This window comes from Erythrolamprus reginae, chromosome 3 (assembly GCF_031021105.1).
Source record: "Erythrolamprus reginae isolate rEryReg1 chromosome 3, rEryReg1.hap1, whole genome shotgun sequence".
In the NCBI taxonomy this organism is placed as follows: domain Eukaryota; kingdom Metazoa; phylum Chordata; class Lepidosauria; order Squamata; family Dipsadidae; genus Erythrolamprus; species Erythrolamprus reginae.
Genome location: NC_091952.1, coordinates 211,520,389 through 211,664,567, shown reverse-complemented (window position 1 = coordinate 211,664,567; position 144,179 = coordinate 211,520,389). Strand labels below are relative to the sequence as shown.

The window sequence follows — 144,179 nt, the reverse complement described above, 5'->3', positions numbered from 1 at the left end:
CCTCGCCGGTCGGAGGAGGCTGCGGGGCTTTCTAAAGGGAGGAAGAACTTGCTATCGAGCCTGCTAATGAAATCCAACCGGCGGAGGGTCTGAAATTCCACCCGAGGGGAAATGGGGGAAAAAAGCCCAGCCGGGAGCGCGGCGCCAGGCATTGTTCTCCGGACCCCTCCCGCAGCCTGGAGAGGGAAAGGGCTGCTGCGGGTTGGATTTCATTAGCAGGCTCGATAGCAAGTTCGATAGCGGCGGGCGAACGAGGCGAGTGGCGGGCGAACGAGGGGAGTGGGGGGCGAACGAGGGGAGCGGCGGGCGAACGAGGGGAGTGGGGGGCGAACGAGGGGAGCGGCGGGCGAATGAGGCGAGCGGCGGGCGAACGGGACGTGCGGCCGCCGAACGGGGCGAGCGGCAAACGGCGGGCGGGCATCAGCGAGGATCCGAGGCGGCGGGGAAGACCCAGGGAACGTTCCTTCGGCCGCCTAGCAGCTGATCTGCTCGGCAGCGCAGCACCAGCGAGGAGCCGAAGATCTTCGGCTCCTCGCTGCTGCTGCGCTGCCGAGCAGATCAGCTGCTAGGCGGCCGCTCGAGAGCAAGAGGGGGAGAGAAAGAGAGAGAAGGAAAGAAAGAGATGAGAGAGGGAGGAAGAGAGTGTGAGATAGGAAGAAGCAACATAGAGAAAGAGAAAGAAAGATGAGAAAGGAAGGAAGAGAGTGACCTGATCGGGTGGGGAAAATCGCGATATAGTGTTCGCGAAGATCGAGATGGTAACAATTGCTGAAAAATCGCGATATAGCGTTTTCGCGAAGATCGAGATCGCGAAACTCGAGGGATCACTGTACATTTATTAGTATGATTAAGACACTATGCCATAAACAAACAGCAAAGGTGACTATAAACAGTGATATGACTGGGAACTTTAATACTGTATAATGAAAGGTACAAGGCAAAGCTTTCCTTTATCCCATTGTTGTTTATATTGATTGATTGATTGATTGATTGATTGATTGATTGGTTGGTTGGTTGATTGATTGATTGATTAGATTGGTATGCCACCCCTCTCCGTAGACTTGGGGCGGCTATATTAAGGTGTTAGCTAGAAATGTTGGACAAGATAGTGAAATGAAAGGCATGAGAATAAAGAAGAGGAGTATAAACTACAGATATTTGCTGATGTCTTAGTGTTTATTCTAGAACAGTGATGGTGAACCTTTTTTAGTTATCTGAAAATACCAGTTTGGTTATATGCAATGGAAGCATTGACACACCCGAATGTCATAAATATGGAAAAAATCATAAGATACAAGGACATACTAAATAAAAGGGAAAAAAACTAAAGAACTAAACAGATTAGAGATTGACCTATCATGGTGGCCACAATTACAGATACAATCCAGATATGAAAAAGAAAGGAAAGAGTATGGGTTTTATAAAACACCAAATTAGCTAGACTGGATGCTAATGACAGCAGATGAAAAATTAATTATGAGGGTATATAATTATTTAGCAACCATTAAATAGGAGGAAAAACAGCTCAAAGAAACTATGATAATTTGGGCTAAGAATTTCTGGCTATAGAATCGAATTAGACAAATAAAGATGGCACCTGTCACCTGCAAGAATAGTGAATATGTATAAAGATAAATCTGTCAAATATTGGTAATGTAATACCAGATTCATATTATCACATATGCTGAATGTGTCTCAAAGCAAAAAAATATTGGATACTGTAGCCTAGAGGATAATTCTCTGCCTTACAAGGCAAAAGTTGCAGGTTCAAGTCCCAGTGGGTATGGCTAGCTGATGAGGCCAAAATAAGGCCGAAATAGATCTATCCTAGTCTCCCTTAATTTTCAAATTCAGCAAAAAAAACATGTGATATATATATGTGTGTGTGTGTGTGTGTGTGTGTGTGTTTCTTTGAGCTGTTCTTCCTCCTATTTATATATACAGTATATATATATATATATATATATATATATATATATATATATATATATATATATATATATGGTGGAATATGCAGAAATGGATAGGTTAACATTAAAAAATTAAAGGAAAAAAAGATTCTTAATATTTTATTTCATGAGAATTTTTTTACAAATGGTTAGTCAATTGATTGAGAGATCAGATGGATGGATTTATGTGAAAATGTGGATTATATTGGAAAGAAAAATTGATTAGCAAACATTTAGATGTTTATATGATTGATGACAATATAGAAGATAGTACATTTTATAACAATGATTGATAATATCTACTATGTTGATATGATCATAATGATTATAAGGAAGCGTAAATTACAGTATAATACTTTAGTTATCTAGAAAACACACTGTTCAATTTAGAAATGGAATTTGTCGTATGAAAGCAATAAAAATAATAATTAAAACTTTAAAAAGTCCATTACTTGATGTTAAAACTGTGGCAAAAGTCTAAATTAACCCTTAGAGACTAGAACTGCATCCTAGAATTGCAGTCATTTTAAGTCTTCAAACAATTATGTCTAACATAATGAGTAGCTGTTAGTGGATGTTTAGCCAAAGTGATTTGACCTTTCAAAGAATTGACTTTTTCAGTTTAATGACACTGGTTTAATCAATATGTTATAATAATCTCCTGTCAATGATTCCATTTCATCATTCTAAAGGGATGAACTTTGTCAGGAAAGGTCATTAAACTTGAATGTTATGTTAGTTAGAGCAATACAAATCATGTGCAAAGACAAGAGACCCTGACATTGTCTATTGTGATTAATATAAAAGCCAATGATACAACTGAGTTTTCTTCCCATTCAGGAATAATTATATAAGATTTATTCCTTTAATGATGTCTGCTATTGAGTTGTGAAGTCATGGTTCAAATTATGTGTAAAAATGGTCCAATCAAAGCATTTTTATAATTTTGTTTAAACTCAAAATGTTGTATAACTGCATGCTTTCACAAGAAAATTCAAAGAAACGAGTGGATCTTATTTCCAAATAAACATACAGAGAAATCAATTATAAAACTTTAAAAGAACATAGCATGAGAACAACTTAAGTTACTATGATTATTAAGCAATTTTTGTAGTATTGTATATTATTAAGGTTACTGAAAGTAAGATTATTTCTATTGCCGCTCGTCATGGTTAGGTTAGATGTTTTAAAAAGATTTTAACAAAGAGATCCCACTAATTAAATTGCATTTTTATCTCAACAACTAGATTTTTTTTTAATTGAAAATTATTATGTAAGATTTTTTTACTTCAACAAATATGTGCTCAGAATTAAAAATAAATTGATTGAATAGCAAGTTAAAACTAATTTCTAATAAAATATGGCAGATAATTGTAGAACAAGTTGAACTCCTATAAGTGTATGTATGTGCATGTATGTTTGTAGGAGTGTATATGTATGTGTGTGTGGAAGGGGAAGATTGTTTTAAAGGGCAGGGATTATTATAGAAAAAACATATTTCCGGGATCCTCTAAGATGACATTGTATCAAATAAGATATGGAGTGTGTAGGGAAGGCACATGTCACAAGTAGCCCGGTTGTGTGCTACATAGGACTTTATAAGTGACAACTGAGCTGAGGAGTTTAATAGGTTTCTTGCGGATAAAGTCGCTCAGATCCGGACAGACCTGGACTCTGATTGGGCAGTATCAACAAAGAAGACAGTCAGGATCATGCATTAGTCCGGTTGTATGGGATCTGGTGACACCTGATGAAGTGGACAAGACCATGGGAGTTGTGTGCTCTTCAACCTGTTTATTGGACCCGTGTTCCTCTTGGCTGTTTTCGACCAGCAATGAGGTGACATAAGGCTGGATCCAGGCAGTGGTCAATGCTTCATTGATGGAGGGGTCCTTACCACCTCTGTTAAAAGACATGATGGTGCACCCCCTCCTCAAGAAGCCTTCCCTGGATCCAGCTATTCTTAGCAACTATCGTCCTGTATCCAACCATCCTTTTTTAGGTAAAGTTGTTGAGAAGGTGCTGCTGCTGCAACTCCTACGGTCCTTGGATGAAGCTCATTATCTTGATCCTTATCAGTCCAGTTTCAGACCTGGATTCAGCACCAAAACTGTTTTGGTCGCCCTGATGGATGATCTTTCATGGGCCTGGGATAGGAGATATTACTCTATCCTGGTGCTTCTTGACTTCTCAGTGGCATTCAATACCATCAACCATAACATCCTTCTGCATCGACTGGAGGGATTGGGAGTGGGAGGCACTGTTTTAGGGTGGTTCTCCTCCTACCTCTTCAGTTGGTTGAAATCGGTGTTAATGGGGAGGGCAGAGATCGGCTCCTAGGCCCCTCCTTTGGGGGGTGCTTCAGGGGTCAGTTCTCTCCCCCCCCCCTTGCTGTTTCACGTCTACATGAAACCACCAGGTGAGATCATCCAATGACACGGGGTAAGTTTCCATCAGTAAGCTGTTGATACTCAGCTGTACATCTCCACCCCGTGTCAGTTCAGTGAAGCAATGGAGGTGATGTACCAGTTCCTGGAGGCTGTGAGAGTCTGGAAGGGTGTCAACAGACTCAGGCTCAATCCCAACAAAATGGAGTGGCTGTGGGTTTTGCCTCCAAGGACAACACTGTTATGTATGAAAGATCTGTTGTCAAGCAGATCTCATATAAGATCAGTCTTATTAAACACCATCTGTCCTTCCATCATTCTGGGGGGGGATACTTCTGACTCCCTCAGACAAGGTCCGCAACTTGGGAATCCTCCTCAATCCACAGCTGAGGATAGAAAAACATCTCTCAGCTGTAGTGAGGGAGATGTTTGCACAGGTCTGCCTGTGACCATATTTGGACAGGGAGTCTCTCCTCACATTCACTCATGCCCTCATCACCTTGAGGCTCAATTACTGCAATGTGCTCTACATGGGGCTATCTTTAAAGAACGTTTGCAGACTGCAGCTAGTCCAAAATGCAGCTGTGTGAGCTGTCATGGGTTTACCAAGGTATACCTATCTATCACCATCACTCTGCAAGCTGCATTGGCTACCAATTGGTCTCTGGACACAATTTAAAGTGTTGGTTATTACCTATACATCCCTTCATGGATTAGGACCAAAATTCTTATGGGACTATCTGCTGCTTCATATATTATATTTATATAATATATATATATATATATTATATTTTATATATTTATTAGATTTGTATGCCGCCCCCTCCGAAGACTTGGTGCGGCTCACAACATAACAGTGATACAATGTATTACAAATCCAATAGTAGAAAAATAAAATCAATTTTAAAAACATTAATAACATAGGAAAATCCCTAACTATACAATCATACATATTCAACCTAATCCGTCATATAGTAAGGCTGAAAATGTAACAAAAAAGGGGGAGAGGGTGGTAATTATCCCAACGCCTGGCGACAAAGGTGGTTCATGTATCCCAGTGGCTGGTCAGAGTATCGGCATTCCCCAGGTCCCGTCGTCCAAGCAGTATTAACTGGCAGGGCCAAGGAGAAGGGCCTTCTCTGTGGCAGCTCCAGTCCTCTGGAACCAGCTCCCCCAGCAATTTTCACTGCCCCCACCCTACTGGCCTTCTGGAAGGCTTTAAAAACACATTTTTGCCGCCAGGCCTGGATCTGTTGAGTGAGAACACTCTGTCCTTACCAATAGTATGTCTGTGGTATGATTTTTGGTTGAATAGTTTTAATGTTGGAGTTTTAAAAATGTTTGTCTTATTTTGAATGCTTTTTACACTTTGGTTTTTAAATTTGTATCATTTTTATCTTGTTCGCTGCCCTGAGTCCACTGAAGAAGGGCGGCCTATAAAAGTAAGTAAGTAAGTAAGTAAGTAAGTAAGTAAGTAAGTAAGTAAGTAAGTAAGTAAGTAAGTAAAGAAACAAACAAACAAACAAACCACACCATGGATTAGACATGGAATATTATTGAAATCCAGTGTAAGTCCATTTTCACTGTGGTGTTGTTACAGTGTTTAAATACAGTGATGAATCTGTTTAATATCTGCTGTAGATTTTTTTCCAGCTATCAATGGTTGTACCATTCAGCCCCGGTCTCTGTTCAAGAGGAGGACAAGCTATACTTTGTTCTAATCATTTGCCACTTTAACTAATTTTCTATGGTTTTTCAAAGATAATTGATTGGGTTTGCTCTTCCTTAGGATACAATTCATTTGGCCCTGAATATGTGAACTCAGAACAAATAGATATTGATTAACAAGTTATTTATCATCTTCAAACCTTTTCCAAATATGTTTGGAAAATCTAACAGAATAGTTGTCTCCTGCTGGAACAAAACAAACCCAAATGCAAGTTGAAAAGTTCTACTTTATCTTTGTTATCCATTAGCATTTTGTCATAATCAGGGGTGCTGATCCAATTCTTTTTATTTTGAACAGTAGCTTAAGCTTTGTTCCCAGAATTAAAGGAGAATTAAATCACTAAAGCAAGCCATATATTTTCTGATAATGTATATCATAATTTCCCCCCCAAAATATACTTAGACAGTTAAATGAAATACAAAGTGTTACATAGTAGGAATCTTTGGAATCCCTGCAAAAATATTTTATTAAACTGTGTTGAAAAAAGGATAAATGTACACAAAGGCTGTTCTACCTTCATAAACTTAGAATAACTTTATTGTCGCTTTGAATGTACACCAATTGGCATGCATCAAAATGAAATTTCATTGCATACAGCTCTCAAGGGGTCTCCACATCCAATATACATTATACATTACACAAACATGTTAAAATAAATAAATAAATATAAAATCATGCATATACCCACATATATTATATGACATGGAGAAACAACACAGTCCATATTAGTTATGTATGCTGCCATTTTACTATTATCAGTGACTGGACTATCCACCTCATATTTTAAATACCAGTGCCATTTGCCTTTCCCCCAAAATCTGCTATAAAATATAAGGAAAATATTTGTAGTTCAGGCTTGAAATGAGGTGTCTTCTTGGGTTATGGTTTATAATAGAAGATCTAATCTATTCCAATACTGTGAAGAGCACAAAAGTATTTAATTAAGAGTAACCTCCAATATTTGTATTCCAAGTTTGAAAAATATCAATATGAACAACCTGAAGACTACTGAAATATTCTCCTTTATTCAGACAACTTTCTCTGCAGATTTAAAACAACATGAAGTGGATCAGATCGATCCTCACTTTAAAAAAATGTCTATCATAAAGCCCAAGTCCTAAGAACCTAAAGGCTCTTGCTAGCTAACCTTAACTTTTACAAGGCCCTGTCAACCTTCTAGGATACTAACCATTACAAGGTTAGGAGAAAACAAGACAAAGAAGACAAAAAGGATATTGAGTAGCTTTATGCAAACTAGAGTTCAGATTGCATCAATAGTAATAAAACAAAGAATCAGTAGAGTTGTCCTTTTTCAAGATACAGTGGTACCTCAAGATACGAACCCCTCGTCTTACGAACAACTCGTGATACGAACCCGGGGTTCAGAAAAATTTTGCCTCTTTTTACGAACTTTTTTCGAGTTACGAACCGGCGTTCGGAGACTGCTGGGAAGCCGCGCGGCTGTTTTAAAAGGTGACAGCCGGGCGGCGGGGCTTCCCAGCAGCCTCCCGAACGCTGGTTCGTAACTCGAAAAAAGTTCATAAGAAGAAGCAAAATTTTTCTGAACCCCGGGTTCGGTTCGGGAGGTTGCTGGGAAGCCCCCCAGCCCGGCTGTCACCTTTTAAAACAGCCGCACGGCTTCCCAGCTGTCTCCGAACGCCGAACGCGGAAGTTCGGGTTTGGCGTTCGGCTTCGGGAAGCTGCTGGGAAGCCGCGCGGCTGTTTTAAAAAGTGACAGCCAGCCTGGGGGGCTTCCCAGCAACCTCCCGAACCCCAAACTTTTGCCGAACTTCTGGGTTCGGGGTTCGGGAGGTTGCTGGAAAGCCCCCCCAGGCGGCTGTCACCTTTTGAAACAGCCGCGCGGCTTCCCAGCAGTCGCCGAACGTGGAAGTTCGGGTTTGGCATTAGTTTTCGGGAAGCTGCTGGGAAGCTGCGCGGCTGTTTTAAAAGGTGACAGCCGGCCTGGGGGGCTTCCCAGCAACCTCCCAAACCCCGAACTTCCCCCCAGCCCCGCTGTCACCTTTTAAAATAGCTGCGCGGCTTCCCAGCAGTCGTCGAACGCCGTTTTTTTGCGGGGGGTTTTTTTGGTTGCACGGATTAATTGACTTTACATTGTTTCCTATGGGAAACAATGTTTCGTCTTACGAACCTTTCGTCTTACGAACCTCCCCCTGGAACCAATTAGGTTCGCAAGACGAGGTATGACTGTATTAATATCTACATTGCAAAGATGTCAAACAGACGGCCCACGGGCCCGATAGGTCATTCGCAAGCCACGCCCATCCCAGCACCGCAAAGGGGAAAAACACTGTGAAACATCAGATGACAGCATCCTGACAGCGTGAGTTTGACACCCATAATCTACAGTCATTTAGTTCTCACACTAATTGGAATAAAGAAAATTTGAATTCCTTCTGGCAGCAGCTGGAGGAGACAGGAAGTAGGATTACAGCTGCAACAAAAATTCAGTTCCACCAATCTCTTACGCATGTTAAACTCCAGCTCTGTATTATGGAACGTGGAATTTAACTTCAATTTCTGACTCTAACTTTACTTGTTTTACACCCTGCCCCAATCATGTTGTCCATTTTTCTCCTTTCCTATAATTAATTTTGAGTTTTTAAAACTGTGCAGAAAAGCTGTCTTATTTGTATTCATTGTATCCAGTTATTCTGAGAATATTTTCTTGCTGAAAAATGGAATAAAACTGTCTTAAATAATCGAATAGCAATTTGTACAATGCCGCTTGTTGAGTTCATTTTGATGTGAGATTTAAAAAAAGAATACTTCCATTACTCTTGGACATTTCACTCAATAAACTGCATAAGTGAAGACAGATGAAAGAATCTCTGGGTTTTTTTTTAAATGCAGCTGTGCAGCTCAAAGGCTGCCCATGCCTGCTGCCTGTTTCATCCAGTTTCTACTCATTGGTTCAGCTGGCATTAAATATAAATGGTGTGTACTTGTTCTTATCTTCTGGCTCAGTAAATGGAATGTTTAGGTGTCCATTACTGGTAACTAAACACTTTGCAAGCATTTCATTAAATATTACTTAATGAAAGAAAGGAAAGGTTCAGGAAACCTCTTATGTTTTGAAATATCAAAGAGCTTCATATTCTTTCCTAGGATGAAATGCTAAACAGGGACATAAGCAAGTTTAAATGGAAAGTCTTTATGATGAGATTTTATTGGATTATCTACCTTGTTTACAATATTTTATGAGGGGATTGCTTATAATATGCACCCACATGCATTTCTTTTATTTGCTTTATATTCACAAAAATCTCCGTTGGGGGGGAAAAATAGAATGCCTTAGAAACATTCCAAGGAAAGCCAACCCAAATACATAAATAGAACTATAGATATACCAGGGTGGGTTCTTCCCAGTTTGGGCCAGTTCACCAGAACTGGTAGTAACCCGCTGGTGATGTCATAATGACATCACTGACTCAGTTTGGTTGGTGCTTGTCTCTGGGTGCCGCCATTTTTAAAAATAGATTTTTATATATTTTTCTACTGAGCATGCTCTGAAGCCAAGTTTCCGCCACTGTGCATGCAGTCACAATCTTGTTTTTGGCTTTATTAAATTATTTTTTGGGGATTTTTCATCACTGCGCCATGCGGCATGGAAGGAAGCAAACCGGCAGTGAGGTAAAATAGAACCCAGTCCTGGATATACATAATTTGTGGTCAATAAAGTCAAAATACCTCCTGCTTTTTACTATGTGAACCACAAAAACAACAAAGATTTCACTGTACCTTTCTGGTCATTATCTTGACTTTTTGAGTGGATCCTGTGGATACCCTTGGACAGGACATGGCAGAAACATCCTCAGGATTAAAAATTTAATGGGAAGGGAGAAGGAAGAGCGTTGATTTGTCTTGAATATTAATGTATTAATCACTCAATTCACATCACTTGAATTTACAAATGCATTTCTGAGTGCTAACATACCTACATTTCAGATTCAAAAGTCCATACTAGTTAAAATAAATATACAACATATATGCTATAATAAATATATATAGAATGGTATACGAATGTTCATGTGTGGGTTGTTCTTTATTTTCCTTTGAATTCATAGACAAATGGAATCAGAGCAAAATGAATTTATGCCCAAGAAAAGGAGAGGGTGGTTACATCATAGATGTAAACAAATTCTTTTATTTCATAAAATAAAAGAATTTGGTTACGTCCAGAGGTGGGCTCCTGGCAGTACAGTGTAGAATGCTGTTCCATTGGTGAAAATGGAGTTGCATGTGCATCTCCATCACCACGCGCCATGCACGCACCATGTTGCAAGATTTGGCTTCTGAGAATGTGCATAAGCCGAATCTCGCCACCCCAGGCAGAGAGTGCAGCATTATTCGATGGGCATGGGGCGCCTCTGCTGCTGCTGGGGCCATTTGGAGAGGAGCCTCGAGCTGCCCAGCATATTTCCTGGCACCTACTGCCCCACCGCAGCCAGAGTGGGACCGGGGCAGCTTGAGCAGGCAGAGCACCGGGCAGCTCTCCTAACTGAGCCAGCGCAAGAAGAGGAGGCTGCCACCTGCCACACATGTCAGCCAGGCCTACCCTGGAGCATTTTTTCCTGCTGGCCTCTGCAATGGTGGTGGCTGTCAGTTCCAGCCTGGAGATGCCAGCAGGAAAAAATGCTACAGGGCGGGCCTGGCAGGTGGGCGGCAGTCACCTCTCCGAGCTGCTTCTCGAGCTGGCTCGCCAGGAGACGCATCTGCTGCCCCATTGCAGCCAGAGTGGGACCAGGGGGGCTCGATGAGGCAGAGCACCGGGCATGTCTCCTGCTGAGCCAGTGCAAGAAGCAGCTCAGAGAGGTGGCCAACAGTAGAAAAAATGTTCCAGGGTGGGTCTGGCGGGTGGGCATGGTGGCCAGCAGCCACCATTCCGAGCTGCTTCTTGAGCTGGCTCAGCTAGGAGATGTGCCCAGTGCTCTGCCTGCTCGAGCCCCATGGCTGATGGCAAAGGTGCTCCATTTAGTCCCATGGGGGAGCTGCCAGAAGGAAGAAATCCGGGACTAAATGGGGTGCCTTTGCCTTTGCTGTCAGCCACAGGGCTGGGTTCCTGTGCAGCAGCGGCCGAGATACATCCCACCCAGAAGTTGCCAGCAGGAAGAAATCGTTTCCTTCCTGCAAGATTGCTTCCCGCTGGTAGCTCCTGGGTGTGGTGGATCGCTGCCGCCACCATGCAGAAATCCAAACCCATGGTTGCCGGCAAAGGCAAAGGTGACCCGTTTAGTCCAAGATTTCTTCCTTCTAGCAGCTCTACCATGGGACTAAACAGAGCGTCTTTGCCTTTGCTGGCAGCCACGGGGCTGGGTTCCTGCACAGTGGCAGCAGCAGCGGTGGTGGTGGTCCATCCCACCCGGGAGCTGCCAGTGGGAAGAAATCCTTTACTTCCTGCAGGATTTCTTCCCGCTGGGAGCTCCTGGGCGGAACAGCTTCAGCCATGACTCTCCGCATGCACAGGAAATTGAAGGGTGTGCATGCACGAAGTTCAGAAAAGGAGTGATAATGATGAGCCTTTTAAAAGGAAACTACCAATCCCTTCAAATAACTTGAAAAAACTTAATAAGTTGATAACTTGATAAAATTCTGCTATTTAGGTGGTAAATTTCACTGAATTTCTGCGATACAGTGACAGGCTGTTGCCAGGCTCTAATGGAGACTTAGCAATAAAATAGCCCCCATTGCCCAACCCTGAGTTTTTGTGTTAGAAAAAGAGAGCATAAAAGGGATTTGAGAAAAAACAATAGAAGTCTGCCAATCACTGTAATTAGGAAAGAAAATTGACAATTAAACGTTACATCTGCCAAGCTTATTTTTATTCTGCATCTAAATTCCTCCTCTTAGAAGTCTTAAATCTTTTGACTGTAACACAATACAGTAGATCTGTATATACTGTATATGTGAAAGCTGCATTTGGTGAATTGTACTTTGATTAATTCATGCTATCGGTCTAAAACAGTGATGGTGAACCTTTTTCCTCTTGTGTGCCAAAAATGGAAGTGGGGGCCAGTGTGCGTATGTGCCAGCAAACAATCCCCCACACTGTGCATGTGTGTATCTCCCTGTTGGACCATTTTTCATCTTCAGGTTTCCCTGAACCCTCTGGAGGGCGAAAAATAGCACAATAGGGAAACTGGAAGTCCTTTTTTCCAAACTTCCATTTTGCCTGTTGGGCCATTTTTGCATTCCAAAGGCTTTAGGGAAGCCTCCTGAAGCCTCTGGAAGGTGAAAATGATCATCCCCAAGGGCAAAAATCAACTGGCCAGCGTGTGCATGCCTGCTGGAGCTGACATAGGGCAATGCCTCGCATGCCCTCAGAAATGGTTCTGCGTACCACCTATGGCACACATGCCATAGGTTTGCCAACACGAGTAAAAAGAATCCTACAGAATATTGTGTTTATGTTATATGACTAAACATAGTTTTATGTAGCAGTAAATGCTTTAGCTTCTTAATTCTGGATTGGAACAAGTTATTTTCTCCTTAAAATGTAATAGCCATAATCCAATAGGTCAGTGATGGTGAACCTTTTTTCCCTTGGGTTGCTGATCAGTTTCCGGTCACAATTCAAAGTGTTGGTTATGACCTATAAAGCCCTTCATGGCTCCGGACCAGATTATCTCAGGGACTGCCTTCTGCTGCACGAATCCCAGCGACCAGTTAGGTCCCACAGAGTGGGTCTTCTTCTGGTCCCGTCAACTAAACAATGTCGCTTGGCGGGACCCAGGGGAAGAGCCTTCTCTGTGGCGGCCCCGGCCCTCTGGAACCAACTCCCCCCAGAGATTAGAATTGCCCCCACCCTCCTTGCCTTTCGTAAGCTGCTTAAAACCCACCTCTGCTGCCAGGCATGGGGGAATTGAGATACTCTTTCCCCCTAGGCCTCTACAATCTTATGCATGGTATGTCTGTATGTATGTTTGGTTTTATAATAAGGGTTTTTAACTGTTTTAGTATTGGATTGTTATTATTATATGCTGTTTAATTGTTATTGTTAGCCACCCCGAGTCTGTGGAGAGGGGTGGCATACAAATCCAATCAATCAATCAATCAATCAATAAATAAATAAATAAATAAATAAAACATGTGTGCATGCTATCATGCATGCATGAGTGCCCACACCCATAATTCAATGCCCTAGGAGGGTGAAAACAGCTTCCCCACATCCCAGAGGCCCTCTGGAGGCCAGAAACAGCCTGTTTCCCAACTTTTGGTGGGCCTAGTAAGTTCATGTTTCACCCTCCCCCTGAGGCTCTCTGGAAGCCAAAAACACCCTCCCAGAGCCTCTGTGCAAGCCAAAAATCAGCTGGGTGACACACACACATGCATGTTGGAGCTGAGCTAGGGCAATGGCTTGCTTGCCAAATGGCACCCGTGCCTGTGGCACCTATGCCATAGGTTCGCCATCACTGCACTAGGTGGTTTGGATAGGAGTAGATAAGAAGCAAATCTAGATACAGACTATCATGTTTTATATGTGGGTCTGAATCAGGGGTGGGCTCTAATTTACCTCACTGCCGCTTCATCTCCTCCCGCACTGCATTGATGCGCCTTGTGTATGCATGCGCAATGCCAAAAGATCCAGGAAAAAAGCTGAAAACAAGATGGTGACTGCATGCACAGTGCCAGAAACTCAGCTTCTGAACACGCTAAGAAGAAGAACAATTACCAAAAACTGCAAAAAAAAATAGCGAAGAATTGGCGAGGCCAAAGGACCAGCACTGACCAAACTGATTCTGTGACATCACCAGCGAGTCACTATTGCTTTGAGTGAACCAGTCTGAACCAGGTGGAATTTACCCTTGGTCTGAATGGCTGATTAAATACAATTTGCAAAACAACCTTCCATCACCCTCCAAAAACAGACTGTGAGATCGATGTTTACTGAAAATCTTTGACATTCATTTGGCCTTTTGTTGTTGTTGTTTTAAAGGGAAAGAAAAAGATGAAATCACAGCAAGCAAAAATAATTTTAAAGAAGAAAAATAAAAAGTTCACAGGCTGTGTATCTAGGCAATCACTTCATAATTCTTGTGCAAGACACAGTAAGCCTATTTGCTCTCTGACAACACAGTGCTGGCTCATATTGCTGTTATATGTCATGAATTGTATAACCACAGCAAGCAAAATTCAATTCTCTTTCCTATTTCAAAACACAGCCTGTGGTGTCATCAAGTGCTGGATTTCTATGTTCACTATGATTTCCTAATTATATCACAAACAAAATAGACCATAGGCTAGAAATATGAAAAACATTTTCTTAGTGTGAGGCAAGGGACCTGCATCAATCAGATTAATTTCCATTTTTCAATTCCAAATTCATACCTGCAGCTATAAATACCGGTATGCATGTCTGTTTATATGCATTGACCTAATAAACATTTTAAACAAGTTTTTAAAAGTACTGAACTTTATATCATTTTAATTCTAATATAAAGATTGTTCTGTCGGGCTCTCTGGTAGACTCCTCCCAAAAATTCACAGGTACAAATTTCAGACACACACACGACTGAAAATTCAAAACAATGTTCTTTATAATGAAAATTCACTTAACCTAAGCCCTCTTTTGGTATAGCAAAGAGCACTCGTCACCAAACAAACTGGTAATTTGTACAAGTCCCTTATCAGTTCTGTGATACTTAGCTTGCAGCTGTGAGGCAATTCACAGTCCTTCTTCTTTCACAAAGTGAAACACACTTTGCTCTGGTTTAGTTTCAAAGCGGGGGAAAATCAGCACACAAAAGGTCAAAGTCAGTAAAGCAGTCACGAAACACAATGATCAGATAATCCTCCACAATGGCCAAACCCACAGGCTGCTATTTATAGCAGCCTCACTAATTACCACAGCCCCACCTGAAATGAATGAGACTCAGACAAGAAGTACTAGATGGTTCCGTTTATTCAGCTCTCTCGCAAGTGACTCCAGCAAGGAACGCATCTGAGCTGTCAGTGTCAAAACAGCCCTATTTATACTTTAAAGGCTCGCGCCTAAAAGAAACGGCCGTGCGTCTTAGCCAATCAGACGCGGCCAAGGTTTATTCATAGTTATAGACAGTATTTACAAAATCTTTCTTTTACAGAGTTTTACATTGGTTATACAGACTTAACACCCCTCCCTCATTAGTTGAATCAAACTGTCAATCAGTGAGCCAAGTGACGTAGTCCTCCAATCGATTGGGCCGGCGTGACGTGCGCTCAGACCTGCGCAGATCATTACCGGCTGGTATGTCTATGGTGGAGGTTGGCTCGCAGTTGTCTCCTGTCCGCGGCTGGGCCCAAGTTGGGGCTCTGGCCTGCGGAGATGAGTATGCTGGTGGCGCACCGTGCCCTGAAGAGGAGGAAGGCTCGGCGTCGCTGGAGGATGCATCTGGCCGTGGTAAGTCCTTTTGTAATTCCAAAAGTTCGAGTTGCGAATTAATGTCTGCTTGGGGGGAAGAATTTCCGTTAGCGGCTGGCTTTCATTTGGTGTTATGCGCCCTCTTAAATGATCGATGTGCCGCCTCCATGTGCGGCCATCTTCCAATTGTACCACATAAGATTTTGGGGCTGTTTGTTGCATTATTTTTCCTTTCAGCCAACTCAACCCCCCGTCAAAATTTCTAGCAAAAACAAGTTGCCCTAGGTACATGCTTCTTTCAGGTGCTATACATGTTTCATCATTTACATTTTGAGTACAATAACGAGGGTGCAACCTGTCCAGGGGGGACCTTATTTTTCGACCCATTAAAATCTCTGCAGGGCTTTTGTTTGTGATGGAATTTGGGGTGATATGCTGCATTAATAAAAATTGATCTAATTTGTGTTGTATTTCCCCTGGGCCTGCCCTGCGCAAGGCTTCTTTGGCCACACGTACGTAACGTTCTGCAAGGCCATTAACCCATGGTGAGTAAGGGGATGTGAGTGCGTGTCTGACCCCTAAGTTGCTTAAAAAACACTCAAATTGTCTGGCAGTCAATTGTGGCCCGTTATCTGAAACTAGGATGTCTGGGCACCCATGTGTGGCAAACAAATGATATAATGCCTTAATGGTGGCACAAGTAGTAATGTTTTGCATAGCAATGATTTCCACCCATCTGGAGAAAGCGTCTACCACAATTAAAAAGTTTTGAGTTCCAATAGGCCCTGCGAAGTCAATGTGAATGCGGGACCATGGCCCAGTGGGTCTTTCCCATTCCAGAGATGTTGTTTTCGGGGGATTGGGTCGTGACTCCTGGCAAGGGTCACAGTTTGCTACCCATTGCTCAATGTCCCTATCTAAACCTGGCCACCACAAGTAACCCCTGGCTAAACCCTTCATTCTGACAATGCCTGGGTGGCCTGCATGCAACATACTTAGTACCTTCTGTTTTAAGGTATTGGGGATGACCACCCTGTCACCCCATAACACACATCCCTTCAAGTATGATAATTCCAACCTCTTTGACTTAAAATCTGACAGTCCAGTTTCCTCAGAGTCTCCCAACCATCCTTTTTGAATACAATTGATTACTTTTAACAATAGTGAATCCTTCTTAGTGTGCTCAGCCACCTCTTTGGCAGTTGTCAGGCAGTTTTCCTCAAGGTCAATTAGTAAAACATCCTCTGTGGGGGTTGGATCTGAGACTAACTCGGGCATGGGGCATCTGCTCAGGCCGTCAGCATGGTTTATTGATTTCCCCCCCTTATGTGTTAGTTGATATTGATATCCTGACAGGAATAGAGCCCATCTTATTAATCTAGGGGACATGAAAGGAGGAGTTGGTTTGTTGGCAGCTAGAAGACCAAGCAGGGGTTTGTGATCTGTTATTAGTTCAAAACTCCTCCCACACAGATAGTAATGAAATTTCTTAACGCTAGAGACTAGGGCCAATGCCTCTTTGTCTAATTGGCTGTAATTTCTCTCGGCCATGGACAATGTTTTAGAAAAGAAGGCGATGGGGGCCTCTGTATTGTTTGGCATTATGTGAGCTAATACCCCGCCAACCCCATACGCCGAAGCATCGCACGTGAGCCTTATGGGCAAAGTTGAGCTATATTGAACCACTACGCTTTTAGAGGTCAATAACTGTTTTATTTTATGAAAAGCTTCGCGCTCCATTGTGCCCCAGGTCCAGGGAACTCCCTTCTGCAGCAGTCGGTGTAGCGGTTCTGCTGCCGTTGCCTTCTGTTTCAGAAAGACAGAATAAAAATTAAGAAGGCCCAGAAATGCTTGGAGTTCTGTCTTATTATTTGGCTCGGGTGCTTTGGTTATAGCCTCTAATTTATCTGCTGTGGGGTGTATTCCCTCACTGTCTATTCTATAGCCCAGAAATTCTATGCTATTGGCTCCCCACACACATTTGTCTGGTTTTACTTTTAACCCCTTAGCTTGAAGTCTAGCCAACACTTCTCTGATGCGCATGTTTAATTCTGCTTGGTTTTTTCCTGATATAAATATATCGTCAAAATATGGGGAGGTTCCTTTTATACCTGCTAATAATCGTTCCATGAAACTTTGGAAAATGCCTGGGGCGGTACTGACCCCAAATTGCAGGCGGGTGCACCTGAAAGCACCCCTGTGGGTCACTATGGTCTGGGCCAGGGATGTGGCCTCATCGACCAGAAGCTGTTGGTACGCTTGCGCCAGGTCGATTTTTGAAAAGACTCTCCCTTCCCCCAGGGAATGTAGCAACTGTTGGACTACTGGGATCGGGTATGGATGGTGTTGAAGGGCTTTATTGATAGTGGCTTTGTAGTCTGCACAGACCCTTAAGGAGCCATCAGGTTTAACTGGGGTGACTATGGGGGTTTCCCATGGCCCTTGTTCTACAGGGACTAAGATGCCCTGGGCAATAAGTTTGTCCAATTGGATGTCTAGTTTAGGTAATAGTGGTAGGGGTACCCTGCGAGGCTTAAGTCTGACTGGGGGTACCTTGGGATCTAAAGAGAAGGAGATAGGGGCCCCATTATAGGTGCCCAAAGTAGGGCTGAAAACCTCAGGGAATTCTTGGATAAAGTTAGGAATATTAGGTTCAGCATTTATATGACAAAGACCCAGTATTTCAATACCCAAAGGAGACATCCATGTTAGCCCCAGGAGGGAGTGTTTGGCTCCCTCAACCACGATCAGAGGAAGAAAATATTCACAATTTTTAAATTTTACAGGCACATCTACTTTCCCCAAAACAGGTATGACATTACCTTGAAAATCCCTTATTACTAAGGTTGAGTTAACAAAGTCAGTTTTAAGAAAATTTGGCATATACATTTTGAATTTGTCCCAAGGCATAATAGAATGCTTAGACCCTGTGTCTAATTCTAGGTCACAGGGTTTGTTATTTAAAAGTAGCGAGATGATAATCTTGTTCCCTCCTTTAGTAGTTGCGCAATTTACGTAAGTTTGTGCTTTACCTTGTGCGTAGTCACGGTTAGCGGTGGAGTCGTTTCTGCGATTGAAGCCTCTGGAAAATTTGTTGTCCCGCGGTTGTTGTGCCTGGTTGTTGAAACGTTGTTGGCGGGGTGTAGAGAAGGACTCCTCTGGTAGGGGCGCTCTGCAAGCCTCGGCGATGTGCCCGCGTCGATTGCAGCGGCGGCAAATGGCGTCCCTGAAGGGGCAGCGCTGTCGTGGGTGATTTCCTCGGCATCCGGGGCATGGGTTGGAGGGACGTTGGTATCTGGGTTGTCTGGGTTGCTCGGATGGCAGCAGGAGACAGGTGTCGTCGTCCGTGGCAGCTGGGCTGAGGTCATCTGTGGTCTCGGCGCGGGAAACAGCAACGGAGATTTTGGAGACGGTCTCCTTCTTTTCGTGTTCCTTTAGTTCTTTGGCGGCCGCGTCAGCTACTTCGGCTGTTTGAGCCAGCTTGATAACTGACTGAAGCGTTGGGTCGTCCTCTGTGAGGATTTTGTTTCGTACCGTCGCATTCTTCATCCCGAAGATTAGAGCGTCTGTGAGGCGAGCTTCTGGGCTGTCAAATTTGCACTTTGACAGTACCGTGCGAAGTCTCGTGGCGAATTGATTGATTGTCTCAGACTCACGCTGGGTCATTCTGGAAAATTGATGTCTGTAGACTACGGCAGGCTTCGTTGGTTTGAAGTGGTTTGCAAGTCTTGCTTGGAGGTCGTCCCACGGAACGGATTTAGCTGGAAGCGGGTCGGTGAGTGTTTGGACGAGGTCAAAAATCTCAGTCCCGCAATAGTTCAAGAAGATCGCCCGCTTCCTGTTGTCTTCGGCTTCTCCCATTCCTGCCGCTTCTAGGAAGATTTCAAATTTCGCCATGTAGGCGTCCCAGGACGACTTCTCGGGGTCGAAGTAGTCGGGAGCCCGGCCGATCTGGAGGTGATTCATGCTTGACTCGTGGATTCTTCGTTCTCTCGTCGCCAGTGAAATGAATGAGACTCAGACAAGAAGTACTAGATGGTTCCGTTTATTCAGCTCTCTCGCAAGTGACTCCAGCAAGGAACGCATCTGAGCTGTCAGTGTCAAAACAGCCCTATTTATACTTTAAAGGCTCGCGCCTAAAAGAAACGGCCGTGCGTCTTAGCCAATCAGACGCGGCCAAGGTTTATTCATAGTTATAGACAGTATTTACAAAATCTTTCTTTTACAGAGTTTTACATTGGTTATACAGACTTAACACCACCCAACCACAGGTGGCTTCATTTTCTTTGATAATAATCTCTCAGCTGTTGTTGCCTATGCATCGCTCTCCGCATGCGTGGCTGTATCATTAACTCTTGTTCTGAATCCAAGGAGGAGCTAGATAATTGGTCTCCTTCTGAGCTGTCTGCCACACTCTCCTCCTCCCTGTCACTCATGTCTTCTTGGTCAGAGGAGCCTTCATTAGCAGATTCCACCGGGGCCACATCCACAGTCCTTGGGGCAGGAGCAGGGCCAGCAGCATGTGGATGTCTCCCCCATATCCACAGTCCTTGGGGCAGGAGCTGGGCCAGAGCTAACCACAACATAGATACATTTTCAGACTTCTGTTCAGAAACGTTGGACTGTTGGACCGTTTTTCTCCAGGCTTCAGGAGCCTTTCCTGAACAGCCCATTCGGCCTACCAGAAGTTTATTTCTCAACTTCCAGTAGGCCCATTGAATCCAATTTTTTGCTGCTAACAGGCTCTGGAGACTTTCCTTAAGCCTGGGGAGGGTGAAAACTACCTCCACCATGTGCAGTGGAGTTGACAAAGAGCAACGCCCCGCATGCCCTTAGATACTGCTCCATGTGTCATCTGTGGTACATGTGCCATAGGTTTGCCATCATGGGCCTATGGTATTATCCAACACCCATCATCTAAATCTCTTGAAATGTGCAGAGGAATTGTTACCAGATTTCAACTGTAATCTGGCTCATGGGGCACAATTGGCTTCAGACATTGCAGACATACTGTATATGCCCACAATGGACATCTAAAATATTAGTCTGATCAGATTTTATTATTGGCAGCAAAAGCTATGGCAAGGTGTCAATTCACACCATTCCACTTTCTCAATTCGTGAATAATTCTTCATGAGTTTAAATTTTCTAGCTTCTAGCTTCATATACCTGGTGCTAGCAAGAAAAAGACAAAAATAGAGTAGGTTTATATTTTTCTTGAACTGTGTTCATTTCTACGTATCTGGTAACTTATGATATCTCTAATCCAGGGCTGTTAAACTTCCAACCTGTGGATCCGATGCCTCACGCACTGGCTATGCCCATGCCCAGTTTAGCGAAGGGGGGGGAGTCCCAATAGGTCATGTGACACCATCATGACAATGGAAATTTGACATCCCTTCTCTAATGAGATCTGAGTACAAATGATGAGATTGTCAGGCTGACTTGGCCTGCCACAAGTAGAATAATATTGTGGGAATTGGGGAGGGGTGGTTGCATGAGACAAAAAAATACTAGCCACAACAAATTCTTTCCAGAGATTCAAGCTCATCATATGTTCAACACCAGCAGGAAGTACATGGGAGGATTATGGACGTTGTGAGAACTGGAGTGGTCCATGTGATGAACTTGTAGGTGTGGGGACAAGGGATGAATGTTGTGGAGAACTGTGGGGAAAGTTAGTATCAGGTTGCCTACAGTTCGTAGTCAACATGACTCTGTTAATAAATTGGAACTTGGAAGAAGGCCAAGGTTTGGACTCTGATTTAATTCTCGGATGTTAATTGGAACACTGATTCTGTACCAGAGAAGTTAGAGAGCCAGTTATCTAAGATTAATCAAAATCATGGTTCTCTTTAGGGCTAAGCCTCAACCCCCAGTCTGTGGAGAGGCACTGGGCTATGGGATGCCAGAAACTGGGCCGTGTAAACAAGTGAAACCCCATCTGTGGGATGTAGACAGCATATGAAACCATTCCCTCTCTAGGCTATGGGAAAAACCTCTCTCCACAGGACCAATCCCTAGTGTCCAAAAGGTTGGAGTCGCTGCTTTAGAGTGGCCTCATTCCCTGCAACTGCCCAGCAGAAGACATTCCCCAGTGATGTTTTTCTTAGAATGTAATGGAAATCAGGAAAGCCATAGCAGCTACATTCTACTAGAAAGATGATTGAGCAATGAAAGAGAATATTCACAGGCAGCTCATGATTATTTCACAAATAAATTCAAGGATTTTACATTCTCCTCATGGGAATTTCTCTGAAATAGTTTCTTTAAATAGAATTTAAGAGAGAGTGGGAGGAGATAGAGAAAGAGAGAAGAAAGGGAGAGAACGCATAAGAGAGAGAAAAAGTTATTTATACTGGAAAACATCAATAGCTGCATATATTTTGTCCAGAGTCACAGAATCAGGAGGAGAAGGGAAAGAGCTTAGAATGGAGTGGTTGCTAGCATTCCAATTACCAACCCAACTGCTCCACCACAAAGATGCACAGGAAGAATGCTTCTAGAACTTGATCTTTTGTTCCTTTCTTTTCTCTGCCCACACCAAATATGGGTCTGTTCTGTTGATTGAGTTACCATGAGAACAGCCTGGCAAACAGTCCCAAATCCTTTCTACAAATTACTTTCCAGCATTTGGTTGAGCTGGAAAAAACCAAAATACAATATTCAGGAAAAAGACAGCTGTGTGAAGCCCTAGGCTGGATTCCATATCATCCCATGTACATCTGCCTTAGTGTGCTTCATGTAATACATAGTTTGACATTCAGCAAGTTAAAAGGGAAAAAATAAAATATGAAAGATAAGACTCCTCATCATGCCAATGTAATGAGAGTCATATAGCTCTAATTAGTATCATAAATCTTCCATTTTCAGGCATGTCATTTTAAGATAATAATTTACAGGTACAAAAATTAATTATAATCCATAGTTTTTTGGGGAATGTAATCAACAAGTTATTTGTTACTAGTCATTTAATGCTTCTCTCATTTGGTTTTGTTTTACAAATGAAAAAAAACATATGCATCTATGCACAAAAATTTAAGGATAACCTTCAATTCATATGCATATAAAACTAAAGTGATTGGGCATGCCAAATATTTCTTATCTCTGGACAGAGTTGGTATTGACTTATTTTTCCTACTGGTTCGCAAATTGCTCGCATGCACCATTTCCATGCATGCGCACAGCCTTACGGGTATGCGCTTTGCTCATGCATGCAGCTTGCAAGCATGTGCGTGGCTTCAAAATGTGCCTAAATAGGATGTCATAGAGCTGGGGTGGGTATAAAATGCACATGCGCAACAGTGCTGAACTATGGCGACGTCTCACGTGCCCACAGAGAGGATGCTGCATTCCACCTATGGCCTCCTTCTGCGGCACGAATCCCAGCGACCAGTTAGGTCCCACAGAGTGGGCCTTCTCCAGATCCCGTCAACTAAACAATGCCACTTGGCAGGACCCAGGGGAAGAGCCTTCTCTGTGGCGGCCCCAGCCCTCTGGAACCAACTCCCCCCAGAGATTAGAATTGCCCCCACCCTCCTTGTCTTTCGTAAGCTATTTAAAACCCACCTCTGCCGCCAGGCATGGGGGAATTAAGATTCCTTTTCCCCCTAGGCCTTTACAATTGTATGCATGGTATGTTTGGTTTTTTATATTAAGGGGTTTTTAATTCACTTTTAGTATTGGATTATTATTGTACACTGTTTATGATTGCTGTTAGCCGCCCCGAGTTTTCGGAGAAGGGCGGCATATAAATCCAATAAATAAATAAATAAATGGCACATGTGGCATAGGTTTGCCATTACGGTTCCAGGGTATCTTGAATGTTGATACTGCTATATAGAATTTCAGTATAGTATTCTATTTGGTTTTTTAAATCAGTTGCTATCTGATTCAAGCATGGTAAAATATTTTATTGCATACAATTTAAAGTTGGAACTTCCGTCTGAACCGAGAGACCTTTGGAAAATATTTGCTTTTCATGTCTGTTTCCATCTTTAATTTCTCTACAGTATAATATTTCCTCCTTCTTTCTCCTTAACCATTTCCTGAGGCTCTTTATTAATTCTTTTTGCCTTGAAATCTTTGGTCTTGGCTTTGGCTTTTGTTCTTTAGCAATTTCCACGGTTGTTTTGACCTCCAATTTGTTTTGTTTTGTTTTTCTTGGTTTTGGCAGTCTCTTTTTACAGTCATCCTTAACAAATTCTTTTCATTTCATAGTTACTCTGAGTACCTATCAATGGAAAGAAGAACTTTAAAGTGATACTTGATTATTTCTTTGAAAAGTGATGGAATAGGCTCAAGGTAGAAAATCGTTCATTTATTCTTCCGTTTACCTTGAACCGGAACATGCACAGGGGCAGTTTGTGATCTGTTTGCTCACATCTTTGCTGGTATACTTGAGCTTTTTCACTCAACAATATAGCCAATTGCATATCTGAAGACGTCCTCATGTAAAGGTACCACTTTAGTTGTTTGGAGACTGTGTTGATAATAAAGAAATGATTGGAAGTAGAAGCAGATCATTTCTATTTCCTAGGTCACATAGTCCAATTTTATTTTCCTCCTTACCTTTTTAAAAAAATCTTGGCATTCTGACTGCCAATCACAAGCAGCACATTTAGTTTTTATGTTTGGTTAATTTCAGGCTTAAGTTACCTATAGATACTAATTAACTTTCTCTTTTTCTACAACACAGTCTGCATTGGCTGTCGATCAATTTCCGGTCACAATTCAAAGTGTTGGTTATGACCTTTAAAGCCCTTCATGGCACTGGACCAGAATATCTCCGAGACCGCCTGCTGCCGCACGAATCCCAGCGACCGATTAGGTCCCACAGAGTGGACCTTCTCCGGGTCCCGTCAACTAAACAATGTCGGTTGGCGGACCCCAGGGGAAGAGCCTTCTCTGTGGCGGCCCCGACTCTCTGGAACCAACTCCCCCCAGAGATTAGAACTGCCCCTACTCTCCCTGCTTTTCGTAAACTCCTTAAAATCCACCTTTGTCGTCGGACATGGGGGAACTGAATCACCTCCCCCGGGCATGTACAATTTATGCATGGTATGTTTGTGTGTATGTTTGCTTAGTAAATGAGTTTTTTTAAATATTTTAAATTATATTTAGATTTGTCATGAATTGTTATATCCTGCTGTGAGCCGCACCGAGTCTGCGGAGAGGGGCAGCATACAAATCTAAATAATAAAATAAATAAATAAAATAACACTGTAATGTAAATTTGAAGAACTGACATTCAAGTGTTGTCTCAAAAATCTAATTGATATCATTTGGTCACTGGTTACAAGCACTGGTTACAAGCACTGCTTCATTATATCTTTCCTGCCTATGAAAGCAATATGATTTTTTTAAACATTTCATGTCCTTATCAGTAAATAGCTTGGTCATTGGACTGAAAGTGTCCAATTCTGGCCTTTTTCAATTTTATCCCATTCAAGTTTCATTTCCACTTTCACTTCATTGAACTTTTTCTGGATTTATTCTTCTTATGTTCCAAGTCTCACAGTAATTCTAAATTTGCAGGTCTAACTTTCTTTTACTACATTGTGGCATCAACAACAACATGTCCAGAAGGCTTTAATTTAGTCATGACATAAACAACATTAGTTCTCTGAAAGCTCATCAGTTTTTCCACAGTAACACCGATGAGTGCCATCCAACCTGAGGGGCCCATGACATGACAATCATTTTATCTTGTCTACAGATGTTTTTTCTTGGTAAAATAAACCAGCGGTTTACCACTTCCTTTTCCTGTAAATTATGAAATAAGGCCTTTGTTATTGTTATTCCCATTTCTAATAACTTCATATATTATTGCTGTCCATATATGTGCTTGTTCGTCTCCCACTATAATGAAGAGGCACACCAGGTTTGGGGCAGAAAGCTTTTAAATATGCAGTTATTAATGTTGATTTTTAAGATGTATTCACAGTCAATTTAAATGTCTTTTAATATTTCCAGTGATGTCTCCAATCAAGTCAAATATCTGCACGTCAAAATAATTATACAAAGATTACCCTTCCCCCAAAAATTGTATAAATAATTGTCTGAATGCAGTGATGTGGAATAATAATTAAATAAACTAAACATACGTCTTTTGTGCAAGATTCTTGTGTGAAGAACATTTAGCACAGTATTATATAAAATTTGACAAGCATGAAAAGTCATTCATTGCAGTTTTTCTCTTTTATTTTACAGTCTTTGGAAATTAAATTCTATACATATTTCTGATGTGCTATTATTCACAAGAATAAGCACTAAAAAGAAGAGAAAATAGGAAGAATAAATTAGGAAGGATAGAATTAAAAGTATTTAGAATTCCAGTCATAATGCAATATATTGAAAAGATGTGCAAAAAAGAGGTAGACACAGTGCAACATATTTTAATCAGTTATCTGTTGTGGTTGGGAATAGCCTAAGAATGATTCTGTGAATTCAACTGATTATAAATTGATTTATATTCACTCAATTATAATTCTCACTCAAATTGTTTAGATAAAGCTTGTTGTTCTTCCCCCTTTATCTTTACATAATATATATTAAAATTGTGCTCCAATAAGAAGTTATTTCTTCAAACTTCATAAAATATGTCATGTGTAACTTAGATTTTTTGTCAATATAGCAGAAAAAATCTTTCTATAGCACATTAACAATATGTTGTTGTGGACAATGTATATATATTTACAACCATGATTAGAAAGTTAAGAGGGAATAAATGATCAGAAAAAAATATATAAGGAGTACAAACAATGATCAACTCTCAGTAAACCATTCTTAGGTGAAAGGACCTTAAGTTCCTATGGAAATACACCTATTTGTTCTATAAAGAGTATGTCCTTTCATTTCCAAAACAACAATTAAATTAAAAATATGGAAAGACTGAATGATCTTATTGCTGTAGGCTTAGATTAAATAGAAAGAAGCTTGTTAATAAAACAGAATTATGATTATGATTAAATTATGATTAATAAACAGAAGCATATTAATAAAAACCAAAGGGGAAAAACTGAGATTATTTGAAGTGAGAAACAAGACAAAAATAAAGCTGTTTTGTATGGACATTTAAAGTAATTGCAGCAGTTTTTAAGCTTATATACCGCCTCCATAGAATACTTTTTAGGAGGTTTACAATGTAGAAGCATTATTTGCATATTGCTCTCAACATCCTAGGCCTTAATTTTACTGATCTTGGAAAATGGAATGCATCAATCTTGAACCTTGTCAACCAAAAATTCCTTTCTCCAAGCCAAGGCCACCGTTTGTTCTGCCTCAACTGAAGAGAAGAGGAAGTTAATAAGCCCCTGCACACAGACTGGCTCTCGTGATGAACTTGTGGGTGTGGGGGATGTAAGATGAACCTTAACCTAGGTGGGATTCTGGGAAGGATCAGAATCGGAATGACAATGGCGTAGCTAACATGGTTCTGTTAATAAATCAAGCTCTGATTGAGAGAATTGGACTGGGACTTGGTTTATTTCTCAGATGCTATTTAGAACGCTGACATTTAAATTCCGATTCTCATCTTCTTCAGGGGACTGAGCTCCCTTCCCTCCGCTACCAGCTACCGGAGGAGGAGTAAACTCAGGAGAAATGCAAAAGAAGGGGTTAACCGAAGTCCCTAAGGAAGGGGGGCTTGGAATTTCCAGAACCCCTCCTCCAGATGGAGCAAAAAGAGATGAAATCACGGGAAGGGCACGGCAGAAGAGAGCTGCTGATGAAACAGCCCCCCCCCTCAGGATTTGCCTCTTCTTGAAGCCGTGGGAGGCCAGGGCCCTCTGACCAAGAAAACTGAGACACAATTCAGTGCCAGCTAGTTGCCCCCCGCAGATTGGAGATCACTGAGAAGCCAAGTTGTCGACCAGCCTGAATTTGGGAGCCTGCAATCGGTGTCCAGGAGATGGTTCTTCGCAAAGGGGGGCCATCTGTCAGGCCGAAGTCTTCATGTGGAGTTAGAGAGTTCAGCCTGACACAACACAAGGGGGGATGGGAGGGGTAGTGAGTAGTCAGAGAAGAAAGTTACTAGACACAACCAAAGATTCCTTTCTCCAAGCCCAGGCCACCGTTTGTTATGCTTCAACTGAAGAGAAGAGGAAATTGATACGCCTCTGCACACAGACTGGCTCTCGTGATGAACTTGTGGGTGTGGGGGATATAAGATGAACCTTAACCTAAGTGGGATTCTGGGAAGGATCAGAATCAGAATGACAATGGCGTAGCTAACATGGTTCTGTTAATAAATCAAGCTCTAATTGAGAGAATTGGACTGGGACTTGGTTTATTTCTCAGATGCTATTTAGAACTCTGACAGCATTTTTATGTGGTTCAAAGGCCTTAGATTAGGAATTGACAATTTCTTGTGATGATGAACACCTTTAAAACTTTGACAGGTTACTGTGGCTCACAGAAGAGTTGCTATTGTTTGTTTGTTTGTCAGGAAAACAGGACATGTGGAAAAAATGGCACAAATAAATGGATATAAAGAAGAAAAACTTAGCCATAAACACATAAAATGAGTATGTACAAATGGGTACAATAGGACAGGGATGATAGGCATGGTGGTGCAGCCACGAGAGCCATCGTGGGGCTTCCAAGATTCGCCCATGCTTCTTCAACACTCCGTGGCTTGCATTGGCTGCCGATCAGTTTACGGTCACAATTCAAAGTGTTGGTTATGACCTTTAAAGCCCTACATGCAATGGACCAGATTACCAGTATAAAGTAGAGATAGAAAAGATAACTTTTCTATCTCTTCGAACTCGCTGACGGACTCGGCTCGAAAGCGCCGAGAGAGAGCGTGGACAGGCCCGTTCCTTGGCGCTGTCTCTCGCCGCCTTCGAGCCGAGTCCGGGAGCGAACTCGCTGACGGACTCGGCTCGAAAGCGCCGAGAGAGAGCGTGGACAGGCCCGTTCCTTGGCGCTGTCTCTCGCCGCCTTCGAGCCGAGTCCGGGAGCGAACTCGCTCACGGACTCGGCTCGAAAGCGCCGAGAGAGAGCGTGGACAGGCCCGTTCCTTGGCGCTGTCTCTCGCCGCCTTCGAGCCGAGTCCGGGAGCGAACTCGCTCACGGACTCGGCTCGAAAGCGCCGAGAGAGAGCGTGGACATCGCCCGTATCTAGAAGAAGTTGCCACCCGAGCGCTCTTGCCCGGCGGGAGGCGAAGCATATGGGGGGGGGGACTGTCAGGACACCCTCCCACCCCAGCACTTTGCATCCCGCCGGCAAAGAGCAATAAGGCAGCAGCTTCTGCCGGACACGGGCAATGGGCGGGACAGAGAAGCGGGAAGAATCAGGAGGTTCCTTTGGCAGCTGGAGGCTGCCTGGCACCCGCTGCAGCCAAAACAACAAAGCCAGGCAGCCCCCAGCTGCCAAAGGAGCCTCCTGATTCTCCCCGCTTCTCTGTCCCGCCCATTGCCCATGTCCGGCAGAAGCTGCCTCCCGTGCTGATGTTCCCCGCCAAGCCCAGTTCGGCTTCCCTGGCTGCTTGGCCGGAGGGGGGGGGGCTCGGCCAAAAGGGGCTGGAGACGCAGCGATTTGCCTCCCGCCCCTCGCCCCTGTGCCACCGGCACGTCATCTTCCCTCCCAGACAAAAAGGCCGGCCTTTGGGGATGAAGGGGTGTGTTCAGCTCTGCGTCTCCAGCTCCTTTCGGCCGAGCCCCCCCCCCCCCCCGGCCAAGCAGCCAGGGAATCCGAGCCAGGCTTGGCAGGGAACATCGGCACGGGAGGCAGGAGACGATCGGGCGACCGGAGCAGCAGCCAGGGAAGCCGAGCCGCGTATGGCGGTGACGGCGGCCGTCTCCTGCCTCCCGCGCCGATGTTCCCCGCCACGCCCGGCTCGGCTTTCCTGGCTGCTTGGCCGGGAGCTGGATGCTGGTGGTGGCGGAGGAAGGCGAATGCGGCTTGGAAGCTGGGAGGGGGGCAGAATATGGGAGGAGAGAGGCTTGCAATAGAGGGTGGAGGAAGCGGCCATGGGAGGGCGAGCTGCCTCAGGGAGGAGGATCGGGCGGGACCAGGTGGGGGCTGGAATTTCTCCGCCAGGGCGAAGGGCGGGCGAGCGGGTGCTGGGGAGGGCTTCTCGCCCTCCCGACAGCAAGAGGGGGGAGCGAACGGCGTGGGCAGGCGAAGGGCGGACGAGCGGCAGCGAGGCGTTTGCGTGGGCGGTGGGGAAACTCCTCGCTGAGGCCAGCAAGAGGGGGAAGACCCAGGGAAGCCGCTGCCATCTACGCATGCGTGCCCGGCACGCATGCGTAGATGGTATTTTTGACTTCCGGGTTGAAAAATAGCGAAGTACCCTGTTCGCAATGGTTGGGGACGCAATAAACGGGGGATCACTGTATATACGGTATTTTTACATGATTTTTGTCTAGATAAAATATTCCTGATATTTCAGGTAACAGTCAGTTCTCCGTGGGTGAATAATTGATGCTTGGCAGGTGGGTGAAATATGGGAATCCGCACATTTAAAAACTCAATGACATTCTTTTCTAAATAAAACTCCAACATTTGTATGTTCTGGATCAGTAGTTTGCTCTAGAAAAACAAAACTATTACAGAGAATGCCTTCCATTTTTCTTGAGAATGGACACATTCCATCTTTCTCTAGTATAAGAGTTGTGTTTCTTTGTGGGAAAATAATGCCTTGGGATTTGTATCCAACACAGAAACTCACTTTTTATGGATCTTTTTGCAGTTATGTCCAATTCTTTCATTTTGAAAGAGACACAAAAAGATTACAGTTTTACTTTAGTTATTAGCCTGTGTATGGCAAATAAATGGATTTCTGACTCCACTCCAACTTCAAAGTAAATTAGAAACATAGAAACATAGAAGATTGACGGCAGAAAAAGACCTCATAGTCCATCAAGTCTGCCCTTTTACTATTTCCTATATTTTATCTTAGGATGGATATATGTTTATCCCAGGCATGTTTAAATTCAGTTCCTGTGGATTTACCAACCACGTCTGCTGGAAGTTTGTTCCAAGCATCTACTACTCTTTCAGTAAAATAATATTTTCTCAAGTTGCTTTTGATCTTTCCCCCAACTAACCTCAGATTGTTCCCCCTTGTTCTTGTGTTTACACTTAAAAACACTTCCCTCCTGAACCTTATTTAAACCTTTAACATATTTAAATGTTTCGATCTTGTTCCCCCTTTCCCTTCTGTCCTTCTGTCCATTGGAATGTATTGTTGACAGGGAGCTGAAGAAGATTTACTATATGTGCAAAAATCCAGTTATGCTTCTCTACATGTTTTTAACAGTCATCATCGGGATAACTAACAAATCTTTCCCCTCAGATTTTCTTCTCTTGATCTAACCAACTTCTAAACCAGTTTGCACATTTCTTAGCTCATGGGTGTTCATGGTGGCTAAGAGATGCATTTTGAAAAGAATCTATCGTTATCATTACTTTTTATCATTACTTTTCTAATGTTTTATTTATACAAATTACCATCCTATTAATGATTGACAAATATATAAATAAAATAAATAAATAAATCTACGTGGCAGATTGCTTCAGTCAGGAATTTTGTTAATGTTTTCTTGAGTACAGAGAATGTTTGAATGTAATTTTAAAGCTATGTAATCCTGAGCAGTGATTCACTCAATACGTGCTTTGACGTGTAATTTGATTTTTAATTTATCAATGAAGTTTATCTTTATAAATTATTTAAAACATCAAATAAATGAAAAAAGAAAATGATAAGGCAAAGAAATCACTGCTCAAATCTCTCTTGGCTCACAGGAATAATATTAAGGTGAGAAGATTACTGTATAAAGAACTGTTCTATGAAACCCACTTCCAGTCTCTTCACTCACCCAACTTAACAACTGGTGACAAGGATGGGATGTTGAAGACGGACTGAAGCAAAAAGATAGCACCTGACTAGATCCATCCAGGCAGCATCAAGGAGCAGTGGTCATTTTGCATGACAAATTCGAATGACAGAATCTGCAGCATGTCGGCAATCCACTAGCCTATGCCCTTCAACCCAGCGAAAGAGAACATGACCCAATTAAAGTGTTTCATGGAGGCAAATGACCTCCTCGGGCTATTGGACAATCAGAAAAGGGTGCTATTTCTTAGTCACTGTGGCCACAACATGTTCGACACAGCTGAGTCCCTGTCAGAAGCAACGTCAGTGCAGAGAAGTACTGTACTGAATATGCTGAAAACTCACTACACCACAGCTCCATCTAAAGTGGTGAGGAGTCACAAATTCCACCAACGGATGAAGCGAGTCGGGCAGTCAATCAACCAATATATGGTGGCCTCAAAAAAGCCAACCCCAGGTGTCCCCATCCTGCTTATAGACTGCCTGGACCCTGGTCCGGTCACTTTGAGCAAAGTGATCAACCATTCAACAAAGAATTCTGTCTTCCAGACTCTTTTGAACTGTGTGTAAAGGCGATGGCCACAAAAGCCTGTTAGCCCAGAGTTTAACCCATTTATTTCTAAACAGCATGAAATCTCTGCCCAGTGTGGTTGCTGGTTGTGGGGAGATCGAATTATTGTCCCTCCTATGCTACCCAAATCTGTACTGAGGCACTGCATGAGGGGCATTCGGGTATGATATAAATGAAGACCCTTGCCCATAGCTACGTTTTGTGGCCAAATATGGATAGGGAGATAGAGGAGTGGGTAGCCTCTGCACACCATGCCAGGAGTCCCAACCAACTCTCCCTGAGGCCCCAGCACAGGAATGGAAGAAATCCCAGGCAACCTGTTCCAGAGTCCACATAGACTTTATGGGGCCATTCCACAGCCAGACATTCTAGTGGCCATTGATCCTGCTAGTCTAGCACATCATCCCAAGTGCAGTAACAGGAAGAAGCCCCACCAAGATGTTAATGGGCCAGCTTCCTATATAAGGGCAAACTGTCAGACAGGCTCTCTGCTGAGTCTTGTATATACAGTGATCCCTCGATTTTCGCGATCTCAATCTTCGCGAAACGCTATATCGCGATTTTTCAAAAAATAATAAATTAAAAATACTTCCGCGGTTCTCTCTCTCTCTTTCCTTCTCTCTCCCCCCGTCCACTTGCCCACGAGAAGAAAAAAAGCAACCTCTGCCGGGCAGCTCCCCTTGTGCCCTCGCTTTGTGCCTGCCTCTTGTCCCTCTCTTTTGGGGATTTTTTTTTCTTTTCTTTTTTCGCCTTTGGTCTCCCATTACTGTAAACCTGCCGCTTGGCTGCCGCCGAGGAGAAGCAGAGGGGGTGGCTGAGGCGGCAGAGGCGTAGCGGCGGCAGGCGAGCTTGGAGCCTTGCTTTAAGGGGGTCAGACGCAGCCTCGGCGAGCCGAAGGTTTCCGCGGCTCTGACCCAGAGCAGGAAGGGCTGGTGGGGGCGGCGAATCCACCTCCCCAGCCACCGGCTCTACCATCTGCGCATGCGCGGCCATGGGAAAAAAGGGCACGCATGCGCAGATGGTGTTTACACTATATCGCAAAAAATCGATTATCGCGAGAGGTCTTGGAACGTAACCCTCGCGATAATCGAGAGTAGTTGGAATAAAGAGCTGTTTTATGAAACCCTCTTCCAGTCTCTTCACTCACCCGACTTAATAGCTGCATATAGTTAACGAGTTAAATATCAGCCTACTTGAACTGTTGTATTACAGATGACCAAAAAAGTTACTTTGAAAAGGAGCTAGATATGCCCTCAGATGGTGGCAGTTGTGTAACATGATAAAGCCTTGATCCTTTAAAAGCTGGTATTGTTTGCTTTGACTACAATGGCAGAACTATTTATTTACTCTTGCTTTTTATTACTGAAGAATTTTCCTGCTCTTGTACTAGGAAAAATAATGGATGTTTTTTTAAAACTAATGTTCAGAGGGAACAGAGGGAACGTATTATTAATTTTGCAGTAGGGAATATGCTGTTATCACAAAATGAGCCCTATTATCTTTTCTTATGTGATTCTTTGTGTCTGATTCCACAGCAAACCCTCAACAGAAATTGCCAGACATGGAACTTCATACAATTGACTTGAGTTTTAGGCATGAACTCAGCTAGAGGCTGTCAGATACAACATGGAATGGCTGGGAATTAAGAATTTTTTCTAACTATCTGAATAAAGCTAGATTGACTAATTGTTTTCAGTTAATTAATCTCTACTAAAGTGAGAGTACAAATTCCTGTTTTATATAACACAGTCCACGGGTGTTGCCTTTTACTTACTCTATGGTTCAGTAGATTTTTCTGTGTAGTAGTTTATGGCTTTGAATCTGGGTGGTTATTAATTGTTTGTCTAAATAATGTCTATTTCCTGGAAATCACTGTTTTTCATCCATATGGTATGCCCATGTTTCACCAACACTCCGCAGTCTGCATTGGTCGCCGATCAGTTTCCGGTCACAATTCAAAGTGTTGGTTATGACCTATAAAGCCCCTCATGGCATCAGACCAGAATATCTCCAGGACCGCCTTCTGCCGCAAGAATCCCAGCGACCGGTTAGGTCCCACAGAGTCACGTCAACTAAACAATGTCGGCTGGCGAGACCCAGGGAAGATCCTTCTCTGTGGCAGCCCCGACCCACTGGAACCACTTCCCCCCAGAGATTAGGATTGGCCCCACCCTCCTTGCCTTTCGTAAACTTCTTAAGACCCACCTCTGCCGTCAGGCATGGGGGAATTGAGACATCTTCCCCAGGCCTATATAATTTGTGCATGGTATGTTGTGTGTATGGTTTTTAATTATGGGTTTTTTAGTTTTAAATATTAGATTTGTATTTTACATTGTGTTTACTATTGCTGAGAGCCGCCCCGAGTCTACGGAGAAGGGCGGCATACAAATTAATCAATCAATCAATCAATCAATCAATCAATCAAATAAATAAATAAGTAAGTAAGTAAGTAAGTAAGTAAGTAAGTAAGTAAGTAAATAAATAAATAAATAAATAAATAAATATGGCTCTTTTATGTACCTATTTATCTAATTTCTGTGGTATATCAGTTCTGAGAATCACTACTTGCTTTAGTAATCCAAATAAGTTAAGCCTTATTCTTACGTATCAAATAATATAAAGTGGTTGAAGAAAACAATTCAAAAATAAATCAGTAAGTGCCATTTCAGACCTCACCAACATGTGGGAACTATTCAAATGTTCCACTGACTGACCTTCAGGGAAGAAATAAACAGGCTGAAGACAGCTTCCTGAAACGCAGAATGAAAAGCCAATGAGTAGAGTAATGTTTGTGAAAAAGAAGAGGGCTTGAGATTGGCCACAAGTGTTCCAATCAGCTGCTCCTCATGAGGACACTACAAGATAGTAGCATCCACAGAGAGACTGCATTTAAAAGATGTTTTGGAAGATGTAGAGCAGGGGTGTTAAATTATCATCGTCATGGCGGTGTCATATAACATACTGTGAATTTTCCTCCCCTTCACTAAACTGTCCGTGGGCTTGGGCATGGCCAGCATATGATGCATCTGACCCGTGAACCCCTAGTTTGACACCTTTGATGTAAAGGCACTGTGGAAGACCATTGTATTTTGAGGAATTAAGTGACTTACTTTGATTTCTCCTTCATATTAAATGTCTAGAATTTTAGACTTCATTCTCAGCTGTTTTACCTGCTTGATTTTCATTTTTTCTTGAAGAACTTCACAAAACTGTAGACTGTTTAAGTTAGCACGTTGGCTTTTCAGTAAATTTAGAATAGAATAGAATTCTTTATTGGCCAAATGTGATTGGACGCACAAGGAATTTGTCTTGGTGCATATGCTCTCAGTGTACATAAAAGAAAAAGATACATTTGTCAAGAATCATGAGATACAACACTTAATGATTGTCATAGGGGTCAAATAAGCAATGAGGCAACATTCAATATTAATAAAAAGAATAGAAGCAACAAGTTACAGTCATACAATCATAAGCTAGAGGAAATGGGTGATAGAAATGATGAGGAAAAAACTACTAATAGTGCAGACTTAGTAAATAATTTGACAGTATTGAGGGAATTATTTGTTTAGCAGAGTGATGACGTTTGTAAAAAAAACTGTTCTTGTGTCTAGTTGTCTTGGTGTGCAGTGCTCTGTAGTGACATTTGGAGGGTAGGAATTAAAACAGTTTATGTGAAGGATGTGAAGGATCAGTAAATATTTTCACAACTTTCTTTTTGACTTGTGCAGTATACAGGTCCTCAATGGAAGATAGGTTGGCAGCAATTGTTTTTTCTGCAGTTCTGATTATCCTCTGAAGTCTGTTGGTCTTGCTGGGTTGCAGAACCAAACCAGACAGTTATAGAGGTGCAGATGACAGACTCAATTATTCCTCTGTAGAATTGTATAAGCAGCTCCTTGGGCAGTTTGAACTTCCTGAATTGGTGCAGAAGGAACATTCTTCATTTTCCTTTTTTGACGACGTTATTGATGTTAGGTGACAATTTTAGGTCTTGAGATATGAGAGAACCTAGAAATTTGAATGTCTCTACTGTTGATACTGTGTTGTCTAGTATTGTGAGAGGTGGTAGGATGGGAAGATTTATTCTAAGTCTACCACCATTTCTACAGTTTTGAGTGTGTTCAGTTCTAGATTGATTCGGTCACACCACAAGGTTAGTTGTTTATCTCTTGTCTGTATGCGGTTTCATCATTATCTCAAATGAGACCAATCACTGTTGTATCATCTGCAAACTCCATAGTTTAACAGATGGATTGTTTGAGATGCAGTCTTAGTATATATAGAGGAGTGGTAAGAGTACACAGCCTTGGGAGGGGGTGCTAATTGTACAGGTATCTGATGCCTAGATTCACCTGATGCTTCCTGTCTTTTAGGAAGTTTGTGATCCACTTACAAGTGTGTTCAGGTATCGCTAGTTGGTTTTGTTTAGTTAAAAGAATGTCTGGTATGATGGTGTTGAATGCTGAACTAAAGTCTACAAAGAGGATCCTTGCTTAGGTCTTTGGAAATTCAAGATGTTATAGGATGTACTGCAGTGCTATATTAATAGAACCATCTTTCGATCTATTTGGTCAGTATGTAAATTGCAGGGGGTCTAACTGTGGATTCGTGCTGGTTTTCAAGTGGGACATCACTAGCCTTTCAAAGGTTTTCAGAACTCTCATTATGATCCCAAAATTATGCATTCATGCAGTCAAGGTCAGGTTTCACAATCTCCTGACCATGGACGTGCCAGATTTTAATAAAAACTCTGAACATTGCTCTTTTTGGCTTTTTGGCTTTTTGAGTACTCAGTGTTGTGTAAAAATTGGCCTTTCGTGTCTGCCCACTATTGTTATTAGAGCTTCTAACGGCTGAAATGAGAGCATCTGCTTGGTATGTTATGCTTTTATGGTTGTTTACATCTGCCTGCTAAAATTATTAATACATTTAACATCTTCTTATCCTCTAGTGTGCTCATTATCTCTGGATCCTCAAAGAACCAATGATCTGCCACTTGGCCGCTATCTGACGTTGGCAAACCAGAGTAAGTTTATATGACAAAATCAAGACTGAGTTTAAAGTAGATTTACAAATGATAGGCTACAAGAATGACATGGAAAAAGATGCAACACTGAACGTACAAAGGAAATTGGCTATGAATCATTGAAAGGGATATACAAACAATAAATCGGTAGCTATTATGATAGCAGTTGAGACCAATCATGCTGGAGGTTGCATCAAAGTTCCCAAGTCAAACCTGATTTGCTTGTGGCATCAAGCTAACTTTCTTCTCCTTACATCATTCTACTTTCTTCCAGTAACTGTGTGGATAATCTGTTTCTTAGTAATAATGAATAGTATTATATTTTCATATATTTATATTTCGCGTACTGCTGATACAATCTTTTGCTTCAGAAATACATGTTGGTGTTGATCCAAAAGGAGCTGCAGAAATTCTGCTGTGTGCTCTTGTAAGAAAATGTTAACTTACCTGGGATGGGGTGGGGCTTGCATTACTCAAAGCAGGGTCTGGAATGACAATCTGCAGATGCAATAAGAGTGAAGTACTGATGCTTAGCTACCCTTACCACAACAAAGTTGACCTTCATTGTAGTTCTAACCCATATTTGTTCTAGCTTGACTTTTGTTGCGAGAGAGATTCTATTGACATCTCTTCCCTTGTTTCATCTCATTTAGATCAGAGAGGAGTGTTAGCATCCCAAGGAGAGAGAGATTGCATGAGCACAATCCAATCCAAGACCTTGGTTGCCTCCATTATTCAAAGTAGCAACCAAGATATTAATCAACAAACCAACAGGGATAACCCCCAATTCCCTCTGAAACTGCTCTTGGTCCATCAGGTGCCAGGGCCAGACCAATTAATAGGTCCAAGCTGCTTGCATTGGGCAGTGATACTAGAGAACCCCAAAGAAATCAAGGAGTGATTCTACAATGACAGATGGGGCCCTGAGAGCTTCTCCAATTTCAGACCACTTTGCCATTGCTCCAAATGGATTACCGAATCCAGAGTGTGACCACTATCCTGAATTGAGCTCTTGATGACTGGGTAGGCACATGGCTCTCATGGTAGCAATGAATTCACAAAACACTTCAGACCTCATTCCACAGAAGGGAGATTAAAGTCCCCCAGAACCATAAATATGTGGAACTTCACCATGAACTCAGAAATGTGATCAAGGTGCTCAGGCAAGGATGTTGCTATGCAGCAGGGAAGTTGGTGCAACAACAATCCCAGCTGATTTCTAGAGCCCATTTTAAGAAACAGAGTGTCACATGAATTGCATAAGGGTGTGAATTTTTATCCCTCATTCTTTATCCCTTATATATATCATAGCAATAAGTGAGACTTAAGTTAAATGATGGTAAATTCAATAAATGTTTTCCAAATGAAATTCACTCTACATGATGATGAGTCACCAAATGAAGACAAACTATTTTGGAAAGACATTATAGCAGCATCACACAAAGAAAGAAGTATTCATAAATATGCATTTTTCTTTATGATGGCAGAATTTTATTATAGACTCACAATGCCTTTGCCCACAAGCAAATGTTAAAGATTGAAGATTGAAATGAACTTCATTTCATTTCAGTCTGAGAAAGTAAAAAAAATACTGGTATCTATTCATACTAGCTAAAATTGTCTCATGTTAAATATTCCCAAACAGTGCAGAATGCATATCACATGTTCTTTCTATTAATGGTCTTATTAATCATGAGATTAAATAAGGATCCATTCATCTGTGTAAACTGTCGGGCATGTTTTGCCTTCATACATACCTAGCATACCATTCTGTTTTAGATTAAGCATCATGATGCAGAAGACAAAAAAGGAATAAAAAAAATAAGAATGATGAATGAAAACACAACTAAAACTAGTTCAGACAAATATCCTCCATTTTTCAAATGTATAGATCACCCATTTTATAATGACTCTGTACAGTATACAAACTAAAAACAAATAAGTGCAGTAGAAATGCAAGAAGATTAATGCTAATTTATATAACACTTCATTTTTTTCTATCCTTGCAAATAAACTTTGCTTGCACCACGTTTCCACCATACCATATGCTGCCTTTCCTCCTTTTCCAGGGGAACAAACACTTGAAATTAATGTGCAATTGTTTCCATGGCAAAATCCAGGTATACAACAAGAATATCGCCGGCCGACTCACCGGCTTCCCGGCGCTTTTGCTGGAGGGCCGGCAGACTCGGGCCCTCCCGATGGCGGCCGCCATCTTGGTTTCGGCCGAAATCTCGCGAGGCGAGATTTCGGCCGAGAATGCCCTGCCCACGTGGCTGGGCATGACGTCGGGTCCGGGCGGGGCCTGCTGGCCCTATTTAAGGGACAGCAGGCCGGGAAGAGAGCCTTTTCGCCCGGACCTGGTGCCTGAGCAGACACTTCTTGGGTGCTGCTCGGCCGCCATTTTGGGTCTCCCTCGTGTCGCGGCCGCCATTTTGTGGCCTGCCGAGGGGGCGAAAAGTGCTGTGCTCGTTGCGCAACGAGGTTATCTGGCTCTTCTCCTAGCAGGACGACGTGTGGCCTTATCCTCTCTTCGCGTGGCTGCAGTCTTCAGGATCCCCCTCGGGCCCGAGGGGGACTGGTAACCTCCTCCCGGCTGGGAGGAGGGCGTGCTGGGGGGTGTTTTGTCTGGGCCCCCGGTCTTGGGAGGTTGGATTACAGGCCTTTGAGGCCTGCCTGCGCAGGGAGGCTTGCCATTTGGGGGATATCAATCAATTAATACTGTGTCATATATCTATCATTAGCATTATTCCCAATAAAGGGGGTGAAGGGTTGCTGGGGCTTAGGCTCTAGGTTGGGCCCTGCGTTGGGGGAGTTGGGCCTGCCACCCGGGCGGTGGGTTGTGGCCTAGTTTTATTGGCTCATTGCATACAAGGAGCAGGGTGATGGCTCCTAAGAAGAGGCCTGCCTCTACTCCGATGGCTCCGCCAGCGGTGCGACCCAGAAGGGCCCTTAGGCCTTCTGCCCGGGCCCGGGCCAGCAGGGAGGGGACTGCGGGGGTGGTCCCTGACCAGGGGGGGGTGGTCTCGTTGCCTCCTGCCCCTCAAACTGATATTTCTCCTGCTTTGTCTTGGGCCAGGGTGTTGGAGAGGCTCGATGAGCTCGAGCAGTGGAGGAGCGGTGCAGTCCCCGGAGCGGCCAGCAACCAAGTGCCCGCAGCGTTGGGGAGGGAGCCGGCGGCGGCCCAGGCTGGGCAGCCGGCTCCGTTCGGACGGCAGGCCCCGGCAGGGCCGATGGCGGCTTTCCCGGGCCCCGCACCACTGGGCCCCCCGTGGATGTCTTCAACCCCGTACGGGGCAGGTGAGGCTGCACCACACAACACATCCCTGTCTTTTCTTCCTCCCCCCGCCCCGGGTTTTCCCCCGGCGGGGGTCGGGAGTGGGTCCAGCTTTTTGGGGTCCCCCGCGGGCACCTGTGGGCAGGTGTGGGCTCCGCCGGTACCTCCTCCGGGGCCGCCGCCGGCCAGCGCTGCTACGGTGTCTGGGACGGGTCCTGTGGGGACACCGGCGGTGTCCGGGGCAGGGGGGTGGGTTCCTCCGGCCCCTCCTGTCATGCCCCCGCTCCCGGTTTTCCCCTATCCCCATGGGGCGGGTGTTTTTGGTGTGGCGGCCAACTCGGTGTGGGACCCCTTCGCTTGTATTAAAGCGGGGGCCATACCGTGCGGGCTTCCATCCACCCCTCTAGGTTGCCACCTTCACCCGTCGGTCAAGGAGGCTATTTGGCGGGGCGAGTACGTGGATCTCTTTTCGCTGTTGAACCGGGAGGTTCCCAAACAGGAGAAGGAGATCGTCCCGGGGGAGAAAACGAAGAAGACCAAGGTAACGAAATGCTTCAGCTCATGGCTGTATGCCTTTCTTACCTATGGGTCGGTAGTGATCCAACGGCAGCCGGCTATGGCCTCTGCCATGTTTAAGTATATAGACTTAATCGCCAGGGCCCATTTTGAATATAAGGGCACCATCTGGCGCCATTATGATAAGGGTTTCCGCATGAGGATGTCTGTGGAGCCCAACTTGCCGTGGGATATGGTGGTCCCGGACCTGTGGTTCCGGGCCACGCATATGTCCGGGAAAGAAGGGTGTGAGCGCACGGATAGTGGGCACTTTATGGAGGAGGAGCCCGGCGCGGCTTCGCCGGCCAAGGCGACTCCTGGTGTGGCTGGCAAGGGGGCCTCGCCCGCTTGTCATGAGTTTGCTGCAAAAGGGGCGTGTTTTCGTCCCTTTTGTAAATACAAGCATGCCTGCGGGAATTGTGGGGGGTCCCATGCAGCTTCAGTCTGTCCCCGCCCCAAGAAGGGGGCGGAGAAGAAGGGCGGGGGTCCAGGAAAACCTCCCCCACCAGCTGGGGGAAAAGGGGCCCAGCCCAATTAATGTTTCTGTGCTAGAGGGTTGGTTGATCGACTACCACCCTCGCCCGAGAGCCGAGTTGCTCTTGAGGGGCTTCTCTGAGGGATTTAGGATCCCTTATGTGGGTATTAGGAGGGCCTTCATGTCCGACAACCTCAGGTCGGTTGTCGGGCATGAAGACATTGTACGGGCTAAGATTCGAAAGGAGGTGGCTGAGGGCAGGGTCCTTGGGCCCTTCCCGGAGCCGCCCTTTCCGAATCTTCGTGTGTCCCCCTTAGGTGTGGTCCCCAAAAAGGCGAGTGGTGAATTTAGGTTGATTCACCATTTGTCTTTTCCAAAAGGGGAGTCAGTGAATGACTTCATTCCTGACGAGCTTTGTTCCGTCCGGTACGCATCCTTTGATGCGGCCGTGGCTATGGTTAGGGAGTGTGGGGTGGGAGCCCTTATGGGTAAATGCGACATTAAGTCGGCATTTCGGCTCCTCCCCATTCACCCAGGCGACTTCGAGCTGCTGGGCTTCCACTTCGAAGGTGGGTTTTACGTGGATAGGGCATTGCCGATGGGCTGCTCTATTTCCTGCTCCCTCTTTGAGAGCTTTAGTACCTTCCTCGAGTGGGTGCTCAGGAGGCGGAGTGGCCTGGGGTCTGTCGTTCATTACCTTGATGATTTCTTGGTGGCCGGGCCTGCGCAATCTGAGCAATGCTTTGCTTTGATGCGGGACTTCGAAGCCCTTTGTGCTCAATTGGGGGTGCCTTTAGCCTCCGAGAAGACCGAAGGCCCTGCCACCAGGATTACCTTCCTGGGTATTGAATTGGATTCAGTGGAGCAATCTTCCAGATTGCCCCTGGATAAGTTGATTAAGATCAGGTCCAAACTTGAGGCGGTCCTGGGCTGCAGGAAGGTTACTCTTCGGCAGCTCCAGGAGTTGGCTGGGATTCTTAATTTTGCCTGTCGGGTAGTGGTGCCCGGTAGGGCTTTTTCTCGCCGGTTGTATGATGCGATGAAGGGGCTGAGTTTGCCCCACCATCGTACCCGCTTATGTGCAGGGGTCAGGGCTGACCTCTGCGTGTGGCGGGAGTTTTTGGAACGTTTTAACGGGTTGTCGTTTTGGCGGCAGGAGCTTCTTTTGGAAGCGGAGCTGCAGCTGTGTTCCGACGCCGCAGGGACTTGCGGTTTTGGGGTAGTGTTAGGTGACCAGTGGTGCTGGTCGGCATGGCCTCCGGAATGGAGTGCCTGTTCATTGGTTAAGGACTTAACCTTTTTGGAGCTTTTCCCCTTGATAGTGGCCTTAGAGCTCTGGGGGGAGCAGTTCAGGGATAAGACTGTGCATTTTTGGTGTGACAATCTAGCGGTTGTCCATGTTGTGAACGCCCTGTCCTCTAAGAGTGACAGGGTGATGCGGCTTGTCCGCCATTTCGTGCACAGGTCCTTGTCTTTGAACGCCTTGTTTTTGGCTAGGCACGTCCCTGGTTTAGATAACGGGGTGGCTGACGCCTTGTCCCGTGGTCAGTTGTCCAGGTTTCGGACCCTGGCCCCGTGGGCCCGAGAGTCGCCGGAGGTGTTTCCAGCCCACCTGTGGAGCCTGGGCGGGCTCTCGAGAGCTGGAGAGATGAGGCCTCCAGGGCGATCGCCTTATCGGTAGCTCCTAGTACCCTGCGAGCTTATCAGCGTGCAGGTAAGGAGTTTGGGGATTTCAGGCTGGGTAAGGGTTACCCCCATTGCTGGCCTGCCCCGGTTGAGCACCTAGCTGAATTCTGTGTCCTGCTGAAGGGGCGTGGCCTTTCAGTGAGGACTATCAGGGCTAGGTTAGCCGGCCTCGCCTTTCTGTCCAAGGCGGGGGGGTTTGGTGATTTTTCGGGTGATTTTCGCATCCGGAGGATGCTGGAAGGTTGGGTGAGGGAGCGACAGGGGTTTCCCGCTGACGCTCGTCGGGCCCTGACGGTTCAGCAGCTGTCTCTGATTAATCAGACGTTTGGCAGTCTGTGCGCCTCTCCTTACGAGGCTCGGCTGTTCAGGGCAGCGACTTGCGTTATGTTTTTCGGGGCCCTCAGGGTCAGCGAGGCAATGGCCTCCTCGCAGTCTGACTTGTCGCTTCGCGCCTTCCAGCTCGCTGATCTGTCCTTTAGACAGGGGGGTGTCTCCCTTTTGGTGAGACACTCCAAGACAGATCAGTTACACAGAGGGGTTAGACTTGAACTTAGTGCAGCCACCGATAAGTCTGTTTGCCCGGTGGCTGCTTTGCAGCAATTTTGTGTTTTGCGGGGGTCAGGGCATGGGTACCTTTTTATACACCAGGATGGTTCCCCCCTGACCCGGTATCAATTCTGGGCGATAGTGTCTAAGGCTATGTCTCAGGTAGGCATGGATCCCGCCGGTTATGGAACGCATTCGTTCCGTATTGGCGCCGCCACTAGCGCGGCACTTTCTGGTCTCCCGGCCCAACGGATTCAGGAGATCGGCCGCTGGCGGTCAGCGGCATATTTGGGTTATGTTAGGCCCGCTGAGGATCCGGGGCAGGGTTTAGGCTAGGTAACCTCTCTGTGTGTGTCCTCTTCCAGGTTCCCAGTCCAGGCAGAAACCGACGGCGCTGCTGTGTGGCCACAGCATGGTCTTCTGGGCCGGCCGCTCAGCTGCCAGAAGTGCCATCGGGACCCAGCTGTCGTTGGGACGGTGGGTCAATGTTGTTTGGATGGGCCGGAGGGGTATGCGGTGGGAGGGCCTCCTACCGACGCTGCTGGGTACGCAGCATCTCAGGGCGGTACCCGGCGCTGCTGGGCGGGCGGCCACCCAGGGTCGCGCCCAGATGGGACTGGGTGGTCGGCAGCCCATAGCCGCACCCAGATGGCTGGTCTTGCACCTTGGTGGCAATGACCTATGCCTGCTTGGCGGTCTACCGTTGATCGTCCAGGCGCGCGAAGACCTGCGGCGGCTTCGCACGTTGTGGCCCACCACGCAAGTGGTGTGGTCAGAGATCCTTCCAAGGATCGTTTGGAGGGACGCCATTTCCCTTAGGGCCATCCACCGGGTTAGACGTAGGGTGAATAAGGCCGTGGGAAAGACGGTCAAAGAATTAGGGGGGATTGTAGTTGCCCATCCCCTCATCACTGTAGATCGGCCGTGGCTTTACCGGGCCGATGGCGTTCACCTGTCAGAACAGGGGAACGCCATTTTCTTACAGGACCTGCAGAGGTCTCTGCGTGAGCTGGCGCAGATAGAGGGGGGAGTCGGGGGGCCAAGATAGAGATCTGACCCCCGCTCCGTGGCAGGTTAGGGGCGGAAATCTGGGTGGTTTCAGCAACTGCGCGTTCTCCCTTGGGCATCTTTGGGGATGATTGACAGGTTCTCTCCAAGACCATGGTGGGTGCTACCTGCGCACTTGGGGGGAACCTGTCTTTGGGTCCCGCTATTGAAGTCCCAGGGTAGGGGTGAGCCGGCGGGACCCCCCTCATGCGAGTGTATGGCAGGGTCTCAGGTGAGGGAGAGGTCCCTCACCTGGACCAGCATTGATTACGCCCATAGTTGCCCAGGAATGTTGACCTTTTACGTCATTTCCGCCCCGGAAGTGTTTGTTTGACCCTGCAGGTCCATTTGGTTCCGGGTCATAGTTAAGTATGTTGATTATGCAAATTATGCTAATTTATGCTAATTTAATTAATAAATTATGCAAATTTATTATAATAAAAATGACCCAAGTTTAAATCCAGCTCTGGTGTCCGAGTCGTTACTCCGTCTCTTCAGCAATATCGCCGGCCGACTCACCGGCTTCCCGGCGCTTTTGCTGGAGGGCCGGCAGACTCGGGCCCTCCCGATGGCGGCCGCCATCTTGGTTTCGGCCGAAATCTCGCGAGGCGAGATTTCGGCCGAGAATGCCCTGCCCACGTGGCTGGGCATGACGTCGGGTCCGGGCGGGGCCTGCTGGCCCTATTTAAGGGACAGCAGGCCGGGAAGAGAGCCTTTTCGCCCGGACCTGGTGCCTGAGCAGACACCCACCCGCCCTTCCCTATTTTGCAGTGTGCTTCGGGGTCGCCTGCGGGGGCCGAATGGGAATTTTTTGCAGCCTCGCCCATTAGGCCAGGCTGTTTTTTCGCCCATTCCACACTGGGGAGATGGATGGGCGGTTAGGGGGTGTAGGCATTTAATTAGGTTAATTGGCTTACCTCTGGTCATTGGGTAGGCAGGTTAGGGGCGGAAATCTGGGTGGTTTCAGCAACTGCGCGTTCTCCCTTGGGCATCTTTGGGGATGATTGACAGGTTCTCTCCAAGACCATGGTGGGTGCTACCTGCGCACTTGGGGGGAACCTGTCTTTGGGTCCCGCTATTGAAGTCCCAGGGTAGGGGTGAGCCGGCGGGACCCCCCTCATGCGAGTGTATGGCAGGGTCTCAGGTGAGGGAGAGGTCCCTCACCTGGACCAGCATCGATTACGCCCATAGTTGCCCAGGAATGTTGACCTTTTACGTCATTTCCGCCCCGGAAGTGTTTGTTTGACCCTGCAGGTCCATTTGGTTCCGGGTCATAGTTAAGTATGTTGATTATGCAAATTATGCTAATTTATGCTAATTTAATTAATAAATTATGCAAATTTATTATAATAAAAATGACCCAAGTTTAAATCCAGCTCTGGTGTCCGAGTCGTTACTCCGTCTCTTCAGCAAAAAACATCAGTCTTAAAATATGAGAAGGGAGACAATTAGTCTCTGAAACCTCAGGTCAGGTTTTTTGTAAAGAAACAGTCAGCTTCAGAAAATCCAGGAAATACGTGGGCCTTGCTACCAAATATATCCAATGAATACTACTAGAGGGGGGAAAACAGGATTAATTCTATATCATTTATATTGCATCTCAAGGTTTTTAGCTTTTAATTTTAAAACATACACAGCAGTATGTCTATTAAAGGCTGTTTCTTTTTTAAAGCTGCCTCAAAAAGTTATTGTTTTCAATATCAAATTCTACCTCCTTCATATTAACCTTCTGTCTAATGCATGCCTTTTAATAGTTTTTATTTTCTACTTCAAATATTAAAAAACCAATAAAATAGCCTCTTTAATCTATCCAGGCCTAGCAAATTGGGGGCCCGCAGGCTAGATGAATCACGCACAGACCACACCCACTCCTCCTCCACAAAGGCATAAAATGCCACGATGCGTCACAATATGTCACATGACACAATCAAGTTTGACACCCGTGATCTATACATTTTTTCTCCTTTTGTTTGCAATTCAGCTTTACTACGGTATTCAACCCCATAGGAAATACAGGAAACTGGGAACATTTTCAAAGCAGATTTATAAAAAGGATGCTGGACAACCAGGCTGATAAAACTGATACTACCTTAGTGTGCTTCCACATTTTTAAAAAACAGAATACAGTATCGTTGGAATATACTACTGTGCAATTCATAAGCCCACCTGTTGTACTACAAAATATTCAGTGTATTTTTAATATTTCTTTAGAACAATATTTTATTTTTCCTGTTGAACTTCAGTATTGTATCATTAGTCACCGCCCTGCGTAATGCTCATCAGCAAATGTTTATAGAAAAAGTGAATGTACGTTAAGGAATGCAAATACAAAGTTCTTTGCTTTTGTGAAACAGCCTACAATTTTCCTGGGCCTGATTATTTTCACCATTGGAAAATATTTCTCAGCTATGCCTTTGCATTTATTTATGGTTGCTATGTACAATTAAAGCAATATGTATGTGATAAGCATTTCCTATTGTGATCCCTTGTTATGAATCACATGGAGAATTCATTGTAGTATTACAGCTATAATCATAACAAACTTGCTTAGTATTCATGAGGCTGTGTAGCACATTTTGTTCCATTATAAGTTAGCTATACTTAATGGTTGCATTTTATTTTTTCTTTCCTTTTTTTTTTTTTTGAAGGTTCAGTTTACAGCACTTCACATCTGCTGCGGAATACATATAGAAACCACATTTTTTAATCTTGCTTTGAAATGTTATTGGGTTCAATACTCTACTCAGGAAGTTGTGGGACAACAAATGTTATTGATGATTTCTATAAATGATCAAAGCCTTTGGTATCTATGTATATGAGAAGAAAACATACATTATGTATAAAGCCCTTCATGGCACCGGACCAGAATATCTCCGGGACCGCCTTCTGCTGCAAGAATCCCAACGACCAGTTAGGTCCCACAGAGTTGGCCTTCTCCGGGTCCCGTCAACTAAACAATGTTGTTTGGCGGGACCCAGGGGAAGAGCCTTCTCTGTGGCAGCCTCGACCCTTTGGAACCAACTCGCCCCAGATATCAGAGTTGCCCGCACCCTCCTAGCCTTTCGTAAGCTCCTTAAAACCCACCTCTGTCGTCAGGCATGGGGGAATTGACATTTTCCCTCCCCCTAGGCTTATAAAATTTATGTATGGTATGCTAGTATGTATGATTGGTTTCTAAATTGGGGTTTTATAAATTAATTAAATATTAGATTTGTTACATTGTATTATTATTGCTGTGAGCCGCCCTGAGTCTGCGGAGAGGGGCGGCATACAAATCTGATTAATAAATAATAATAATAAATTAAAAAGTAGTATAATCTTATTATGCATGATAATGAAGATTAGGCAAAAGTCTGCTATTCTCCTCTTTGGAAAAGGGATACAGTGATCCCTCGATTAGCACGGTCTCGATTAGCGCGAAACGCTGCAACGCGGTTTTTCAAAAAATATTAATTAAAAAAATAAAATATTAAAATAAAATATTAAAAAATAAAAAATAAGTCCACGCTAGTTCTCTCTCTCTTTCTCTCCCTGTTGCCGGCGTGGTATATGAGAGAGAAAGAGAGAGGCAGAGGTCGGGCGCATTACCGGGAGGTGGAGGCGGCGTGGGGACGCTGGGTGCCGGTTCCCTGAATGGAGACCACCGGCCGCTCAATCGGGCCGGCAGGGAACAGAATGGAGCCTTCCGCGGCGGGGCTGGTAAGGGGGGGAGCCGAGGGGGGAGCCGAGCCCAGCCCCGTGGCATTCGCTTTCCTCCCGCCCGCAGCCGACTGATCGTGGGCTCCTTCGCAACCTCGGAGAGCTTCCTGGTTTTCGTGAGCTTTCATGCCCTGGAAGCTCTCCGAGGTTGCGAAGGAGCCCACGATCAGTCTCGGCTGCGGGTGGGAGGAAGGCGAATCCCCCGTGGGCTCCGTTACATCTTCCGCTGCCAGCCAGGCCATGCTGGCGGCAGCGGAACAATCGCCTTCCGCCCGCAGCCGACTGACCGTGGGCTCCTTCCCGAGCTCCCTTCCTGAGCCTCCCGTTTTCTCTCCCCCCCCCTCGCCCCTTCGCCTCCCTGTGTTCCTAGGAGAAGTGCTGGGGATTGAGGCAAGACAGACCTTCTGCTCCTCACCAGCACTTCTCCTAGGAACACAGGGGGGCGAAGGGGCGAGGGGGCGGAGAGAGAACGGGAAGCTCAGCATTCCGTCAGCCGCAGCGCTGGCTGTCAACTTTTCTTTTTAAAACTGGGCAGGAGCTGACTTGCCTCCCCAGTGCTAAAAAGAAAAGTTGACAGCCAGCGCTGCGACTGACGGAATGCTGAGCCTCCCGTTCTCCCCCCCCCCACCTCGCCCTTTCCGGTTTCGGCATTCGGCAACGGAGTCCGGCGCTGGGGCCATGCGGGGCCACTCATCCAGGGGGGCGTGGACTGGCAAGTCGCCCTCCTTTCTCTTTCTTTCTCTCTCTTATACCACACCGGTAACAGGGAGAGAAAGAGAGAGAGCGGAGGGCACCTTGCCGGTCCACGCCCCCCTAGATGAGCGGCTCCGCATGGCCCCAGCGCCGCCCAGGCAAAGGGGAAACCCCAAGATCTTGGGGTTTCCCCTTTGCCTTGGCGGCGGGAAGACCAAGGGAAGGTTCCTTCAGCCGCCCAACGCCTGATCCGCTCCGCAGCGCGGCAACGGGGAAACCCCATCTTCGGCTCCTCGCTGCTTCCGCGCTGCGGAGCAGATCAGCTGTTGGGCGGCTGAAGGAACCTTCCCTTGGTCTTCCCCGCCGCCCACACGCAAACTCCACCATCTGCGCATGTGCGGCCATGAAAAAAATGGCGCACATGCGCAGATGGTGGTTTTTACTTCCGCATCCAGTATAACGCGGAAATCGGTTAGCACGGGAGGTCTTGGAACGTAACCCCCGCGCTAATCGAGAGATCACTGTACATATATATTGTATATATTTTTCAAGAAGGTCTGAATTCAAGAGAAACTGAACTATTATTGTTTATGATGGGAGATGGTTGGGTCTGGTAAGGCTGAGGTAGCCATAGTTAATTTTTCAAAAACCAACATGGGCACATGTTTCTTCTTTTTTTGTCACACTTCTTTTGTCACTCTCTTTTTTCATTGTCACTCTGTGGATTGACAGCCTCCAAAGACATTCAGAAACATCCAGTAGTTAAATAGTTAACTCTTGTTTGTTAATGTAGCTCCTCCCTTTCTATGATGTAACACTGCTTTCCTCACTTCCTTTCCTATACAGGAAGAGAAGGCTAGCAGACATCTTTCTTTCCTAGCCTTTAAGATGTAAAGACATGCTTTTGCCTGCTCCAGGCATTATAATCATTTTTTACTTTTCTAATAAAGTTAACTTTGTTATGAAGGTCTCCTCGTAGCTCAGCTCCATCGACCTCCGTGGTTAGTCTCATTTCAGCTCACGCGGGCTGATTCTCTCATTGAGTCCTTTCCACGACATTCATCTCTTTCATTCATTCACAGAAACTCATTTCACACATATTTGATAGGATCTACTGAGTAATGGAAAAGAAGAAGCTGGCTTCAGAGAAAGCTACCTTCCAAAGCAATATTCTCCACTCTCTGTATAACCAACCATTTGGAAATCAATCTACCAAAGGACACTAGGAAATGCTGGATGAAGTAGAAACTCCTCAGCCGCAAAAGTCTATTTTTCCCAGTTGTTCTCCCCTGAACAGGAGAGAGCAAGCAATTGCAGACAATTTCAGGGTGATACAACAAAGTCAAATACCATAAAATCTGAGAAACTGTCAAAGATGATGGATGCAAAGGAAGATGAAGCAATTTTGGTCTTTTTTGAGGAATACAATAGTATCTTTCATTGTCTCAAAAATGCAAGGAAAATATTTGAAAAGGATAAATTGTGGATTAATGTCACTCAGAAGATACTATAATACTGTACATCCCTTTCCATGAATCTCACTCCAGTAAAACTCAATTACAGAAGCAAAGAAATATAGAAGATTGATGGCAGAAAAAGACCTCATGGTCCATTTAGTCTACCCTTATACTATTTCCTGTATTTCATCTTAGAATGGATATATATTTATTCCAGGCATGTTTAAATTCAGTTACTGTGAATTTACCAACCACGTCTGCTGGAAGTTTGTTCCAAGAAAATACAGCTTCAGCAACAAAGTTGTTAATGCCTGGAATTTACTACCTTACTCTCTGGTTACCTTCCCAAATCCCCAAAATTTTAATCTTAAACTGTCTACTGCTGACCTCACCCCATTCCTAAAATATCTGTAAGGGCCAGGAATAAGCGCACCAGCATGTATACCATCCCTGTCCAAATGTTCCTGTTATTTGTTCCAGAGTACCTCCGGAACTGCCTGCTACTGCACGAATCCCAGCGACTGATAAGGTCCCACAGAGTTGGCCTTCTCCGGGTCCTGTCAACTAAACAATGTCGTCTGGCGGGCCCCAGGGGAAGAGCCTTCTCTGTGGTGGCCCGGGCCCTCTGGAATCAACTCCCCCCGGAGATTAGAACTGCCCCCACCCTCCTTGCCTTTCGTAAACTACTCAAGACCCACCTATACTACCAGGCATGGGGGATTTGAGACACCTTTCCCCCAGGCTCTTTATATTTTATGTTTGGTATGTATGTGTTGTCTGGTTTTAATATGATAGGGTTTTATGTAATTCTTTTTCATATTAGATTTGTTTCACTATAATATTGTTTTTATCATTGTTGTGAGCGGCCCCGAGTCTTCGGAGAGGGGCGGCATACAAATCTAATAAATTATTATTATTATTATTATTATTATTATTATTATTATTATTATTAATGTATCCATTTTATGTATTCAAATAATGTGTACTTATGTATATTATCAAATACGTACTTGACTAAATAAATAAATAATAAAATAAATAATAAAATACTGTAAATAGTAAAATAAATAAATAATAAAATAAATATAATCATGTTACCTTTGTGAAGGAATAGTGATTAGAGTCACACAACATACTCATCTAGATTTCTGAAACAATTCATTTTCTAGATTTTGATAACATAGTGAAACATAAAACCTCAATTTTGTGTGAAGCCAATATGCTAAGCCTAAATAAATAAATGCATTTAACCAATGTTAACACTAACCGAGTTTTGTTGTGAATGTATCTGCTAAATATTTATTTTGGTCTAATTAAATGTGTTTTGTGAGTCTAGTCACTGAGCTTTGGCTCTTAAAAAAGAAACAAACAATCTAGGAATGCAATTTGAAGATTTGAAGCAGGTAGAAAAGCACTTCTAGACTTGATTAAGACAACAAATTGTTCAAGATTTGCTAACATTAGGCTACGATGTTACCTTTATTCAGGGGTGGGCAGCTGCCTGGATGGGGTGTGTGCCGTGGAGTAGTGAAAATGGAGCTCCACCCCAGAGCACCCAATCTGCACTGAAAGATGTTGAAAGAAAATGCATTAGCCACGCCCACAGTGTGGTAGTAAAAAAACCGGTAGCCCTTCATTGCCTTTATTGATTCTGAAGCTCTTATAGTCACTTCAATAGACATCCAAGATCTTGAATCAAGGTGTACTAGAATTGTGCAGAACCTTTTCACCAACTTGATTTCCAAGGCTATCATACAGTGATACTTCAGTGATACTTCAGTGATGCCTATTATCAGCCAAGTTGTAATTTATTGGTTTAGTTCTCAATAACATGCTTCCAAGGCTTATGTAATGTGTGATGAGTCTTGTTTAGAAAATTTGCAATCAAGTCATGGCTTATTCTGCTCAATTCACACCTAAGATCATACGCTGATGCCATAGGTTGTATAAAAGAAGAACTGTGTGGCTAACAGTTCAATTGGGAGGGAGGGAAAGTATTAGCAGCTCTGTAGATTATATTTCAGAATGCAAGTACAATATCTTAACAAATAACAATTATACTGTAAAATGATATACAGTAATACCTCATGATACGAACTTAATTGGTGCAAGGAGGAGGTTCGTAAGACGAAAGGTTCGTAAGACGAAACATTGTTTCCCATAGGAAACAATGTAAAGTCAATTAATCCGTGCAACCAAAAAAAACCCGGCAAAAAAACGGCTTTCGGCAACTGCTGGGAAGCCGCGCGGCTGTTTTAAAAGGTGACAGCCGGCCTGGGGGGCTTCCCAGCACCCCCCCGAACCCAGGTTCGGGGTTCAGGGGGTGCTGGCAAGCCCCCCAGGCCGGCTGCAACCTTTTAAAACAGCCGCGCCGCTTCCCAGCTGTCTCCTGAAGCCGAACGCTAAAGCCGAACTTCCGCTTTCGGCTTCGGGAGACAGCTGGGAAGTGGCGCGGCTGTTTTAAAAGGTGACAGCCAGGCTGGGGGGCTTCCCAGCAACCTCCCGAACCGAACCCGGGGTTCAGAAAAATTTTGCCTCTTCTTACAAACTTTGTTCGAGTTACGAACCGGCGTTCGGGAGGCTTCTGGGAAGCCCCACCGCCCGGCTGTCACCTTTTAAAACAGCTGCGCGGCTTCCCAGCAGTCTCCGAACGCCGGTTCGTAACTCGAAAAAAGTTCGTAAGAAGAGGCAAAATTTTTCTGAACCCCGGGTTCATGTCACGAGTTGTTCGTAAGATGAGGGGTTCGTATCTTGAGGTACCACTGTAATACATACGATCCTATATGTCTGCTTTTTAATCTTTGTATAATAAAAATATTTTTTTTTAAAGATCATACCAATCTGTCCTTTTAAAGGACTTCATTCAGCTTTCTGCTTTACCAATAAAATCTCATTCAGTTTTCGGAAAAACTAGTATGCATTTCAGTTCATTCACACTGACATGAACTTACAGATCTGTTCTATGTCCTAATTAGAACTGTACTGCCATAAATTGAGATATCAGATATATGCAATTCATGAAAGACACTTAAATTACATGCAAAAAACTACTGCACCCAATATACTTTGAAACAAAACAGTGATAAAACAATTTAACCAACTCAACAATGCTACATTACTCTTCTGCCTTATAACTATTAAATGAACAGTGGTAGAATAAATGCAAAATAAAATACCACTAGCACTTAGATTTACCTTATAGTGCTTTACAGCATTCTCTAAGTGATTTACAGAGTCAACAAATTGCCCCCAACAATCTGAGTCCTTCAATGACCCTCTAAAAGGATTCCATTTACCAGATGTCTGCAATGAATATAAATCCTTCCATTCTTCACTATTCTGTCAGAATTGAAGAAGCTTATTGTATGAGAGCGAAACATCTTCAAAAGAAAAAACAAGAAAGTCCAGTTGCCTCCTGAAAAAGCACCTAACCTAGATGACTGATCATCTCTACAGAATTCTGGCTCATTTCAAGATTCCTCATTATTGTGATTGCTCCCTTTGGAAAAAGTCCAATTTCTCAATGGTCTTTCTAAAATATGACCGAGAACTGAACTCATTAATCTAGGTATGGTCTGATCAGTGCAGAAGGGAAAATAATGCTTTTTAAAATATACTTCTATAACATCAACTGCATTAGCTTTTGTTGCAGCTGCATTGTGTTCAATAGCAATATCACTTAGACTTATACAGTGGTACCTCATCATACGAACTTAATTGGTTCCAGGAGGAGGTTCGTAAGGTGAAAAGTTCGTAAGATGAAACAATGTTTCCCATAGGAATCAATGTAAAAGCAAATAATGAGTGCAAATCCTTCAGGAAAATCCCAAACTTTAGAAGGGAGGCGAACAGAGAGCAGGGAGGAGCAGCTAAAGGGGGTGGGTGAAAGAAGCAAGGGTAGGCTAAAGGGTGAGTGTGAAGGAAGTAAGGCAAGGGGGGCGCCCCTCCCTTTTCTTTCTTCAAAAGACACCATTTCAGTGCCTTTGCCAGCACGTTGTTCTCTGCAAAAATTTTCCTCCCCCAAGCTGCCCCTCCCTCCTCCCTTTTCTTTCTTAAAAAGACACCCTTTCAGTGCCTTTGCAAGCACGTTGTTCTCTGCAAAATCTTTTCTCCCCCAAGCTGCCCCTCCCTTTTCTTTCTTAAAAAGACACCCTTTCAGTGCCTTTGCAAGCCCGTTGTTCTCTGCAAAATCTTTCCTACTCCAAGCAGCCCCTCCCTTTTCTTTCTTCAAAAAAAGGGGGGGAGAAACCCCTTCATCCCAGCAGCAGCTGCTTGGGTTTGTAAGGTGAAAATAGTTCGGAAGAAGAGGCAAAAAAATCTTAAACACCGGGTTCGTATCTTGAAAAGTTCGTTAGAAGAGGCGTTCGTAAGATGAGGTACCACTGTATATTGCTTCATAGTTCTTTACAGCACCCTCTAAGAAGTTTATAGATTCAGCATATTGTTCCCAACCATCTGGATTTTCATTTCACCATCCTCAGAAGGATAGAAGGCTGAGTCCACCTCAAGCCAGTAAAGCTTGGACTCCTAGTAGTAGGCACATTCAGCCTGCAATACTGTACTGCATTATAACAACTGAGACTTTTGATCCTCCTAAAATGTTCTTTCCTCCAACATTTGCTCCTAACCTACTCTCTTCATCCTGTAACTTTGAATATCCTTTGAATTTTCTTAACTCAGAAACAGAATTTGGCCTGTTGGATTCAATTTGTTTGTTTCTGTAGATTGTTTCAATAGTCAGGTCTCTTCTGAATCCCAATTATGTGACTTATAAATAAGTCCCCTATCTTTCTTTAAGCTGAAAATTTGATAATCAAATTTCAAAACACATATCCAAGTCACTTATAAATATCCTGAACAGCACAGATCCTATCACAAAAGCCTTGTACTATGTCACCAGAAATTTCCATCTAGGAAGAGATAAAGTCAATGACATAGACCTATTTGATTTAGCTTTTTAGCCAACTTCTAGATCTCTCTCTCAAGATTCTGCAATGTAATTGTTCCAGTACTAGAGATTTAATCTCATTCAAATACTTGCTACAGTAACTATTTTTCTTAGCCAGATATTTGCTAACTATCTCATTATTTATCTTGGCTTAGCTTTATTTCTTTTTGTCATTATTCAGTTTAGGTTCATTTGAACACCATTTATCTTAGCAGAGTCCTCTTTTCAATACCCCTATCCTATCATTCCCTACCAAAAGCCTGACCCTTTCTTTCTTTTTTATTCCTTTTACTACCGGCAATAAAACAAAATAATAGTTATTTTTAGCTTGCCTTGTAAGTTAAGTTCCTTTCTTTCTGTCTGCAAATATTAGTTGCTTTGGTGGTACATTTCTTTGGTGGTGAACCAATCTTCAATTTCCTTTACGTTTATTTTAATTCTTTGCTCAGTTAAAAGCAATCTGTGTATCCACAATGATCCCCAGGGTGCTTTTTTAAAACACTTTTTTTCTTAATGGAATGACATACAATTATATTTTCAGTATATTATTCTTAAGAGGTTCCCACATTTGTTACATTCCCCCTAAACTGAAGATTTCTAACCATTGTGGTAACTTTAGTTACTGCAAATGCTTCCTTTGCCCAATTAAAAATTATTTATCATCCTGATGATTTTTTTGTCTGACTCCTACTCTTCTTCAAGCATTTGCACTTTTAGCATGTTTTTCCCAAAATAAGATACCTTCTCTTATATTTTTTTTGTACCCTGAAATAAGAGCTTGGGCTAATTACCATGCAGTCAAAAACCCGATTGGGCTTATTATTAGGGAATGTCTTATTTTGGGGAAAACAAGGTAGCATATATGTTTTGTTCTTCAAGGATGAAAACAATCATGGCACAAGTAAAAAGAGAAATTCTGACCCTTTTTGTGTTCCTCTGATAAACAATAAATGTCTCCCACTTTCACACACAAAGTGTTGACACGCTATTGTTGGACTTTCTATTTGCTTGTTTAGTGAAGTGATTCTGTGGGGATCTGACTTCCTTATATATCTCCTGAAACTCCCTCAACTTGGACAATAGCAACTAATACTCTGATTACACAAAATTGTCAATGAGCAACATAGAGTACAATCAGCAGCATTCAGGAAACAATCAACAGTAGTACTCAGTCAGAAACATCTCAAGGTCCAGCAGTCTCTTCAGAAAATCGGTGTGGTCAAGATCAGGAATGTCAAACCGTAGGTGCCTCAGACACAAGTGACGTTGAACTGATTACACCTACCCCACCCCCAAGGTCAAATATAACCCTGAATGAAATTGAGTTTGACAACCCTGGTCTAGATTATTAAAATGTTCTTAACAACAAGTGAGTAAAGTGAGAAACAAGGAATAAATTGTTTTATAGATTCTGTACTATTTGAAACACAGGATCAGTTGAATGTTAATATCCAAATTCTTTCTCACAAAACATCCACTTTAAAATATAATGAACTAAAATTATTTTAAATCATTGTTATTTGGATGTGGGATGGGAAACCTGAAGCCTATACGTAACGCTAGATCTTTCTTTGTCCATCACAGAGTTATCCAACTTGACAGCAGCTTTCCTCCCTTTTTTCCCCAAACAAAATAGATCTAACGAACAAAATAGATGTAACAAACAAAAATATGCAGAGATTAGATAGAGTACACTTTAGCAAACTTCATATTCTCAGCTTATTCAAAAAGTAAAACCAAATTACTTTCCTTTAAAGTCCACCTCTAAATTAGTTAAAGTGTAGCCTTTGGCTGAAAAGGATTGGCTTTTTGGATAAGATTGATTGATTGATTGATTGATTGATTGATTGATTGATTGATTGATTGATTTTATGTATTTATGTATTTATGTATTTATGTATTTATGTATGTATGTATGTATGTATGTATGTATTTATTTATTTATTTATTTATTTGATTTCTATGCTGTCCTTCTCAAGGCAACTCAGGACGGTATACAACATTAAATATAACAATATATAAGAAATCTAAATAACTATAAAAAATTATGAAAATTTACTAAAAAACATTTTAAAAGACCCCATGTACATTCACAAACATTTATCCAGTCCAATCATATCTAGTATCGGCTGGAGACAGTCTCATCACTCGTGGCTCCCATGTCTGCCAGCAGAGGTAGGTTTTTAAAGCTTTATGAAAGACCAGGAGGGACAAGGCGGTACGTATATCTGGAGGCAGTTTGTTCCAGAGGGCCGGGGCCTCCACAGAGAAGGCTCTTCCCAGTCGGCCCCACCAGTTGGTGAGCCCCAACAGTCAGCCTCACCAGTCGACATTGTCTGGTCTATGGGACCTGAAAAAGGCCAACTCTATGGAACCTAATTGGCCGCTGGGATACATGAGGCAGAAGACAGTCCCGAAGATAATAAGATGCTTTGGACAATAGTCAATAAGATGCTTTGCCTTATGACAAAAGTGGCCGAAAGAAATTCCATGATTTCAGTGTCATTGCAAGATTATTTTCTCCTGGTTATAAATTGGTGATTTTGCCGAACCACCATCCAGTCAGTCTGACATCATAGCTTCCAGGTTGTTTCTTGAAATGCATGACTGGACAGGAATTTGGGATTCTCCTTTCTAAGATCAATGTACTAAATACTAGTACTAAGCTGAATCTGAAAGCATGTGTAAAAATGAAGCTCTAGTCTAATGTGAACATTCTAAAATGGCCTTTCAGACTAACAAAGTCACTGTGATGTAAATGTTAAAATCACAGTCTGTGTTATTATCATTAGTATTATTGTTCTCAGAGCCTTTCTTGATGAAGAGAAAAGAAAAAGTAACTTGGATAAATAATATCAGAAATGGATAATATATAATATCCATCTGATCTTCATTCATAGTTCCCCTAGGATGATTAATAACCCAGAAGAGTTAGAAAGTATTCAAAGTTCAATTTTGTTTGTTTGTTTTCTTGCACAGCTACAGACTATATCCTACAAGTAGGTTGATCATGAAATAATTAGATGTTCACCTCTCATGCTGGGGCCTGCAGTCTTTGTAATTAAAGATCACACTTTCCAATCTCCAGTATATGTTAATAGCAGATTCCTTAGGGACTGAGCTACATGTTATCTTCAGGTAAACCACCCACACACAGCTTCAGGTTTTCAGAAGTACAAAATGTCTTTAAGGACAAACCAAACCAAGAGGAAACATAAAAGCCAGTAAAGACTTATAAAAATTACTGCTGAAGGAGAAGGGATGGAAATTAACATATGGTGATAGAAATAATAGAATAGAATACAGTGGTACCTCTACTTAAGAACTTATTTCGTTCCATGACCAGGTTCTTAAGTTGAAACGTTCTTAAGTAGAAGCAATTTTTCCCATAGGAATCAATGTAAAAGCAAATAATGTGTGCAAACCCATTAGGAAAAAAATAAAAACCTCGGAATTTGGGTGGGAGGAGGAGGAGGAGGAAGAAGAGGAGGAGGAGAGTTGCTGCCGAAGGAAGAAGGTGAAGTGAGGGGAATCAAAAAAATCCAAAACTTTAAGGTTTTTTTTAAAAAAAGAGGGACTCTGTGGCAGCAAGGAGCAGCACGCACCTCCAATACACCCAGCGTGGGGCTGCCTCCCATACACTGCCTCCCATACACTGGCTGCTGCTGCTGCTACCTGCTGCCTATTCCTTCCTATGCTGAAGGACTCCCCTCTCCTCTCGCTCACTCGCTTTGTAGCCGGCGCCTTTTCTTCACTGTGGTGACTCCTTGCTGCCCAGAGCGAAGGGAGCGTTTCTTTTCTCTGGGCGCTGGCAGAAGTTTATTCCCTGTCCAAGCGCCCAGGGAAAGGAAAATGCTTCATTCACTCTGGCCTGCCAAAGCCTCCTTAAGCGCCACCAAAAGGCTCCTCTGGCAGCCCAGAAAAGCCCGAGATGGCTGGGATTAAAGCGAGAATGGCAGGAAACTGTCCGGGGCTTCGTGCTGCTCTCAAATTTCCTAGGATTTTTTTTCCGGGCTCGGGTTCTTAAGTAGAAAATGGTTCTTAAGAAGAGGCAAAAAATTCTTGAACACCTGGTTCTTATCTAGAAAAATTCTTAAGTAGATGCATTCTTAAGTAGAGGTACCACTGTATACTGAAATAGGCTACAGATGATTAATTTATGTACTACAACAAACCCAACTGATGCCCTGAGTCCAATCTCAAGGAGAGAGACTCAACCCCAACAAATTCTGGGGCAGGGATCCTGTGAGAACAAAGACTCTTTCGGACAATAATTGCCACTCTTCCACTCCTTCCCTGGAGTTGCGGCTAATGCAATACCAGCTAGGTCTCAGTTATACATGCCTGATCAGTTCTGTCCCTTCATCCAGGAGTAAATCCCGATGAATCAGAATCAGAGGAGCCGGAACAAGTAATTGATCTAAGACAGTGAATCCTAGTTCCCCGATAGCAGCCTACCTATGGCTCCCGCCATATCTGCCTCTCCCAGTCATAACCAGCTCTCCAACATCCCAGAGGTCCCCTCCCCTACTCCAACAACCTCCCTCCTCCCCGGCAGGCAGGTATCCCACTTAAATCAAGCCGGGCATCATATCTATGCCATAAACTTAGATACATAAACATCTTAGATATATCTACATCTTAAACTTACACATACAAAACCCAGCCCTGTCCTTAGCATATATTTTTCCAGAGAATGTCTAATGCAGCAGACATAGAGTACATAAAACAGATTATATTTTTGCAATAGAGAAACCACCAAATAAATGCATACAACCTGAAAACACTACCATCTTCAAAACATTTCACAGCTCTGTCAAAACAATAATTTAGTAACATTAGAAATGCTTTCTGAAACAGAGAAAAAAAATCAACCAAATACTCATTTCCTGGTATGCGAATCAGAGTAAAACTTATTCATCTGCAATAACAAAAGCTTAGTGAGTACTTCAAAAGTCTGAATCTTTCATTTGTTGCTGCATCCATTTCAAAGCTTTCTGGGCTGCATAGAAATATGAACAAACGAATGAATGAATGAACAAATGAGTAAATAAAATGACCAAAATGGCCATATTTTAAACCTTGTACTGACAGTCAGATACCAGCCTTTTGGAATTAGCGGTATACAAGGAACATTTATATAACATGTACACAAGGAAGGAGGGGTGTGCATGTCTGCGGTGTGTTTGTGTGTGTGTGTGAAACTGTAAGAATCCCCATGGTATGCAGTCATTACTCAAGAGTTATTCCATTTGTGTGATTTTTTAATTAATAGAAGATAACTCATTATGAACTAGCACCTTTAAATCCCATTCCTCCAAATGGACATGTACTGTACGTTATACATGCTCCGGTAATATGCTGTTTTACATGACTTAAAGTGAAGGGGAGGGAAGGGCATTAAGATTAGAGCATTAAAAATGGAATGTTAATATACAAAATATTAGCATGTTTATGTTAAGTTGTGGGAATGATGATAGGAGACAGACTTCATAATAGCTCTCTACTCAGCAACTGTTTAAGGCAAACAGCAAATTGCAGGCTGATAGTTAGCCCTTTTATAGGGAGCTGTCAGATACAACAACCAATTGTGTTTGAGCATTCTCCCACTCAAACACAGGACCTAGGTGAAACCATGTACAAACTGTCAAGACATAATACCTTATGTATATGTTCTCTTTTTCCTTCTTAACAAATGTATCAGAAGCTCCATTGTTGGAACTAGACTTGCCATACCCATTGACTAAACCATATTATTTTTTTCTGATCAATGTTAGGTTTCTAAATTAAAATAATCTGAGATTTTATAAAGCCCACTTGTCAGAATAGGGTTTGAGAAAAATTACATTTACATACTGTTCTGTCGGGCTCTCTGATAGGAGCCTCCCGAAAATTCAAGGATACAAATTTCAGACACACACACGTTTGAAAATTCAAAACAATGTGCTTTATCACAAAAGTCAAAATAAACTAAGCACTCTTTTTGTATTGCAAAGAGCACTCTTCCCAAAACAACCCGGTAGTCTGTACAATGTCCCTTAAGCAGTCATTAAGTACTTAGCTAGCATCTGGGGAGAAACTTCACACCCTTTCTTCTTCCAACAAAGGGAGACACACACACACGCTGCTCTGCTTTGGTTTCAAAGGCGTGAAAAAGCAACAAAGTCCAGCACACAAGATTCCTGATGAAACTGCAACAGATATTCTTCCACAATGGCCAAACCCACATCCTGCTATTTATAGCAGCAACCCTAATTACTGGAGCCCCACCCAAACACAGGTGGCGTCCCTTATTTCCTGTAATAGGTTCTTACTTGGTCTCTTCTACACATAATTCTGCGCTTGTGTGGGTCCAAAATGTCATCATCTGAAGCTATAGAAGATAAGGAAGATTGACTGCCTTGGCTGTGTGCCAAGCCCTCCCCTGCCGAGTCACTCCCACCTTCTTCTTCGTCCGAGGAAACTAAACTCTCAATAACACAGGCCTGTGACATGTTGAATTTCCCCCTGCATCCACCTCCACATTCCCTGGGGCAGGAGCTGGGCCAGAGCCAACCACAACACATACCTTCTTCAGTTGTGCCCATTAGCAGTCCAACTCTCACTGTTCTTTTTGTACTGTGTGTGTACTTTATGTACTACAGATGAAACAGAATGAGTATTATCTTTCATTTATTTCATTGAATAATTGTATCATCTCTTTATTTGGATATCCAAGACAGGCCTTAATTGGCAGGACTTTTCTGCTATGGTGCCCACATTGGTAGAACCTTCTCCCTCCTTAGATAAGATTGGCCACATCACTGTTGAGATTTTGGAGGTACCAAGACCTGGTTATGTCAACAAGCAAGGACCCCAGGAAATGAATGAGGTGCTCTTCTATTTTTAATATCCCTTCAACTATTATTTTTCTCTTTATAATTTATTTTCCATAGCATCTCAAGTATTTATCATTAGGAAAAACTTGCCAATATTTAATATATGCAGTTTTTATTCATTTTCATGTAGATACTTTGAAAAAAGGTTTCTAAACTGAGTAACTTTAACAGACTTCCACACAATGATAATTACAAAACTGAATTCTGCAGTTTAATATTTTACTACCTAAGGCCATCTAACTTGTGTACTCTCCATTTCATCCATGATTTAATAAAATTTGACTTTTAAAGAAAAGTCTACCCACTCTATAGATTCATTATTTCTTTTTTTGCCTTGCAACATTTCAGTAATTCACAGAAGACAAATTATTTTTCAATGTGGATCCTATTTTAACTACTGGTTTTATTAGTAGTAATTTTTTTCTAGAGAACTTTTAACAAAAAAAATATTCAGCTCATGCTTAAGTAATTGTTTATATGAAATATACAATGCATGGAAAAAAGAAACGGGCTTCCATCGCAGGTCAAAGTTGCCACCTTGGTATTTTTATCTTACTCAGTTGTGGACACGTTTGTATCAACTATAATCCTTCTAACCAATATGTACATAACTGATTCACTCTTAGAATAAACAGATATAATTAACAATTGGAGATTGCACTTCCTCCAAGGCTGACATTCCTCCAAGCATGTTAGCCAAGGATAAAGGTTAATCAATGCAGAATTGTAAAGTCAAGAAATAATAAAGTAATATATCCAAATTATCAATAATTAGTTAGTATTAGCTAAATTTTATTTACTTATATATTTTAAAATGATATGCTTGAAAAATATCACCTGGAATTCAAGTGTGTGTGTGTGCATTATCTGTCAAGAAACCTTATTTAACTATAGTTCCAGGAATGAAATGACTCTCAAAAATAATTACAGTGGTACCTCTACTTAAGAACGCATCTACTTAAGAACTTTTCTAGATAAGAACCAGGTATTCAAGATTTTTTGCCTGTACCATTTTCTACTTAAGAACCTGAGCTAGGAAAAAATTTCCAGGAAATTTGAGAGCGGCACAAAGGCCCGGCCAGTTTCCAGCCATTTCCCCTTTAATCCCAGCCATCTGGGCTGCCAGAGAAGCCTTTTGGTGGTGCTTAAGGAGGCTTTGGCAGCCCAGAGCGAATGAAGCATTTTCCTTTCTCTGGGTGTTTGGAGAGGGAATAAACTTCTGCCAGCACCCAGAGAAAAAACCACTCCCTTCGCTCTGGGCAGCCAAGGAGTCACCACAGCAAAAGAAAGACGCTTGCTACAAAGCAAGCAAGCAAGAGGAGAGGTGAGCCCTTCCGCATGGGAAGGAAGAGGCAGCAGGTAGCAGCAGCAGCAACCAGTGTGTGGGAGGCAGTGTATGGGAGGCAGCCTTGTGCTGCGTGTATTGGAGGTATATGCTCCTCCTCGCCGCTTCAGAGTACCTCTTTTTTTTTAAGCCTTAAAGTTTTGGATTTTTTTGATTCCCCTCACATCAGCTTCTTCCTTCAGCAGTGACTCTCCTCCTCTTCTTCCTCCTCCTCCTCCCACCCAAATTCCGAGCTTTTATTTCTTTCTTAAAAGGTTTGCAGGCATTATTTTCCCATTTTTCCTATGGGAAAAAATTGCTTCTACTTAAAAACTTTTCTACTTAAGAACCTGGTCACGGAACAAATTAAGTTCTTAAGTAGAGATACCACTGTATCAGGAAATATAAGTACTTTCAATGCCAATACTTCTATATTCTGCTCCCAGGGCTGACTCCATGCAGTAAAAGATTGAAGGTTAAAAATTCCTCTCCCAGAAGCCCCTTATGTCTGCAAACCCTAGCTCTATTTTCTGCCTCGGTGTGATGATTTGTAGTTATTGATGTGACCATCTAACTTGCAGGAGGGCACCTTACCCTTTAAACTCCCTGACATGTGATAGATAGGGTTCCTACAACCTACATTGTTTTTCTGGTCTTGTAACATTCAATGTGCAATTAGCAGCATCAGCCGTTTCTCCTAACCTGCCTCATTATAAAATGAACCAAATTCCTAAGAGAGAAATAAAATCAAAGTTTATTTTATGAAGGAGAAGAAACTTAGAAATAATGCCTTTTACAAAAAATTAAATTATTGCTTGCAAAATCTTCAGTGGCAAAAATATGGAACACTAAGAATTTGGATCCAGGATAGGTAATGTATAGAATAATAAGAATACAGAATAACAGAGTTAGAAGGAATCTTGGAGGTCTTCTAGTCCAGTGTTTTTCAACCAGTGTGCCATGGCACACTAGTGTGCCGCGAGACATGGTCAGGTGTGCCGCGAAGAAGAAAACTCAGGTTCCGGTCTCGCAACTTTTTGCTGAGAGAGAGAGAAAGAGAGAAAGAAAAGAGAAAGAGAAAGCAAGAGAGAGAGAGAGAGAAAGCAACAGAGAGAGAAAGAGAAAAGGAGAGGGAGAGAGAGAGAAATGAGCAAAAAGGGGAGGAAAAAAGAGAAATGAGAAAATGATTGAGACAGAGAATGAGAGGAAAGAGAAACAAAAGAGAGAGAGAAGTGACTCTTGATTTAAAGCATATGATAAGAAGCACCCAGCCCTCACTTGTTTTTGAAAATGGTTCAAGAATGTGTATACACACACACACACACACACACACACACACAAGGGGGGGAGGAGACAGGGATGGAAAAAGAGAGGAGAGTGTCTTAGGGTGTCATTTGGTGTCATTTTGGTTGGTGGTGTGCCCCGGGATTTTGTAAATATAAAAAATGTGCCACGGCTCAAAAAAGGTTGAAAACTACTGTTCTAGTCGAACACCATGCTCATTTGTACCATTCCAGACAAATTACTGCTCAATCTTTTCATATATGATGGAGCATCCACAACTTCTGGAGATAAGCTGTTCCATTGCTTAATTGTTCTCACTGTCAGGAAATTTCTCTTTAGCTCTAGGTTGGATCTCTTCTTGATAACTTTCCATCTGTTACTTTTTGTTCTGCCTGCAAATGCTTTGGAGAATAGGTTGATCCCCTCTTCTTTGTGAGAGCCGCTCAAATATTGACTGCTATTATGTTATCCTTAGTCTTTCTTCATCATAATGTTTTAGCTTACAGTCTCCTAATCCAGTGTTTCCCAACCTTTTTTGAGCCGCGGCACATTATTCACATTTTCAAAATCCTGGGGAACATTGAGGGGGGGGGGCGCAAAAAAGTTTGGACAAAAAAAATCTCTCTTCCTCCCTTTCTCTCTATTTCTCTCTCCCTCCCTCTTTCTCTCCCTCCCTCTTTCTCTCTCTCTCCATCCCTTTCTTTCTCCCTTCCTTCCTCTCTCTTTTGCTCTTTCTCTCTCCCTCCTTCCCCCCTCTTGCTGTCTTTCTTTCTTTCCTTTCTTTCTCTCTCTCATTCTGTCTCTCTTGCTATCTTTCTTTCTCTCTTCCTTCCTCTCTCTTTTGCTCTTTCTCTCTCCCTCCTTCCCCCCTCTTGCTGTCTCTTTCTTTCTTTCTCTTTCTCTCTCTCTCTCATTCTGTCTCTCTTGCTATCTCTTTCTTTCTCTCTTCCTTCCTTCCTCTCTCTTTGGCTCTCTTTCTCTCTCCCTCCTTCCCCCCTCTTGCTGTCTCTTTCTTTCTCTTTCTCTCTCTCTCTCATTCTGTCTCTCTTGCTATCTCTTTCTCTCTCTTCCTTTCTTTCTCTCTCTTGTTCTCTCTCTTCCTTCTCTGCGGAGGCCGGCAAAGCTTTTCCGGGTAGGCTGGCTGGGGGATAGGGCGTGCGCGCGCACGCACCCCCGACGTTCCAAAGAACCTTCTCCGACCTCCGCTGTGAGAAGGTTTTCTCCGAGCGCTCGCCAGAGGAGCTGGAGAAAGAGGCAGATCGAGCGGGAGGGCGGGAGGGCGTCAGCGGCGAGAAGCCAGGGGCGCGAGGGGAACGGAGGCACTGGGGGGTGGGGGCAGCCGCGGCGCCGGCCTCCGCACTTTCATCGCTCCCCACCCCAAACTCCAACGCCCAGCTCCTTGCGCGGCACTGGAAAAGGGTGCTGCATTGCCGGCTTCTACCTGGTGCTGCCAGAGAATCTCCAGCTGGGCAGGGCTCTCCTTAAGCTCTCCTTTTTCCCTAGGAGCTTGGTGGCACACCTGGCCGCGGCACACCGGTTGGGAAACGCTGTCCTAATCATATATGTTGCTCTCTCTGCACTTTCTAGTATTTCAGCGTCTTTTTTGTGTTGCAGTGACCAAAACTTGATGCAGTTTTCTAAATGTAGTCTTAAAAAGCAGTATAAGGTGGTACTAACAATTCACATGATCTTGATCCCTCTGATGTTATTTCACTTTTGTGATAGTTTCAACCCATTGATTGCTGTTACTTAAGAGGTTGCTACTAGAACTCCTAGATCCCTCTCACAGTGAGTTCTGTTGAGCCAGGTACAACCTACTTTATACCTGTGCATTTGTTTTTTCTTGCTTAAGTCTAAAACATTACTTTGCATTTTGTTGGAAAAGGTCCAGTGTTCAAGCCTGTCAAGATTCTTTTTGATCTTGAGCCTATCTTCTAAAGTTTTGGCTATTTTCTCCAGCTTGATGTTGTTTGCAAATTTGATGAGTTCCCTTTTTATCCCCTCATCTAAATCATTTATGAAGATGTTGAAGAGTACTGAGCCTAAGAATATTGAAGTATCCCACTGAATGCTTCCTTCCCTGTAAATATAGTTCTATTGAGAACTACGTGTTGAGTGGAATTGGTTAGCCAGTTACAAATCCATCTGGTGTTGATGCTGTCTGTCTCTGTCAGCTTAAAAGTTCATTGGAAGACAGACATGCTTGTCTGTCAGTGAATTTTAAGCAAGAGCTGTCCATTCATCATTCACCAAGTTGGCAGATTGTCCCAAATGCCATAATTCTAACAAAGTTTTTGAAGTCAGGGAGCAGTTTCTTTCTCTATGTAGGTATGAATATACTGTATAGTCATAATAATAAGTATCAAAGAAATAATTTGTAATACAGAATTTTAAAATTAAATTTTGAGGATGTTTATATTGTAATTCAAATATGGCATTTTACACAACTAGAATGAATATTTTTGATGAAAAGAAATATTATTCCTTCTTAACCAGCTTACCAAACAAGTTTCAGAACTCCTTCCATGCTTTAGCTGAATATTTTATGGCTATAGTCAACATAATTGCCTGCCACCCAGCATGCAGTCGATATGATCTAAGGACAATCTGTTTCTTACTTTATATGAGGCTGTTATTGTACTTTTCTCCCTGCCATTCAAACTTGGAGACTTAACAGAAGAGCAGGAATTATTCATGTTGCCAATTTGTAACTGACTCACTACATTTCAGTGAAATAATTGTCTTTTTGTATAGAGAAGAAGGACATAATGTCCTACAATGGATAACAGTAACATAAAAATCTCCACATACTTGCATTATAATCTCTCATATTCATTTCAGGCTAGATACATAATTATTGCTTAAATGGTTTTTTTTAGATGAAGCACTTCACCTTTGGTAGTATTTTTCCCTCCTTGCCTTCCTCTCTTCTTCCCTCCCTTACTTCCTTTTCAAGTATGTACTACTGAATGAACATAATATACCTAGCTAAACAATCTTCCACTAACCTATTTCTATACTTTAGAAAATTACTTCCATTGGTAATGGAGAATTTCCCAGTGGCTATTTTTCCTTTTTCTATCCTGTTATTTGTGCATTATCATAAGAACATTAATCCTTGATGCTGTGTGAGAGAGAGAAAAAATAAGAGCATTTTGATAGCATACCCATGCTGTCATTTAGCCAGTGTTTATCTTGTCATAACCCATATGACAGTAAATTATTAATATTATATATACATCTAGATCTAATGAGGCTCAGAGTGGTAAAAATGTAACTTGAAAGTTAGGAAATAAACCCAGAATTTTCTACAGTGCCATCTTTTGTATATTTTTCATGATTGTCTGAAATCATTGAATGATGTCTGAATTCAGATATTATATTTGTTTTAAAAAGTGAATTGCTATTGTTTGAAACTGACACTGTCTTTATTCTTTTCTTTGAGAAAAGACGAAAAATTACTGTCCATCCCTTTATCGTTGTCGTTGCCTTTTTTTTGCAAAAAATATACACTACTTTAACTAGAGAACATTCTACTTCACAGCCTGCAGATTTTTTTTTTGTTAGTTTTAAGAATCTTAACTGCAATCAAGATAATAGTTAACAGGTTTTGTTTAATTGTCAATGTGCACTCAGATGCCTGCAATAATTATCTTTGGACCTTGGTGTACAAAACAAAATCCAAAATTCATGTGAATACATATTCATAGCCTAAATGAAATAAGAGCATCTTCCATTAAGCTAAAAAGTATGTCTATGTATATATGTGTGTTCTGCCGGCGTGTTTCAACTGCCCGTAATTACAGGGTAATTAGTCCAGGAAGACACACACCACACAATAAAAGGAGAACCCAAAAGTTTTTATAAACAGAAAAACAGAAACAGCTCCCTTTTTAAATGTCAAAGGGATTTTCTGGTACACACAAAGCACAGGTTAAATGCAGTCCAATTGCTCACCCAATAACTGGTAAATTGAGTCCAATTCTAAAGTCCAGAGAGTTCACACACAATCTTGAACAGCACAAAAACCACGATCATGACGAAACAATGAATCAGATAAACTGCCATGAGGCTAAAACACCAGGTTGCACTTTTATCTGTAGCACTAATTACAGCAGCCCCACCCAACCACAGGTGGCCTTATTTTCTCTTGTAATAATCCTTCAGTTGTTGTCTCCTATGCATCACTCTACGCATGCGTGGATGTATCATTAATTCTTGTTCAGAATCCAAGGATGATCTCCTCCTGGGCTGTCTGCCAAACTCCCCTCTTCCCTGTCACTCATGCTTTCTTGGTCAAAGGAGGCTTCGTCGGCAGATTCCATCGGGAGCAAAACAGGCCTGCGGCATGTGGATGTTTCCCCCACATCCACCTGCACATTCCTTGGGGCAGGAGCTGGGCCAGAGCTAACCACAACATATGTGTATGCATATGTTATGTGAATATATGTGTGTATGTAAGCAGATGCACGCATGCATGTATGTATGTATGTACCATTTCCTCCATAATTATTATAATAAGACATTCCCTGATAAGCCTAATCGGGCTTTTGAATGCATGGCAATAAAGCCAAGTGCTTATTTCAGGGTTCAAAAAATATAAGACAGGGTCTTATTTTCAGTGAAACATTTATTTATTTATTTGCATTTATAGGCCATCCTTCTCCAGTGGCCTATAAATGCAAATAAATAAATGGTATATACATAAATGATATGTATGTATATATGTTGCATATGTTATACCTGCATAATATTTCATAACTGGCTTTTCTTTTCCTAACTTTCTCCCCTAATTTCAATACTGATTTTAATTGCCAATTTATGTTACAAGTACTATATGTTACTGAATAAGAATTACTTTGGATGCAATTCTAAATTAAGAATAAGCTTCATGGAAATCAGTATTAATTCTGCTAAGACTGCACTTTTTAATGTTCTTGATGGGTTTGTTACAAATGTGGGAAAAGGGAGAGGAAGTGAAGAGTTGCTGTTTTCAAGAAAGGCAGCCTGTATTCCTAGAATGAATACATGCATGTATTCATGTAGTTCCTAGAATGAATACATGCAATTAATGTATTGCAATTAATTGCATGAACAGTATGACCTTTCCTAGGTCATTTTTCTTATTGCTGCAGCCAATGCTTGACCTTCAGCTTTGGTTACAACCCAACTTCATAGCTGCTAAGGAAATGAAACCAAGATAAATAACAATTTATTGCTTTGTTAAATCTTCACATGCTTGCCTGCTTGAAAAATGTGGCAAACAGAGAACATCATCAAAGCAGAAATTTGGGGTCCCAATGGAGATATACTAAGCTTGGAGGTGGATGGTGCATTGACAGAGAAGGCACCAGCCCCACACAAGCTCTTGGTTTCTTTACCTAACTTTTGGAATTTGAAAATGATTTAATATTGTAATTGCTTTTAATATTTAGATTTTCATTTTATTTTAAGCTGCCCAAAATGGATTTGTATAATGATATCGGCAGCATATAATTTTAACAATAAATAAATAATAAATAAAAGTAGCAAGGACAGAAGGATTGAAAATGATCCCTTACTGTGTTTCACCTTGGTAGGTATCCAAAGTGTCAGACTATGGCTGTAGTTCTGACAAGATTGGCATTCTTAAGACACCACAAAGTTTTGAAGAGGTGAAAAATTCCTCTGAAGCTGTTTCACAAAGCAAAATGCCCCCAAATGCTTCTAAAAGTAAATTGCTGTTGGTTTCTCCTTTAAGGATTGCACCACAATGTGGTGTCACCCACTACAGTAGCAAAAGAGTAATCCAACCAGGAAACACACACCTGCAAGAGCCACGGCGGTGTAGTTAGACTGCAGTATTGCAAGCTAATCATGTCGACTGCCAGCAGTTTGATTCTCACTGGTTCAAGATTGACTCAGCCTTCCATCCAAGGTTGGCAAAATGAGGATCCTAAGCAGATTGTTGGGGGCAATCTGCTGACTTTGTAAACTGCTTATAGAGGGCTGCAAAGTATGAAGCAGATTATAAGTGTAAGTGCTATTACTGTTGCTACTTTGCAAGGCTCTAGGACAGTGATGGCGAACCTTTTTTCTTTCGGGTGCCGAAAGAGCATGCACGTGCACTATCGTGCATGCACAAGTGGCCACACCCATAACTCACTGCCTGGGGAGAATGAAAACAGCTTTCCCTGCCACCCAGAGGCCCTGTTTCCCAACTTCTGGTGGGCCCAGTAGGCTTCTGTTTCACCCTCCCCATGTTCCAAAGGCTTCCCTGGAGCCAGGGGAGGATAAAAATGCCCTCCCCCATCCCCTTGGAGGCTCTTTGGAAGCCACAAATGCCCTCCCAGAGCCTCTGTGTGAGCCAAAAATCAGCTGGCCGGCACACACATGCACCTTTGAGCTGAGCTAAGGCAACAGCTTGTTTGCCAGCAGATATGGCTCTGCGTGCCACCTGGGGCACCTGTGCGATAGGTTCGCCATCACTGGTCTAGGACAAGAGTTTCAAAGTCACAGTACGGATACATCACATGGTGGTTACAGCCACCCCCAGTTTAGCGAGGGGGGGGGAATAGTTACCATATATGATGTGGCAATGTGTCAACAGACTTTGATACCCCTGCTCTAGGATTTCTATGGCATGTGATTTTCATCTTGACATTAAGATTTTATATAGTATTGTGTAAAAATGTCTAAAAATGAAACAGTATTCTTTTTATTCCTCTTACATTTATTCACTGACCTACTCTCTTAATTATTAAAGAGAAAGAGGTATATTTTATAATTGAAAATTCCTGCTGTGACTCATCAGCCTTCATAAGGAAGATGTTAATTTAAAATCCTTCGATTCTTCAGTTCTTTAACTGTAGTTCAACTCTTAGAAAAAGAAGATAATATTAAGATTTCTCTTTTGAAGAAAATAAAAAAGAGAATTACTTTGAATGATAATATAGAAAATTAAATTGCTATGAAACAAGTCGGAAGAGTACCACTTTATGAGGCCTGATGCAGAAAAATACTAATTATTCACTCTGCAGAAGAGACAGAAAATCACATTACTGATGAACGCAATTGGAATCACTTATCAATTTATGATTTGCAAAGTTCTTCTACAACAATAATTCTTCAGCGTTGCATTTCTTAAATCAGTGAAGCACATTTTATGACTTATTTGCTTTGTATGAATGTTGATTATGAAAAGGTCTCTCTATAGTATTAAAACTCCAGATTCCAAATTGTTTATCACTGAGAATTCATTTACTTGATTATAAGAAAGCTAGTATTATGCCGTAATTTCTTTTCTTCCCATTGGAATTGCTTTTTTATTTTATTTTTTTAAAGGAGTGTTGATACAGGAGAGTAGCAGATAAATCAAAGATTGTAGCTGGCCTTTAAGTTGTTTCAACATTCTACTCAATGGTATTATAGCTTTAAAAATTCCATTAAGTAAATCTTTCATCTACGAATTAATATTCAAGGAGTTAGAATAAATTTAATTACTTTATGTCACTAAATCTGACTGATCTTCTATGTTTCTATGACAATAGAATGGGTCATATGTAAAGTATGTACTAACTGGCACCATTGCATTCTATCTAGCTTGAAACAAGATATTGTTATGTAGCAGAGTCAGGGGTGGGCAGCAGGAAGGCAGGTGGAAAGCAGTTCCACCGGCGGAAATAAAGATACGTGATTGGCGGCTGTCACTTCCTGGATTACTGTTCTTGAATTGGCTCTCCTTTTTTCCCTTGCTGCTGCTGCTGCACTTGCGTTCCTTGCTTTTTTCCTCTTTCCTCCTTCCTAGCCTCGGACAAGCTTCCCTCTCTCCTGCCCAGCTCCCCTCCAGCCTCATGTGGCCACCTCACACCTGAGGTGCAAGCAGAAGGCGTGGGTGGAAGCGGCGCTGACAGCATTTATGCTTCATGCAGCACCTGTTCGCCTAGCTACCCAGCCTGAGGCGGGGGGCAACCCAGGAAGGAGAGTGCGGGAAACGCAAAGCAAACTGTCACCCCAGCGAGCGACACTGGTGAGGTTGTAAGTCGAGGATTTAACAGTTCACTTGAACGATGATGATCATTCAAGCCACTCCCACCTGGTCACATGGCCAGCAAGCCACTCCTACCCAGTCATATGACCATTAAGCCACACCCACAAAATAAGCCACACCCACAGTGTGGCAGTAAACATTTTGGCTGCCCATTACTGAGCATAGCTATACATCATAATATGTATGATCCATCAGTTTCAAGCTGATTAAAATCCCAGTTGACTCTGTAATTTCATTGTTTATGCTTTTTCAATAGGGTTTTAACTTGTAGTCCATCCACAATCATAACTGTCTTAACTTTTTGCTAATCCCACAGCTTCTGCATTAGTCAAAGTAATTTATTTTATGGATTACTTTTGAGCTTTATGCTTTTGAAAATTATGGCTTTTAATTTGCTCACATACTGTTCCTTTCCCACCATCTGAATTTAGGCTTGAAATAATTAATATTTATATATATTATATCAAGATTTAGTTAGCACTATAATTAAAATAAGGACATTTGTGTCTGGGAAATATACTTCAATGTGACATTTAAATCGGCTGAACTGTAAAATATACAATTATTTCATTTTTTCCTTTAAGTATCAATGAGCATTACATAATTTTAGAGTATTGCAGATTAAATTTTCCAGTCTAAAAGCAAACATTATCTTTAAACCATTATGATTGTTCCATTTCTATTTTAGATAAGATTAATGCCAGCTGGCCCTTTTTAACTATTGTGGCTTTTGCAAAAGAACATTTGGCTGGAAAACAAATTCCAGGTTCCTGTCTGTAAATTACAGCTCACTGCTTGATTAGAACCCACTTAAACCACTACAATAATCCTTGTTTATTAGAAGTTTGTTTATGTGAAAAACTATCCAACTATTATTTCTTTGTTTCATGCAAACCTAGCCAAAACTATTAATCTGAGTCAGTATCTTTTGCAATCTTAGGAAATCTTGCAGTTGCAGAACTCAGTTAAGTTAGGTATGGGAAAACAAAAATGCAAATGAAGGCATGTGGTACTTATACAATAATCAGCAAGTGCCTCAATTTAAGTAGCTCAATTCAACTCAATGGGAGCTTATCCCAGAATCATCCCTTTAGATTGAACTGGGAAGTCATAAAAACACTCTAGAAGAAGCCCCAAGCATAGAACTTCTACAATGCTCCTAAGATAACTACTTGGATTTGTCTAGCTTGTTTCCAGATGCTGAGCTGCAAAGGATTCATCTGTTAATTTATATAGATATACAGTGATACCTCATCTTACAAACTTAATTGGTTCCGGGATGAGGTTCTTAAGGTGAAAAGTTTGTAAGATGAAACAGTGTTTCCCATAGGAATCAATGGAAAAGCGATTAATGCGTGCAAGCCCAAAATTCATCCCTTTTGCCAGCCAAAGTGCCCATTTCTGTGCTGCTGGGATTACCCTGAGACTCCCCTCCATGGGAAACCCCACCTCCAGACTTCCGTTGCCAGCGAAGCACCCGTTTTACGCTGCTGGGATTCACCTGCTGGGATTCCCCTGCAGCATCACAAAAACACGGAAGTCCAGAGGTGGGGTTTCCCATGGAGGGTAGCCTTAGGGGAATCCCAGCAGCGCAAAAACGGGTGCTTCGCTGGCAACGGAAGTCCAGAGGTGGGGCATCCAAGCGGCAGCGGTGGGTTTGTAAGGTGAAAATAGTTTGTAAGAAGAGGCAAAAAAATCTTAAACCCTGGGTTTGTATCTCGAAAAGTTTGTATGATGAGGCGTTTGTAAGACGAGGTATCACTGTATATACCTTTTAGGGCAATGAGTTTAACTTGCTCTTAGCATCAGATGGTACTATTGACTACCATGAAGTCTAATAACAAAAATAATGTTATAGTTCAACTTTGTTTAGTTCTCAATAGACTAGAAAATCATTTCAAGAAAAAGAAAATGAGAGAATTCTTACAACCATAGAATTCTACCGCAAGTGTTGTATTTTTACACTCCCACTGTTTTTATTTCAACATTTAATCATGTTTACTGTTTAAACATTTGCTACTGTTAGAATTTTACAGGAGTTGTTGAGATTCTGTCTCATCCACAGCAATTTTAGAGAAACTACCAGTAGTCAATAATTGCCTGAAGATTCAGGAAAATGTGTATTATGTTATAGAAGTCCATCAGTTTTTCTCACACAGGTGTACTGTTCATTGTTCAAAATATTTAGCAAATGATTACCCCAATGAGTTTAGAAAAATCATCCCTCCAGTTATAAGAAAGCTGAAGATATTTCATTACTTTAAACTCTCAGGTTATCAAAACTGAACTGCCAGTAGCGATATCTAATAAAATATTTCTAAACATTTATTTCTTTGTTGATGGAAAAATACACAAGAAGGATAAGCATTTGCATTCTACAGAAACCTTCATAGTTTCTGTGTGTTCATGTTGTATTATAAGCGTCTTCCAGACACAAGAATGTATTTAAATAGGATGCTTACAAAACTATTACTGTATGCTAAGTAACAAAAGAAAGCTCGTTATCTATTTGCTAGAGATACTTTGCATTTTGGTTTTCTCATTTTTCATTGCTTTACAAAATGTACCTGAATAATTGACCTATTCAACGATGGAAATGAAATAAAATTAATTTCTTGTCTGTAAATAATTATCTGAGAAACCTATGACATAGTTATATTCTAGACTTAAAACCAGATTTTCCTCCAGGACATGCCTATGGAATTCTTTTTCTTGGGTGATTTATTTTAGGGTTAAATTATGGCAGTTATGTGTGTGTTTTTAATGACATTATGCACATTTCATTATGCCTGAAAGTCTGAACGTAATTCATGCTGAATTTATTAAATACAACTGCCAGTTATGACATATTTTGTGAATGTACTGTGTTACCCTGAACATAAGAGCTTTCTCTGTGGCGGCCCCAACCCTTTGGAACCAACGCCCTCCAGATATCAGAGTTGCCCCCACCCTCCTTGCCTTTCGTAAGCTCCTTAAAACCCACCTCTGTCGTCAGGCATGGGGGAATTGAGACTTTCCCTCCCCCAGGGCTTATGAAATTTATGCATGGTATGTTAGTATGTATGATTGGTTTTTAAATTGGGGTTTTAAATTAACTTAAATATTAGATTTGTTTACATTGTATTATTATTGCTGTGAGCCACCCCGAGTCTGCGGAGAGGGGCGGCATACAAATCTGATTAATAAATAAATAAAATAAATAAGACTGGGTCTTATATTCTTTTGACACCTCCCCCCTTTACTGAGGAGTGGGGAGTGGGAGAAGTGAGTCGCATGAAACAAATGGGGCTCCTCTTGCCATCTCTTGTCTCCCTTCACTGGCAGAGCTTCCTGCCCCTCGCTTAGCCACCTGTCCCCCTTATCAAGGGGGCTGGCAGGTGGGGAGGGGTGAGGCAGAGAAGATAGGGTATTCCCAACTCCCCGACCAACTGACTTCCTCCCAGTAGCTCTTTCTCTCCCTTTCAGCATCGGCTGTCAAAAATGGTTTTCTGGGCAGAAAAGCTTCCCCCACCCACCCCTACCACCCAGGGCCCCTTGCTTCCTCCAAGCCTTTCTTTGCTTACCGCTACTTGATTTCCAGCTCCGTTGCATTTCTCACCATTGCGCGCAGGGAAACAACAGTTGTGGGACAACCATAAAAAAAGGTTCAATCGATCAATTCCAGCTTCTCAAGAGAGGGGGTTTTTTTTAATGGTAGTCCCACATATCACACAACAAGGTTCATAGAACGAGGTTCAGTGTGAGGACGCTTGCGGTGGTGCTGCCATTCATGTGCGGAATGGCACAACAAGCCTTGCAGGGTTCTACTCCAAGAGGCAGGCACTAGTAGGGCGTTGTCCCAAAGCCTCCCCGCTTGGTTTAGGGCAGATGGTGCCGGCAGGCCCAGGGCAGGTGTGGTGGGTGGGCAAGTGAGTGGAGTGGAAAAGAGAAATGGTGCAGAGGAAAACTTCAAATGGTGAAAACCACAAAGTGGGCTGCAGAACAGAGGGGCCCTTGGCTGGGGCCATGGGCAGGGCTGGGGCTTGCAAGAGTGCGCTGGAATATCTCCAGGCACCCAGAGAGACAGAACTCCTGGCCCTTGCTGGATCAACTGATCTATCACAGTTAAGGGGCCAAACAGCCATGAGATGAGCGGGAAAGGGAAGGTGCTGGCCACACCCACCCCTTCACTGGGTCTTATTTTCAGGGTAAGTCTTATTTTGGGTATGTACCAAGCTCTGGACAAACTCCTAAGCAAAAAAGCTGGCAGTTTGCAAAGTCAATGAAGGCAACTCTGCAATCATTGGAAAATAAAAGGGGCAAAATCCTATGACCATTATCAGAGTATCTAATAGAGGCTTATATGAGCCAGTTGCCTAATTCACCATAAAACTATGTCTTGTTTTCCTATAAATAAAATTCTAGATTTAAGGATTTACCTAGCTCTCATTCACCCACCTTACAGCAAATTCACACAGTATGCTAAATCAAGTAATTCCAGCCCTGGTACCACTCTGATTACTTTGAGAGCATCAGTCCATCTGTTCCCACATTTCAATATTGCAAATACAAACAGAAATCTTATCCAGCTTCCCTCCAGGTTTACAATTGATTTAAAGGTTCACTCTCTAGAGTATGGGCTACACAGCCATACCCTCAGATCACGATTACAATGGCGAAACATGTTGTGTTTGTTGTGCCTTAGCACATGATTTTTAATCAATTTCAGTGTTAAATAAACTTTCCTTGCTGTTAAAAAGTATGCCCTTGAAAAATCTGCTACAAGGCAACGAGTGCCCTCTAGTGTACAAAACTGGCTGGGAAAAAAAAGGCACAGAAGATTAAATGTGAAGTTGAAGTCCAAGGAATGCCCACGTTACCTGCTGCCTTTTGCTTTCACCTGGGTTCTTACTCTGTAAATAAAAGATGAAAGAGTGATCAAAAGAGGAGAGATTATAATACGGATAAGAGAAGTATTACAAAAATTTAAAATAAAGAAAATCTTGTGGCAATTATTTGTGGAATCACAGAAACATAATGTTGATACACTCATGTGATGTCTTCAAATGAATCCTACTTTCCCATCTCATACTTCCTATTTGTTATTAAGTTAATACATCAAAAAGAGAAAGTTATCTGGATTGTTTGCAATTTGCAAACAATAGTGACAACATCTCTTCCCTAATATGAATGAAATAATTTTATGTGACCCCTATGACAATCATTAAGTGTTGTACCACGATTCTTGACAAATTTATATTTTCTTTCAATATACACTGGGAGCATATGCCCCAAGATAAATTCCTTGTGTGTCCAATCACACTTGGCCAATAAAAGAATTTTATTCTATTCTATCTATAAATAAAGGTTTAGGGCAGCCTGAAGTAGATTTTCATCTGCAACAACTATGTTTTGCTAGAATTACTTAAAGGATTACTTTAAGAATCTTGGAATCCTTGGATCTGAGGATTCTATTTTAAAAATTATAAAGCAAAATGGATATTGCAAGCTTGAAGAGAGAGTATTCCAGTTCTGGTCCTCAGCAGCATTTTGATCTCTTCTTCTTCTTCTTCTTTTTGGCTATGGCATTGCTGACTTTCTCAGTTGAAACTATAGCAAGGACAATTATCCAGTGAACCATCTTCTTTTCTCTCTCTGCTGTGCCTCTTCAACTGGGCCTTTCCAACTTTTTTTCCAAGTATATGTTCTATATCTTTCAAAACATCTGCATATCTAATCTTCAGTTTTGGTTGTGAGCCATCCAGAGTCCCTGGGGAGTTGGGCGGCATATAAATAAAATAAATAAATAAATTTCAGTTTTTCTCTAAGCTTAGAATACTTTTTTAAAGCTATCCATTCGCTTTTTATGAATTCTAGTAAAGTATGAAGCGATTAGAAGCAGTGATTTCAGACTCTTTTGTGGGGATGCTTTTTATACATGGTATGAATAGAAATACACACAAAAAGGTTGTTCTGGCATCTGGAAAACCTGCATAATGAGAATATAGGACAAAAAAATAAGGATATATAAATTTCTAAATATCTCATATCTCAGCTGAGAAGAGCCTAAGCAGAGCCGGATAAATAGGCAGGCTAGACTAGATTTTAAAAACTAAAAAAAAAATCTGGATGAAGGTAATGGCAAACCACTTTTATAGGAATGTCAGTAAAATACGATGTAAATGTTCGTGTCATCAGCAATCAGGCTCAGAGAAATTTTTGTTCTAATGATCTGACTTTCTATTTGGAGTTCATGTATAAAACAAGCACAGGTTCATTCATTCATTTCACCAATAATAGAACAACCAATTGAAACTTGCTTGTTTATATTCCACTAATGGGATTTATGGATGTTGTACTATGGTATTAAAATAAAGAGAGAGAGATTTCAATATGGTTAATTGAGACACTTTTTTGTCTCCAAGCCTTTCTTCTAGTATATATCTTTGACATGAAGAGTCATTTAACTGATTAATCAGTTCCCTTCCTGACATAGCTGAATTGATTGCTTCGCTTCTCGGGGATGCTTCCGACAATGTAGTTTTAGAATGGTGTTTTCACCTAAAAGTTAATCAAAAATGTAAAAAGCAGAGATCTGAACTTGTATACAGTATTTGTTCTTTTTTATGTAGTTTTAAAAATGGCATAAAGTTAATTCTAAACTAAGGTAGTAAATAAGAGGATCAGTCAATACTTAATATACAGGAAATGTTTATAATTTTTTAAAGATAATTGTTTTGAAGATATCTAAAAATGTATTAAGAATCATTCAAAGACACAGAAAATTTGTATGTTAAAAGTTTGCTTTGAAAGACACTATATATATATATATATATATATATATATATATATATATATATATATATATATATATATTGTTGAGATTCATACTGCCAGAGATTCATACTGCCCCTTTCATAAGAGTTTTAAGACTCATTTATATAGTCAGGCTTGGGCTGATTAGATCTTAGCCCCTGGCCAATGTATGATTGATGTACGAGTGGGTGTGATTGATTTTTAATACAATTAGGGTTTTTAGATAGCTATGTAATTTTAATTTAATTGGATTAATTTTATTGTAATTTACTGTTTTTTATATGCTGTAAGCCAGAGGTCCCCAACCGCCGGTCCGCGGACCAGGACCAGGCCGTTGGGGGTTTTCAGCCGGTCCGCGGCGCCGCTGCCCTCCCGGCAGAGAACATGCAGGACGGGGTGGGGCATCGGGCGGTGACGCAGCCCTCCACACTTCTCCACAGGGCGGGGAGAATCAGGAGGCTCCTTTGGCGGCTGGGGGCTGCCTGGCTTTGTGATTTTGGCTGGGGGGGGGGAGTTAGGAAGGTCCTACTTCTCCTCCCCCAGCCAAAAATTCAAAGCCTATCTGCTGGATACGGGCGATGAGTGGGACAGAGCGGCGCAGAAGCCTCTTGCAGCAGCTGCCACAGCCACTGGCTTCGGCGCCGCTCGTCCCGCCCATCGCCCGTATCCAGCAGAAGCTACTACCCGAGTGCTCTTGGCCGGCGGGATTCAAAGTGCTGGGGTGGGGGGTGTCCTGACAGCCCCCCCACCCCAGTGCTTCGCCTCCCGCTGGGCGGGCTAGAGGCGGGCAGCGGCGGGGGGCGCGATGGATGAAGGTGCGCCGCTCCCCCGAGAAGCGCATTCGGCAGAGGAAGACTCCGCGAATCCCTCGCGGCTCTGTCGCGAGCGCGTCCTCCTGAGGAGGAAATGGAAGCGAGGGCAACGGAACGGCTGTTCGTCGCGGCCCCTGGTGAGTTATGCAGGGCAGGTCAGGGGCGTCGTTTGCCCGCAGTAAAGATGGTGGTGTTTCCTGTTTCGGGTTTTTTCCCCTCACTCATGAGAGAGAGGAGTCCCACGATTCTGGCCGCTCTTTACTCGCCGGCTTTTTGCCTGTCCCTGATCTCTCTCTCTCACACACACACACATACACCCCTTGCAGTGTCTTTGGGACACCTCCGTCTCTCCTTCCCCGAGCTGCTTCTCCTCCCCCCCCAAACCTGCTGCGTCACTAAGCTCCACCCCTCCATAACCCCACCCCCATATGACCAAAGCCCCCCCCCCCCACCGGGCCGTGGAAAACTGGTTTAACTTAAAGCCGGTCCCTGGTGTAAAAAAGGTTGGGGACCTCTGCTGTAAGCCACCCCGAGTCTTCAGAGAGGGGTGGCACAGAAATCCAATAAATAAATAAATAAAATTATATGAAAGATGAGTCTGTAGTCTAGAGGCTAAGGCCACCTGCCTTATAAGGCAGAGCCCCATGTTCAAATCCCAATAAGGGTGTGGCTACCTGATGAAGGCAAATAAACCCAAAATCGATCTATAGAAGTCTCCCTTCTTTTTCATTATCAGCAAAAATATGTTACACACACACACACACACATACAGAAAGAGACACATACATATACATACACATACGTAAGTGTGCATGTGTGTTTTCGCAGATTTTCATGGGTATAGGTATGTAAATCTTGGCATATTCGGATCTCTTCCCATATAAGATTGATAGAATCTTGGCAATGTTTCAACGAGGTCTCACTCGTCATCTTCAGGCTTGTGTTTTTGACTTCATGCTAGGGTGGACAAAGTGTGGTCAGAGCTGCGGTCTTTCTATAAATATTGGTGGAGGTGTGTGGAGTGCTGGTTTAATTGCTGTAAGCCTTGGGGTAGGATCTTGAGTAGTTAATGTTGTTGATGTTTGCAGATTAGTTGATGTTTGCAGATTAGGGGTGACATCCTGAGTAGTTGTTGCAGTTGATGTTTGCAGATTAGTTGGCTATTTCATAATCCCGGGATTTGGTTTGGCTCTGAGTTTGTGGTCTGGCTATGTGTTTATGGCATGTGTCAGTTTGCTTTGTGTGAATGTCGGAGGGAGGTGCAGCAGTTGGAGATGCTGCTGTGGTTTGGCTTCTTGGTGGTGGTTGTATTTTGTCTGTGGGGTGGGTATGGGTTTGGGTCTCCTGAGGATGATTGGTGGTGGAGTCTTGTGTTGTTCTGGATCCGGTTTCAGTTTTCATGGCTGGGATTCGTTTGTTGGTTGGGGCTAGTTTCCAGATGTCTGGTAAGCGGGAGGTATCATCATGTTTCTATTTAAATGGCTTCCATAATTATTCTCTTGTTGAAGTGTTCAGTTTTAGAGATTAATTTGGTTTTTTCAAAATCAATTTCATTTCCTGTTATTTTGAAGTGTTGGAAAAGGAAGGAATTTTTTTCCTCTTTTCTGCCTGCATTCTTGTGTTCTGTGATGCATGCCCTTATTTTCCTATTCGTTTGTCCAATATATGTGGCTGGACAGATTTTGCATGGTATTTCATAGACTCTTTGGTTTTCTAGCTGGATCTTGTCTTTGGGGTTTCTTAAGATGTTGGCTATTTTTTGGTCAGTGCCAAAGGCTGTCTTGATATTCGGTTTGTGGAGAATTTTGCTGATTTTATCTGTAGTGCCTTTGATGTGGTGATAGGATTGTGCATTTATGTAGCAGTCGATGTGTAGTGTTTCCCACTAGATGGTGTGTCCTAGGGAGCCATTACTAGGGAGTGTTACCTATCAACTAATAAAAATGTTACAACACAACCAACCAACCAACCTGCTTGCAGCAATTAAGCCAGCAGTCCACAAACACACACCAATATTTATAGAAAAACGGCAGCTTCGACCACACTTTGTTCGCCTTAGCACGGACAAAACCACCAGCCTGAAGATGACAAGTGAGACCTCGTCGAAACATCGCCAAGATTCTTACAAGGGAAAAGACCGAAATACACCAAGACCTACACACAGAGAGACAAACACAGAGACTCTCTCTCTCACACTCACACACACACTCACGTGTGTGCTTGTACACATTATATATATATATATGTATATGTATGTGTACACACATATATACATTTTCTGCAGTCTTTGAATATTTATTTATTTTTGTTTTCTGTTTTCAGCAAAAAGAAAAAAAATCTAACTGCTGTGTGGTAACATTTTTCCTGTGTGGATTTACTATGTGGATACTATTCTTCCAAAAAAATTTATAACAGTTGTGCATTACCTAAAGTTGCCCTTCATAACACAGTATTAATTGTTTACTGCCACATTTTTTGCAGTAAATTGTTTTCCTGATGGATCTTTACATAGCAGTCAAAGTGCACTCAGGCAGTCAAACCCATAGTCTGTTCTTAAAATTGGACTTCATTATTAGCAACACAAACTATAGTCCCAATACAATTTAGGCCCAAAATCTTTCAGGGAAATTTCTGGATGTGACAAGTTTCTTATTACATACTTCCGTGGCTTCTGTCAGAAAGAACTAAATCGACATCAAATTGATAAGTGAATTGAGAATCTGCTGTGGAACTCCTGTCTCACAATCAGGAGGTGGTGAGTTCGACCCTAGGGTCTCCTGCTTGGGCAGGGGGTTGGACTGGATGACCTGCAAGGTCCCTTCCAACTCTGTTAATCTGAATAATCTGAAAATTCCAGCTTTCCCTCCAATGGGGATCTGGATCAGAACCTTCTAGCAAGCTTAGAACTACATTGCCTTAAACACGATCTAAGCATAACCCATAAAATCATATTTTACAACGTCCTTCCTGTCAACGACTCCTTCAGCTTCAACCACAACACACGAGCTCATAACAGATACAAACTTAATGTAAACCGTTCCAAACTCGACTGCAGGAAATACAATTTTAGTAACCGAGTAGTTGATACATGGCACTCACTACCAGACTCTGTAGTATCATCTCCTAACCCCCCAAACTTTACCCTTAGACTATCCACTGTTGACCTCTCCCAATTCCCAAGAGGTCAGTGCACCAGAGTGCCTTCCATCTGGTCCTAATGTTTCTTTTTTATTTATTTATTTTTTCTACTAGCACCATGCATATTAATATTATTATATCTAATGTTTCTTCTTATTTTCCTTTTTACTAGCATCATGTATATGAATATTATTATATCTTTACATACCTCCAATAAATAAATAAAATAAATAAATAAATAACTTTTTTAAAATCCACATAGCCAAAGTTGATTGGACCCCAAGGGTCAACATGGAAGGTCCCACTTGGGATGATGGGAAGAAGTTATATCCTGGGGTGAAACATCATCCTGATCAAGTGGGAATGACTACCACCTCCACCCACTCACTCAAGGGAACAACGGAATCGTGAGTCTTGCTTTGGCCCTAGGCACGCTGAGATGGCTCTCCCCACTTCCCCCCACCCCGTACCAGATGCTTAGAGATGCTTGACTCCTACTGGATGTCGTAGCTCTTGCGTCACACAGGGGGCAGTAGGCGATTGGGAGAATACGGCCCGCGTCTCCTTTTTTGACTAATTATAAAGTCGCCTTCTCCACTTCTTTGCTCCTGATTTCACTGAAGAGTTCCCAAGCTCGGAGGAGAGCTTGGAAGTTGGTCCCCACCGGCGCCGTCGTCGCTTCTCTCCGGTAAGGTCGACTTGTATTGCATTGCAGCGGATCGCTTCTTCGCCATCTGCTATGCCTTTCCTCCCCCCTCATTCTTTTCCTCCGTTGTTCATTCCTTCCTTTTTTTCTTTCCCTTCTTTCTTTTGCGCCTTCGTTACTTAGCATCTTGAAGAAAAGCCTGTGCCAAGTTCTTCCGTGGGATCCGAGCCAGAGACTTCGCCGCGCACTTCGGAAGCGCAACGCGCAACGCGGAGCAGAGGAGAAATGTAAGTCTGGGCGTGTGAGGAAGAAGGAGGACAGTTGAGCTCCAGGTGTAGCCTTATCCAGCTTTTTCTTAACCTGGATTTCCCGCGCGCACCTCCCGTAGCTCACTGTCGGCGGAGATGTAAAAGGAAGATTTTTACGCAGCGGACGGGATGAAAATGGTCCGCCGCTGGTTATATTAGAGCATCTGGAGCTAGTCGTTGCTCAAGGTTAAATAATCCCGTGAATCCCGTGAAATAATTTTACTTGCGTTATGTTTATACAATCTACTACTCTCCTATGCATGTTTGACAAATAAATAAATAAAATAAATACGTGAAGTTTTTTATTGTTTACTTAGTTTGTAATATTTTTTCTCTTTTTTTCCCCAAGAGTTATAGTGAAACACTGTATAAAAGCCAACATTTTTTTAAAAAGGATTGTTCTGATTATTATGTAGTGAGCTATTTGAGATCCGATAAAGGGAGAGAAAAAATGACACTCGATTTCAAAGAATCTGTTCTAATTATATGTTCTTTCATGCGTGAAATTGTTCACGTATGTAATCATAGACGTTATTGCAGGATCCAGTCAGGATTGGTCAGCAGGATGAGAGGTTTAGTCTTCTGCTATTCGAGATCTGATAAAGGGGGGAAATAACACTCGATTTCAAGGAATCTATTCTAATTATATGTTCTTTCATTGCTTCTGGCATCATGCAAGAAATTGTTCACGTATGTAATCAAAGATGTTATTGTAGGATCCAGTCAGGGTTGGTCAGCAAGATCAGAATATCTGCGAGACCGCCTTCTGCCGCATGAATCCCTGCGGCCGGTTAGGTCCCACAGAGTTGGCCTTCTCCGTGTCCCGTCGACTAAACAATGTCGGCTGGCGGGACCCAGGGGAAGAGTCTTCTCTGTGGCGGCCCCGACCCTCTGGAACCAGCTCCCCCCAGAGATTAGGATTGCCCCCACCCTCCTTGCCTTTCGTAAACTTTTTAAAACCCACCTCTGCCATCAGACATGGGGGAACTGAGACATCTCCCCTTGCCTATGTAGTTTTATGTATGGTATGTTTGTGTGTATGCTTTTAAATAATGGGGGTTTTAGGTTTTTAATGTTAAATTGTTATTTTAGACTTTTAATATTAGATTTGTTATTGTATATTGTTTTATCACTGCTGTGAGCCTCCCCGAGTCTGCAGAGAGGGGTGGTATACAAATCTAATTAATAATAATAATAATAATAATAATAATAATAATAATAATAATAGGCTTAGTCTTCTGCTATTCGAGATCTGATAAAGGGGGGAAATGACACTCGATTTCAAGGAATCTATTCTAATTATATGTTCTTTCATTGCTTCTAGCGTCATGCATGAAATTGTTCACATATGTATCCTCAGGGAACTTGTCTCTAGCAGTGTGCTTTGCTTAGCGGTAATATGGCCACGATTGTGTGTGGAGTTTTAGATTTTGATTGGGGTTTTAGGTGTTGACAGGCACCTTCGAAATACAACACACAGCATAGTCCAAAGCACATATTCTGCTAGAGAGACGTTCCCTGGGAATGGGTTCCAGCACAAATCCAAAAGCTTAGAAGCCTAAATGTCTGGTCGTGGTGACCAGATCATGAAACATTATCCTGAGACACCTATATTTGCCTTCATTCAGGGTAGACATTATTGCTGGCATAATACAGCTAAAAATACTTTGGCTAGTTTTTCCATATGTATTTGTTAGACCAATCTATCGCTGGTATAAAGAATGGAAAATACTGTGACTGAGTTTAATTCTTCTTCTTTTTGCAGACCATGACATTGATCCTGAGGTTTTATTTCTTGCTTTTGGCTCTTAACGCATACATTATCCTTACCATTCAAGCAGAATGTACAAAAGATTGTGCATCCTGTGCTCATCAATTGGCTTCTCATGCTGATATCAACCCGTTGGTAAGCAAAATTTACGCATTGTTATTTTGAAATTCTTTCTCCCAGCTCAGCTTGATACTTGATAGTTGCACAAGTAGATTACAAATTCTAAATTAGATAAATCACTAACAGATTAGCCACTCAATGATGGATTTTAATTATCACTGAAGAATTTACATTATAGTTTATTGTCTATGTATATTTTCACACAGTGCATTGAATCTACATGTCAACTACAGATAGAAGCACAACAATGAATGTTCATCAACAAAATTACAATAGTGCATAAAGTGTTATTTATTTTATATTTTCTCCCCAATGTTTTTAAATGTTATAACTTCATTCACTAGTAAAATATTTCTTAAATATTTATGGGTTTTTTTATTTCATGTTATTGTTTTATTTTAATTTTTGTACTTTTGTACTTTTGTTAATCTTGTCTTCTGGAATTACCTTGGACAAGTCCTTGCATTTTTCTTACCCATGTTTCTTATCCCACCCCACCCCACCCACAAATAGTTTGCCGCTGTTTTTTTCCTTGGGTCAGAGAGAGTAACTGGCAGGACTACTGACCCATCTGGGGTGCCTAAAACTGGAACTCCTGGTCTCCCAATTCTGGCCCATTGCCTTAAACCACAACACAAAGTGAATCTCAGTCTTAATATTATAATACATTAAATATTTAAGTTATATATACTTCATTGACTAATTAATAGTGACTATGCATTACATTAATTGGCTACATTCCTGTACTTTATCACGGTACTTTATCACGCCATACAATGAGTTCACTCGTCCTCTTTAATTCATATAATGCAAAATGCTTGCTCTTATTTATTTATTAATTGGATTTATATCCAATTTAGTAATTGAATTTATCTTGCTGTAACCTCTAAAGAACGGATGGAATAGCAAATAAGACAAAAGGGATGTTAATGCCTCACCCACAGTTCGGCTCGTAATGTTGCAGACTTAACGGAAGCTATGAGTTTTAGAATTAGTACAAACAACAGTGTCTCAGTTATATGGTTTATTATTGTCTCCCTGTATCTTGCTAATGTCATACTATTATAGTGATGGCATAAATAATTTCATTGTTGGTTTCTGTAAACCCTCCGTTGAGTCAGTTTTATGAAGACACTGTGAACCATCTCATTTTATCAAGCTGGATCAATTAAGTTTCATGTGCACTCATAAGTGAGAATAATATGATCAAGAAAAGACTGAAATGTCTATTTACGTTTGAAAAGTTATAGCATGCTCTTCCGACTTTTGAAGATCCAGCTCTTATCTGGCTGTTCTGGGTTGTATGTACGGCATATGTGCCAGAGCTTATAGCAGAGGTTTTATTTAATTAGTGTCTGCTTTCTTACCTTTTTATAAGTACGTAGCTACACTTATATCTAGAGGAAATTTATTGTTCCTCTCTTCTAGATAGCATTTTTTTTAAAAAGACATTCTTATATTTGTTTAATTCTGTCAGGCCTAAAAATAGGTCACGATTCTCTTCTTATTGTCTTTTCATATTGTTTTCACACTTTAGGAATTGGTATTTCAATTTCAGGTGATATTTGAACCTGGTTTCCATTTTACCTTTTGTGGTCTAATCTGACCCAAAACAATATACATTTCAAAAAGACTGTATTTTATTGTAGGTCTTTTCTCTTCCTCTGTCTTTCTAGGTCTTCTTCTGTGAATTTGTTTTTAAAATCTTATCAGGTCTATAAGAGAATGTGCATTGTTATATAAAGTCTCCTTGGCTAATTATTATTATTATTAATAATAATAATAATAATAATAATAAATAAATTATTAATAATAATACATTATTATTATTAACAATAATTTATTTATTATTATTATTTATTTATTTATTAATTATATAATATTATTATAATATTATAATAATAATTTATTAGATTAGTTGAAACTAATAAGTTAGTCATAGAGAAAAAAGTGTCTGCCTATGTTCTTAGCTGTCAATGCCCTTTGCAACTGAAAAACAAATTAGCAGCCAATATTTAATTTTAATAAGTGTCCAGATTTTTTTCCAAAATATATTTTTGAGGGGAAAAGAAGTATTGTATACCAAGTTTTACACAGTCTTCTAAGAGTCCATCCCAGTGAGTAAAAGACTGATATATGTCTGAGCAAATAAGCATAGGTTTACATCAGATGAGGAAACAAAATAAACTGAGATCAATCACTTGGTTTTTTAGCTCCTAAATATTTTATTTAAATTTGAGTGGTTAGTCATTTATCTTTTTTTCTTTCATTTAATTACATCCTGAATAATAATAAGTCCTTTCCATAACTATTTTGTTTGATTTTCCTTTTTTGTTTAGAACAGCACAAGTTAAAATAAAACCCACCAAAAACAAAATAAGCATTATTCCCATAAAGAATGAAAAATTTCTCATGAAGCAAAATCATATACTGGAGATAGCATAATCTAATGCTATCACAGTTCAAAGATATCGCAGTTCATTAATTGCATATTTGGTTCTTGTTCCTTTTAGCCTGCTTTAAAAAACGGCTGTTCTTTAATGCTAATATATTAAATTCACTTAATTCCACTGGTATTTTTTTTTCAATCAGATCTGTTAATTTGGGGTTATGCATTCACACCATAATCACAATTGGATATACTAATTGAATCTGCCTGCAAAGGTTTAAAATATTTTGGATATGAGATTTAACACTAGCAGGAGGTTTTAAAAAGAGGAACTAAATATCAGTTACACTTCAAAAACTAAGCATTTTACAAATGTTTCTGTATAATAATGTTCACATCCAGTTTTATGCTGATGATAACTACGTCATGATTCTATTGAAGTATACTAGATATAATTTATAGCCAAATATTCATATTCAAGCATGCAGGATTTTCTTACTTCAGAGAGAAGTCATGATTCCCTAAGGCTTCTCGAAACACCCCTAATGAATATAAATTATTCCTTCATCAAAACTGAGCTGTAAGAAGTAAACTGGCAGAAGAAATACGCAGTCATAACTGGTAAATAAAGCTCGTGAAATTCCAAGCATGAAAAAAAAAGTAAGAAACAAATGTTTTAAGTAAAACAAGAACAAACTCTCAGTTTGAACAACAAGTATTTATTATAAAGAAATTAAATAGTTTGAATTAATAATGTATCAGGAAGTATGGACTGTCCATTAAAATGCTGGTAAATCCACAGTAACTGAATTTAAACAAGCCTGGGATAAACATATACCCATCCTGAGATAAAATACAGGAAATAGTATAAGGGCAGACTAGATGGATCATGAGATCTTTTTCTGCCATCAGTCTTCTATATTTCTATGTTTCTATGCTCTGACTTACAAACCTTGGGCTTAGATTCTTCTTTATTCTAGTTTCTGAAGTTCCTAATATCCTTTTAGTAATCAGAAATTGGAGAAAAAGTCAGTCAAGGAAGGAAATTATATGTTTCATCATGCAAGAATGTGACCTATTTGGACAACCATTTATTTAGAATGATAGAGTACCTCTTGCTCAAGCTGGGGGTTAAACTAGGTTTCAAATGACCCTAACAGCCTTGCTATTGTATGTTCTATATTCTAAATTATAGCATTGGAAGAAATAAAACTGAAGAAATTAGGAGTCGGTTCAGTATACATATTGATCTTTGTTTTACTTGGCTACTCCAAATGAATTGTCATGGTCCAAAATATTTAATATTAAGTATACAGTTTTTATACAATTTAATCTTTATTTAGTATTACAAATAATAGAATATTTAGGGATGTCAATTATAAAATGCATTTCTTTCTTCAGTCTGTGTTTGCAATCATCTTTCATATTAATTCCTTATTGAATCAAGCCAGCAAAATATTTTTTGCTGTTGTTGTTTGCAACAACAACAACATTGTAACACCATGGACTTTTCCTCCAGGCTTCCCTGTCCTCTACCATTCCCCAGAATCCATTTAAGTTCATGCCGACTGCTTCAGTGATTCCATCCAGTCACTTCATTTTATGTCATCCTCTTCTTGTTTTGCCCTCAATCTTTCCCAGCATTAGGCTCTTCTTCAGTGAGTCCTTCCTTCTCATTAGGAGGCCAAAGTATTTGAGTTTCATTTTCAGGATCTGGTCTTCTAAAGAGTAGTCAGGGTTGATCTCCTTTAGGACTGTCTACTTTGATTGCCTTAAAGCAGCGGTCCCCAAACTACAGCCCACGGGCCGCATGCGGGCTGCTGAGTGCATATATCTGGCCCGCGGGTGAGTGACAGGAAACCAGAAAACCTTGTATAGCCAGTCAGATGTTAACAAAAGAAAATTAAAAACAAAACATAAACATATATGAATTTCAGACTTCCTCTCCCCCTCTAAATAGTATGTTCCCATTTTGCTTTTTACTTTAAAATAAGGTATATGCAGTGTGCATAGGGATTTATTCATAGATTTTTTTAATAGTCCGGCCCTCCAACAGTCCAAGGGACAGTGAACTGGCCCCCTGTGTAAAACGTTTGGGGACCCCTGCCTTAAAGAGTGGTCAGGGTTGATCTGCTGTAGGACTGACAGGTTTGATCCAGTGGTGAAATCTAAAAAATTTCCCTACAGGTTTCATGGGTATGGGTTATTTTGTGGATGTGGCTTGGTGGTCAGGTGGGTGTGGTTTGGTGGTTAGGTGACCAGGTGGGCATGGCCAATTTGTAAAATATAGTGAGATTCACTTAACATCGCTCTTGCTTAGCAACCAAAATTTTGGGCTCAATTGTAGTCATCTCTCTCTCTTTTTTTTCTCTTCCTTCCTTCATTTCTTTTCCTCCTTTCTTTTCTTTCTTTACTTTCCTTCTTTCCTTTTCTTTCCTTTACTCCCCAAGTGTACTTTGATTTCATTCTCCCAGCTCAATGCTGTCCGTCCTCTCCCCCAAATCCATCAAGCAGAAACTGCCTCACTCCCCATTTCATCAAGAGCTGTGGGAGCCACCGTTCCCTGTAAGCTGCACATGTGAGCGCGTGCGCACTCCAAAATACCCTCCTCGGCCGCGCACTCCCCACCCCCCTGCCAGCCCGCGGGGGGGAGGCACGGGCAGTAGAAGGGAGCCGCGGCCACACCTGCCTCTCCATGGTGCCTCCGGCCCCCTCGCGCTCCAGGCCTCTCGGCCCTGCCCCCCACTCACCCGGCCTCTCTTTCTCCTCCGCTGCAAGAGAGGGGGGGCAGGCGTTCTCCGGAGGCTGGCGGGTGCGCGGACCGGCGCGCGCTCTTCCCATCTCCCTGCCTGTGCGCCCGCCCAGAACATTCAAAGTAAGAGCGAAGGCGAAGGGTTTTCTTATTTTGAATGTTCCGGGCGGGTGGGCTGGCAGGGAGATTTGGGGAGCGCGCGCCAGCTGCCCCCCGAACACCTGGCCACCGGCCCGCCCACTCGCCGCCCGCTCACGGCGGGCGGGCTCCAAAAGTCAGCTGGGATACAAAAGTCGGCTGGGATACCGGGAGGCGGAGTGTGGCTGGGCGCCGTGTCTTCGCCTCCGCGCGCCGCCTCCGCCCGTCCGAAAACAAAACGGCTCCAAAAGTCATCCGGGCTCCCGGAAGGCGGTGCGCAGCTACTTCCTCTTCGCTGCAGAGCCGCATGGAGGCGAAGACACGGCGCCCGCCCACACTTTGCCTCCCAGGAGCCCGGCCGACTTTTGGAGCCGTTTTGTTTTCAGCCGGGCGGAGGTGGCACGCGGAGGCGAAGACACGGTGCCCGGCCACGCTCCGCCTCCCGGGAGCCCAGCTGAAAACAAAACGGCTCCAAAAGTCGGCTAGGCTCCCGGGAGGCGGAGCTTGGCCGGGCGCCGTGTCTTCGCCTCCGCGCGCCGCCTCTGCTCGGATGAAAACAAAACGGCTCCAAAAATCAGCCGGGCTCCCGGGAGGCGGTGCACGGCTGCTTCATCTTCGCTGCAGAGCCGCCGGGCAGAGGCGAAGACAACGGCGCCCTCCACTCTCTCTCCATCTCTCTCTCTCTCTCTCTTTTTCTCTCTGTTGCCGGCGTGGTGAACGAGAGAGAAAGAGAGAGAGAGAGAAAGGAGGGGAGAGAGAATGAGAAAGAAAGCGAGAAAGAAAGCAAGAGAGAGAGAAAGAGAGGGGGGAAGGAGGGGGAGGGAAAGACATAGAGGGAGGGAAGGAGGGAGAGAGAAAGAGCAAAAAAGAGAGGAAGGAAGGAAGAGAGAAGGGAAGAGGGATGGAGAGAGAGAGGGATTGAAAGATGAAGGAAGGGAGAGAGAAAGAGGGAGGGAGAGATAGAAAGGAGGGAGAAGGGTGTAGTTAGGGAGAGGGAAAAGGAAGGGCTTGGAGAAAGGCAGGGGGAAAGAAAGATAGAAAGAAAAGAGGGAGGGAGAGATAGAAAGGAAAGAGGGAGGGAGAGATAGAAAGGAAAGAGGGAGGGAGAGATAGAAAGGAAAGAGGGAGGGAAAGATAGAAAGAAAAGAGGGAGAGATAGAAAGGAAAGTGGGAGGGAGGAAAGAGGGAGGAAGACATAGAAAGGATAGAATTATGGATGCAAGAACTTGCTCATGTGTGATAGCGCACGCCCACACTTACTTACTTACTTACTTACTTACTTACTTACTTACTTACTTACTTACTTACTTACTTACTTACTTTATTTATTTATTTATTTATTTATTTATTTATACTTATATGCCGCCTAGTGCCAAAGGGACTGCCGCTCAGACACTATACTTTTCCGCTCACCCCGAAAAAAATTAGAGGGAACACTGGTGGGAGCTGCAGAATTTTCCCGACATTTCTCTTGCTGCCCCCCACCCCAAAACGGTGATTGCCCCCACTGCCACCACAGCCAGACCTCGGTGCCTAAATACACACTGCTTCCGCCTGGGAAAGGGTTTGGAGACAGCTGCTCCAGTGGACTGGGGGAACATTAAGGTGTGGGGAGAAAGAAAAAGGCTGGGGTCAGACCCTTGGCCTCAGAAAGATGGCATGCCAAAGCAAGGATCACTGCCAGACTGGATGAGCTGGAGCGATGCCAGCGGGCAACAAGAAGCCTCTTTCGGGCTCAGCTCGGGCTCACAGTTTCGTTTGTTGAATCTTACTGCAGGAGCAGGAAATGCCCCCTGACAAGGCATTATGGCAGCAGCAGGAACGACTGCCCATGCACAGCCAGTGAGCCAGATCGCTTTGCGTGAGGAGATGGACATGGGCTTGGAAGGAGATCCAGGGTCCCTGAACAGGCACCAGAGGGGCACAGGAGGCCGGACATTGTAGGCTTCCTGGCAGCTTTGTGCTTCCAAAAATGGCAGCCACAATATTTTTTAATCAATGGCTGCCCACTGCTGCTCTGGGGGGGCGGCACTGAGCACCTGGTGTTGGTGCTGCCTGGACTAGCCAGTCACCATGCTCTTTGCCCTCTTTTCAGGCTGAAAAGCTGCTGGACACTTTGGGGAGAGTGATTGCCGTTGAATATGCTCTCTCCTGGTGCAATTTGCCAAGCAGATTCTTCCTGGTCCCTTTCCTTTTTTACCAAGGGCTGCCCACTTCCAAAGTCTCCCTTCCCGCCTTGGCAGTCACGCACTCTCCTTTTGTGCACCCGAGCTTTTAAATAACATTTGCAGCTTCTGATCTTTGGGTGGTTCCCTGAGTGGCTAAAGTTCAGGTCGGGGCATGAATGTATCAGAAAGGGAGTAGGAAGAATCCACTCAGCAAGTTGCGGCAGGGGAGCGCATGCTCGGCAGCAATTCTTTTTCCCAAAGTGTCTGGCAGCTTTTCGGATTGAAAAGAGGGCAAAGAGCACGGCAACTGGCTAGCCTGGCTACCGCCCCTCTCAAGCCATCCACCCACACACTGGCCGAGCGGGACACTAACCTGGTAAGACAAGCAGACATGCCCCGACATGCTTTCCTACCTTCTGCATAGCCATTTGCTTGCCTGCCTTTGCAGCTGTCAACAGGGACACTGGGAAGGCCATGTGGAAGGCAGGAAAGCATGTCAGGGCTGCGGGAAGGGAGTAGGCTACTCTTTCCCTTCCCCCAAACATACTTTCCTGCCTTCTACGTGGCCTTCCACTTGCCTGCCTTCGTAAGCTGGCCATGGGACACAGGCTGTGTAGAAGGCAGGAAAGCATGTCAGGGCTGCGGGAAGGGAGGTAGCAGGGGATGGAGTTTGGAAGACAAGCTGGGATGGTGGGGAGAGAAGGGATCGATAGTTAGGCCATGACTTTGCAGGTTTACTTGGCAGGCAGATCAGAGGTGTAGAACTTCAGGCAGACAAGCGTGCAGAACCGAGACTTGACTGGGTGACTGGTGAGTGGGGGACCAGCTTAAGGGCGTGGCTGGCCAGTTGTCACTATCAGTTTTCTTAACCATGGGCAGTCACCGCTACCACTACACCTGAACAGTCCAAACCAGTAGCATTTCACCCGATTTGATCACCTTGAAGTCCAAGGGACTCGCAGGAGTCTTCTCTAGCACCATAGTTCAAATGCCTCAATTCTTTGGCGCTCAGCCTTCCTTATGGTCCAACTTTCACAGCCATAGATCGCAATTGGAAAAACCATAGCCTTGACTATACACACTTTTGTTGATGGTGATGTCTCTGATTTAAAAAATATTTTATTTATATGCATCTATGCATATTTGCCTGTGACTCTTATTGTCGCCTGCCTGCCCGCCCCCATGTCTGTCTAATAATAATAATAATAATAATAATTTATTAGATTTGTATGCCACCCCTCTCCGTGGACTCGGAGCGGCTCACAACAAATAATATAGCAAATCTAATATTAAAAACATCTAAAACCCCACATTAAAACCATACAACACAATCATTCCATGCTTGTGTTATATGGTTTTAATGATGGGGTTTTAAGATATTTTTTTAATATTAGATTTGTTACATTGTTATATTGTTACTATTCTTGCTGTGAGCTGCCCCGAGTCTGCAGAGAGGGGAAGCATACAAATCTAATAAATTATTATTATTACTATTATTATTATATTATTATTATTATTATTATTATTATTATTATTATTATTATTATTAACTATATATACCTGAGGATATCTTAGTTCCCCTATGCCTGGCGACATAGGTGGATCTTTAGCAACTTACGAAAGGCAAGGAGGGTAGGGGTGGTTCTAATCTCTGGGGGGAGTTGATTCCAAAGTGCCAGGGCCGCCACAGAGAAGGATCTCCCCCTGGGGCCCGCCAGCCAACATTGTTTAGTCGATAGGACCCAGAGGAGGCCAACTCTGGGACCTAATCGGTCGCTGAGATTCACGTGGCAGAAGACAGTTCCAGAAGTATTCTGGTCTGATGCCATGTAGGGCTTTATAGGTCATTACCAACACTTTGAATTGTGAACTAATTGGCAGCCAATTGTGAACTAATTGGCAGCCAATGCAGGCCGCGGAGTGTTGGAAAGACGTGGGCAAATCTAGGTAGCCCTACGATAGCACTAGCAGCCACATTCTGCACGATCTGAAGTTTCCGAACACTCATCAGAGGTAGCCCCATGTAGAGAGCGTTACAGTAGTCAAAACTCTATCTATCTATCCATCCATCCATCCTGAGAAAATATTTCTGCCAAGATTCTGCAAGATAGTTCTGTAATAATTCTGACGTTTCTTAAACCAATTTCCCTGAAAACAGCATTTGAGTAGAATGTTTAATTATACCGTATTGCATGTATCAAAATTGTTGCCATTCCAGTTTCTGTGAACATCACGCAATAAGGAAAACTTTTGTCAGACCCAAGCCCAAAGACAATATAGAGAAATCCAATCAAGTTCAATTCTGTAATTTACTTACACCTAATATACAAAATCTTGCCAGACTAAAGCTAAAACTCTCTAACATAGTAGACTGATGCTGAGAGATTTTAGGATGTGGCTGCCTGAACATCTTTCTCCCTTCAACATGCAGCTCTGGATTATCCAGTCTCTTAATTTGGGTTTACAGTATTAGTCTCCCTGGAAAACTGTTCCAGGTGCATATTTTATCATACATTTGACTTACCAGCATCAACTAATACTGTACATGCTTTTTATTTTGCTTTTCGTTTTGCTTTTATCAGCTTAAATCCTTAAACTTCATAGGCATATATAATAATTTAATGGAGAGAGCATGGGCGGGTATTTGTCTTTATTCAAAATTGTTTTCAATCCCTTAAATGAAGGACAAACAGGATTTATACATTATATGTACACCTACAAAAAGATATTGACAAAATTGAACGGGTCCAAAGACGGGCTACAAGAATGGTGGAAGGTCTTAAGTATAAAACGTATCAGGAAAGACTGAATGAACTCAATCTGTATAGTCTGGAAGACAGAAGGAAAAGGGGGGACATGATCGAAACATTTAAATATGTTAAAGGGTTAAATAGGGTTCAGGAGGGAAGTGTTTTTAACAGGAAAGTGAACACAAGAACAAGGGGACACAATCTGAAGTTAGTTGGGGGAAAGATCAAAGGCAACATGAGAAAATATTATTTTACTGAAAGAGTAGTAGATCCTTGGAACAAACTTCCAGCAGACGTGGTTGGGAAATCCACAGTAACTGAATTTAAACATGCCTGGGATAAACATATATCCATCCTAAGATAAAATACAGGAAATAGTAAAAGGGCAGACTAGATGGACCAAGAGGTCTTTTTCTGCCGTCAGTCTTCTATGTTTCTATGTTTCTATATGTGATTCGCAGTATTCAAATTATAGTACATGAGAGATTTACATATGGTTGTTTGAATTATCATTGCAAAGAATTATGTAAGTACTGAACTACTTATGCAACATTGCTGACATACTTCTCTTTAATCTAGTTGTGCAATACAAGGCAAAGGTAATTAGCTTAGGTAGCACCAGTAATCTATTTCGATACCTTGCAAAACATTGCATGAGTGCTTTATATTTTGGCTCCATCAGATGATCAGAATAATCAAGCATGCAACTACTGAATCTCATGCATATAATCCTACAGTGATCACACTTTAGAAAATGTGCTTGCTATACATGCCTCATTTCCAGACATTGCCCTCGCTGAAAAGGAATGACTAACAATGGAAATTCAGCAGGGAGGGAAGAATGGGATTTAGGTCTGAATTGTAGGGTTTCTACGCACTGTGCAGTGAAAGCAGAAGTGAGTTCCTACAGGTTTGAACCAATTCTATAGAATATTTAGTAACTTGGTGGCTTGGATCACTGAAACTGACAATGAACAAAGCCTGCCACACCCTGAGCCAATTCTCTTGGTGGCGCCTCTGTCATTCGCAGAAGCTTTTTTTTTTTAGGACTGTGCATGCTCGAGTGCAAAGTGTGCGCATGGTGCGCGGCACATCCCTGAGCAAACTGGCAATAGGAGAATCTGGGACCCTCCCAAGTGAAAGAATTCTGGAATCGCTACGCATTGATTCAACTACATAGACCATTTTAAGCATAACCTTCTGTTTAAAAATGAACAGGTCTTAATGGCATCAACTGCTCAAATTATAACTCTGTATATAGAAGAGACAGATTCACGTTTAGTCATAGACTAATTAATTAATTTTAATTAATAAAAACTGTCATGCATTGTTGATTTCAAGGGATTTAAACATAATTTAGTGTATCCTTTTCATGCTATAGAAAAGGGTCAGGAAATAATTGCCATTGTTCTTCCCTATCCCGAAGTTTTATGTATTTTTGCAAAGACTGGGAAAACTTAATGCAATATCCTGCAGCAGGAAAAAGGCCATTATTAAAAACTACTCTGTTATTTCCTTTAGTGGAAAATCCCCTAGTGTCTCCGTGAACATAATGAAGAAAGACCATATATTCATTATTTATACTTTAAAGTTGTTAATAAACTGATTAAAGTTTTATTTAAGACGGCTTTGGGGATCAATTTTCATAAAGTTATTCTGCATCATTCTTAAAAATTTAGCTAGTATGTTATTTTTTTATGAAGTAATTTTGTACTCGTTTTATTAACATGCAAAATATTGAAATACTTATTTCAAAAATATATATTATAACAATCTCCTTTAAAAATAGTTTTGTGTAATAAATATATATTTATTTGCAATGAACTTATATAATCTGATCATTGTTTCAATTACTTTTCTGCCACTGCTCTTGGTTTCATTTCTCTTTGTTTTCTCCTACAGTTTTAGCTATCCCCAAATATTTTTTACAGAATTTTGATTTTTCAACAATTGGGAAGACAGGGGAAATCTGACTATATTTATTTTCACACCGTATGGATATGTATGGCTGTATGGCTAAGAAATTTATGTTTGTAATAACATATAAAGATGTGTTCCATTAGTATAAAGACCATATATAGAACTTCTGAGACATATTTTCAATAGCACTTTCTTCTATCCTTAAACTCAACAATCCTGTATTTCACAAATCATGCAAAATCTTTATCGCTATTGCCAGATTACTGTTTTCAAGAGTACAGTGGTACCTCATCTTATGAACGCCTCTTCTAACGAACTTTTCAAGATACGAACCCGGTGGTTAAGATTTTTTTGCCTCTTCTTCCGAACTATTTTCACCTTACAAACCCAAGCAGCTGCTGCTGGGATGAAGGGGTTTCTTTTTTCCCCCTTTTTTGAAGAAAGAAAAGGGAGGGGCAGCTTGGGGGAGGAAAGATTTTGCAGAGAACAACGTGCTTGCAAAGGCATTGAAATGGTGTCTTTTTAAGAAAAAGGGTGGGATGCCCCCCTTGCCTTTCTTCCTTCCCACTCACCCTTTAGCCTAGCCTTGCTTCTTCCACCTGCCCCCTTTAGCTGCTCCTCCCTGCCCTCTGTTCGCCTCCCTTCTAAAGTTTGGGATTTTCCTGAAGGATTTGCACGCATTATTTGCTTTTACATTGATTCCTATGGGAAACATTGTTTTATCTTACGAACTTTTCACCTTATGAACCTCCTCCTGGAACCAATTAAGTTTGTATGATGAGGTACCACTGTACTTCTTTCTTTAATTCCATCTTTTCCGTTCCTATACTTAGAAATGGATCATTTTGATCAACTTTGATCAAATTTCATAGATCATCAGTTCAGAAGATATCATATTTGATAATATTAAGAATTTAAAATTCTGAAACATAAGACAATATTTCAAGTATTATTTCTACTTCTAAAATAACTTTAAAAATTGAACTATTTTTCAGGCATGTACATTAGAATGTGAAGGAAAACTGCCTTCTGCCAAAGCCTGGGAAACCTGCAAGGAACTTCTTCAGATTACTAAACTGGACAGTCCAAAAGAAGATGAAAGCCATTTGCTAGCCAAAAAATACGGTGGCTTCATGAAAAGGTATGGTGGCTTTATGAAAAAGATGGATGAGCTCTATCATGTAGAACCAGAGGAGGAGCCCAATGTTGGAGAAATTCTTGCTAAAAGATATGGAGGGTTTATGAAGAAAGATTCAGATGATGATGGCTTAGCTAATTCGTCTGATCTTCTGAAAGAGCTTCTTGCAACAGAGGAAAATGCTGAAGTGGGACACTATCAGGACTTGAGTGATAGTGATAGTGAGGTCCTCAAGAGATATGGTGGCTTCATGAGAAGCATAAAGCGCAGTCCGGAGCTGGAAGGTGATGCCAAAGAGTTACAAAAGAGATATGGTGGATTCATGAGAAGAGTAGGAAGGCCAGAATGGTGGCTAGACTACCAGAAAAGATACGGTGGATTTCTCAAGCGGTTTGCTGACACTCTTCTTCCTTCAGATGATGATGGAGAAAATTATTCCAAAGAGGCTCCGGAAATGGAAAAGAGATATGGTGGATTTATGAGATTTTAGCTTTCCTTATTTTGCCCTTTTGATCCCAAATCAAAGACTGCCTCATTGACCATAATTTATTGTAATGTGTTGCTTGTACTGTACAGTTTTTTACTGTCCTGGTTAATAATGCAACTTATTGTCTGTTATTTCAGGTTTTGTGCTCTTTTAAGTTAAAAAATAATTTATGTTTTAGTCTAATTTGTCTATATTGTACTTTCATGCTAAATCTATTTTAATTACCATTTCCATTTCTTTAAGAATGTGATCGTTTCACTGTATATATATAATAAATTCTTCATCTTAACTGCATAAAATATCCTGAAGCAATTTTTGTGGTCACTTAATTTATGAACGGCAAAGATTTAACAGTAGACTCTTTTATGTAAGTTTTATGCTGTCCATGAAATAGAAAACATTCACTTTCTGAAAATATTCCACAAGATTACTTTTAAAATCCTCTGTATTCCAACATCTTAACGAAATTTAATAATTTATATTTAAACTTACTCTTTACCATACCAGCCTTTACGTTTGTAAACAACACATTTCATCACTTCATAGCAATAATACAATTTCATTTAATCTAAAGGGATATTATTTTCATAACCATTTGTATAATTGGCTTGTAAACTGAGTAAACAAATGAATTTTCCTAAATGTTTTCCTTAAAAGAATTAAGAATATAATCCCATAGATTTCTATTATGCAATGACTCAATTAATTCTACAGAATATTTTCTACAGAATAATTTCTGAGACTGTCACCCCAAAACTTTTATAGTTATGAAATTACACAAGAACCGACTAAAAATTTTAAAAATGAAAAAGTTCAGCTCTGAAGCCCATCCCTCCCATGCTCTGATTGTCTTCTATAAAAATTCTATATAAAATAAAATAAATGTATTATAATTGCAATCTTGTATATAATCTTGAATACAAGCCAACACTTTCAGTAGAGCGCTAAATATTTCCTGATTATTTTTCCCACACAATCCAACGTCCTTATTTAATTTGTGGAATATTATTAGAGGGGTTTAAAATGTAGCCTTTTCATATATTTCTTCATTACTTTTTCTATCTTTATGATACATATACAGTGGTACCTCGGTTCTCGACCACAATTCGTTCCAGAAGTGTGGTCGAGTACCGAATTAATTTATCCCATAGGAAATAATGGAAATGGGTTTAATTGGTTTCCAGCCCCTATTTCCTTTATTTCCTATGGGATAAAGATCTGAGGTCTAAGCACTCCAAGCTGTAGTAAGGGTGGGGGCAGCTGCAATACCGGCAGTTTCGGGGGGGGCTCCTTTCCTCAGTGGTTCGTCTTCTTCCCTTTAAGCAGTTACACCAACTTTCTCCTTCCCGGTGGTGGCGACGGCGGCTTTCCTTAGAGCAGCAGCAGCGCTGGGAACGTGACATGTGAAAGGGAAGCCGCTGACGTTCCCGGCGCTGCTGCTGCTCGAAGGAAAGCCTCTGCCACCGTCAGGAAGGAGAAAGCTGGTGTAGCTGCTTAAAGGGAACAAGACAAATCACTGAGGAAAGGAGGCCCCCCGAAACTGCCGGTATTGCAGCCGCACCCCCCCTTCCTACAGCTTGGAGCACGCTGGGAGGCTGTTTAGTGGGCGGCCAGGATGGGTGTGTTGGATTCCGACTCCCATTCCTTCTCACCCCGTCCCCTCATTTCGGAAAATAAACAAAATTTTCTGTGGCTGCTCGGTATCCGAATTTTTGTTCAGATACCGAAGCAAATTTTTGCAGAAAATTTTGTTCGCTATCCGAAATGTACGAGAACCAAAGCGTTCGAGTACCGAGGTACCACTGTATTTCCATTTGAGCATGCTGAATGGTTAGGCAATGTAGGTTAAAGAAATCTAAAATAGATAGTATGGGAAAATCTAGAAACTTACGTATTCACTAACATGTTTAATAACGCTACCATGTTTCCTTATTCACGCAGTCTGCTTGAGCAGGGAGTTTGTATCAGAAGACCTCCTACCCCAAATATCTCTTTTACTTCTGTTATTCTGTTATTTAGCAGCTGATTTATCTACTCCACAATCCATCTAGTTTCCTTTCACTCTAGCAGAATCTACTGCCAAGTCCCCTCCCCCAGTCCCCTCCCCCTTCTATCTTCTCTGACATATTTAATACTTCTTTCTTTTGAAATCTGTATGCCAGCTTGGAGTTGTAACTGTTTTTGCCTTTCTCACTAGCTGGCTACATATTTAAGCTATGCACCTGCCAGTCAAACTACTGGAAAATATTTGATCATGAAAGTGATATATAGCCTTTTTAAATTTGATTTCAGAATAACACATTCTTCTACCATTAACCAAATTGCTATTAGATCCTAAGCATGGACAGTAAAAAAGGAACTAGCCAATCAATAACACTACTAACAGGACAGAAAAAGAATAATAATTGAATTATAAGTTATGCTAGAAAAATATACACAGCTCAAAAAAAAATAAAGGGAACACTTAAACAACACAATATAACACCAAGTAAATCAAAGTTCTGTGAAATCAAGCTGTCCACTTAGGAAGCAACACTGGTTGGCAATCAATTTCACATGCTGTTGTGCACATTCAACTTTGTACAGAAAAAAGTATTCAATGAGAATATTTCATTCATTCAGATCTAGGATGTGTTATTTGAGTGTTCCCTTTATTTATTTATTTTGAGCAGTATATATAGAAAAGTATATCATACCCTACATATATATAGAAAAGTATATCATATCATACAGACAAGGGTCTGTATTGCGAGATTTTCGGGTCATTTTACCAACCTTGGAAGGATGGATGGTTGAGTCAACCTTTATTTGTTTGCTTGTTTTTTTTATTTCTATGCCACTCTTCTCCTAGGGCTCAGGGCGGCTTACAACATAAATAATACATAAGAAACACCTTAGAAATTGAAAAAAATTAGGCTAAAATTAAAACTAACCCCAATAAAACATTTTAAAAACCTTATTTCAGCCCGACTCATCCAAACATTCAACCCATTCATCCAATCTACACTCATAACAGGGCTGGAGTGGTATATCCTAGCTCAACAGCCTCAGGCCTGCTGGCATAAGTGTCTTTTAAGCATCTTCCGGAAGACTGGGAGAGTGGGAGCAGTGCGAATCTCCGGGGGGAGTTTGGGGCCCCCACAGAGAAAGCTCTTCTCTTAGGGCCCACCAGCCAACATTGTTTGGCTGACGGGTCCTGGAGAAGATCAAGTATGTTAGCTCTAAGAGTATACAGTTTGCTGGGATACATGAGGCAAGAGACAATCCCCTAGGTAATCTGGTCCTAAGCCATGTAGGGCTTTATAGGTCAAAACCAACACTTTAAATTGTGTTTGGCAACTAATCGGCAGCCAGTGCAGCTCACGGAGTGTTGATGACACATGGGCATATCTAAGCAAGCCCATGACTGCTTCCATGGCTGCATTTTGGACAATCTGCAGTCTCCAGACACTTTTTAAAGGTAGCCCCATGTAGAGAGCACTGCAATAGTCGAACATTGATGTGATAAGGGCATGAGTGACTGTGAGAAGGGACTCCCTGTCTAAATAAGGCTGCAAATGGCTCACCAGGCAAACCTGTGCGAACATCTCCCTCATCACAGCTGTAAGATGTTGTTCCAGATTCAGTTGTGGATCAAGAACTCCCAAGTTGCGGACCTTCCCTGAGGGGGTCAAAGATTTCCCTGATGAGGTTAAAGATTTCCCCCTCCCCAGGCTAATGGAAGGACAGATTGAGTTGTCCTTGGAAGGCAATGCCCACAGCCACTCCGTCTTGTCAGAGTTGAGCTTGAACCTGTTGGCACCCATCCAGATCTTGAGCAAGTCAGAACTGAACTGTTGGCAGTCAGAAGAATTAAGCTGCAATACATCATTCCAGTGTGCCTCCATGGCTCCCCTAATAATTAAGAGAAAGATTACAGATTTTAATGGCTATCAATGAAAACTTACACAACACACATGCTGAAAGTCTAATCTAATACTTTCAAAACATAGTAATAAAAGTACTACCAATACATTCAAACGGGGATTTGAAACCCCCTTATACACAAAAAAACCCCAAGAATACTGTAGTTGTAGTTGAAACTTTTTTAAAAAAAAACAACCAGACTTGTGATCTAAACTGACACCACATTCTGTCTGACAAAAATCATTTTATCTGCAGTCCTACTTGAAGAAATTCAGAAAGAATACAAATTCATTATAAATCACTTAGAAAGGATTGTACTGTGAAATGGTATATGTCTAAGTGAAACATAGAAACACAGAAGATTGATGGCAGATCATGGTCCATCTAGTCTGCCCTTATACCATTTCCTGTATTTGCTATAGCTATTATGTTGGTTAGCATCAATTTCCGAATTTTCCTTCACCATATAGGGCTTCTATTGGAAAACAGCTGCCAAGAAACTGGTTTATCTAGAGCAGTGATGGCGAACCTATGGCATGGGTGCCACAGTGGGCATCCGGAGCCATATCTGCTGGCATGCGAGCTGTTGCTCTAGCTCAGCTCCAAGATGCATGTATTTGCTGGTCAGCTGATTTTTTGCTCACACAGAAGCTCTGGGAGGACATTTTTTGCTTCCAGGGAGCCTCTGGGGGGATGGGGGAGGGCGTTTTTACCCTTCCCCAGCTCCAGGGAAGCCTTTGGAGCCTGGGGAGAGCGAACACGAGTCTACTGGGTCCACCAGAAGTTGGGAAACAGGCCATTTCGAGCCTCCAGAGGGCCTTCAGGGGGTGTGGAAAGCTGTTTTTGCCCTCCCAAGGCATTGAATTATGGATATGGGTACTCACGCATGTGCGATAGCGCACACCAACGCTTTTTCAGCACCCGAGGAAAAAAAAGGTTTGCCATCACTGATCTAGAGTTCTTTAATCAAGCTCAGTATTGTTTCCTGCCAGCTAGTACTGCATGTTTTATTTATTTGTTTATTTTGTCAAACAATTATAGGGTGGTAATTTGTACAAATAAAACATTAGATAAGTAATTATAAAAAATAACAAAAGAAGACAATAGGACAGGGACGGTAGGCACAGTGGTGCGCTTATGCACGCTAGTCAAACTTGTGCAGGACAGACTTACCTTTCAGCTCCTTTCCAAACTCTGATGTAAGACTTTACAAAAGGCCATACTTGCTGGGAATCTTGATTGATTAAGGTTTTATTACAATATATAGTGCAGATAAATGAAAGTTTAAATTTGCCAGATTGCATTTAGGACAGCATTTTCAGAATCTAGAAAAAATATTTTTCTGAGATAAACATTCCAGATATAATAACTATCATGTGGTGGGGTTTTTTGACAAGCTTTGATTTTTATTCTCTTCTACAGCTTCTAAATTACACTGCTACAAAGCCATCATTTAGCTTTTTGTAGCTTAGCTGGAAGAAATGCTATATCATGATCTCTTCAACTAACATGAATATAGAATTTGTATTTATTTAACAGAAAACTGTATGCTCACAGATGTGCACAATTCAGTTAATAATAATTGCTCACAAATGGTGAATGTCTTGATTTATATCTTTATTTACAAAGGCTCAAAAATGTGAAATCTTAATAGATGTGACAATAATGCAGGGAAAAATACAAAAATAAATGCAGAGCTTTTTGGTAGGCTCTATGCTGTTGAACATACAGTATTTATAAATGATTTGAACGTGGGGTTGGAAGTTGTGATTTGATATTATAACATAAAGATAAGGATAGGGCTAATATCTTAGGGAAAGTAGTTGATGTTCACATTACAGAAAGGGAATACAGCCTGTTTTTGGTCCCAGGAGGCTGCATGAGCGGGGGGGGGGGGTCGCACGCACATGTGCAGGGGAAGGGAGGGTCACGTGCACATGCACAAGGGTGGGTGGAGCATGTGGGGTCATGTACACATGCATGAGGGTGCAATGCATTATGGGTGCTGGCATATACACGTGACTTTCGGCATGCGACATGAAAAAGATTAGCCATCAGTGTGCTAGGATAAAGAAGAAGAACAGTTCAAGTCACTGAATGGTTGGGGGAAAACTTCAGAAATGTGTGATAGTTGTCTTTAAATAGCTCAAAGACTCTTATGTAGGAGCCAGAGCAAAATAGTTCAAAACTATTCAAAATCAGGACAAGGAAAAAGTGAGTTTAGAGAAATACAGTACAGTGGTATCTCTACCTAAGAATGCCTCTACTTAAGAACTTTTCTAGATAAGAACCGGGTGTTCAAGATTTTTTTGTCTCTTCTTAAGAACCATTTTCTACTTAAGAAACTGATCCCGGAAAAATTTCCCAGGAAATTTGAGAGCTGCACAAAGGCCTGGCCAGTTTCCTGCCATTCCCCCCTTTAACCCTGGCCATCTTGGGCTTTTATGGGCTGCCAGAGGACCCTTCGGTGGCGCTTAAGGCGGCTTTGGCAGTCTAGAGCGAACAAAGCATTTCCCCTTTTTTGGGCGCTTGGAGAGGGAATAAACCTCTTCCAGCACCCAGAGAAAAGAAACGCTCCCTTCACTCTGGGCAACCCAGAGCGAACGGTGCATTTTCCTTTCTCTAGTTGCTGCCTCAGAATCAGGTAGACTTCTCAGAGGGTTTTTTTTTTAAGTCTTAAAGTTTTGGATTTTTTTATTCCTCTCACCTCACCTTCTTCCTTCGGTAGCAACAGTCTTCCTCCTCTTCTTCTTCCTCCTCCTCCTCCCCACCCAAATTCCAAACTTTTATTTCTTTCCTAATGGACTTGCATGCATTATTTGCTTTTAAATTGATTCCTATGGGAAAAATTGCTTCTACTTTCAAACTTTTCTACTTAAGAACCTGGTCACAGAACGAATTAAGTTCTTAAGTAGAGGTACCACTGTATTTCAATTAGCCATCAGAAACCCCTCCCACCCACCCCAAAAAAAAGATTAAAAACTTTTTAATAATGTAAAAGAATATGTCAGAAAGTGATGGACTCTCTTTCATTGAGAGCATTTAAACAGGATGAATAAGTTATCTGTTGGGAATAGTACAATAGTTGAACCTTGTAGATTAGACAGAGTTGGAAAAGATTCTTGGAGTGATGTAGAGGTTGTGTGCACCGAAGCAGGCCTTGCATAATTACATGATCCCACGCAGTTCACATCACCAGGAGTATGTAGGACACTATCCTTGGCTGGTACATTATCTCATCTAGGTTGTATGAACAGGATGTTCTTAAGATTTAGATTAGATTAGATTAGATTTATTGGATTTATATGCCGCCCCTCTCCGCAAACTCGGGGCGGCTCACAACAACAATAAAGCAGTACATAATAACAAATCCAATGCCCACCAATCTAATTACAGTTTAAAATTAATAAATTTATAAAACAATCCCAATGAAAATAAAAACAGACACACAGTCAATCAATCAATGGCAAAACAACATGGGCAAGGGGGAGATGTTTAGTTCCCCCATGCCTGACGGCAGAGGTGGGTCTTAAGGAGTTTACGAAAGGCAGGGAGGGTGGGGGCAATCCTAATCTCAGGGGGGAGCTGGTTCCAGAGGGTCGGGGCCCCCACAGAGAAGGCTCTTCCCCTGGGTCCCGCCAGACGGCATTGTTTGGTCGACGGGACCCGGAGAAGGCCGACTCTGTGGGACCTAACCGATCGCTGGGATTCGTGCGGCAGGAGGCGGTCCCGAAGATATTCTGGTCCGGTGCCATGAAGGGCTTTATAGGTCATAACCAACACTTTGAATTGTGACCGGAAACTGATCGGCAACCAATGCAGACTGCGGAGTGTTGGAGTGATATGGGCATACTTAGAGACGCCCATAATTGCTCTCGCAGCTGCATTCTGCACGATCTGAAGTTTCCGAACACTTTTCAAAGGTAGCCCCATGTAGAGAGCGTTACAGTAGTCGAGCCTCGAGGTGATGAGGGCATGAGTGACTGTGAGCAATGACTCCCGGTCCAAATAGGGCCGCAACTGTCGCACCAGGCGAACCTGGGCAAACGCCCCCCTCGCCACAGCTGAAAGATGTTTCTCTAATGAGAGCTGTGGATCGAGGAGGACGCCCAAGTTGCGGACCCTCTCTGAGGGGGTCAATAATTCCCCCCCCCCCAGGGTAATGGACGGACAGATAGAATTGTCCTTGGGAGGCAAAACCCACAGCCACTCCGTCTTGTCTGGGTTGAGTTTGAGTTTGTTGACACATCCAGGCCCCAACAGCCTCCAGGCACCGGCACATCACTTCCACTGCTTAAGGGTTGGCAATGAGAATTCACCAATAGAAGTGGTGTTGCTTTTTGTTACCTTTTGCTGCTTGGAAAATGATATAAAAGTAATAAACACTGCAAAGGAAGTGAGACATCTTAGCATCCTGCAATGACTAGTCTCTAACTCCATCTGATTCTAACCTTTATATTATTATATACTTAGATATATCACAATGTATTGCTGTATGCATATACAGTGGTACCTCATCATACGAACTTAATTGGTTCCAGGAGGAGGTTCGTAAGGTGAAAAGTTCGTAAGATGAAACAATGTTTCCCATAGGAATCAATGTAAAAGCAAATAATGCGTGTAAATCCTTCAGGAAAATCCCAAACTTTAGAAGGGAGGCGAACAGAGGGCAGGGAGGAGCAGCTAAAGGGGTCGGGTGGAAGAAGCAAGGCTAGGCTAAAGGGTGAGTGGGAAGGAAGAAAGGCAAGGGGGTGCCCCTCCCTTTTCTTTCTTAAAAAGACACCATTTCAGTGCTTTTGCAAGCATGCAAAATCTTTACTCCTCCAAGCTGCCCCTCCCTTTTCTTTCTTAAAAAGACACTGTTTCAGTGCTTTTGCAAGCATGCAAAATCTTTACTCCTCCAAGCTGCCCCTCCCTTTTCTTTCTTAAAAAGACACCGTTTCAGTGCCTTTGCAAGCATGCAAAATCTTTACTCCTCCAAGCTGCCCCTCCCTTTTCTTTCTTCAAAAAAGGGGGGGAAAAGAAACCCCTTCATCCCAGCAGCAGCTGCTTGGGTTCGTAAGGTGAAAATAGTTCGGAAGGAGAGGCAAAAAAATCTTAAACACCGGGTTCGTATCTTGAAAAGTTCATTAGAAGAGGCGTTCGTAAGATGAGGTACCACTGTATTATTTCTATAGACACAGAAAGTTATCTACAAAAGAAGTGAAGCCTCGAGTATGTGTTTGTGTGTCAATGTCAGCTCTACATTTTGAGTCCTAAACCCTTTCCTCTTGTCATTTTGAATAAACAACTTTTAGGCATTCTTTTTTTTTTTTGGCCCTCACAGTTTGAAATATTTGTTTCATGTTTTCATAATAATTATTTCTGACTCGAAAATTGCTAGTTCTCAGCCTTTACACCAGATTAATTACTTGATTTGACTTTTGGATAGTAGGCAGATGCTCGGGATTGTTGATTGCATTTTTCTAAAGAAATACAAATATGGAATATGGAAAAAGTACTGAATGGAAATTTGTCTAAGATATATGTGACTGTCATCCATGTTTTAATAAGGATTTATGCTTTTAACTTCCCCAAAGATGGAGGACTGTCCTTCCCAAGAAAGTGATTTAAGTTCCCTTCCCTTCCCTTTACTTATCTTCCAAGAAGTTACTCTGCTTTAACTAATCATGCATCTTTTTACTGAATTTCGAAGCTTATTGTTTCATATTCAGTGCATTAGAAGAAAAATGATCTGCAAGGTGTGGTAAAACAAATATTACATAGTATACAGCAATAAGTAGCTTTTTAGTCCTTGGAGAAAACAATACTTCTATTTCACAAGCTCCAAAAAGAAATTGCATAAGTGATTAGCTTATGTAAACAGTATTACTCTACCATGGCAATAAGGTCAAGCTTGTTGAAAATAAACTGAAACTTCACATTTTCACGATTCCACCTTCTCTAATCTTTTGGTATAATTTGTCTTAACTGTTGAGTTGCATCCCCTAAAATCAATTTCTATTTTGCACACACACACACACATATTCATAACTTGCGTCACTTGACTGTTTTTGAAATTCATTCTGCATTTTCACTAACTTCATCACATAATTCAATTTAATAACTCAAATTTGGGAAGAGTTAATTTGGATAACTGAATTCCAAATGACTGCTAGGTTGTATCGCTATTATAATGAGGTGGTGTTTTTTTTTTTTTAAAAAAAACCATGCTTTCAAATTTTGGGAGTGGCATAGTAAGCATTAGTTTCGTGAGTTAAAATTAATCCGAATCAGCCTTTGTTTGGCCACACTCTCCTTTCTCACTGCCTATGCTTAAATGTTTCCTGAGATGATCATCCTTCTTCCACTGGACCTCTGGCCCAACAAGTCAAACTCAACTGCACAAAATACAACTTCAGCAAGAGAGTGGTTAATGCCTGAAATATGCTACTTTTCCCTCTGGTTTTTTCCCCAAATCCCCAAAGATTTAACCTGTTGACATCACCCCATTTCTTTTTTTAATTGTTTAAATTGTTTAAATTTAATTGTTTAAATTGTTTTTATCTTTAAACATCATTTTATTTTAGTACAGATCTATACCCAATTTCATCCATGGTTTATTATTTGTTAATATAAAAAGCAGAGAACAATGGACAGAACAAAACATAAAGTTCGCCTGGTGGCCCAATTTATAATGAAAGTCAAGATATGAAAAAAGATATTGAAGGTGACATAGACACAGAAACGTAACAGCTAGACCAAACTTTGATGGGCCTGGAGTAAAGAAATAATATACACATTGTAGAAATGTAGAAATCACAGACACTGACACATGGTTTCTAGAATGCTTTGTCCATGTTGGAAATAGCTCTGTGGGCTGAGTAGACCTGTCTCATGATGAGAAACAAGCGCTCTCGCGCTCTCTCTGGGATCATGTTGTTTCTTTCTTGGACTAGCAAGTTTATTCTTTTATAACCAGTTTCTTGTGTCTATAAATACAGTGGTACCTCTACTTAAGAACATAATTCATTCCGTGACCAGGTCCTTAAGTAGAAACTTTCTTAACTAGAAGCAATTTTTCCCATAGGAATCAAAATAAAAGCAAATAATGCATGCAAAACCATTAGGAAGGAAATAAAAGTTTGGAATTTGGGTGGGAGGAGGAGAGTTGCTATCAAAGGAAGAAGGTGAGGTGAGTGCCCCCTTTTGCCTTTCCCAGATGCTCCAGGAGGCAACCTCGCGCCCGGTGTATAGGAGGCAGAGCGAGGGAGTCGCCTCAGCGAAGTGGTTTATTTCCTCTCCGAGCTCCCAGACAAAAGAAAATGCTCCGTTTGCTCTGGGCAGCCAAAGCTTCCTTAAGCGCCATTGAAAGGCTCCTCTGGCAGCCCAGAAAAGCCTGAGATGGCCGGGATTAAAGGGGAAATGACAGGAAACTGCACAGGCCTTCGTGCCGCTCTCAAATTTCCTGGGAAATTTTTCCAGCTCAAGTTCTTAAGTAGAAAATGGTTCTTAAGTAGAGGCAAAAAAATATTGAGCACCCGGTTCTTATCTAGAAAAGTTCTTAAGTAGAGGTACCACTGTATAAAACATTAATTCTTAACTTAACCTAGTTACAATGTAAATAGTTAATATGTGTCGCATAGCATACAGACAAATCCTGTCACAGTACAAAGATTGCCAAACAGAACATCTTAATTAACTAAACAAAGAGAAGGATTTCAATTACTTAAAGTTAATTATTTAAACGAATCAATAAGGGATAAGTTGCTTTAACTAGGCACCTAGGTTCTTAATCCAGTCATGGTTGGTTTGACCTTTTAACTAGAGCTGAATAAGCATGTAACTTTTTCCCTAGATACATAGAGGGTATAATTTTTATGCTTTAAATAATTCAGAATAATGAGGTGCTTTATTGACAATACATATGTGTGCATATCATTGCAATAATTGATAATAACCTACATTAAATTATATACATATTTACTAGAATTTGACAAAATAGAGAATATTTTGTCAAAGACCCTATGATAGCATGGGCAAGGAATACAGTGATCCCTCGATTAGCGCGGGGGTTACGTTCCAAGACCTCCCGCGCTAATCGATTTTCCGTGTTATAGTGGTGCGGAAGTAAAAACACCATCTGCGCATGCGCGCCCTTTTTTTTCCATGGCCGCACATGCGCAGATGGTGGAGTTTGCGTGTGGGCAGCGGGGAAGACCCAGGGAAGGTTCCTTTGGCCGCCCAACAGCTGATCTGCTCCGCAGCGAGGAGCCGAAGATGGAGTTTCCCCGTTGCCCAGGCAAAAGGGAAACCCCATCTTCGGCTCCTCGCTGCTGCCGCGCTGCGGAGCAGATCAGCTGTTGGGCGGCCAAAGGAACCTTCCCTGGGTCTTCCTGCTGCCCAGGCAAAGGGGAAACCCCAAGAGAGCCAAAAGAGCACCGGGCCGGTTGGTTCCCAACCAAAAGAGTTTACCCCGATTGTCCTCGGTGGGGGAAAACAGCGCGTCGCCAGGCTCCCCATCTTCAAGAGAGGCGCGACGGCTAGCCAGGATCCACGCAGGGGAGAAAAGGCGCGCGCTCCCAGCCACTGCGCCCCGCTTGGAGAGCAGCGGCGAGCAGAGCACAGAAGACGACAAGGCTTTCGAGGGCTCCAAGGCGGGCGGCAGCGCGTCCTTCGAGCACACCGGCGGCGACCCCAAGCTGAAGGCGGCCACCACACACACACACGCCGCCGCCATCCACCCCGCCGGGTTCCCCGCTTGCTACCTCTTCGCCTTCTCCCGCCTCCGAGGCCGACCAGCCCAAGCCGTAACAGACACACACACACATACACGCACTCCCTCTCTCGCGCTCACACAGACGCACTCAGACAGAAAAGAAAAAAAAATCCCCAAAAGAGAGGGACAAGAGGCAGGCACAAAGCGGGGGCACAAGGGGAGCTGCCCGGCAGAGGTTGCTTTTTTTCTTCTCGTGGGCAAGTGGAGGGGGGGAGAGAGAAGGAAAGAGAGAGAAGGAAAGAAAGAGATGAGAAAGGGAGGAAGAGAGTGTGAGAGAGGAAGAAAGAGAGAGAGAAATGATAGAAAAAAGGGGAGAAAAAAAGAGAAATGAGAAAATGATTGAAGCAGAGAATGACAGGAAAGAAAGAGAAAGAGACAGAGAAGTGACTCTTGGTGATGACGTATGACGTCATCGGGTGGGAAAAACCGTGGTATAGCAAAAAAACCGTGGAGTATTTTTTAATTAATATTTTTTGAAAAACCGTGTTGTAGCGTTTCGCACTAATCGAGACCGTGCTAATCGAGGGATCACTGTATAGGCCGTAATATATATCTGGCTGACTGGGAGAGGACTGAAATGCAAATTGCAAAATAACAAAATCAGTAGTGTACAGAGAAAATTATTATAAAATGTTTTATAGATAGCACCTAGCACCATGAAGACGGGCTGAAATATATCCAATATAAATTCAGCTTGCTGGAAATGTAAAAAAGACGTAGGTACCTTCTTTCATATGTGGTGGTTGTGCCCTGAAGCAATAGGCTACTTGAAAAAAGTACACAACTGGCTACAACAAATCACAGAAAGAACAATAGAATACATCCCGGAATTTTTCTTGTGGGGAATAATAAAAAACCAGCATCCGAAAAACATACAATATTTACATGTTAGCGCCATGGCAACAATCACATATGCCCAATATTGGAAGGACGACAAAATTCCACCAGAAAACGTGTTGAGGGACAAAATATATAGGTGTGCTGATATGGATATGTTGACGATTGAACTTAAAGGACAAAATAGTTTGGAATACTATAAAACAGTGATTCCCAACCTTGGCAACTTGAAGACATTTGGACTTTAACTCCCATTCGCTGGCTGGGGAATTCTGGGAGTTAAAGTCCAAATATCTTCAAGTTGCCAAGGTTGGGAAACACTGCTATAAAATATGGACAAAATGGTCCGATTGGATTTTTTTTTTAAAGGAAGACAGTGAGGCAATGTGAGATGAAGACAATGATATGAGACTTGTAAACCGTCTGAGTCTTTGGAGAAGGGCGGCCTAGAATTCTCAATCAATCAAATAATCAATCAATCAATCTAAACATACCAAATACTGTGTCACCCCATTCCTAAGAGGTCTGTAAGGGGCATGCATAGGCCCACCAATGTGCCTACCGTCCCTGTCATAACGTTCCCATATACTCAAAATCGTCTCATGGATACATGTTTATATACTTTTACTGTAATCTTATATATGCTTGATATAATAATAAAATGAGAGCGTGCCAACCGCCTCAAGCACATTCATTTAATCGAGTTTCAAGTGAAGCTTAAGAGCGGAAAGAATAATCAATTACTGACACACAGGATTGGCAGGGATCCAATTGCAACGAGGATACTTCTAACCTTCAGCTGTGCCAGGCGGACTGAGTGGCACAAGTGGTGCCGGGCCCACCGCGCTGCCAAGGGGGCCCTCGGTTTTGTAGGGTTTTCTTCCCGCCCCTCTCGGCCAGCCAAGTTGGTGGGGGGGGGAGAGGAATTTCTCGTCTCCCGCGGAGAACCGACCCGAGAAGTCAACTTCTCCTTTTCACTGTTTTGGCTGAACAACGGGAAAAGTAAAACAGCTCCTGCAACTCCGATTGGACTAAGCAGCCGTCCGCGCGTAAAGCAGGTGGTAGGACCGCCTTTGGAGGGGTGGATGGGCGGATCTTCTGGACTGCCATCTAGGCAAGATTCTGCGCCGGCGGCGTTGCTTCAAAGCGGCCTCCTTCTTCGCCGTGCGGACGCAATCGTTTCCTCCACAGCGAGGTCTTGTTGAGGCGGCGGGCGTAAAACAGCTGAGTAAATCGATGCGCGGGGCCGATAACTAGCTTGGAAAGCTTCTACGGGTTGGCTCTGGGGCGCTGAGGATTGTGGTTGCTTCACGGTCGGGGCTAGAAAAACGCTTAAGAATCCTATAGAACAGATTTCACTTCGTGTGTATGCGTGTGTGTTTACGCGCGGGCGCGCGCGCGGGCGCGCACAGGGTGGAAGAATAGAAAGGGCCGCTATCTGCGGGTTCGCCCTATTGGTCTTTATGTCACTGCTTCCTTTAATCCAAAGTTCAGTTACGTCGCCTGAAATGGCTGGTAAATACAAGAGCAGTTCCTTTTTAGGCAGAGGGAATTGCTCTGGTTTTTGCACCAGTTATGGTCAGGCCGAATCTTGCGAAAAAGTAGCAGGGGCAATATTAAACTTTTTGCCTAATCCATATGTTGGGCTGTGGGTTTATTTTAGTTAAGGGCTGTACCCCTTCTTTTTATACAGTAGGTGGTGACAAACCAAACCTGTTCAGTATATTAAAAATACAAACGTATCTCTTCTCCCACTTAAAAACCATACATAACTACCTCCCACCAAACTGCATATGTAGTGCATATTGCATATTTAGTATATTATATTGCTTGTATTAATATTATCATAATATACAATACAAAGATAGTGGGGGAATGGAAAAGGAAAAGAAAGAGGAAGAAGTAAAGGAGAAAAGAAAGCTTTTAGTTCCATTTTTTTTTCAGTTTATATTTTAACTAAACTGGGGGAAAAATGGAACTAAAGGCTGTCTTTTCTCCTTTTCTCCTACACTTCTTCCTCTTTCTTTTCCTTTTCCATTCCCCCACTATCTTTGTAGCCTTGTCTTTTCACTTTTGCATACTGAGTCACATGATTGGCTGAGCTCCCTTTACCTGCCTTATCTTGTGTCCATCTCCTGCTGGTATGCAAAAGCCAGTAGATTAAGTGGGAAGATAATAGCACTCAGTGCACCTTTGGAGTATAGCTATGTTGGTCACACGACCACATAAATTTTCTTTGGACAACATACTCTCAGCTAAGAAACGTAGGTGAGCACTGCCTTGTAGAGCCGTGATGGCGAACCTGTGGCACACGGGCATGAAGTGGCATGCAGAGCTATTTTGCCTGGCATGTGCAGTGTCTCCCATTTCTCTTCTGAGTTTTGGTGGCCTTTGTGCATGCAGCAGTGCCAGAAACTGGAAGAGTTGATCTGTTTTCCAGCATGAACGTGTACACTGGACAGCTGATTGGCACATGCACAGCAGTAACTGGAAGACTTCATTTTCCGGCATGCACAGGCCCCCTTTGCAGCTCCTTTTCCTGGTTGAAGCCCAGATGAGTGTGCATGCACATGTGAAGTGTGCACGTGAAGTGCTCCCTTTTCAGCACTTAGTACCCAAAAGGTTCACCATTATTGCTCTAGATTCTCACACACAACTGGACAGGATACTAGAGAATTCTATAACAACAAACAAATCAGCAAATCCCAAAATCAAGATTTCCTCTTTTTTTGTCTTGATCAGTGTCATACTGTATATTGTACTGTTGTGATTTCAAAAACTGGATTTATCTAGGAAGTATTAAACAATGTTTTGAAACTGGTAGAATAAGGTGTTGTGTGTTCTGACTACAAAACTGGCTATTGAGCTCAACTGTAGTAAATAAATATTAGCTTTAGCTTCTCTGTTGACAGTCTAGAGAAATTCTCTCTCTCCCTCCCTCCCTCCTTATTTATTTTCATTTTTGCAAAATAAGCCATGTAGAGGATATGGATTAAGAGGACCACTAAAAATTATATTTAACAATGTTTGAGTTTACTGGATCATACTGCTGGTTGTCATTAAACATGCATAAAACTAATGAAAGTGCTGGATTATCTTCAACAATAATTTAATTAATTTATTAGATTTGTATGCCGCCCCTCTCCGAAGACTCAAGGCGGCTCACAACAATAATAAAAACAATATTATAGTAGAACAAATCTAATATTAAAAAATATATAAAACCTATCACTATTTAAAAAACTAAACAACACATTCATACCAAACATAAAACAAAGTATAAAAGAGCCTGGGGGAAAGGTGTCTCAACTCCCCCATGCCTGGCGGTATAAATGAGTCTTGAGTAGTTTATGAAAGGCAGGGAGGGTGGGGGCAGTTCTAATCTCCGGGGGGAGTTGATTCCAGAGGGCCAGGGCCGCCACAGAGAAGGCTCTTCCCCTGGGGCCCGCCAGAGGACATTGTTCAGTCGACGGGACCCAGAGAAGGCCAACTCTATGGGCATAGTTCCCTCTAAGCTGAGCAGTGAGCAATCGCTCACTTAAAACTCATCATCAACTCAGAGTTTTCCAAACCTGCCCAGAAGCCGAGAGGGAAAGAGTGAGAGGGAAGGAGAGAGAGAGGAAGAGAGGAAGAGAGAGAAACAGATAGAAAAAAGAGAGGAAGGAAAAGAGAAAGAAAAATAATGGGAGTAAGGAAGAGAGAAATAAAATCAAAATCTAGTTTGAAACTAGCTCAACTATTTAAGTGGCATTTTGATATTGATAGAGTTGCCCTATTATGAGCTCACTGTTATAGACACACAGTACAGTATTTTATTTTGAAATTCTCTGAGGCAAAACAGGATGGGTTTTTTATTTATTTGTTTGTTTGTTTGTTTGTTTATTTATTATTTCTGTGCCGCCCAGTCCCAAAGGGACTGCCGCTCAGACACTATACTTTTCCGCCCACCCCAAAAAAAAATTAGAGGGAACACTGTCTGTGGGACCTTAGCGGTCGCTGGGATTCATGCGGTAGCAGGCGGTTCCGGAGGTACTCTGGTCCAATGCCATGTAGTGCTTTAAAGGTCATAACCAACACTTTGAATTGTGACTGGAAACTGATCAGCAGCAATGCAAGCCACAAAATCTTGGAAGCCCCGGGGTGGCTCTCGCGGCTGCGTTCTGCACAATCTGAAGTTTCCGAACACTTTTCAAAGGTAGCCCCATGTAGAGAGCGTTGCAGTAAACGAACCTTGAGGTGATGAGGGCATGAGCGATTGTGAGCAATGACTCCCTGTCCAAATAGGGCTGCAACTGGTGCACCCAACGAACCTGGGCAAACTCCCTCTTCGCCATAGCTGAAAGATGATGTTCCAATGTCAGCTGTGGATCGAGGAGGATGCCCAAGTTGCGAACCCTCTCTGAGGGGGTCAGTAGTTCCCCCCCCAGGGTAATGGACGGACAGATGGTATTGTCCTTGGGAGCCAAGACCCACAGCCACTCCATCTTGTCTGGGTTGAGTTTGAGTTTGTTGACACCCATCCAAGCCCCAACAGCCTCCAGGCACCGGCACATCACTTCCATTGCTTCGTTGACTGGATATGGGGTGGAGATGTATAACTGTGTATCATCGGTGTATTGATGATACCTCACCCCATGCTCTTGGATGATCTCACCCAGCAGTTTCATGTAGATATTAAATAGCAGGGGGTAGAGGACTGACCCCTGAGGCACCCCACAAGGGAGAGACCTAGAGGTCGACCTCTGACCCCCCACTAACACCGACTGCGACCGACTGGAGAGGTAGGAGGAGAACCACTGGAGAACAGTGCCTCCCACCCAACCCACTCATTCATATCATATAAATTACAATTACCATTTACCTCATCCATTCCATAGTCTGACCCATCCCATCAATTCCGCAAGTTAATCCAATCATTCATTCCATTCATTTCATATACTGTATACCTTCCATCCGATCCCAAATATCCATCGCTAAAATTACCCCCCAATAAGTTAGTTTAAAAATATATAAAAATTAAAATTAATTAATTAATTTAAAAAGGTTAAAAAAGGTTAACTGGTCAATTATAAAATTAAACTGAGACAATAATATAAATTAGGATCAGTTAATGTAAGATCAGTTCTTAAGTAAGTAGTTCAAAATTCATCAGTCAATCAATCAATCCAGGTCAGGGTGATAATAATGTCTTTAGTAAATCCTTCTTTAAGACTGCTGTGTTATAAAGTCATCCACTAGGGGCGCAGGTCTTCAATGTTATTCAATAGTGAATAGGGAATACAGAAGATGAAAGCAGGGGGGGAGGAGGGGGGGAGATGACAAAGCAACGATCTCAACATTTGCTAATACCCCCAGTTTAATTGGCAGTTCCACAGCTCAGATCCCATTATCCACTCTCCCCCAGTTATATCCACTCTATTCTTTCGATCTAATCCCAGCCAATGTCCTCAGCTCCACACGGCGGCCCCAACTTGCCTCAGTCTCCTTCCTCCACATTTCAACGCTGCTTCCTTCATTCCCCCTCGGCACCAGTAACTCTCACTTACTGGTGCCATACAGGGGGTTGGGCTGTTGTTCTTCGTCCATCAGATGATATCCCTAACTCCTCCACTCTCCCTGAGTGACCTCCGGCGCCAACAGCCAACCGCACCCTCGGCCTCCTCAGTCTCACAAAGTAGGCAGATACATCCCGACCTCGGCGCTGGCTTCCGCTCCGTCCTCTCGTCTCCTCCATCTCCTCTGTCACTTTGTTGCTTCGGCACCAGTCACTCTAATTTCCTGGTGCCTCGCTAAGAAGGTCGGTCCATTTATCGAGTTTTCTTCCGCTCTTTTATCTCCACCTCGGCATCGGGCATCCAGGAGCGGCCGCCATCTTCCGCTCCCCAGCTGATCACCCCGGCAGTTTCTCAACCAAGACAGCACGTCTATACATGAACATCACCAGATGGATTATATACCATATTTTCCCAAAGACCCTGTCTTATATTTCTTTGAACCCTGAAATAAGCGCTTGCCTTATCGCCATGCACTCAAAAGCCGGATTGATCTTATTATTAGGGGATGTCTTATTTTGGGGAAAACAGGGTAGAAATAAAATTGATTATATCATGCATTAGCCGCCCCGAATCCTCGGAGAGGGGCGGCATAAAAGTCCAATAGATAGGCAGGCAGGCAGGTAGGGATGGAGAGAGGGGGGGAGGGGGAGAGAGAGAGAGATTAGATAGATAGGAAGGAAGGAAGGAAGGAAGGAAGGAAGGAAGGAAGGAAGGAAGGAAGGAAGGAAGGAAGGAAGGATCTCAATTATAGCATCAAAACAGCCAGGAGCTGACTGTGGAACAGATCTCAAACTGCAATGGAAAGCATGGGTTTCATTGAGGAAAAAGGTCAAAAGATACTAAGACTTAGGCAAGAGAGGGAGTAATTCCCAGTGGTTTAATGGTCACAGAAGCTTTAGGAAGGAGCCACCCTAATATATCAAGTTATTAAAAGTGGTGACAGTAAAAATATCCTTTTAGATTTGCAATATTCTCTTAAACTAGCTTAATAGAACTAGTTCATCTAGTCATGGGAGGACTGACATGAATTGTTCCAAGTTAAGCTAAAGAAGAAGAAAGCCAAGCAGCTTCTATGATATAATCTTGAACATATACTGTATACTCATTAGTTTCAAGAGGAATATCAAGAATTACTTTGAGCCTTGCTGATAGAGACAGATGAATTATGGAATGAACTTTTTAAAAGTTATTAAGCCCTAATCTTCATATGCTTCATATGCTACATTAACTGTCTCATATATCTGGTACTTTTATTTGCATTTGGCTAAATGACACAATATATGTACATAGAATAAACATCAATTGCAAATGTAATAACTGAAATTAATTAACATATTGAAATTTACCTGTGAAATTTCCTTACTAATTGAAAAACTTTTGGGGAATAATCACTTAAACATGAAACAATGAAATCACTTAAACATGAAACAATGAAATCTTTGGGAGATTTGTCCCAGGACCATTTTTAAATAAATCTATATACACAAGGAATTGTATCTTTTATATATTGAAATTGACACTGCAACACTTTTCTTCCAAAGAAATGTTCACTCATTAAATAAACTGAAAAGTGTTAGAAATCCATTCAGTTAAAGCCTGCATATTTTAAAACAAAATGGAAATGGATACAATTTATTTCTCCTTGAACAATAACAATTAAAGTATCTGTTTAAATGAAAACTGGAAGTCACAGTCCTATCTTCCCCTCCATAATAATACTGTAAGTCTAATCCAGCTAAATAAATCAATAATCATCTGTTCAAATGTCTCCCATGCAAATGTTGTGTTGCTTTTATCAGAATGTGGCACTACATAACCAAACCCCATCTCTATTATTCCATCCAATTGGTGGGGGAGGCAGGCCTTACTTACTGTAATTCATAATATGCCAGAATTTTAGATAATACAGATATATTCTAATAAATGAGATTGAATTCTGCCAAGAGGAAAAATGTAGATATACTGAATAAAGGTCCAGAATTTCCTCAAAAATGTATTCCAAAGAGATTCTAAGGTGTCATCAGCAACTGCACTTAAATATGTGCTCTGTACATAAGTGAAAGCTAAGATTTGGCTAATACTTGTCCAGACAGGTATTCCAAGGTTTTAGATAGAATTGGGAAATTCAATCAGGTGAAATTAACAGAATAGCACCTCTGTTAAGAGAAAATATGGATAAGTCCATGTATCGCCATGATCAAGCTTAGGGATGAAATCTTCTGTTATTTTGGCTGAAAAATCTTCAATAATTTGCCTTCGTAGTACAGTGGTACCTCAAGATACGAACCCCTCGTCTTACGAACAACCCGAGATACGACCCCAGGGTTCAGAAAAATTTTGCCTCTTCTTGCGAACTTTTTCCGTGTTACGAACGCCAAACCGGAACTTCCGTGTTCGGCTTCGGGAGGCTGCTGGGAAGCCCCCTGGCTGTTTTAAAAGGTGACAGCCAGGCTGCGCGGCTTCCCAGCGGCCTCCCGAACCCCGAACTTTTGCCGAACTTCCGGGGGGGGTTGGGAGGCTGCTGGGAAGCCCCGCAGCCCGGCTGTCACCTTTTAAAACAGCCGGCGGGCTTCCCAGCAGCCTCCCGAAGCTGAACGCGGAAGTTCGGGTTTGGCGTTCGGCTTCGGGAGGCTGCTGGAAAGCCCCCCGGCTGTTTTAAAAGGTGACAGTCGGGCTGCGCGGCTTCCCAGCGGCCTCCCGAACCCCAAACTTTTGCCAAACTTCCGCGTTCGGGGTTCGGGAGGCTGCTGGGAAGCCCCGCAGCCCGGCTGTCATCTTTTAAAACAGCCAGGGGGCTTCTCGGCGGCCTCCCGAACGCCGAACCTGGAAGTTCGGGTTTGGCGTTCGGCGTTTGGGAGGCCGATGAGAAGCCCCCGGGCTGTTTTAAAAGGTGACAGCCAGGTGGCAGCGTTTTTTTGCAGGGGTTTTTTTGTTGTTGCACAGATTAATTGACTTTACATTGTTTCCTATGGGAAACAATGTTTCATCTTACGAACCTTTCGTCTTATGAACCCTCCCTGGGAAACAATTAGGTTCGTAAGACGAGGTATGACTGTATTTGGCTTTCTAGATAGGTCACTACATTTCGTATTATCATTGATGCTGCCACAGACCACAATTTATATTTCCTGGCTAGTACTGTCCAGCAGTTTATATAGATGAATGCCTCCACACTAGGCTAAGGCTGGGTAATTAATATTTCCAAGGGGGCACATGAGAAACAAGACTCTTTTGGAGGGCCACTGCTGGTCCCGCCATCATCACTGTCTGCCACCATCACTGCCCCCTTCTGCCATCACTACCCCATCCCGCTGTTGCCATGGCTCAGACAGACAGTCAATGGGCTAAAGGTGGCCTGTGGGCCAAGAAATGGCCAGGTCTGTACTAGGCAATCAAGATACCAGACAATCAAAACAACTTCCCTATTAATATAATTACTTAACCAATTACCAATGTCTCAAAAGGAATATTTTCAGTATTATAGGGCAGTGGTGGTGAACTTTTTTTTCTGGAACACATGCTCATCAATGCTCCAGAAATGCCAAACATCTGGGTTCTAGGGCACATGTACACCCTACAATCAGCTGGCATGCATGCACACACCAGTTTTGGGCACTGCCATGCACATGAATGATCACGTTTCAAAAAAGCTGAACTTCCAGGTTCTGGTGCGCATGCCCACCCAAGAATGAACTGGCTGGCATGCATGCACACACCAAATTTTGATACTGCCCCACGCATGAAGGACAGTTGATTGTCACATGCTCATGCATGCAAGAAACCCGGAAAACAAACGGGAAGGCAACACTTTGGGCATGCATGCCATAGGTTCGTCATCATAGTGATAGGACATGGACTTGTTTAAGAATTTAAGAATTGAGTCTCTCCTACAGGAACATTATTCGTATCCTTTAAATAATGTCCTCACTCCCTAAGAACTTCCTTTTCCATGACAGCAAAAAGTATCGTTCTGGAAATGAGATATTCTATATCTGTGATGGTGAACCTATGGCCCACATGCCAGAAGTGGCACACAGAGAAGCTATCTGGACACATGAGCCATTGCCTATTGCGCTTTCAGTTTCCAGTGCACTGAGCAGCTGATTTTCCAGTTTCCAGCAGGCCCACCGGCCACCTGGTCTTCCTGTTTCTGAAATGCATGTGCATACAAAGTTATAGTTATAGTTATAGTTTATTAAATTTGTTTGCCGCCCCTTTCCGAAGACTCGGGGCGGCTCACAACATAACAGTGATACAGTACATTACAAATCCAATAGTAGAAAAATTAAGTCAATTTAAAAATCATTAATAACATAGTAAAATCCCTAACTATACAATCATACACATTCAACCTAATCCATCATACAGTAAGACTGAAAACATAACAAAAAGGGGGGAAGAAGATGGTAATTATCCCCACGCCTGGTGAAAAAGGTGGGGTTTCAACGTTTTACGGAAGGCAAGGAGGATGGGGGATGTTCGAATCTCTGGAGGGAGTTGATTCTAGAGGGCTGGGGCCACCACAGAGAAAGTTCTTCCCCTGGGTCCCACCAGCCGACATTGTTTAGTCGATGGGACCCGGAGAAGGCCAACTCTGTGGGACCTAATCGGCCGCTAGGATTCGTGCGGCAGAAGACCAGCTGACTGGTACGGAAACCAAAAATCATGTTTCTGGCACACTGGGTGGCTGCTCTTCTGGTTTTCAGCACATGTATGCACACCGGCCAGCCAGTTTTCATGAGCGTATGCATGCCAGAAACCGGAATACCAGGTGGCTAGTGCGCATGCATGCTCCAGAAAGCAAAACAGAAGGCATAGAAATGTTCACCGGTTGCTGTTCCAGTTTCTGGCACCCGCACACATGCTCCTGTTTCAGCACTCGGTGCCAAAAAGGTGCATCAACACTGTTCTATATACCTCTGTTACTTTTGCAATCTTTTCAGTTCAGACATTTTGGTTTCAATGGAAGAAACTGAAATTAAGAAATTGACAGCCACTACACTGAACCCAAACCCACAACTTATGCCCAAATAGTGATTACTGTATTTACTTTTTTCCTGATCTTTCTTAATCATTAAATGTATTCGAGAGGAGGATAGAATCCAGTATTTTGACCAAGTGGATAGAATCAGAAATAACCAAGAAAGCCAGTTAAAGAGATTAGAATTGCCCCCACCCTCCTTGCCTTTCGTAAGCTCCTTAAAACAAACCTCTGCCGTCAGGCATGGGGGAACTGAGATATTCTTTCCCCCTAGGCCTTTACAATTTATGCATGGTATGTTTGTTTGTATGGATGTTTAGTTTTACAGTAAGGGTTTTTTAGTTGTTTTTAGTATTGGATTTACACGATGTTTTTTATTACTGTTGTTAGCCGCCCCGAGTCTACGGAGAGGGGCGGCATACAAATTAAATAAATAAATAAATAAATAAAGAAAGAAAGAAAGAAAGAAAGAAAGAAAGAAAGAAAGAAAGAAAGGGAGAGGCAGAGAATGGTATTTAGGAGTGGATGTTTTAGGAAGTAAACAATTATTATTTTATTTTATAACTTTCCAGTTCAGTGATACTCTGTAATTTCAGATACTTTGTATCACAATATAGTGTACACATAATAACTATATAGGTTTCATCATGAAATCATGTTGAATTTTGAATTGTCTATAAGCAATTTATCATAATGTTAAAATGTTGCTTACTGTTTAATTTATCTGTGCATAGTTATAAGATTTTGAAAATGTTAAACAGTCAAAAACAGAAGCACTTTGTTGCTTTAATTTCATCATTCACACTGCCCACAGGAATGATATACATATGCATTTTTCTCACTGATAAACTCTGACAGTTTAGACCTACCCCTCTGGGGGAATCCCAAGGAAGGATGAAAGGATCTCAGCTAAAAGAAAGTGAAAACATGAAAGAAAGTGAAATGTTTGGCAGTCTGTTTAACTGATCTTTGAATTTATTCAACAGGTAACCTGAAACCTGGTCTTCAAAATGAATTTCTTCCTGGAAACGCTGAAAACCATTTTGCTGTGTATATATTATCAGATGGAATTTTTCTTATCGCTTATCTATTCACGGAAGAAAAATGTTGCTGGTGAAATAGTGCTTATTACTGGAGCTGGAGGTGGAATGGGAAGGCTGATGGCTTTAAAATTTGCTCACCTTGGAGCTACTTTAGTTCTTTGGGATATTAATCTGGAAGGAATCAAAGAAACAGTTAGATTAGTACGTAAAATTGGGGCTGTGAGAGTACATGACTACATTTGTGATTGCAGCAAAAGGCAAGAAGTTTATCAAGTGGCAGGACAGGTAATTATATATTGTTATAGGTTTTGTACAACATAAATATTTTATTTAGCTATCAAACATTTGTTCCATTTGCTAACATGGCATCTTTAAATCACTGAAGTCATATATTGCATTAAACTATAGTTCATTTAAAACTGGATTGACCCCACATGTTAGACTATGATAAAGCACTGGGTCTGGTTTTATACAACATATAAAATCAAAATCATGTTTTAGGTACACATGTGTGAACCCACTTATAAGAGTGCTTAATATGTATTCATCCAGATGTTGAAGCAGAATCCCCAGTAGTTTTAGCCAACATGACCAATAGTGAAATATTATGTCCGCTGAAATTCAGAAATAGCTAAGATCTGTACATGGTATTCAAAATTATTTACATGTATAAGACACCATTATGTCATTACAATACTACTTGTAGTCTTTGATTTATTCAGATAAGAGTCTTTTTCATGGAGACTTCTGGGATAGCAGTTTGGACCTTCTGCTCATAAAACACATGCCTCCCAATTCATAGTGATGTCTTTTCATACAGCAGTAAAGCCCCTAAGTTTACCTTAATGCTGAATGACAAATTGGATAGAATGGAATGAAGGTGATATTAAAATCAGAGAAAAATGTTTTATTTTCCAACTTGCCTGTGTATTTTTTCCCTTCTTTGAAACTTTAAAGAAGCCTATTTTGCTGAACAGTGAAGGGTTACTATCCAATTAAATAAATAAATAAATAAGTGACAGATGAAATATGCATGAGCCTCCATTTCATGTACTGTAATGTCTGATGGAATGTTTAATGCAAATGTGTGAAAATCTCTATATGAAAGTTTTCGGTAGCTATGCTTTCTTTTGAATTATGTTCTACCGTTGTTTTAACTTGAGCATCCTCTCTGGCTGTTCTAGGTGAAAAAGGAAGTTGGAGATGTTGGTATCCTGATTAATAATGCTGGCATCATAACAGGAAGGATGTTTTTAGACACACCAGATATGCTTCTCGAGAAGTGTATTCAAGTGAACACAATGGCAAGCTTTTGGGTAACTAATGTTTGATTAATTGTGAATGTATATCCAGTATTAATTTGAATTGGGGGTTTTTTTAATTAGTAAAAATGGTCTTACAGATGGAGCTGCCATGGAAAGTCCTTTGTCTTTTCTCATCATCTGCTGACTCATAAGAGAAATGATTTCATAGTAGAATATCTTCTTTCACTAGCTTCTAATCAAATTTCTAAAGAGCAAACAGATAAACAGAACCCAAGAAAAATGATAGGAGCGAGACAGACCACATAAACATGACTGTAAGTAAATCATAACAATAAATCCCATTTCTCAGAAGCAATTTCAAAGCTACGCATAACATTGTCCTCAGTCCCCAATCAATTCTATTGCCACATAATACTTTTCTATCCTACCGAAGAAGCTATTAGAATTGCACAATGGCTCTCTTAGAAAACGATTCAATAATTTCAAAGCAGTAATTCTTCTATGATGGGATCGTGTTCTTTACAACATAAGGCGATCTCTAAGATGCAGCCATATAGTGAGCCCCTTACCATTAATGAGCCCCTTACCATTTTCAACCTGCAGAGTGCTTGTAGCCCACTGTCCCTGATATCAAAAAAAGATTATACTTTTAGAAATTTGTTTTTCTGTTGTTGTTTTTTTTTTTAAAAATAAGCTCTACAATTTTCTCTAAAGCACATCCCTTTTTAACCCTTCTCTACTCAGCTATTGTCACTCAACTTGAAAAGCTGAAAAAAAATTCTAAAAATTCCCCATTTCTAATGTAGGCTGTGTTGGTATTCATTTATGACTTTTCTGCTGCTATAAAAGAAGTGAAGAATAGTATAGTTATTGCAAACGGCATAGAAATCTGGACAGGTTTTACTTTAGTGGAACAAATTGAAAGTTTGGGTGAACATGCTTAAAATGGGCAGGATATTATCTGTCTTTATTATTGGCCATGCAGATATGACATGTAAGCCAGTATCCAACAATTTTTGGAAATAAAAAAAGACCCAAAATCTGGAATGCCAGAAATTGTTTTAGTGCATAACATTGATGTTGATTTTTATGAAGATTCACACAATCAGCTATTCCTGTTGACAATCACAGGTTCAACCCTAGAGGTTTTTAAAAACCCTTCAGTCATGCTATACTAAATATAGAATTTGTCAAGGAACAACAAAAAAAAATCTGTCTCCATGGCAAAGATATTCAAGAATGTTGTTTTTCTTTGTTTCTACCTTTGACTTTAGTCTTGATTCCTGTAACTTTGTCAATAACTCCATGCAGGTTATAAAGTCTGTATTTTTGCTGTTGGTGCCCTCTAGTGGTGTGTAAAAAAACAAGAATCATGTAGTTAGCTTTTAAATAGTAAATTTAAACGTATCACAGCAATAACACACAAATGTATAGCAGAAAAAGAGCCAGTGGTCCATCAAATCTGCCCTTTGAGAGGTTTGTTTTGTTTTTAATTTATTATTTTATTATTTTTATTTTATTTGCTTTTAATTTTGTTAGGTGGTAGACATGTGTTTGTCCCAAGCATATTTAAATTCAGTTACTAAGGATTGATCCACTACCTTCACTGGAAGTTGGCTCCAGGTTTCGATTACTCAACAGCAAAGTACTGTTGAACTTCTGAAATTGAGCTAGATTAGATGTTTTAGCATTTATCAAGAGTTCGGATTTTACAAGGGTATTATAATGCAAAAGACTAACCTCTTGCATGTTTCTTCGCTGATTCTGATCAGAAGATTTCTTGCAAAATAAACTAACATACAAATCCAATAAATAAATAAATAAATAAATAAATAAATATTTATAGAACCAGCTATGACATCACTTTAATCAAACGCTGTACATAAAATGGAACGTAACATAACATAACATAACATAACATACAAATAGCAAAACTAACTGAAAACTAAAATCATTGCTAAATATAACAGCCCTAGTGAAATGTAAAATGTGTAGAATTTTAAATATGGCTTACAACGATGTTTATTATGAAGATAACAATGTTAAAATGAGGTAAATTGTAAATAAATAAAACTTTCAATCTATGGTACACACTTATAAATGATTGTTTTTTCTTTACATAGTGGAATTGAAAAAAATTCTCCTGAATGTATTATATCTCAGCAAAACATTTCTAGATAAAATTATAAATCTATTCTGGAACCGAATAATTATATCAGGAGAGTAGCTACAGCAAAATCTAACATATTGCCTTCTAATATATTACTTAGTATTTAGATAAATGTTACTTCAATAAATAATAACCCTGCAGATACTGTTATTGTTATTATTTAAATTTGTTATAGTCATGAGGCCCACACTATTTGACAAGCACTGGATTTTTCTGTCAACAGATGAGACTGACATCTAAGGAAGGTCAACCAGTAAAAGTCAGTTCCTTCACTTCCATCTACCATAGCTAGTGCAGAATGATACTAGGATAACATGGTCAGTGGTATTGAAAGCCACTGACAGACCGAAGTGCCAAAGGATGGAGATGTTACTCCATCCTGGCCCTAATAAAGATTATCAAAAAAGCACAACCAACTATTTCTCCATACTATATCTCAATCCAGCTAAAACAAGTCAGATAATCTGTTTTATCCACAAAAGGAAATTTGGAGACGGGATGATTATTGTCCCCCAAAATGGGATCTTGTAGTGACCCTTCTCTCTTTCAAAGAGATTGATACCACCACATAGACCCATCCTTGGCCATCTTCAGATTGCTTTAACATTCCAGAAGGGACCAAAATGAAACAGATAGCTGAACTAAAAAACTGAAGTTCTCAGAAACTCTGAAATGCTGCATCTACCCAGTTACATACAATTTTTGAAGTTAAATTGTAAATTTTTAAAAAATGTTTCCTATTTTTTATATATTCATATGCTGAAATGTATTTGTTTTTACCTTTTCTTCATAGACAGTAAAAGCATTTGTTCCAGCCATGGTAGCTTCTAATCATGGACATGTGGTGACTATTTCAAGTGCAGCTGGTTGTCATGCTGTCAACAAAATGGCAGGTTAGTATATGGAAAAAGTGCTGCAGAACAGATTAAAAATAACTTTTGATCTTAATAGATAGTTTAATTCAAACTTTTAATTCGACAGTTCAAATAGGCCAACGAGTTAGCAACTTTTGTTACAAGTCAATATTTCCTTTGAACAAGAAACAAAATGCTAGTTGGAAAAAAAAGAAATATGAAAGAAAGATAATCAGATTTATAGAAGTATTAGACATTTTGGGGGGGGAAATGATAGGGCAATGTACTTCAAGTAACTGAATTAAATACAGTGAATATGGTGGCTGCCTATTTATTTAATTATTCCTTCTGTCACATTTCATGATAATATTTGAAAGAATTGTCTAGGGCAAGAGAGTGGATGAGTCTAACTAATACTAGACTTCTTAGCTTAGAAGGCCACAATCTCCATTTAGGGTGGCACTATTATCTCTGGGACGAAAAACCGACAACCCATAAATATTTCTCTAACCATTTGATAAGGAAATCACTAATCAACACTTGGAAAAAAATTAAAATTAAATTATATAAAGGAACCCCCATGTGGTACGCCCCGTTAGAAGCCTACGTACATCCAAATTTATATAAAAGAAACAATATATTAAGATATAATGACATTCTAAACTCAAATGGAACAATTAAAACAAGGCTAGAACTAGAAAATCTGGGTCAAAAAGTGGAATGGTGGGAATACCTCCAGATCCAATCTAAATATAACAAAGACAAAAAAATATCTGGGATAAGGAAAAATGCCCTTCTAGACAAGCTATGTATAGGCCCTCAAGAAAAGCTAATTAAAAATTTCTATTGTTACTTAACTTACAATGATTTGGACAACTTTAATATAAAAATTAACGTTAAGAAATGGAACCTGGACCTCAAAAACGAAATTAAAGAGGAGGAGTGGCAAACACTCTGGACTAGGAATTATAAATTGACTATCGCCACTTCCTATAAAGAAAACTTGATCAAAATGTATTATCGATGGCATATTACCCCAATCAAGCTAACTAAATCAAACAACAAACTCTCTCCAAATTGCTGGAAATGCCAACGAGAATTGGGCACTTACTTCCACTTATGGTGGCAATGTACCAAAGCAAATTTATTTTGGAATAAGATTGGAATTTGGATCGATGAAATGTTAAATTTAACACTTGACAAAACTCCTGAATGCTTTTTATTGGGCATAATCAGACAAAATCTATCGAAATCCCAAGTACACCTAATCATTCATTTAGTAACCGCAGCTAGACTTTCATATGCGCAGTGGTGGAAGAACGAAGAAGTACCCCCAAATGAAGTAATAATTAAAAAAATATTATACTGTGCAGAAATGTCAAAATTGACTTCACAAGTTAGAAATGAATCCTCGGCTACGTTCAACGAGTGTTGGGACCCTTTTTATAACTGGCTAGGAAGCAAAAGCGTGAACAATAGGCTATAAGATTGTGATTTTTGACTACACTTCGAACTGTCACAAATCTGGTATAAACCATTTTATTATCTCATAAAATAACACGAGATGTTATATATATTTAGATATGTAGATTTATTATTATCTGTTAACTTCTCCGCAATGTGTTTATTTCAACTCTGGCATTGAACCCTTCTGATACAATCCTCGAAACATGGTAATGAGCATATACAATTTGACCCAATTTTCGTTCTCAGTACAACTCCCCCGTTTACTCGCCGACACTTTTACTCGTTTTGTCTATAGGTTTTTCTTTTGTTTTTCTTTTTTCTTTTTTTCTGTACTGTTTGTCCTTATGTTTCGAATTGTATCTCATGTTGTATTATAAGATGTAAATGTTTTCATTTTAATAATAAAACAATTTAAAAATTAAAAAAAAAAAAAGAATTGTCTAGGGATTCCCCTCAAATATTTTTCGGCTTAACAGATCTTAACGGATTAACATAGTAGGAGGGTCTTGCGGGTCATCTAGTCCAACCCTCTGCCCAAGCAGGAGACATCTGCATCTACCTAGGATTGAACTCACAACCTTATAGCTCATTTTATCATAAATGTGAGATGAGCTAATAATAAATAATTGCTGTTGCTATTAAGTATAACAAGTATGCATAGTAATTAAGAAAGGTGCATTTTCACACATCTGGAAGATAGGGAAAGGCTGCCTTCTTTACCCTCAAAATTCCCAGCCTCTTTTTATCAGTAATCTTGTAAACATCGACCATGTCTAAAGATACAAACAAAAGATGCCAATTGCCATTGATTTTTATTCAGTTAGTTATGCTTATGTATGATATCCAAAATATTTTTATAGGAAGACTATTCTGCTCCGTGTACATACTATTTTATTTATGTCTCACTTTTCAGATTACTGTACAAGTAAATTTGCAGTTCTGGGTTTTGCAGAATCTCTAGCTTTAGAGATGTTGGCAATGAAAAAGAATGGTGTTAAATCTACAATTGTCTGTCCATATCTAGTGAACACTGGAATGCTTGACGGCTGTGAATCTAAGTGAGTCGTTTGCATTTTTCATATATATATATATATATATATATAGCCTTAAATGGTTACATAAAATAATGACAGGCTTCAATAAAAATAGTGGTGATGGGTTTAAATATAACAGCACTTGCTCTTCTACAGCATTTTGCAACTTGGTAACAATTGTGTATATGAATGTCTTCAGTTTCTCTACCAGAAGCCATTTCTGATATTTCTAGAGTTGAAGTCCACACATCTGGAAGACTGCTGTTGTATGTTGGAGTCACATACATGAAAGTACATTCTTTTGGTGAAACTCTTGGAACATGCGGTCTTGCTCACAATATTTTTAGCAATACACACACACACACACCCCTCAGATATGCCATGAATGCTCTGAGGGGTATTCAGTACTGGTTCTGTTTCAGTCATTTTGTACTTTTCCCAAAAGAAAAGTCAACAAGAGAAGATGCTTTGTTAAAGAAGCTGCATGTTACACATCATGCAGAAAGGGATGATTATGGTGACTGGCTCAAGGGATAAATCAAATCTTTTCTCTTTATTGACAGAACTGGAGGACAAAGTTCATAAGGTATCAGGATTTTTTTTGTTCCAAGTTCCACTGGTTTATTCAGCCTACCTTTTGTTCTGCCTGACTGGGCTCAGGCAAAGCGTAACAGTCCAAGGAAAAGAAATCAAACACACACATGTTCTGCTAATGAGCAAATTTGTATTAGATAAACAAAAAAGGATTACTCAAAACAGTCCTTAGTGTCAAGAAACAATGATAGTGCAAGGCTTACTTCAGCCGCATACAAAAACACAGGAAAAAACAAACAAAGACAACCTGGAATGAGCAAAGACGTTTCAGGAGTCCTTTTGAATCTTTGGAGCAAACAGCAAGTCCCAGAGGTTTCACCTCCCATGTGTCTGAAAAAGCTGAGTTGAAAACTCCAAAGGCACGGCACAGAAACTTCAGAGCAGGAACCACAAAATAACACAGATAAACAGCCACAGTTTGCCTTGTGCCTTTGTTCCCTTTTTATACCTTTAGCCCTCATTAAGGGAACCACACCCAGCCCTCAGTATAAGAACCACACCCAGCCCAGGTGCTACTCTGATGACTTGTAATATTCCTTCAATCGATCCCTCCTTTGCATAGCTCTTCGGCTACGCAGATCAATATCTTGATCTGCAGAAGAACCCAAAGACGAAAGACACTCTGAGGGACTGCATGCCAAATCCCCTGGGCTGTCTGCTGAATCCTGCGAACCAGTGGCCTCATCCTCCTGGCTGTCTGCCATGTCTTCCTGGCTGTCTGCCACATCTTCCTGGCTGTCAGCCAGGCTTTCGCACTCACTTTGTGCCACGTCTCTCCCATCTGTGGTAGCAACGGCTGGCCCAGGCCCAAACACAACACCTTTCAGCAGGGAAAATCTGGCCAAGAAAATCAGAAGTAAACAATACTCTAATCAAGGGACAAGCTAACAGTAAACAGCCCAATTAAAAAATCTCCAAGACTACCCCTCACGTAGACACACCAACACTGACAGGGCAAGCCACTGGTAAACTTAAGAGCAAATACCACTCCTTTCTAGCACTGATGATGTTACCTAGTATCAGTAATGAAATGTCTGCAGAAAACAATCAAGCTCCCAGAGCACCATGGACCTCTCAGCTATGGTTAGAATGCAGTATTTGCAGACGAACTCTGCCCACTGCCAGTTCGATTGTGACTGGCTCAAGGTTGACGCAGCCTTTCATTTTTCAGAGGTTGGTAAAATGAGGACCCAGATTGCTGGGGCAATATGCCGACACTATAATCTTCTTAGAGTGCTGTAAAGTACTATGAGGTGATATATAACTCTATTGCTATTGCTATAGTCCTCGGAGAGGGGCGGCATACAAATCTAAATAATAAATAAATAAATAAATATTTCAATCCTGAACAAATATTATCCTTTGTTGGTAAAACCTGGGAAAAAATCTGGTAAAATGATTTCTTACTTGCATAAAATGCTTGAACCGTGCCTGTTATGGTGATATATGCTTACCAACGTGTTTTATACTGGAATATAATGTAATTTGGTCTGCTAAATCCATAAAAGAAATTTCACATTTGCAGTGTTAGATGTGCTTCTCTGAATGCTTATTAGTGGAGTATTTGCAAATTACTTCATTAGAATTAAGAAAAGTACCTACAAAAAATTGAAATGTTGTCCTTAGAAAATAAAGAGTTCAGATTATTATAATAATACAATAAGTCAAATGAGAAAATATGGAGTAGATAATAGGTACATAGGTGCACAGACAGATGATAATAAATGCCTTAAACAATATAAAAGCAATTTGCTGGATTAATAAAATACCAGATCTGAAATTAATTTTTGACAAAGATTGAAAAGTTAAACAAAGGAAATTATTTCTATAAATTATAACTTGCTTGGAAACTTTTTATAGAGAAGGCATACAAAGAACTGAGTAAAATACAGATGACAAATTGAAGATTAATTTTTAATCGTTTATCAAATATGCAATTGTTCTCTAACCAATATACAATATATATGTTAGAATATTCATGAACCAGTGGTAACAAGGTTAGCAAATGAATACGCATAGCAATAAGTCAGCCAATGAGAGCTAAACACATATCTGTGAGTCTGTGCAGAGAATTGAAACTGAAAATTTAAGCTTAAGGCTGGGTGTGGCTCCAGTCCATTCTGTACTCACTGTCCACTTTGTGCTTGTCTGCTCTGCTGAAATGAAACTAACTCTCCTGCTTTACTGTTTTGCTTCTAACTGTTCCTACATTGAAGAAATCTGCTAATGGTATTGTAAATATATATATTATATTACTATGTTTATAAATAAGCCACATTCCTAGTAGTCTAGGATTCCATTCACTCAACAATTCCAGGCCTGCCAGAAGAGCTTAATGGCTTTACAGAAGGCCAATAAGGTGGGAAGGGTGCAAATCTCTGGAGGCAGCTGGTTCCATAGAGTCGGAGCTCTCACAGGGAAGGTCCTTCTCCATGGGCCCACCAGCCAGCATTATTTGGCTGACGGGACCTGGAGAAGGCCGACTCTGTGGGCTATTATCGGCCACCAGGAGAAATGCAGCAGAAGGCGGTCCTGAAGATAGTCTGATCCTGAGCCATATAGGGCTTTATAGGTGATAACCAACACCTTGAATTGTGTTTGGAGACTGACTGGCAACCAATGCAGCTCACGGAGCACCGGTGTTACATGGGTGTATTTGGGCATACCCATATGGCTCGCGCGGCTGCATTTTGTACCAGTTATAGTCTCTGGACACTTTTTGGCTATATGTATTACAAATAGACACATGAGAAAAAGGGTATGAGCAAGAGAAGATATTGGGGTAACTGAAAAAATAGGGAGACAATATTGATTGGTTGATATTGGTACCAAACATATTGTTAGTTGCTTTAAGCTTCAATTGCTATTATTAGATGAAATTCCAGGGGGGGAAATGTAATTCAAAGTTGTGGCATTTTATTCCATCAGGTGGTCTCGCTTGCTGCCCATTATAGATCCAGAATATGCTGTTGAAAGAATTGTGTCTGGGATACTCCGAAATGAACGATATATCTATATACCACGAAGTCTACGTTTGTTTAACGCAATAAAAAGGTAATATTATTCTGCTAGAACTAACTGAAAGTGTGGGTCAAGAAAGGACCCTAAACACCAACAAAAAAGTGGTATGAAAAGGTGGTATGAAAAAGTGCCCAAATTGTGTGCTTTCTTGAAAGAACTCTTAGGCCTATGTAACTTATACAAAATCTTACACAGGTTATTTTTTTTTTCGAAATTGATGCAATTCAATTCAGTTATTTTAATTGAATTAAACTGAATTAGTCAGAAGGAAGCACCAGGCTAATCTACCTAAAATGACACCATTTCTCTTTTAAAACAGATTAGCTAATACCTGTACTTCACTATGAAACTACGTGATAGGGCTTGGTAAATTGACATTTAAAGCTTGAAAAATAATGAGTAGTTTAAAAAGGGACTGTATTATTTCATTAGAGGTGGTTAGCTAAGTTTCTGTTACAGATGTAGACATTATTGCGGCTTGACTTCCTGGCTCCAATCCTTCCCCGCAGGGAGGCGGAATTGACTAGGTAGTTCTGCCCCAGACGCCTGATGGACCCAGAGGGCTTTCAGAGGGCACTTGGGTTTATTCCAGATGCAGTCGTCCACAGTTCGGCAGAGTCTCTTGCTGAGGCCTGGAACAAGGCTGCAGCAGAGGCTCTTGACCGGATTACGCCGTTGCGACCTCTCCACGGCACTAGACCCCGTCGAGCTCCATGGTCCAACGAGGAGCTCCGGGAGTTGAAACGCCAGAAGAGAAGCGATGGAGGAAGAGTAAGTCCAAATCTGATCGAACACTTGTAAGAGCTCATATTAAGACTTACAAAGTGGCGCTCAAGGTGGCAAGATGCGCATATCATGCCACCTTGATTGCATCAGTGGAATCCCGCCCGGCCACTCTGTTTAGGGTGACCTGCTCCCTTCTTAACCAGGGGGGAGTTGGGAAGCCCTTACAGAGTAATGCCGAGGATTTTAACATGTTTTTCGCTGATAAAATCGCTCAGATCCAGGCAGACCTCGACTCCAATTGGCCCATACTTGTCCATCTGTCTGGGATGAGTTTGATCTGGTGACATCTGATGAAGTGGACAAGGCCATTGGAGCTGTGAGTTCCGCCACCTGCTTACTGGATCCGTGTCCCTCCTGGCTGGTCTCGGCCAGCAGGGAGGTGACATGGAGCTGGGTCCAGGAGATTGTCAACACTTCTTTGGGGAGGGGGTCCTTTACAGATCCCTACAAGGAGGCACTTGTGCGGCCCCTTCTCAAGAAGTCTTCCCTGGACCCAGCCATTCTTAACAACTACCGGCCAGTCTCCAACCTTCCCTTTATGGGGAAAGTTGTTGAGAAGGTGGTGGCGCTCCAGCTCCAGCAGTCCTTGGAAGAAGCCGATTATCTAGGCCCTCAGCTACAGCACGGAAACTGCTTTGGTCGCGTTGATGGATGATCTCTGGCGGGCCCGGGACAGGGGTTTATCCTCTGTCCTGGTGCTTCTCGACCTATCAGTGGCTTTCGATACTATCGACCATGGTATCCTTCTGCGCCGGCTGGAGGGGTTGGGAGTGGAAGGCACTGTCCTTCAGTGGTTCTCCTCCTACCTCTCCTGTCGATCGCAGTCGGTATTAGTAGGGGGTCAGAGGTCGACCTCTAGGCTTCTCCCTTATGGAGTGCCTCAGGGGTCGGTCCTCTCTCCCCTACTATTTAATATCTACATGGGTGAGATCATCCAAGGACACGGCGTGAATTGTCATCAGTACATGGATGATACCCAGTTGTACATCTCCACCCAATGTCCAATCAATGAAGCAGTGGATGTGATGTGCCAGTGTCTGGAGGCTGTTGGGGTCTGGATGGGTGTCAACAGACTCAAACTCAACCCTGATAAGATGGAGTGGCTATGGGTTTTGCCTCCCAGGGACAATTCCATCTGTCCGTCCATCACCCTGGGGGGTGGGATCATTGACCCCCTAAGAGAGGGTCCGCAACTTGGGCGTCCTCCTCGATCCACAGCTCACATTATAGAAACATCTTTCAGCTGTGGCGAGGGGGGCGTTTGCCCAGGTTCACCTGGTGCGCCAGTTGCGGCCCTATTTGGACCAGGAGTCACTGCTCACAGTCACTCATGCCCTCATCACCTCAAGGCTTGACTACTGTAACGCTCTCTACATGGGGCTACCTTTGAAAAGTGTTCAGAAACTTCACATCGTGCAGAATGCAGCTGTGAGAGCAATCATGGGCTTCCCTAAGTATGCCCATGTTACACCAGTCTGCATTGGCTGCCGATCAGTTTCCGGTCACAATTCAAAGTGTTGGTTATGACCTATAAATCCCTTCATGGCATCGGACCAGAATATCTTTGGGACCGCCTTCTGCCGCACGAATCCCAGCGACCAGTTAGGTCCCACAGAGTGGGCCTTCTCCATGTCCTGTCGACTAAACAATGTCGTTTGATGGGACCCAGGGGAAGAGCCTTCTCTGTGGCAGCCCCGGCCCTCTGGAACTAGCTCCCTCCTAAGATCAGAATTGCCCCCACTCTCCTCGCCTTTCGTAAGCTTAAAACCCACCTCTGTCGTCAGGCATGGAGGAATTGAGATATCCCTTTCCCTCTAGGCCTATACAATTTATGAATGGTATGTTTGTGTGTATGTTTAATTTTTAATAAGGGTTTTTAGTTATTTTAAATATTAGATTTGTTATATGCTGTTTTTATTATTGCTGTTAGCCACCCCGAGTGTACAGAGAGAGGCGGCATACAAATCTAATAAATAAACAAACAAACAAACAAACAAATAAATAATTTGCATAGCATAGACTTTCAATTCATCTCTCAGATAAATTGCTCAGGCCTCCCTGGTTTTGCTCTCTGGCTGGAAGATGACCAGGCTGTCAGGTGTACTGACTCTGGAGCATGCCACATAGAACTGGCCATGGGAGAAACAGGCACCCTTACTTAGTTAAAGAGCAGTAAATGGCATCCAGTCAGGGAGCAGCCTGAGTTTGCTGTCCATTGTGGACACTGACTTAGTCTCCTGCCAGCTCTCTTCTCTTGAGGAGCCCAGCCAAAGTTTCCCATGCGGCTTCAGCGAGCACTCCTTGAGAGACGAGTGTCTTTGATCTTACCTTCCTGTTCTAGTTCGTGTGATTCACACTACTATACTGAAGATGAGGTTTGCGCTCAGCCTTAAGAGTGAGGGCTGGGTGTGGGCGTGTGATGTTGGGCGGTGCAGTCTTGTGTTCTCTCACGCAGGCTGGATTAATTGCTCTCAGATATATGCGGCCCAGGGGCCAATATTCCTCCATGGACCACCATAAATTTCTCGTGGACCACCAATGGTCCATGGACCACTGGATGTTGACCTGTGGCCTAGAGCCTTGATCCTGTTAAGTATCTCCATAAGGAGAAGGGACTGATCCTTGGAGTGGGATGAGGTTACTTGTAGAGATTAAAAATCTGCAACATAAATTTTGCTTTGGTAATAACCCATCAGAAGACAAGATAGCAGTTAGCAATAGCAGTTATTCATTCATTCATTCGATTTTTTTTAATGCCACCCTTCTCCTTAGACTTAGGTCAGTTTACAACATGTTAGCAATTTTTAACAGAGCAAGCATATTGCCCCCACAATCCGAGTCCTCATTTTACCCACCTTGGAAGGATGGAAGGCTGAGTCAACCTTGAGCCTGTACAGCCTTCGCTAAGCAGTTTACAGAGTTAACATATTGATTATTTTGTGTTTGAGACAGCACCTGAATGAATTTTACTATAAATCCAGGCCTGGAATAGGGTTAATATTTCTGAATAAAATGGACATTGTTCCCAAGGGAAGAATGCCCATAGTTCAACCAGAATTGTATTCCTATATGCAAAACATGAGGACAAAAAGAACAATCACATTAATTTGGAGAATAAGAAATAGAAGTTTTATTTGCTTCTAAATTGTGGGAAAGGATGCCTGAATCATACTCATAGTAAATCTAGTGACAGCAGCAGTTTGCAAAGGTGTTAACATCTAGTGGCAGCATTAATCCAGATAACTATTGGTACATATCAGTGTATTTTTATTTGTGGATCAAAATAGAAGAAAGCGTGGTTGGATGGTTTTACTATACTGTATATACTCTACATTTCTACATCTCAAAGAAAATTTGTAAATATAAATAAAGACATTTCAATTTCATCAATAGCAAATCAAAGACTATAGGATATTTAAGAAGGTTTATATGCTCCCACGAGTAACAGATATCTCTTCCAAAGGGAATTAAATTGTTTTTATTTTTATTTTAATATGACTGAGAGGGGCTTTTATTGGCTTCTACAGATAATCTGCTGTCTACAATTTTAGTTTTTTGCTATGTTATAAAATTTAATGTTTATGTTGCTTCTTTTGCATTTAATATTTATTAAATTTCTATACTGTCCATCGCACCTCATTCCGTTTAGCTTCTTAAACAATGTGTAAAACTGGCATAACACTAATGTAGCAAAACTGACAGCAACTTAAAGTTTAATACTGTAAGAGTGTCTTATGTTCTTCTCTTTTCTTTTTAGCTTTATTCCTGCAAAAACAGCTGATATATTTTGTGACTATTTTGGAATACTGTCCATCACACCTCATTCCGTTTAGCTTCTTAAACAATGTGTAAAAGTGGCATAACACTAATGTAGCAAAACTGACAGAAACTTAAAGTTTAATACTGTAAGAGTGGCTTATGTTCTTCTCTTTTCTTTTTAGCATTATTCCTGCAAAAACAGCTGATATCTTTTATGACTATTTTGGAATTTTAAAAGTTATGAATAGATTCAAAGGTCGGACAAAGAATATGGATGATTACAAATATCAGACAAAATCAATAAAACCTCCAGGTTCCCTTGACTAATTATAAATCGAGAAGCCAATATATAGAACTTTCAATTTTATTATGTTGTTGCAAAGGGTACACTTAAAACAAAAAATCTGGAATGGCTTACTAGCAACAAATTAAATATTGGGAACAGGATATGAATAATTTTAACTACAACTGCTTTTACAATTATTGAAATATAGTCTAGTGGTGTTGCTTTATTTTAATAAAATTACTTAATTATAGGGAACAAATTACTTTTTGGTGGACTGTTAGCAAAACAAGGAAAATAGTAAACTAATAAGCTAATGATTATAAGGTGAAGGTGTTGAGACTCTAATTACTCGAGAGATTGTGGTTTTTCACTTTAGATGAGAAGAGGAAGAGGTTCATGTTACCTCTCCCAAAATGCCCAGACTGACTGCAACTGTCCACCTAGAAATTAAATGGGAACATCTCATGAGCTCTGGCTTTCTAGACTTTGCAATAGAAAAATCTTAGCTTCAAGGTAACCAGCCATGACAACATTGTATCATCTAACCTGGCATTTTAGATACCAAATGAAGAGACTTGCAGCATAGCAATATTTTTGAGTTCAATTATTGCTCAGATTTTTCACAACCAAGAATGTTTAGACCTCCACTTGGATATGCCTTACTAATAATTAATGGCCTTTATCTAATTAAATTATCTGTTTTAAAATACAATTACTAAAAACAATACTTTTAAAATTAGCAAATTTTAAATTGTGTAATATAGCAGCCTGTGATCAACGTTTTCTTTACTAACACTCTGCACTTCAAGGGCCATCTATTTCAATGTGAACCAATGTGAACTCTTTGTTAAGAACCAATTTATGAACATTTTGATTCATTGCTCTTGAAAAATATTTCTTAATATGCTTTCTATCATTAAAATATTGTTTATAATTAAAATTATATTGTTATTGTTGTTATAGTTATTTATTAGATTTGTAAGCCGCCCTTCTCCAAAGACTGGGGCCAGCTCACAGAATACAAAAAAACCAGCACAATAACAAATCTAATTAATTAAAATTATTACTAAAAATCCCATATATATTAAAATAAATCAGCCAACTCATTCACAACCACACATTACATCTCGTAGACAGGGGAAGGGGGCTTGATCTAATTGCCCCATAAATGAGTCTTGAGACTCTTGCGAAAGGCGAGGAGGGTGGGGGCAGTGCAAATTTCTGGAGGAAGCTCATTCCAGAAGGCCAGGGCTACCACAGAGAAGGCTCTTTCCCTGGATCACGCCAGACGACATTGTCTGGCCGACGGGACCCAGAGAAAGCAAACTCTGGGACTTAACCGGTCACTGGGATTCATGCAGCAAAAGGCGGTCCCGTAAGTAATCTGGTCTGATGCCGTGTAGGGCTTTATAGGTCATCACCAACTTTGAATTGTGTCCGGAAACCAATCGGCAACCAATGCAGTCCGCGGAGTGTTGGAGAAACATGGATATATCTGGGAAGACCCAGGACCGCTCACGCGGATGCATTCTGCATGATTTGAAGTTTCCGAAAACTCTTCAGAGTGTATAGAGAGCATTGCAGTAGTCGAACCTCGAGGTGATAAGGGCATGAGTGAATGTGAACAGAGACTCCCTGTCCAAATAGGGCCGCAACTGGTGCACCAGGCAAACCTGGGCAAATGCCCCCCTCGCCACAGCAGAAAGATGGTGTTCTAAGGTCAACTGTGGGTCGAGGAGGACACCCAAGTTGTGGACCCTCTCTGAGGGGGGTCAATAATTCCTCCCCTCCAGGGTAATGGACGGACAGATGGTATTGTCCTTGGGAGGCAAAACCCACAGCCACTACGTCTTGTCGGGGTTAAGTTTGAGTTTGTTGGCACCCATCCAGACCCTAACAGCCTCCAGGCACCTGCACATCACTTCCACTGCTTCACCGAGTGGACACGGGGTGGAGATGTACAACTGGGTGTCATCAGCGTACTGATGAAAACTCACCCCGTGTCCTTGGATGATCTCACCCAGCGGTTTCATGTAGATATTATAGGATCCATCCTGATTCAAATGATTCACATGAAAATTATTGCATCTGTTCTTGTGAAATATAAAATGCTTTGTCTTATACCTCGATTTCATTTCATCCCAGTGAAAAATAGAAATGGGTACCGTAGTTTTGAATCCCTAGCACCTCGTAACAGAGTGAGCTCCCGTTACCTGTCCCAGCTTCTGCCATCCCAGCAGTTCGAAAGCGTGTAAAAATGCAAGTTAGAAAAATAGGGACCACTTTGGTGGGAAGGTAACAGTGCTCCATGTGCCTTCAGCATTTAGTCATGCCATCCACTTGATCATGGAGTCTTAGGAAAGGGCAGAATCCAGTTTAAGAAACCCACCACCACCCTCAAATTTTTAAATTGCCATAGACATATGGTATACTCCCAGAAGTCTCTTTACTGTTTTATACAGCTTTGAGCTAGTTCACTATAAAAGTTTTATCCTCAGTATTTGAGAAGTCCATGCAGCTCTAAACACAGCAGCCTTGTTAATTTTAGGGCTGCATTCATAGGTCTGAAACTTCAGAATTGATCTCTTTTTGCTGAATTCTGCTTCTGATCTGGAAAAGGATCAAGTAATTTTCAGAGATTAGGCCTCCAGCTCACAACATAGCCCTAATACAGGGCATATACCGGTATATAATCTCATTTAATCAGTAACTTTAGATACCTTAGCTCAGGGATATCAAACTCGCGTCATCACGTGACAATCACAACTTTTTCCCCTTCACTAAACAGGTTGTCAGTGTGGCCCCCAAATTGAACATCCCTGCATTACCTGGTTAAGTTATTATTTCATATAAGTAATTAGTAAAATGATGATCACTTGATCAATTTATGCCAAGAAACCGGTAAAGACTTACATTTAAATATGGAATTCGGCTTATAATAATTGTATTCTTTAGCTATTATTGTTGAAATCATTCCTCAAAATTATTTAGCAAGCACAGTGCTTCCATTATTTTTCTGGAATCCTTCCTCTCAATAAGATTGAAATGATGATAGGTAACATCTCACTCTCTCTATCACTCTCCCCCCCCCACCTCTCACAATATTGTAAAGATCCATGATGGCAAACCTGTGGCATGCATGCCACAGGTGGAACGCAGAGCCATTTCTGCAGACACACAAGCTGATGCCCAGCGCACGCCTGCAAACCTCCCGCCGGCCAACTGATTTTCTGGTCTTAGCCAAGAGATACAGGTGCATGCACAGGGGTGAGGGTGGGGTCGATTGCACATTTGCATGGGTATGTGTGCGGCTCTCCCCCTCTACTGTCCATTTTTACTTTCATTCATTCATTCATTCATTTATTGGATTTATATGCCGCCCCTCTCCGAAAACTCGGGGCGGCATATCAGGAGGATTTAGGAAAGCCTGCTAGCAAAAAAGGGCATGTGGTGTGGCGCTTCCCTTGCATAGCCTGTTTTTAGTTCGAGGAGATGCAAAAGCATCTTCCCCAGCTTGGGAAATTGCTCTTGGTGGCACAAAGTCCTTTAAAAGAGGAGGGGAACAAGGGGGAGGTAAGGCTGCTTTGAGGAGGACCCACCCTCTTTTAAAGAAGATAAGCCATTAGATAAATAGTACAAAAGTAGCTTAAAACAAAGATAAAACATGCTTTCTCTTACAAATAATACCTTAAACCATACATTGGTCTCATTTGTTACAAAGACATGCAATAACCTGCAAGTTCTGCCACTCTTTGTGTTCTAAGCATT

The 144,179-nt window shown here is 41.8% G+C and overlaps 2 protein-coding genes across 3 annotated transcripts; both read left to right on the top strand.

Moving 5' to 3' along the window:
* The first annotated feature begins 84,118 nt into the window (after positions 1–84,118).
* Positions 84,119–100,394, top strand: PENK (proenkephalin). Its single transcript, XM_070749170.1, has 4 exons — positions 84,119–84,196; positions 84,338–84,441; positions 86,228–86,368; positions 99,466–100,394. Exons 3-4 carry the CDS (start codon positions 86,231–86,233, stop codon positions 100,096–100,098), a joined length of 771 nt encoding a protein of 256 aa, XP_070605271.1. The 5' UTR covers positions 84,119–84,196; positions 84,338–84,441; positions 86,228–86,230; the 3' UTR covers positions 100,099–100,394.
* A 13,971-nt stretch (positions 100,395–114,365) lies between these two features.
* SDR16C5 (short chain dehydrogenase/reductase family 16C member 5) lies at positions 114,366–141,351 on the top strand. 2 transcript variants are annotated; one of them, XM_070747791.1, is made up of 7 exons: positions 114,366–114,819; positions 125,119–125,460; positions 126,360–126,491; positions 129,404–129,503; positions 131,845–131,989; positions 135,488–135,613; positions 140,124–141,351. In XM_070747791.1, exons 2-7 carry the CDS (start codon positions 125,143–125,145, stop codon positions 140,197–140,199), a joined length of 897 nt encoding a protein of 298 aa, XP_070603892.1. In that variant the 5' UTR covers positions 114,366–114,819; positions 125,119–125,142; the 3' UTR covers positions 140,200–141,351. The 2 variants fall into 2 exon arrangements, with proteins under 2 accessions (XP_070603892.1, XP_070603891.1); XM_070747790.1 differs by having other exon boundaries at positions 114,407–114,819; positions 140,308–141,351.
* The last annotated feature ends 2,828 nt before the right edge of the window (positions 141,352–144,179 follow it).

Bases quoted from the DNA above. Each gene is read 5' to 3' on its own strand.
- PENK (XM_070749170.1), top strand. From the start codon at position 86,231: ATGACATTGATCCTGAGGTTTTATTTCTTGCTTTTGGCTCTTAACGCA. The intron at 86,369-99,465 runs GTAAGCAAAATT...ACTATTTTTCAG, and splicing joins ATGCTGATATCAACCCGTTG to GCATGTACATTAGAATGTGA.
- SDR16C5 (XM_070747790.1), top strand. From the start codon at position 125,143: ATGAATTTCTTCCTGGAAACGCTGAAAACCATTTTGCTGTGTATATAT. The intron at 129,504-131,844 runs GTTAGTATATGG...CTCACTTTTCAG, and splicing joins TGCTGTCAACAAAATGGCAG to ATTACTGTACAAGTAAATTT. The intron at 131,990-135,487 runs GTGAGTCGTTTG...TTATTCCATCAG, and splicing joins CTTGACGGCTGTGAATCTAA to GTGGTCTCGCTTGCTGCCCA.